This window comes from Hypanus sabinus, chromosome 1, assembly GCF_030144855.1.
Source record: "Hypanus sabinus isolate sHypSab1 chromosome 1, sHypSab1.hap1, whole genome shotgun sequence".
Taxonomy (NCBI): Eukaryota; Metazoa; Chordata; class Chondrichthyes; order Myliobatiformes; family Dasyatidae; genus Hypanus; species Hypanus sabinus.
Window position 1 is genome coordinate 207,897,404 of NC_082706.1, and position 144,179 is coordinate 208,041,582.

Genomic DNA, 144,179 nt, shown 5'->3' on the forward strand with positions numbered 1-144,179 from the left:
TGAATGGCTTGTGTGGCTCTGGGCCTGTATTCACTTGAGTGAGGTGTGAGCACATTGAAACCTATTGAATAGTGAAAGGCCTTGATAGAGTGGATGTGGAGAGGATGGTTTCTATGGTAGGAGAGTCTAAGATGAGAGGACACAACCTCAGAATAGAGGGGTGTCCTTTTAGAACGGAGATGAGGAATCTTTTAGCCAGGGAGTGGTGAGTCTGCGGAATTCTTTGCCACAGGCAGCTGTGGAGGCCCAGTCTGTATGTATATTTAAGGCAGATGTTGATAGATTCTTGATTGGTCAGGGTATGAAGGGATATGAGGAGAAAGCAGGAGATTGGGATTGAGAGGAAAATTGGATCAGCCATTGAAAAAATGGTGGAGCAGACATGATGGGCCAAATGGCTTAATTCTGCTCCTATATCTTATGGGCTTCACTATCTTCGCCTCCACCAATTAGAGATTAGCTTTATTTGTCACGTACATCAAAACTTAGAGTGAGTTGCATTGCTTGATTGGGGATGTATTAGGACAGCTCGCAAGTGTCACTTTGTTTCCACTGCCAACATAGCATGTCTGCAGTTTGCTAATCCTGACTCCTATGTATTTGGAATGTGGGAGGAAACCAGAGCACCATGCGCTCATGCTGAGAACATACAAACTCCTTACAGATAGCGGTGAGAATCGAACCCTGACCGGTGATCGCTGGCGCTGTGAAGCAATTGCGCTGCTATGCACCATGCTGCCCTATTTTCATGTCAGCTGCAGACAGACTAACCAGACCACTTACATTCTCTTTCCAGGTCATTTACAACAGGTGAACCTCATGTTATCAAAGGGGTTGCATTCTTCGAAAGCTGTTTATATTCTGACCTTCCATTATAAATAGAGCCGTGTTCCTATGGGATGTTTTGTTTGCTACAGTAACGATGAGTATCAAGACTAGTGCTTTGCCTCCATGGTAGCTTACTGGTTAATGTTAATGCTATTACAGCTCAGGGCTTTCTGGAATTCAGAGTTTATTTCTGGTGCCCGTCTATAAGAAGTCTAAGTTGTCCTCCCTGTAGAATGTCTGCATTTTCCCCAGGTGCTCTGGTTTCTTCCCACAGTCTAAAGACATACATGGTAAGTTAATTGGTCATTGGAAATTACCTCCTGATTAGGTTAGGGGACTGCATGGCTGAAAGGGCCAGAAAAGTACTTCACACAGTATCACTCAATAAAATAATGGGGGACCACTTGAGAGATTAGTTTTGGAATCTGACGAGGCATATTAAATGGCTAGCTGCTTTCTAGAGACCCAATCTCTTAACACTTTCTAGCCTTCAGGTTGGAGATGTACTCTTGTAAATGGATCTCAAATACAGGTAAGGTTAGTGATATAGTGATCAACAAATAACAGTGATCATTCAGGTTTTCAATCTGTGTGTCAACTTTCTAGTTCTGTTTCAGAGGATAATAAATGATGGATGACTCCTGGCTGCCTGATTCAATGTTGTATGTGTACCCCATACCTTTACCATTCCCTAAATTCCCTGATTAGATCCTAGCCCCAAACCAATTCCCTGACACTATCTATAACCCTTGATTAGAATTCAGCATGTAAATCACTCCTGGTTACCTGTCAATCCATGTGTAAACTCCACTCCCCCTCCCCCCACTGTAATACATGCTACCCACCATCAATAAGTGAAAGGTGCCAGAAAAGGGCCAAGTAACATCATGAAGGATCCCACCCACCCTGCCCATGGACTGTTTGTCCCACTCCCATAAGGGAGGAGGCTACACAGCATCAATGCCAGGACCACTAGACTCAAAAACAGTTACTTTCCCCAAGCATTAAGACTGATCAACACCTCCACCACTAACTCCCCCACTACTGTATTATTTCCTGTCAGCCACCTTATGTACGGCCTAATGTCACTATTTGGACATTTAATCAATTTATAGAAGCTATCTTATCTACTTAAGCTTGTGTATTTTTTGCTTTATCTTTTATGATTTTTTTTTGAGGGTGCATCAGATCTGGAGTACCAATTATTTAATTCTCCATACATTTGTGTAGAGAAAATTACGTTACACAATCTTGAATTGTGAAGCTTTGCTCCCTCTAGTGGAAGATGATAATCACAAAAATACAACTGCAGATGCTGTTATGTACACAGTGGAAGATGATGATTGGTATCTATATTGGTAAAATTTGTAGTTTTAAATTTTCACTCATGTATACTCCATTCATCATAATGAGTTTTATGTATCTCAGTAGTTGAATTGTGTCCATAGAAATGTGTAGCTATATAAGCACAAACTTGTTTTCTCTGTGGGTCAAATTCAACCTACACTCCACTCTTCAGAAACAGCTTTTTATCCTCTGACATCAGATTCTTGAATGGTCCTTTTGTTGTACAATTTATTTATTTAGTAATTTATAGTGATTTTATATCTCTCTTGTACTGCAGACACAAAACAACACATTTCACACCTTCTCCATTTCCTTTCCAGTCCTGAGGAAGGGTCTCGGCCTGAAACTTTGACTGTTTCCATAGATACTGCCTGACTTGCCGAGTTCCTCCAGCATTGTGTGTGTTACTCTGGATTTCCAGCATCTGCAGAATCTCTTGAGTTTATTATTACAAACCATATAAGACAGTGATAATAAACCCGAGGAACATGCACAAGATGCTGGAGGAACTCAGCAGTCAGGCAGCCTCTGGAGAAGAACTAAACGTTAATGTTTTGGGCCAAGACCCTTCATTGGGCCGTTTATTCCTCATCATAGACTATTTCGAGAAATTTCAAAAATCTGAAGTGCAAAGGGACTTGCGAGTCCTCATGCAGGATTCCCGAAAGGTTAATTTGCAGGTGGAGTCAGTGGTGAGGAAGGCAAATCCGATGTTAGCATTCATTTTGAGGACTAAAATGTTCAAGTAAATTTATTCTCAGAGTACATGCACATCACCATATACAACCCTGAAATTCTTTTTCTGCAAGTGTGTTTAGCAAATCTATAGAATAACTGTAAACAGGACCTGTAAACTGTAAACAAACTCTGCAAATGCAGATATAAAAATAGCAATAAATAACGAGCATGAAATAACAAGACAAAAGAGATCTTAAATGAGTGTAGTTATCCCTTTTTGTTCAAGAATATAAAAACAAGGATGTAATTTTGAGACTTTGTGAAGTACCGGTGAGGCCTCATTTAGAGTAGAGTTTTGGGCCCCTTTTCTAAGAAAGGATGTGCTAAAACTGGAGAGGTTTCAAAGAAGGTACACAAAAATGATTCTGGGATTGAAAGGGTTGTCATATGAAGAGTGTTTGACGGCTCTAGGCCTGTACTCACTGGAATTTAGAAGAATGGGGTGGGGGGTGGATGCGGAGAGGATGCTTCCTGTGTCAAGTCATTTTTTATTGTCATTTCGACTATAACTGCTGGTACAGTACATAGTAAAAATGAGACGACGTTATTTCAGGACCATGGTGTTACATGAAACTGTACAAAAACTAGACTGAACTACTTAAAAAACAACACAGACGAAAAAAAACCAGTAGACTACAGACCTACCCAGGACTGCATAAAGTGCACAAAACAGTGCAGGCATTACAGTAAATAACAAGACAATAGGCACAGTAGAGGGCAGAAAGTTGGTGTCAGTCCAGTCTCTGGGTATTGAGGAGTCTGATAGCTTGGGGGAAGAAATTGTTACATAGTCTGGTTATGAGAACCCAAATGCTCCAATGCCTTTTCCTAGATGGCAGGAGGGAGAAGAGTTTGTATGAGGGGTGCGTGGGGTCCTTCATAATGCTGTTTGCCTTGCGAATGTAGTGTGTAGTGTATGTCTGTAATGGCAGGAAGAGAGTTCCCGATGATTTTCTCAGCTGACCTCACTATCCGCTGTAGGGTCTTGCGATCCGAGATGGTGGCAATTTCCATACTAGGCAGTGATGCAGCTGCTCAGGATGTTCTCAAAACAACCCCTGTAGAATGTGATGAGGATGGGGGGGGGTGGGAGATGGACTTTCCTCAGCCTTTGCAGAAAGTAGAGACACTGCTGGGCTTTCTTTGCTATGGAGCTGGTGTTGAGGGACCAGATGAGATTCTCCGCCAGGTGAACACCAAGAAATTCGGTGCTCTTCACTTTCAATCCTTTTTTATTGATTTTCAAATAAAGAATATACAAATCAGAAGAGGAGTTTAACAAGTAGATAATATAAAAGACATATAAACAGCAATAGTAAAAACAGAAAGTATATAATGTCAAAATCAAATAGGTAAAATATTATGCTGTTATGTATACAATGGTCAAGAAAAAAACTACAACTCATAGCAATCATAAAAAAATTGGAAATTTTATTGATAACGAAAAAAAACCCACTAAACTGAAACAAAAAAGGGAAAGAAAAAGAAAGATTGGGCAGTCCAATTGAGGATAAAATTAGAAAAAAAAGAGAAAAAAACATGTCCTTCCAGTCATCTCCGAACCTTCGTGGACAAGGATTTTCCCCAAAGAGAATAAAGAAAAATAAATAAATAAAAATAAATCAAATCATGTGAAAATATTGAATAAAGGGTCACCAGACTTGTTCAAAATTAAAAGATGTATCAAATGTCCGGCTTCTAATTTTCTCCAAGCTTAAACTTGACATGATGGTGCAGAGCCAATAGAAAACAGTAGGCGGGTTAAGATTCTTTCCAGTGCAACAAAATAGCTCTCCTAGCCAATAAAGTTGAAAAAGCTATCACATGTTGGGCGGAAGCAGACACTTTGCTTGCTTCCTCTGGAATAATCCCAAAAATTGCTGTAAGTGGATTAGGTTGAACATCCATATCTATAACTAGATAATATTCCAAACACATCCCTCCAAAAATTATTTAAACTTACACATGACCAAAACATATGAGTTAGAGTAGCCACTTCTGCATTACATCTGTCACAAATAGGGCTTATATTAGGAAAATATGCGCCAATTTATCTTTGGACATATGGGCCCTGTGTACTTTCTTAAACTGAATTAAGACATGGCATGCGCAGATAGATAAATTATTGACTAAATAATAAATTTTACTCCATTGATTATCTGAGAGTGAATGTTGAAGTTCTACTTCCCAGGTGCGTTGAACCCTATCATTAGCGGAATATGTGAGCATTCATTAGCTGTTTATAAATGATAGCTATTAATCATTTTTGAAAAGGATTAAACTGAAAAATAACTTAAGCCAAATTTAAAGAGCAGGCCAAGGGGTAATTTAGTAAAAAATCATGTAAAAAAATTCCTAACCTGTAAATACCTGAAAAAATGTGAATTAGAGATATCATATTTATCCATTAACTGTGAAAAAAGACATTAAACAGTCTTGTAAAAACAAATCTAAAGAAGTTTTTATTCACTTAATTTTCCATGTTAGAAAAGCCTTATCCAAAGTTTAAAAAAGCTGGTGCTCTTAACAATCTCTACCGAGGAGCCATCGATGTTCAGCGGGGAGTGGTCACTCCATGCCCTCCTGAAGTCAACAACCATCTCTTTTGTTCACTTTCAGAGACAGATTGTTGGCTTTGCACCAATCTGTTAGCCGCTGCACCTCCTCTCTGTATGCTGGTGGAGGGAGTCCTGCTGGGACACAGTAATTGACAAGGGTGATCTAAAGCTCAGAATCAGGTTTATTATCACTGACATATGTTGCAAGATTAGTTGTTTTGTGGCAGCTAGTACATTACAAGACAAACTTTTTTAAAGTTATAAAAATCAATTAATAGTTTATAAGATGAATGACAAGGGAGTGTTTAGAAATCTAATGGCAGTGGGAAGAGCTGTTCCTAAAAGGATGAGTGTGGGTATTCAGATTCCAGTACGTCCTACCTGATGGTAGTAATATGAAGAGGATTTGCCTTCAGATCTGAGGACAACGAACCTATTAATCTGTGGTATTCATTGCTATAGATGGGTGTGCAGGCCAAGACATTGGATACTTTTTTTAGGTGGAGGGTGATAGGTTCTTGATTAATCATTGGGTCAAATGTTACAGGGAAAAGGCAGGAGAATGACCAATAAGATATTGGAGCAGAATTAGGCCATTTAGCTTTAACCCACTTCTTGCCATTTCCAGTGCACATGGCTTGATGAGATCTTACACAATTGTATGGGGCATCTTGGATTTGGCCACTTTATATGCCACTTGGTATGAAGCTAGAAGTAGTGGTTTTTCAACAGAAATAAAACCTAATTTTGGAAGAGTTCCTTGTGAATCAAAACAAGCTCTTCTGATTTTCAATGACCCAACATCATGTCCTTCAACATCAGCTCCGCCATGCTTGTTCTTGAAGTGCTCTTGAAGCTTGGATAGCTTCAGATTTGAGTTGGAAAACACAACGCTACAAAGAATGCACCGGGGTTTTTGCAAGCCATCATTTCCTGTTGTGCAAGTGAAACCAAAGCACACATTTCAAAGTTTTTTTTCTCTTAAAAGGTTTTTCTCTTGAATCATTGATAATTCTGAATTGTGTTAGTTGAGGAGGTATCATGGTTAGCACCAAGGACTTTGAATCATGTGATGGGAGTTCAAAGGATTTTGTTTGGAATTGTTCTTTTGTGCACTTCTCAGTTTTGAAAGTTGCATGCCTGCCCATTTTTTCCCTTGTCCCAAAGGAGGGTTACAGAGCTTTGTACAAATGTAGAAAATTCAGCAATGAGAAATGATACAGATCACTTGATTGTCAGAGCTCAGTAAGCTTTTTTTTTCTGGTAAGGCAAGACTCTTTTTGTTGTTTTACTACTGTATTTATCATAATGGGTTAACATAGACAGACTTCAGCATATCACGGCCGAGAAGGGACTTTTATAGCTACCATGATCTGAAAGAAATACATGCAGAACTAGAAATGCTGGAAGAACCCAGCCAGGGTGTGCAGCAACTGTGGGAGAGAAACCAAAGTTTTGGATCAGCATCCCTTTCTCACAACTGGGGAGTGAGAGCACGATGGAATAATGGCAGCTTGTTCCAAAATCTGACACTCAGTTTTATTTTTAATTAAATACAGTGGCTTATTTTGAGTACATAAATAAAAAACTATGCAAATTTATGAAGAAAATTCAAAAACTTAGACAAATTTCTACAGCTGTGTGGTGGAGAATATATTAACAGGCAGCATCACAGCCAGGTATGGAAACACCAATGCCCTTTGAACAGAATATCTCACAAAGTGTGGATATGGTCCAATCCATCACGGGTAAAGCCCTCTACACGGAGAATTGATGCAGGAAATCAACGTCCATCAACAGGGTTCTCCATCACCCAGACATGCTCACGTCTTGCTGTTGCCATCAGGAAGGAAGTACAGGAGCCTCAGAGCTCACACCACCAAGTTCAGGAACCGTTATTACCCCATAACCATCAGGTTCTTGAACTAGAGGGGATAACTTCACTTGCCCCGTCACTGAACTGTTCCCACAACCTATCGACTTACTTCCAAGGACTTTTCATCTCATGTACTCACGATTTTTATTCTTACTTTCTTATTATTTATTTATCTTTTGTATTTTTACAATCTGTTGTTTTACGTGAACTTCGATAAATTGATTTTTAACTTTGAAGTTAAGAAATCACAACGGAAGTTGCTCCAATAAACACGTTATCTACAATAAATACATACGATTAACACGTTGCATACAAAATACAAGAGATTCTGCAGTTGCTGTTAATCCAGAGTTACACACACAGAGTGCCGGAGGAACTCAGCAGGTCAGGAAGCATCTATGGAAAAGTTTCGAGCCGAGACTTTTCACCAGGACTGGATTCTTCTCCATAGATGCTGCTTGACTTGCTGAGTTTCGCCAGCATTTTGTGTGTGCTACATACAAAAATTCATAAATAAATACATTAAATATAATACAAACACAAAGTACAATGTAACAATACACAGAATAAACAGCACCGACCCCGCCTGAGCAACTCATTCCTTCTCCGGCCGCCTTCTCCAACGTCATGAAATCACCATTTCCTCCAATCACCGGCCGCGATCTAAAAACCATGGTAACTCCAGCCCCCCCCCCCACCTTTCCATGTCCTGCTCATGACTCATAAATACCTTCGTTTTTCCCGACAGATGGCGATTGTCGGATATTATATACAGTATATTTGCACACGACTGATTCAGAGTTTTTGTACTTGGCCGTAAGGGATTTACAGAAGTAACTTTGAACTCTGGGTTAAAGGTTACAGTCAAGATGGCCGCTGTCAGGGACGGCGGTTCGGGAGCGCGCGCCCCGGGTTGTTGACCGGTTTCCCGCCGTCGGTGACGGGTCGCCGGCTCACACTCCCCTCGCCCCGTCCCCGGGATAGTCCGCCCCTGTCCCAGCTCATTCTGACCCACAACCTCCTCTATCCGCCCGTTTACAACCCGTCCGGCTGACTCTGATCAGCAATTCCAGCCCTCTACCCGCCTGTTTACAACCCACTCCCCATCCCGCCGACCCGGCTCACTCCCCCCTTCCCCTCCCTGGGATAATCCACCCCGTCCGGCTCACTCTGATCAGCAACTCCAGCCCTCTACCCGTCTGGTAACAAGCCATTCCCCATCCCGCTGACCCGACTCAACACTCCTCCCTCTCATCCGCCCCTGTCCTGGCTCACTGACCCGCAACCTCCCTCCAGCCCTTGCCCCCTGTTTACTATCCACGTCCCCATCCCGCTGACCCGGCTCACACCCCATCCGTCCGCCGCTCACTATCGTTTCCCGCTCATACCTCTGTCAACCGGCCCCCTCCCTCACTCACTCTCGCCGTCCTTTCAACCACGAAGCTCCCCATTCTCACCCCTCTCCGGCAGACCAGCGGTCACTACTTAGCACCTCACCCTCAAATCCGTTGACCTTCCACCCACCCAAATCTGTAACTTGGGTGATTGCTGACCTAACCCTCCTCAAGGTGTGGAGAGCCCTGCGCCCATCCTTCCCACCCCCAGTGTCTGAGATGAGAAAAGGCGGTGCGAACCGGCGAGGGATTTGAGCAAAAGGAAGAACGGCCGGAGACATGAACAGGAAGAAAGGCGATAAAGGGTTCGAGAGCCCGAGGCCATATAAGTTATAAGTATCTCCCTTCTCTTGGTTGTGTGTGTGTTAAATGTTGCTCTTCCTGGTCCCGTATTCTTTCCAAACTTTGAGAAAAGCGGGATAGTAACGACAGCTTTTGAGGTTTTTCCCAAAGAAACTTTTGGAATGAACAGCACAACCTTGAAGGGCTCCCAACAAGGTCTTAGAGGGATGGTGGTGATAACAGTTTGTAGTTAGTAGCATCTTTAAATTTGTAAAGGATCCCATATGTGTACTGAGTGACACAGGAAGAAACAGGTATGTTAAGTTTAAGCAATATCATAAAGTATCATTTAATAACAACACACACAAAATGCTGGTGGAACACAGCAGGCCAGGCAGCTGGACTTACCTTCATCAGGACTTGGGTCTTGGCCCGAAACGTCGACAGCGCTTCTCCCTATAGATGCTGCCTGGCCTGCTGTGTTCCACCAGCATTTTGTGTGTGTTGATATAAAGTATCATTTTCCTGGATAAGTTCAGGACAGAATCTAAAGCTGGGAGATCAGGGCAAAGTGTGGCTCTTATAGACAAATGACTGGAATTGGATAGACATAAATCTTAGCTCTAAGATTACAGGAGATGCATGGGAAGTAAAGATCTGTAATCAAAAAATATTTGATGGCAGCAATGGCAAAAATACTGTAACTCAGTAGCAGTTTTCATTCAGAATCAGGTTTAATATCACTGGCATACATCATGTAATTTGTTGTTTTGCGGCAGCAGTACTTTGCAATACATAATAATAAAAACTAAATTATGGTAAGTATACATTAAAAATAAATAGTTAAAAAAGAGAAAAAAAAAGTAGTGGTGGTATTCATGGGTTCAGTATTCATTCAGAAATCTGATGGCAGAGGGGAAGAAGCTGTTCCTCAATCATTGAGTGTGTGTTTCAAGGCTCCTTTACCTCCTCTCTGATAGCAATGAGAAGAGGTCATAAACATGAGAAAGTCTGCAGATCCTGTAAATTGAGAGCAACACACACAAAATTCTGGAGGAACTTGGGTCAGGCAGCATCTATGGAGAGGAATAAACAGTTAATGTTTCGGGCCAAGAACGTTCTTGAAGACTATAAAGGATGGGGGAAGATGCCAGCATGTCAGTGAGAGAGGGTTTTACTGAAATCCTGTTGAAAAGATTTAAACAGTTGTAGAAGAGGTTATGCGTGGGTTCACTTGGTTTTGTTGAAGTCCAGCATTTCATTCTGGGAACAGCTTATGTTTATGAAGAACCTGAGATAATTTCATTCCAAGTAGACAAACATCTGAATTAAGATTTGGCAGAGGGTGAGGTTATTGAGATTATAAGAACATAACAATTTGAAGTAGCTGTGAGCCATACACTCCCTTAAGTCCGCACCACATTTCATGTTTGATCTTGTTTCATCTTCTTTGGCAATAAAGAAAAATACGGATGCTGGACTCCAGATCATTGACATTCCAAATCAGTTCTCCCTCCAATCCTATTAGTGGCTAGAAATGCCTTAGTGCAAGTGTGGAATATATATAATGATTGAACATCCATAATCCTTTGAGACAGAATTCTAATGACTTACACCATTTGTGCTTAGAGATTTCTCCTTGTTCCACACTAAATGAATAAAGATGGCTTGTATGACTACTCTTCTACATCTAGACTCTCCAACTGATATCTTGGGTATCTTCCCTGCAAGTCCCCCTCAGTTCCAATGACATCAATGTCTCAAATCTCCTCTCTGAAATCAAGAGTTAAAGTATGGTTAACGGAATTGAAGGCAAGTGGAAATGGTTGCCCCATGATGACAGGAAACGTATGCGGGAGATTTTATAAAGTGGAAAAGCCATTGCACTGGGGCAGTTCCACTGTCTTGACCTCAGGAGTCCTACTGAGTTCCTCCAGCATTTAGTATGTGTTGCATACCATTTCCGTTCCTCTACTTAGTTACTTTATCATGTGAACCAGTACATTAGGGTCCTTCTATAAATCAATATTTCCTGGATTCTCCTGTAAACAAAAGTAATCTTCCATGTTTATTAGCAAAGGAAAAAAACATTCTTTTTTTTATGTAATGCATCTACCACCACCTGCCCATGTAGTTAATCTTTGCAGACAGCTTTCATCCATGGCTTGCTCACCCATCCAGATTTGAGTAGCATTTGATGCAAAGAAAACAGTTCAAAGTAAATTTATTTTCAAAGTACATATATGTCACTGTATACTGGGCAATCCTAGGTTTGCTTTCTTGCGGGTATATTCAATAAATCCAATATCCATAATAGAGGGACTGCATAGATTTGCTGTCAAGTTAGGTTCAGCAGATGAATGCAGAAAGTTTCAGGGAGATATTGACAGACCAGTTTCCTCCCACAGTCCAAAGACTGGGTTAATTGCTCATTGTAAATTATCCTGGTGACTAGGTTAGGGTTAAATCAGGGTTGTTGGTGGTTGCTGGGCAGCGTGGCTGGAAGGGCATGTTTCATGCTGTAGCTCAATAAATCAATCTAAAAGTGAGGTGACCTTTGGATTTTAAAAAGATAACATCTAATTATAAGAAGCTAGGAAATGTGGCAGAATAGTGGAATGAGCAGGTACAAAATGTAAATAGAAATGTCTTTGGTGTGATTATTTTATTTATTTAATTTAGAGATACAGCGCATAACTTGCCCCCAATGAGCTGTGTGGCTCAGCAACCCACATAATTAATCCTTGCCTAATTACAGGGCAGTTTACAATGACCAATTAACCTACTAACTGGTGTGTCATTGGACTGTGAGAGGAATCTGGAGCACTCGGAGAAAACCCAGGCACTCATGACCAGGGAGTATGAACCTCTTACAGATGCTTGCATTTGACCTCTGAACTTTGACACCTTGAGCTGTAATAGCATTGTGCTAACTGCTACTGTGACTGAAAGTAATTTACTTATACCAATGACAGCCACTATCACACCTCCCAACATAGAACGGTTCTTTCTACTTTGATTAACTGTGCGAAACTGTTGTGGACCTAGAGAGTCTCCCCAAGGAAATTAGACAGTTCCTACAGAATGGCTTCAAGGTGAAGGAAATCAGTTGGGCCCTGAAAGAAAAACCAGGGAACTTAACAATGAGGAGGAATGCATCACTATCTTCGCTATATTTCCATGGTTTCTGGAAGGATCCCTAAGATTGTGAAGAAATACCTGATTAATACCATCCACAAAACTGTAAGGAAGCTCAAGTCACAGCTTATGCGGGTCAAAGATGACCTCGGACTCAGTTCGGGTGGTGTTTTCAGGGTTCCCCGTGAACGTGGAGCAGTGTATATTGGCCAAATGGGACGATTGGTGGAAACCTGCATCAAGGAGCACGGGAGGTGTATCCATTTGAGTTATCTGGAGAAATTGGCAACATATGCAATGGCCATAGAATTGATTTTAATGGCACAAGACCATGATGCCACACCAATGGCTTTGGGACCACCTGACAAAGGAAGCCCTTGAAATAAAATTAGAGGAAATGAATTTTAACAAAAACAATGGTCTTGCTCTTAGTAAGATCTAGAATTCTACTGTAAACAAGGTAGGAGAGCGGAAGCTTGATTGAATGAAGATTAAACAATCAGAAAGGACAGATTACAGGGGTATAGATAGCTCCGGAATAGACATGCCCAGGCATCATCTCTGAAGAAGATGGCAGAGTTTGTCATTGAAACGTCAGGTATCAATTATAACTGACATTTGAAGCCCGAGAAGAGTTTATTAGTCATATATGCCGGGAAAGTACTAGATCTTTTTAAAAGTTATTTATTAGTGGAGAAAATAAATGAAACAGGATGTTCACATTATCTGAGTTCAGTTATGGGCAAAATTACATTGACCTGGAGGATGCAGAACTGTGTTGTGGTTCAGTTTAATTATAAGAATAGGCTGAATGAATTGTTTGTATTGCATACTTATATTACCTGAAATATTGAATTCTAATGGATTGTCAATTTGCTAATGTTGGAGAGGACCCATGTTCATAGATCCCTCAAAGTTGCTGCATTAAGTTGATAAGGTGATTAGGAGGGTGTATGGTGTGTTGGCTTTCACTTGTCAGGGGATTGAGTTCAAGAGCTGTGAGGTAATATTGCAACCTGTAGAACCCTGGTTGGACCACATCTGGAACATTGTGTTCAGTTCTGGTTGCCTCACTATAGGAAGGATGTGGTTTTTTAGAGAGGATACCAAGGAGATTTACCAAGTACACTGTCTGGATTCGAGTGCATGTCTTAAGAGGAAAGATGAAGTGATCTGGGGCTTTTATGAGAGGTGACTTGATAGAGGTGTAGAAGATGATAAGAGACAGATGGATTGACAATCAGAGACTTCCCTGGGAAGAAATGGCTTATACAGGAAGACATAATTTTAACGTGATAGGAGGAAAGTAGAGGGAGATGTCAGAGCTAGGTTCTTTCCACAGAGTGGCCAGAGGTGGTGGTAGAGGCAGTTACATTAGTGACATTTAAAGAAATCTTAGATTGGCACATGGATGAACGAGAGATGGAGGCTGACGTAGGAGGGAAGGGTTAGATTGATCATGAAGTAGGATAAAAGGTCAACACAACATTGTGAGTTGAAGGGTCTGTACTGTGCTGGAATGTTATATGTACTAAATATTGATAAGGTGTACAGTGGGAATGACTTCTGGGTGTGGACTCCCGAGCAATAGGTGGACTGTAGAAGAATGATGTTAGAAAATACTTATGCACATTGGGCAGGTTTACAGGGCCTGTTTTTATCAAGTTTGTGCTACATCCATCCAGGTACTGAAATGGATTTCACGATTAGACATAACGTTCTGTGGACATGTTGAGAATTCATGCACATTAATATGGTTGAGAAGGATTATAACTTCTGAGAGAAAGATTACGTATTTTGTTATTGATGAGGTAACTGTTAACCTGATGATCTTGTGAACTCTGGATGGAAAGCCTGTTAACTGGTGTCAAAAATTGAGAAACTACCTTCTGCAATGTTAAACCAGGACAATGACAATTTAATATGGTCTCAGCCCAAAATGTCACCTGTTCAATTCCCTCTGTAGATGCTGCCTTACTTTGTTGTGTTCCTCCAACGTTGAGTGTGTGTTGCTCTGGATTTCTAGCATCTGCAGAATCTCTTAGGGTTAATAGTTGCCTTTCTTCATGTTTGAAACAGCTGAGTGGAATATAACCTAAGCTTAGAGTTCTATTGTTACTTGTTGGAAAGAGTCACATAATATTTTGAAGCTGACAAGGTGCACTTGTGAAATGTTCAGCAATGTACAACACGAGTAAAATACCACAATGTTGTTTTTCACTGTATGATGGTGAAATTCTGGTTGCTATAGAGCTTCCTGAATTGTTAATTTATGATTATAATAGTACAAGAAAGATGCATTTCAATAACTATTTATTTATACAGCAGGTACTCTGTAGATTTATAGTCTATGTTTACACATCAGTCATACCGTATATACACATAGGGATATTATTGGCAAATGTTGGTGCTCTGCTCGTCTGTCAAAAAATATACAATGTTCTGAATGAGGTCTGTTTCACATTTTTATTGGTGGATTGACAAATTCCCTGCCGTGGATGGAGATCACTTGCAAGTTCAGGTCAGTGGCTATGGAAAAATGATCTGGTCTTCTGGCAGCCATCAGTTCACAGTCATGTACAGTGGATTCCGGCTAATTGGACCATCAGCTAATCCGGGCAGCCAATTATTTGGGACAACTCTTAGATTAGAACAAAAACTAATCAAGAAAATAGTTGGGATTCCCGTAGTTTATTTGGGACACCATGCTGCTTAATTGGGACAGGAGACTGTTGCTGAACAGTTTCTAACTAGCATCAGTTTTATCGAGGTGTTCTAATTTGTTCTGTTTCTTGTTTAAACACATTGTTTGGTACTCAGTTAAAATGGTAGTTTGTCTTTCATACCTTCTTGACTTTTTCCATGAACCTTCAGCTAATTGGGGCAGCCACTTAACTGAGCCAAAATGTACTGGTTCCAATGTACTCTAATTAATCAGAATCCTCTGTATTTTAAAATCAACAATTATATTTTGGATTGTGTATCACTTTAGAGTGATTGTACATGTTTCTGGAAGGAGTTCAGGAAATATTAGCGAAGAAACATTGCTCTATTTGTCATTTTAAAAAATGTAGTCAATTGCCTAATGACTTCTATTTGCATTGTAGAAATTAAATTCTGCACTGCAGACAGTTAGAACTGCAATTCAGCAGTAATAAGACACAGTTAACAGAGCATTTGGATTTACAGAAACTCTGCAGTCCTCAATCAGGACTTTTAATCTTAACCAATTAACCTTGTGAATAAAAGTGTTTTGTTCTGGATTCTGCTTAGGAGTAAAGTTGAGCCCTTGATACTCTTTAAGTTTGTTTGAATCTGGAACTGAACTAATTTATCTCCCCTCGAACCACATTCAATGTGAATTGATAACTTTTTATGACTGCTCACATTACAATGCGATTCATAAGATTGAAAGAAAATAATCGATTTTTCAAGTATCAAACAAGAGAAAATCTGCAGATGCTGAAAATCCAAGCAACACACACAAAATGCTGCAGGAACTTGGTAGGCCAAGCAGCATCTATAGAAAAGAGTACAGTCGACGTTTCGGCCGAAAGCCTTTGGCAGGACTGGATAGAAAAAGCTGAGCAGCTTAAAAGCTGGGGGAGGGGAGAGAGAAACACAAGGTGATAGATGAAACCTGGAAGGTGAAGGGTGAAGTAAAGAGCTGGGAAGTTGATTGGTGAAAGAGGCAGAAGGCCATGGAAGAAAGAAAAAGGAGGAAGGGGCATGAGAGGGAGGTGATGGCGGGCAAGGAGACAAACCGACCATATTCTTTTCTATAGATATTGCCTGGCCTGCTGAGTTCCTCCAGCATTTTGCGTGTTGATCAATTTTCCAAGTATGTACATGGTTGATGGCTTTAATCAGATCAAGGATGACTTGCATCCAATTGAGTTCTCAGGAATGGGCGATAACTTTGAGACATTTTTTCTCAAACAACATTTTTGCATAACAACTAGGATGAATGGTGAGGTCTTTGTCCGATGTCAGATAAAACCCTCTTGGCTCTCTCTTCTCGGCTTTCTCACCACTTCATTCAACAAAACCCATTAGCGTCCTCCCAATACTCATTATCCTTCAGCCCATATGTGCAAGCGGATAGGTATTTTTGACTATTGCTTACTTTTCCAAAGGACAGTCAATGATGGATTAAACACAGTGTTGTTCTCAGTGCCTCACGGAGTATTGTGAGCAGTTTTGGACCCCTTATCTTAGAAGTGATGTGCTGAAACTGGGGAGGGTTTGAAGGAGATTCACGAAAGTAATTCCAGGATCGAATGGCTTGTCTTGTAAAGGGTATCTGATGGCTCTGGGCCTGTATTCTCTGGAATTCAGAAGAATAAGGGGTGACTTCATTGAAACCTATTGAATGGTGAAAGGCCTTGATAGAGTGGATGTGGAGAGGATGTTTCCTATGGTGTGAGTGTTTAAGACTAGAGGACACAGCCTCAAAATAGGGGGGGGCGTCCTTTTAGATCAGAGATGTGGAAATTTTTCAGAGTGGTGAATCTGTAGAATGCTATAGGCAGCGGTGGAGGCCAAGTCTTTATGTATATTTAAGGCAGAGGATGATAGACTCTTGTTTGGTCAGGGCATGAAGGGATACGGGAGGAAGCCAGGAGATTGGGGCTGAGCGGAAAATTGGATCAGCCATGAAGAAATGGCGGAGCAGATTTGATGGGCCAAATGGTCTTAATTCTTCTCCTATACCTTATGGTCTTGTGTGCGGATTTGGATTGTGTAGCCAACATACAGCATAGTTTTGCAATGTTGTCCAAAACTACTGGAAAAGATCCTTGTCCTGTTTGACAGGGGCAATTTTTCTTTTAGTTTTAGTGCAGCAACTGAAGTAAATCATGTATTTGTTTTGTCGAAGTATTATATCCCTCCCACCCTCAATCCCCTTCACTAAATTGCTTGAATTAGTGCAGTCGTTCAATGAATGAATTTGAATGAATGCTGTATACTGAACTGTCATTTACTTTTGATTTCTTTCTTTATACAACTCACCAGGTGGTCTGCATAACTAATATAAACTTTCAGAGGAAGTCTGTTATAGTAAGTAACCAGCTTTTTCCCCCCAATTTTTTTTTTGCACAAAATACAAATTCAGACATTCTAAACAGAGCTCTTTTATGTTTTATGTTTACAGGGGTATGTGGAGTTGACCATTTTCCCATTACTTGCAAACCTCAGTAGAATTAAACTGAATAGCAAGCAATGTCGGATTTACAGAGTACGAATAAATGACTTGGAAGCTGCTTTCATTTACAATGATCCCACCCTGGAGGTCTGCCACCATGAATCAAAGCAGTGAGTATGTCATTAGGACTGTGCTCAAATTAAGAATGATGGAATACGTTCTGAAAAGGGCAGAGAGAGAAAGCTGGGCTTTTAAGTGGAAAAGGGGCCAAATCATCTCAGTCTAAGAAATCCTCATTGGATGTTGGAACATAACCTCCTCCTAATTTTGCAACTTAACATTTTTGAATTAAGAAATCTATTAATGTTATCAGTTTGTTGGCTACGGCATGACTTTATTGAGTGGCAGAGCAGGCATGAGGGTGTGAATGGCTCACTCCTGTTTTTAAAATCTTAAGTTCAATTCTGGAACACTAATATGTAAGATGTAAAATAACAGTTCTGTCTGTATTCTGCTTCTGTTTCTTCACTTGTAAATGGTTTGTATTGGGATGTGGGCTCCAGGGGCTGGCAGTCAGAATGTCAATTCCTCAGATATGAATTCTGGAAATACTTTGTTGGGAGGCTATATTACAGTGATCATGGGCTGTATAATCATATGTTTTAACATCTGCACTTCCAACATGATCTGCTGGAATACCAGGCTGATTAGGCACTGTAAAGAATGCTTCAGTACCCCACTGTCATCATGGTCGGTATCAAACATGTAAGCATTCCCCCAGCAGATACAAAATTTCATTGTAGCACAACCAAACCATTAATGAGTTGTTCCTTTATAATTTGACACTGTAATTTATGCTATTCATCTAAACAATATGGAGCACAGGGATAGTCTGAGAAATTGGCTTGGAACTTGAAGTGAACATTGTTCTAGGATCAGTATGGAGACAGGTCTCTTGGCCTAATGTGTCCATACTGACCTATCTAATCCCAGCTTCATGTGGTTGGACCATGTTATGACAAATGGTTCCCATATGGCCCCTACTTTGACCTGTCCAAATGTTTTTTTTCACTGAGAGGTGGCAGCACTAACTGCAGCCACATCCACTTCACTTTACAAATTCAACAAAACATGGGTTTAATACAAGACTTTAAGTGTTAAAGATAAAAGAATGTGCTAATTAGTGGATAATTCTAAAGCCCTGGAAATTAATTGCTGGGCCAGGAACAATTTTGTGTCTGGCTGCCTTATATAACATAGAATAGTACATCACAGTACAGGCCCTTCGGCCCACAATGTTGTGCCAACCCGTAAACCCTGCCTCCCATATAACACCACACCTTAAATTCCTTCATATACCTGTCCAGTAGTCTTTTAAATTTCACTAGTGTATCTGCCTCCACCAGTGACTCAGGCAGTGCATTCCACGCACCAACCACTCTGAGTAAAAAACCTTCCTCAAATATAACTTAAAGCTATGTCCTCTTGTATTGAGCAGTGGTGCCCTGGGGAAGAGCCGCTGGCTGTCCACTCTGTCTATTCCTCTTAATATCTTGCATACTCTATCATGTCTCCTCTCATCCTCCTTCTCTCCAAAGAGTAAACCCTAGCTCCCTTAATCTCTGATCATAGTCCATACTCTCTAAACCAGGCAGCATCCTGGTAAATCTCCTCTGTACCCTTTCCAATGCTTCCACATCTTTCCTATAGTAAGGCGACCAGAACTGGACACAATACTCCAAGTGTGGCCTAACCAGAGTTTTATAGAGCTGTATCATTACCTCGCGACTGTTAAACTTTATCCCTCGACTTATGAAAGCTAACCCCCCCCCCCCCATAAGCTTTCTTAACTGCCCTATCTACCTGTGAGGCAACTTTCAGGGATCTGTGGGCATGTACCCCCAGATCCCTCTGCTCCTCCACACTACCAAGTATCCTGCCATTTACTATGTACTCTGCCTTGGAGTTTATCCTTCCAAAGTGTACCACCTCACACTTCTCCCGGTTGAACTCCATCTGCCACTTCTCAGTCCACTTCTGCATCCTATCAATGTCTCCCTGCAATATTTGACAATCCTCTACACTATCCACAACACCACCAACCTTTGTGTCGTCTGCAAACTTGCCAAGAGGTCCCAGAACCAATCCTTGTGGGACACCACTAGTTACAACCCTCCAATCCGAATGTACCCCCTTCACCACAACCCTCTGCTTTCTGCAGGCAAGCCAATTCTGAATCCACCTGGCCAAACTTCCCTGGATCCCATGCCTTCTGACTTTCTGAATAAGCCTACCATGTGGAACCTTATCAAATGCCTTCCTAAAATCCATGTAGATCACATTCACTGCACTACCCTCATCTATATGCCTGGTCACCTCCTCAAAGAACTCGAGTATCAGGTTTGTTAGACACGAACTGCCCTTCACAAAGCCATGCTGACTGTCCCTGATCAGGCCATGATTCTATAAATGCCCATAGATCCTATCTCTAAGAATCTTTTCCAACAGCTTTCCCACCACAGACGTAAGACTCACTGGTCTATCATTACCCGGACTATCCCTACTACCTTTTTTGAACAAGGAGACAACATTCGCCTCCCTCCATTCCTCTGGTACCATTCCCATGGACAACGAGGACATAAAGGTCCTAGCCAGAGGCTCAGCAATCTGTTCCATTGCCTCGTGGAGCAGCCTGGGGAATATTCCATCGGGCCCCGGGGACTTATCCGTCCTAATGTATTTTAAAAACTCCAATGCCTCTTCTCCCTTAATATCAACATGCTCCAGAACATCAACCTCACTCATGTTGTCCTCACCATCATCAAGTTCCCTCTCATTGGTGAATACTGAAGAGAAGTATTCATTGAGGACCTCGCTCACTTCCACAGCCTCCAGGCACATCTTCCCACCTTTATCTCTAATCGGTCCTATCTTCACTCCTGTCAACCTTTTGTTCTTCACATAATTGAAGAATGCCTTGGGGTTTTCCTTTACCCTACTCGCCAAGGCCTTCTCATGCCCCCTTCTTGCTCTCCTCAGCCCCTTTTTAAGATCTTTTCTTGCTACCCTATATTCCTCAATAGACCCATCTGATCCTTGCTTCCTAAACCTCATGTATGCTGCCTTCTTCCATCTGACTAGATTCTCCACCTCACTTGTCACCCATGGTTCCTTCACCCTATCATTCTTTATCTTCCTCACCGGGACAAATTTATCCCTAACATCATGCATGAGGTCCCTAAACATCGACCACATGTCCATAGTACATTTCCCTGCAAAAACATCATCCCAATTCACACCCACAAGTTCTAGCCTTGTAGCCTCATAATTTGCTCTTCTCCAATTAAAAATCATCCTGTCCTCTCTGATTTTATCCTTTTCCATGATAATGCTAAAGGCCAGGGAGCAGTCGTCACTGTCCCCCAGATGCTCACCCACTGAGAGATCTGTAACCTGGTCCGGTTCATTACCTCATACTAGATCTAGTATGCCATTTCCTCTTGTCGGCCTGTCAACATACTGTGACAGGAATCCGTCCTGGACACACTTAACAAACTCTGCCCTGTCTAAGCTATTGGAACTAATCAGGTGCCAATCAATATTAGGGAAGTTAAAGTCACCCACGATAACAACCCTGTTATTTTTGCACTTTTCCAAAATCTGCCTCCCAATCTGCTCCTCGGTTTCTCTGCTGCTACCAGGGTGCCTATAGAATACTCCCAATAGAGTAACTGCTCCCTTCTTTTTCCTGACTTCCACCCATACTGACTCAAAAGAGAATCCTGCTATATTACCCACCCTTTCTGTAGTTGTAATAGTATCCCTGACCAGTAATGTCACTGTTCCTCCCCTTTTCCCTGCTCTCTATCCCTTTTAAAGCATTGAAATCCAGGAATATTGAGAATCCATTCCTGCCCTGGTGCCAGCCAAGTCTCTGTAATGGCCACTATATCATAATTCCATGTATGTATCCAAGCTCTCAGTTCATCACCTTTGTTCCTGATGCTTCTTGCATTGAAGTACACACACTTTAGCCCTTCTACCTTACTACCTTTACACCCTTTATTCTGCTTCTCTTTCCTCAAAGCCTCTCTATATATTAGATCTGACTTTACTCCATGCACTTCTTCTACTGCTCTATTGCTCAGGGCCCCATCCCCCTTGCAAGTTAGTTTAAACCCTCCTGAACCATGCCTGCAAACCTACCTGCAAGGATATTTCTCCCCCTTGAGTTCAGGTGCAACCCATCCAATCTGTACAACTTACGCAAACCTTTGTATAAAATGACATTAGTTATTTAGGTAGAAATGCTGTAAGAGACATAGAGCTTTTACTTCCCTGAAAATATTAAACCTGGTCAGTTGCCTTCTGTTAAAAACAGCAAATATGGACATAAAGCACAGACAGAAAGCTGAAATATGGAATTAGCTGTATCGTGCGGTGTGACTGACTAAAGTGTGACTCTGCTGAAAGATATAAAATGATGATGTTCCAGAGGTTCCATAGTTATACAGAAGTAAAAGAAATCATATTTAGGTAATTTGAAGTTTAAACATGAAGAGTAATATTGGCGTAATTGTGAAGTTAAAGTGAGAACATCAATGTTTGTCTGATTTTAGAAATGATCCCAATCTTATAATTGCATTTGAAATGATAACATATCTGATATCTCTGCAATTTTTATAGCAAAGAGTTTTATTTTTCAATTTGTGTGATGATTTTGGCAAAGCTTAAGAAACATTCAGAACACAAATCATTGATATTTATTAAATTTGGATTGAGCACACAGAATTTTCTCCACAATTTTGAAATTCTGTTGATTTGTTGATTAGCTGACAGTATTGCTGTATTTCAACAAGTGAAACAAATATATTTTAATTTCTTTTGTATTCTAGGCGAAATCTGAATTATTTTTCCAATGCCTATGCAGCAGCAGTCAGTGCTGTTGATCCTGACACTGGAAATGGAGAGCTATGTATCAAGGTTCCATCTGAACTATGGAAACATGTTGATGGTAAGTATAAGTGGGCACCACAGAATGCAGACTTTCAGTCAATTATTTGTGGCAATGCATGATCCACTTGGAAATCATGTTTATATATGTGCATGCAATGGATCTGACTGTTTAATTCTTAGATTAGACTGTTTTATTGTTAACAATCAATTATCTGCTTGTATTTTAAGCAGTTAATATATACACGTACACACACAAAATGCTGGTGGAACACGGCAGGCCAGGCAGCATCTATAGTGAGAAGCGCTGTCGACCCTTCATCAGGACCCTTCACCCGAAACGTCGACAGCGCTTCTCCCTATCGATGCTGCCTGGCCTGCTGTGTTCCACCAGCATTTTGTGTGTGTTGTTGTTTGAATTTCCAGCATCTGAAGATTTCCTCGTGTTTGCTCACTATATACACATAATAGTTTATTATGCTTCCTTGTGGCTATAATAGGTATTTGCAAGTTTAATATGCCTTCAGTTTAAGGTATAACAAAGAATAATTCTGGAAAGCTCTGGAAGCTCCTTTCTACTACATTATTTGAATAATGACTTTCTAATTTATTAACCCTTATTTATAAATTTGAATGGAATTTTCCTTATCTATCGGTATAAAAATAGTTTTTCAATGTTTGGCTCCTTCTTAAGTGACTTTGTCTCTCTCTTTGTTTAGTAGATCTCTATCACTTTCTCTTCAACTTTCCCTTGTTCCATCAGTGCTTAATAAAACATTTACTAAGCAACAAGTTTTGTGCCACTTTGCTGACTTCTGAAAGTGCCCTAGATCAAAAACATCAGAATCCAATAATGGCAACGTTATTAACTGAATTCAATAAATTTATTCTTCACTGGCATGGCACCAAATAATCTGATTATGTATTTAAAATAAATATAAAGGATGCAGGAGAATGAAAATTTGTTAAACTTGTGGAGTTAATTAATGCTGACATGAACAAGCAGCTCCAAGGGTGATAGAAGCAACCTCCATTGTAGATTTCAGTAAGATAAAGCAGACTATGATGAAAAAATAATTAGGTCTACAATGATGTTTGGGTGAATTCTCAGGGAGAATATGCTGAATACAATAACCTGGAAGGAGAAGTGAAGGACTAGTGAAAAGAGATTGAAACCTGAGTGCACTTAGCTTAATTGAGAACTCGAAAAGTATTCAATGGGCATGTAAATGTCAGCATGCAGATCGAGGCAGGGTGGAACCAGTTATGAGTGAAGGTTTTGTATTGTTAAAGATACAGACAGGACAAAGCTTGAATGTTCAATGAGTACTTTACCTTGCTGTTTTTCAAGAAAGGATCTATATATCACATTTGCAAATCATTGGAGTGATCAATAATTGAATAGTATCAGGCATTTTTGTCAATTGTAGTAGAAGATTACAATATACCACTCTTAGAAATGTTTTATCATTGCTATCTGGTTTACATTATTAGAGATGAAAGTTTTGAAGGTGTATATAGAATTTTCCTTGGACCAGCCAAAAGGAGGGCTTCATTTTGTTGTGCCCAATGTCGAAGGCAGCATGGCTGAGCGAGGTGCACATGTCTTTTCCTTTGGGTATGAAAACTGTACAAGGTGAGTATTTCCACTCTTGAGAGTTTCTGTAATGCTTTTCATATTAAGCACATTTTTAAATGTGTTGCTATAACCATTTGGACCATTGTGCTTGCATGTGTCTTAGAAAGAGCAATCTAATCAACCCCATTTCCCTACTCTTTCTACTAAATCTCTACTGACTTAATTTTTCACCTGATTTTGAAAGGTGCTTTTGACCAAGCTTACTCCCCTTTTAATCAACGTGTTTGAGAACTTCACAAATTATTTTTATTTGTTTAGAGATACAGCACAGTAACTGGCCCTTCCAGCCCATGAGCCCACACCACCCAATAACACCCTTGTGATCAATTAACCTACTAGCCCATATGTGTTTGGAATATGGTAGAGTACCGGTGTACCCAAAGGAAACATGCAGTCATGGGGACAATGTACAGATTATTCATGGCAGGAATTAAAACCAGGTCACTGGTGCTGTAATGGCGTTACGCTAACAGCGACATTGTTGTGCTGCCCCCAGTTGATGCACCAAATTAAGCATTTATTTTCACCCCTGATTCTTTGACCTGTCTATTTTTGGAAATAGATATCATTATTAAAGCTCTTAAATATTCTGAATGGTTCTATCTATCTATCTATCTATCTATCTATCTATCTATTTATTTATTTATTTATTTATTGCGATGCCATGTGGAATAGGCCCTTCCCAGTAAACCCCTCCTACTGATTTAACCTCAGCCTAATCACAGGACAATTTACAATGATGAATTAATCTACTAACGGGCACGTCCTCGGACTATGGGAGGAAACCGGAGAAAACCCACTCATTCTAGGGGGAGGACGTACAGACTCCTTGCAGATGACTTCGGAATTGGACTCTGAACTCCCACACTCTGAGCTGTAATAATGTCACTCTAACCACTACGCTACCATGGCACCAATTCAAAGTTGTCATTTTGAATGGCAATGTTCAAATTTCCTTTAGCAGTCGGAGATAAATATTTATAATTCCATTAAATTGCAAGAGGTAATAATTGTAGTTTCTTAAAGTGCTGTGTGGTTAAAATTTCCAGGTTTGAAATAGTGTTCCAATTAGTTCATGGTCTTAATCACATTGAATTGATGTGGTTTTAAATGGAGGGCATTGTTTAGCATCTAAGGAAAGAGAACAAATGAAAGCACAAATTTTAACATAGTGCAAATTCAATCTTTGAATTTACAGAAAAGAAGGATCTTTAAGTATCTTGACTGTTTATACTTTTCTATTTTCTAAATTGTGTAGGTTTTGGTTTCCTTGTGTGGATTCTTTCTCCGAACTATGCACATGGAAGTTGGAGTTCACAGTTGATGCGGCCATGGTAGCTGTTTCCAATGGAGATTTAGTGGAGTCTGTTTACACCCATGATATGAGGAAAAAAACTTTTCATTATATGTTAACCATCCCAACAGCAGCCCCAAACATTTCATTGGCTGTTGGCCCCTTTGAAATACTAGTTGATCCTTACATGCATGAAGTAAGTGAAACTATATTATTTAGTTTGCTTGTTAGGAATCTTGAACATCGGCTTTAGCGTATTAAAAGAACAGATAATCTGTATTTTGATTATTTTTATGCTACATATTTTATATGTTTTCACATTTCTTAAAACATAGTCATAGAATACTACAGCAGAGAAACAAGGCCTTTTGGCCTTTGCCAAACTATTATGCTGCTTAGTTCTATCAACCTGTACCCAGACCGTAGTCCTCCATACCCCTCCCATCCATGTACCTATCTAAATTTCTCTTAAATATTGAAATCAAGCCCTTATCCACCTCTTATGCCGGCAGTTTTTTCCACACTCTCACCACTACCCTCATGTTGCTCTTAAGCCTTGCACCCTTAACCTATGACATCTAGTTCTAGTCTGATCCAACCTCAGGGAAAAAACCTGCATACATTTGCCCTACCCATACCCTTCATAATTTTGTATACTTCAACTCTCCCTTCATTCTCGTCCACTCCAGGGAGTAAAGTCCTAACCTCTTTAGCCTTTGCCCACAACTCTGGTCCTTAAGTCCTGGCACCATCCTTGTGTATTTTCTCTGCACTCTTGCAATCTTATTTACATCTTTCCTGTAACTAGGTGACTAAAACTGGACACAATACTCCAAATTAGTCCTTACCAGCATCTTACACAATTTAAACATAACATCACAGCTCTTAGTAACTTCCTCAAGAAACTTTGTAAGATTGGTCAAACATGACTAACCTTGCACAAAGCCATGTTGACTATCCCTAACCAGTCCCTGCCTATCCAAATATTTATATATCTGGACCCTTAGAATACCTCCAATAACTTGCCCACTACAGATGTCAGGCTCACTAGCCTACAATTTTCCAGCTTATTCTTAAAGCCTTACTTAAACAGAATAATATTTGCTATCCTCTAATCCCCCGGCACCTTCCTCATGGTTAATTGAGTTTTAAATATCTCTGCACTAGCTTCCTACAAGATCCGATGGAACACCTTGTCAGACCCTTAAGGGATTTATCAACCTTAACTTGTCTCAGGACAACAAACACCTCCTCCTTTGTACATATCCTCTTTTCTGTAGACTCCGTACCTGTTTCCCCTGTAAATACAGATGCAAAAAAAAATCATTTAAGATCTCCCCTATTTCTTTCTTGCAGCAGTTGGTAAAATTCTGTCTTTTCTGGAACATCCTGCTACAATTCCAGCGTAGGTTTTACACGGTGAAAGGTAGGGCCTTCACAAATCAATGTATTTGTCCTGGGGTCGATGGGTCTAGGCAGCTTAATGGTTTTGTGCAGACTAGCTAGGCTAGTTTCTGTGCTGTAGTGTTCTGTAACTCCATGACTCAAGTACCTGAATATTTAATTTACATGTGAGGCACTATATGAATATCCGTTGTTGTCATTGGCAATTTCATGTCATAACTGATCACAGTCCAGCGCAGTAATATAAACGCTGCCCTGTTTAATGTGAAAAACATAATCCCCTCCTGTAGTTTTATAAAGGTTTCTTTTGTGGATTTTGAGTTGGCATCAATCACATTATAGAAAATGGATTATTCATGTATGGATTAACTAATCTTATTCAGGTTTAGTGTAGGACCAGTCTGTTGACCAGTCTGTTGCAGATGGCATATTAGAGTTCTTAGTAAAAGCTTGGCATAGTGATGGCCAGACATCATAAAACATTTTGAATTATAGCGCCAACCTCCACTTTAACTTCTGGATAGGGTTTGTTTTTCTTTAATGCCCAAGATCATTTTCTCAGAAATATTTGACTAATGGTGGGAGGACCAATTGGAATGTCAAATCTGTTTTTGAGAATTATGGGTGGTAGTTTAAAAATGTTATAACTGAAATTTTAAAATGTTATAATTAAACAGTACACCTGAGGGCAGCATCAAGCAATGAATAAAAGTAGTTCAGAAAGAAACTACATAGTTCGGATGTAACTAAAACTTAAACACCGTGTGTTTCCAAGTTCACTGTCATTCTTATAATTTCAGGCAAGCTGTTTTGCTGGTTAATAACTTGGAAGTAACTAGCCAATGAGTTAAAGTTCCCAACTTGACCAGTATCAGATCTTTTGAATTCTGCATCACAGTCAACAGTTACATTGGGATAAAGAAAGTAGAGAGAGAGAGAGAGAGAAATTAAGCAAATTCTTTCTATCTCTCTTCATGGAAGGAAGTATGGAAAACCTCTTGGAAACATCTAAGGAGTACAGATCTGGAATGAATGAGGCATTCAAAAATAGTATTCATAAATCACAAGTCCTGATCAGGTTTTGAATGTGGTGACTGAGTCTTTTTCAGACTCTACAACTGTTCCCGTGGATTGGAAGGTGGCAAATATAAACCCACGATGCATTAAAGGAGGAAGTGAAAAAACATAGGGAACTATGGACAATTAGATTGATATAAATTTTAGGGGAGATGTATAATTAAGTGGCTATGGGGTAATAATACGAATGAACAGAATCAACAAGATCTGTGAAAGGGGAATCATGTTTGATCGAATTAGAATCAGGTTTATTATCACCAGCATGTGACATGACATTTGTTAACTGAGCAGCAGCAGTTCAATGCAATACATAATCTAGCAGAGAGAGAAGAAAAATGATAATAAATAAAACATCATAAATCAACAAGTAAATCAATTATGTATATTGAATAGATTTACAAGAATGTGCAAAATCAGAAATTTTGTATATTAAAAAAAAGTGAGTAATGTCCAAAGCTTCAATGTCTATTTAGGAATCGGATGGCAGAGGGGAAGAAGTTGTTTCTGAATTGCTGAGTGTGTGCCTTCAGGCTTCTGTACCTCCTACCTGATGGTAATAGTGAGAAAAGGGCATACCCTGGGTGCTGGAAGTCCTTAGTAATGGACACTGCCGTTCTGAGACACTGCTTCCTAAGGATGTTGTGGGTACTTTGTAGGCTAGTACCCAAGATGGAGCTAAATAGATTTACAACATTCTGCAGCTTCTTTCGGTCCTGTGCAGTAGCCCCTCCATGCCAGACAGTGATGCAGCCTGTCAGAATGCCCTCCACTGTACAACTATAAAAGTTTTTGAGTGTATTTGTTGACATGCCAGATCTCTTCAAACTCCTAATGAAGTATAACTGCTGTCTTACCTTCTTTATAACTACATCGATACGTTGGGACCAGGTTAGGTCCTCGGAGATCTCAACACCCAGGAACTTGAAGCTGCTCACTCTCTCCACTTCTGATCCTTGTATGAGGATTGGTATGTGTTCCTTCATCTTACCCTTCCTGAAGTCCACAATCAGCTCTTACATCTTACTGACGTTAAGTGCCAGGTTGCTGCTGCAGCACCACTCCACTAGTTGGCATATCTCACTCCTGTACGCCCTCTCGTCACCACCTGAGATTCTACCAACAATGGCTGTATTGTCAACGAATTTATAGATGGTATTTGAGCTATGCCTAGGCACACAGTCATGTGTATACACCCCTGAGGTGCGCCAGTGTTGATTGTCAGCGAGGGGGATATGTTATCACAAATCCGCACAGACTTTAGTCTTCCAGTTAGGAAGTTGGGGATCCAATTGTAGATGGAGGTACAGATGTCCAGGTTCTGCAACTTCTCAATCAGGTTTCTAGAATGATGGTATTAAATGCTGAGCTATAGTCGATGAACAGCATCCTGACGTGGCTGTTTGTGTTGTCTAAGTGGTCTAAAACTGTATGGCGAGCTATTGAGATTGTGTCTGTTGTTGACTTCTTGTAGTGATAGGCAAATTGCAATGGGTCCAGGTCTTTGCTGAGGCAGGAGTTTAGTCTAGTCATAACCAACCTCTCAAAGCATTTCATCACTGTTGATGTGAGTGCTACCGGGTGATAGTCATTATGGCAGCCCACATTATTCTTCTTAGGCACTGGTATGATCGTTGCCTTCTTGAAGCCAGTAGCAGTGAGAGGTTAAAAATGTCCTTGAATACTCCCGCTACTTGGTTGCACAGGTTTTCAGAGCCTTACCAGGTACTCCATCAGGACCTTCTGCCTTGCAAGGGTTCACTTTCTAATATCAGCCCCTGAGACGGAGATCCCAGGGTCCTCGGTGCAGCAGAGATCTTCACAGCTGGAGTTGTGTTCTCCCTTTCAAAGTGTGCATAGAAGGCATTGAGTTCATCTGGTAGTGGATTTCGCTTTGTAGGCAGACCCTGTGAGAGTTACCGTGCATCTGATATTGCCCCCAACCTCGTTCGAAATTGTCTCTTTGCCCTTGAAATAGCCCTCCACAAATCATACCTTGAAGATTCTTGATATTGCGATGAATAAAATAAACAAGAGCAAACCAGTTGATAAGATGTATAGTATGTAATTTTGGAGGGCCTTTGATTTGGTGTCACACTAGACTTGACTGACCAAAAATAGAAGATATGAGATTGTAGTAGTATGCTTGTGTGGGCTGAGGCTTGGTCAACGGGCAGAAAACAGGTTGTTTTTGAGTTGGGAAGCAATGATCAGAGTTCAATACTGGGAGCTGAGCTATTCACATTTTACTTTAACAATATGGCTGAAGGATTTGTATAATATAGCTGCAAGTTTGCTGAAAATGTAATGAGGGCAGTGAAGAAACTTCAGTAATACAGGCAGATTAATAAAAGGTTGTTGCAGATGGAATATAATGTGGAAGGGTTTTGAGGACATCCATGTTTGTAGTAAAACAAAAGAATAGAGCATCTAAAAATGTAAGAGGTTGACAGGTTTTGATATTCAGAGGGACTCTGGTGCCTTTGCACAAAATTCACAAAGTTAACGTGCAAGTTCAGCAAGCGTTTAGGAAAGCAAGTGGTACGTTGACTTGCTGAAAGAGGATTGAGAACAAGAATGGTGATGTCTTGCTCCCATGATTTTCATTGTTTCTGAGACCACATTTGCAGCTTAACTGATAAGTCTGGTCTCTGTACTGAAGGAAGAATATGCTGGTAATAGTGCAACAAAGCTACAGGATTATGCAAAAGTCTTGGGCACATATACAGTTGCAAGAAAAAGTTTGTGAACCCTTTTCAGTTTACTGTTTTTCTGCATTAATTACTCATGAAATGTGGTGTGATCTTCATTTCAGTCACAATAATAGACACAATCTGCCTAAGTTAATAATACACAAACAATTGTATTTTTCGTGACTTTATTGAACACATTGTTTAATCATTCACAGTCCAAGCTGGAAGAAATATATGAACCCTTACATTAAGTAACTAGTAGAACCTCCTTCAGCAGCCAATAATCTCCACCAAAAATTTCCTGTCAGTTGCTGATCAGACTTGCACAATGGTGAGGAGGAATTTCAGACCATTCCTCTATACAAAACTGTTTCGGTTCATCAGTATTTCAGGGACACCTTGTGTGAACAGCCCTCTTCAGGTCATTCCGTAGCATCTCAATTGGGTTAGCTGGATTGGACCCTGACTTGGTCATTCCACAACATGGAATTTTATTCTTTTTAAAGCATTCTGTTGTTGATTTAGTTTTGTGTTTCAGATCATTGTCCTGTTGCATCATCCAGCTTCTAGTAAGCTTCAATAGAATTAGAAGTTCGATGATTCAACAAGACAATGATGTTAAGCACAAGAGTAAATCAACAACGTAATGGTTTACAAAGAAAATTCAGTAGAAGCTTACAAGACAGACTGCTACTCTGACATTTTCTTGTAAAATGTCTTGATACAACTTTGAATTCATTGTTCCCTCAACAATTGCAAGCTGTCCAAGCCCTCAGGCTGAAAAGTAACCCCTAACCATGATGCTCCTTCCACTATGCTTCACAGTTGGGGTGAGGTTTCTGTGTTAGTGTGCAGTGCCCTTTTCCGTCCAAACATAGTGGTATGCATTCCTGCCAAAAAGTTCAATGTTTGTCTCATCTGTCCATAGAAGTGCTGTGGAACATCCAGGTGGCCTTTTGCAAACTTGACACATGCAGCAATGTTTTTTTTTTGGGAGAGCAGTGGTGTCCTTCCAAGAACACCACTCTTAATCAGTGTTTTTCTTATAGTGGATACATGAACAGAGACATCAGAAAGTTCTGGAGATTTCCACAGATCTTTTGCTGTTACCCTTGGGTTCTTTTTCACCTCCTTCAGCATTTCAGATTGTGCTCTTGGTGTGATCTTTGCAGGACACCTACTCCTAGGGAGAGTACCAACCATATTGAATTTCATCCGTTTGTTGTAGATAATTCCTCTTACTGTGGACTGAAAAACACTCAGGTCTTTAGAAGTGCTTTTGTAGTCTTTTTCAGCTTCATGCATCCCTACAATTCTTCTAAGGTCCTCTGAGAGTTGTCTTGTTGATCGAGGCATGGTGCACATAAACAGATCTTTCTTGAGAAGAGCAGGCTCTGTCAGTAACCTGACCTTGTGTGCCTTTTTCATAGGGCAGGGCACCTCTACAACCCACACCTCCAATCTCATCTTACTGATTGGAACACCTGGCTCCAAACAGCTTTTGTGGAAGGCATTACCCCAGAGGTTCACTTACTTTTTTGAACTAGACTGATTGTTAAGTGGTGTACTCAGTATTAACGAGAAGTAGAATTGTTTGTGTGTTATTAGTCTAGATAGACTGTGTTTGTCTATTATTGTGACAGATGAAGATCAGAGCACATTTTATGAGTAATTAATGCAGAAAACCAGGTAATCACAAAGGGTGTGCAAACTTTTTCTTACAACTATATATAGCTAAGCCTCTTGCATTGTCTGTATTTGTCAATGTGAAGCAGAAAGCGAGGTTGTAAATCTGATGGATTCAAAAATGTTGGGAATGGTGAGGGTGGGAGGGTGAGACCACAGTGGGAAGGGTGTAGGACAGGTGGCAGAGAGGGAATGCCACAGTGGGAGGTGTTGTGGGTGCAGGCACATTCAGTCCTGAGACACCAAGCAATGTCATTTAATTCCAAACAATTGGTTTATTGATCATTACAGAATGTCGCTCTGGTGCTTCCTGCCCGTCCCCTCTCCTTTCCCCTTTTCCCAACCATGATTCCTTTCTTCCTGCCCTCTTCCCACTCTCAGTTCACAGTAGAGACCCATGTCAGACACAGGCTTATCATCACTTACATGTCATGAACATTTGTTTTTTTGCGGCAGCAGTACAATGCAATACATAAAATTACTACAGTATCCTAGGTATCCTAGCTATATATATGTGCCTAAGTCTTTGGTACAGTGTTGTACATCAGTGCAAATTCTGGAATTATTGTGTTTATTGTATGAAGAGAGCTTGTTCAGACTGGATCTGGAGTTTAGAAGAATGATAAGTGATTTCATTTTAAATCCTTGGGCTCTTCAAAACCAGAATCAAGGTAGATGCAGATTTGATGTTTCTGTTGCTGATGGGTTTCTGGACCTGCTTCAAAATGGAGGGTCAGCTATTCAAGGCAAAGACAAGGAGCAGGTTGTTCATGTATGGTGCAGTAATGTTTGGAACTCTCTGTTCCTGGGAGTTTTGGGGGCTCAGTGACCAAATATATTGGAGACTGAGGTTGATAGAATTTTAGGGCTTTACAAGAATCAATGAACAAGGGTATTTGCAGAAGGATGGAAGTGAGGTAAAAGATTAGCCATAATCACAAGGGATACTACAGACACTGGAAGTGCAGAACAACACACACAAAATGCTGGAGTAACATGGAACATAGAAATATTCAGCACACTAAAGGCCCTTTGGCCCACAACGTTGTGCCAACCATGTAACCTACTCTAGAAACTGCCTAGAATTTCCCCACCACATAGCCCTCTATTTTTCTAAGATCTTTGTACTTATCTAAGAGTCTCTTAAAAGACCCTATTGTATCCACTTCCAGCACTGTCGCTGGCAGTGCATTCCATGCACCCACCACTCTGTGTGAAAAACTTAATTCTGACGTCCCCCTCGAACCTACTTCCAAGCACCTTAAAACTAGGCCCCCTTGTGTTAGCCATTTCAGCCCTGGGGAAAAAACCTCTGGCTATCCACATGATCAATGCCTCTCATGCTGCGTTGCTTCAAAGAGGAAAGGTCAAATTCACTCAACCTATTCTCGTAAGGCACGCTCTCCAATCCAGGCAACATCCTTATAAATCTCCACTGCACTCTTTCTATAGTTTCCACAACCTTCCTGTAGCAAGGTGATTAGAACTGAGCACAGTACTCCCAAGTGGGGTCTGACCAAGGTCTTATATAGCTGTAACATTACATCACGGCTCTTGAACTCAATCCTACAGTTGATGAATGCTAACACACTGTAGGCTTTCTGAACTCAGCAGGTCAGGCAGTATTTACAGAAATTAATAAGCAGTCTATGTTTCTGGCAGTCCTGATGAAGGCAGAAAAGAACTGAGGCATGCAATGATCTCATATTTTCTTATGTTCTTCCATGGTATAGCAAATAAGAAACATTTTATGTCATAGGGTCATTTTGTTGGAAATCTGCATATTTAATAAAGGTGGAATTATTAAATGCTTGAATATTTTTCTCTAGTCAGGTGAAATTCTAAGAAAATCAGTTTGATAGAGCTTGTGAATTGGGCTGAATGAGTTCGCTGCTACACAAGTTGTAAATAGGTTCAAAAAGTTCAAAGTAAATTTATTAAAGTATATACAGCACTGTGCAAAAGTCATGCACATGTAAAAAGTTCTGTAAAGACGCTATCAAAAATAATGAAATTAGGTTTCTAAATGTTCAAAAAATTGCTATTACAAGCAGTAGAGAGTAACAACCTAGATCAAATCAATATTTGGTGTGACCATTTTTTGTCTTTAAAACTTCATCAATTCTCTTAGGTACACACTGTTGTGCAGTTTTACAAGAAAGCCAGCTGGTATGTTGTTCCAGGCATCTTGGAGAACTTGCCACAGTTCATCTGCAGCCTTTGGCTATCTCACATGCTTCTGTCTCTCCAGATAATCCCAGACAGCCTCACTACTGTTCAGACCAGGACTCTGAAGGCCATGCCATCTTTTGCAGAACTCCTTTGTTCTTCTTGTCATGAAATTTCTGCTTGGTAGAGACCATGATGATGTAGGATGCCCATTTGTTTCTTGTTCCTTTGCTCACTCTTGAGCGGAGTAAGAATGGATGATATGAAGGTTAAACTGTCATGTCTGCCATCCCTTCACCTTTTAGTTTGGTTGCTCTTCACCCAATTTGATTCCTTCTACACCTGTTTCTGTTTCAGTACATCAGTTTAGTTCATTCAACTTATGTCATTGATCATTAGCGCCCGTTTATTATCTTTGTTTAATCATGCACTAGGCTATATAGAAACATAGAAAACCTACAGCACAATACAGGCCCTTCGGCCCTCAAAGTTGTGCTGAATATGTCTCTACCTTAGAAATTACTAGGCTTACCCATAGACCTCTATTTTTCTAAGCTCCATGTACCTATCCAAACGTCTCTTAAAAGACCCTATCATATCCGCCTCCACCACCATTGCCAACAGCCCATTCCACACACTCACCACTCTCTGAGTAAAAATACATATCCCTGACGTCTCTGTACCTACTCCCCAGCACCCTAAATCTCTGTCCTCTTGTGGTAGCCATTTCAACCCTGGGAAAAAGCCTCTGTCTATCTATATGATCAGTGCCTCTCCTCATCTTATACACCTCTATCAGGTCACCTCTCATCCTTCACCGTTCCAAGGAGAAAAGGCTGAGTTCACTCAACCTGTTTTCATAAGGCATGCTCCCCAATCCAGGCAACATCCTTGTAAATCTCCTTTGCACCCTTTCTATGGCTTCCACATCCTTCCTGTAGTGAGGTGGCCAGAATTGAGCACAGTACTCCAAGTGTTTTCTGACCAGGGTCCTATATAGCTGCAACATTACCTCTTGGCTTCTAAATTCAATTCCATAATGGATGAAGGTCAATACACCGTATGCCTTCTTAACCACAGAGTCAACCTGTGCAGCTGTTTTGAGTGTCCTGTGGACTCGGACCCCAAGATCTGTCTAATCTTTCACAATGCCAAGAGTCTTACCATTAATTCTATATTCTGCCATCATATTTGACCTACCAAAATGAACCACTTCACACTTATCTGGGTTGAATTCCATCTGCCACTTCTCAGCCCAGTTTTGCATCCTATCAATGGCCCGCTGTAACCTCTGACAGCCTTCCACACTCTCCACAACACCTCCAACCTTTGTGCCATCAGCAAATTTACTAACCCATCCCTGCACTTCCTCATCCAGGTCATTTATAAAAATCACTAAGAATAAGGGTCCCAGAACAGATCCCTGAGGCACTCCACTGGTGACTGACCTCCATGCAGAATATGACTGTCTACAACCACTTTTTGCCTTCTGTGGGCAAGCCAGTTCTGGATCCACAAAGCAATGTCCCCCTGGATCCCATACCTCCTTATTTTCTCAATAAGCCTTGCATGGGGTACCTTGTCAAATGCTGTGCTGAAATTCACATACACTACATCTACTGCTCTTCCTTCATCAATGTGTTTAGTCACATCTTACATTGTAATTTTTTTTTAAAAGAGATCTATTAATTTGTTACTTTCTTTAATGAAATACAAAAAGAAATTCTATAACATTTAATTTTTTGGGAAGTGAATGTTTGGAAATCTAAAATTTGCTCTTTTCTATTGCACACTTATACAGAATCCAAAAGATAAACATCTAAAACAAAATTTATATAAAATATCTAGGGTGCTTAAGACTTATGTCACCATATCCAACCCTGAGATTCATTTTCTTGTGGGCATTCAAGAAACAGTGAAAGACTGTTCCCAAAAGGACGGACAAACGTGCAAAAGGCAGCAAACTGTGCAAATACAAAAGCAATAAATGTTGAGAAGATGAAATGAAGAGACCTTGAAAGTGAGTCTATAGGCTGTGGGATGAATGAAGTTATCCCCTCTGGTTCAAAAGTCTGATGGTTGAGGGGTAATAACAGTTATTATCTGGTGGTGCGAGTCCTGAGTCTCCTGTACCTTCTTCCTATGGCAGCAGTGAGAAGAGTGCATAACTTGGATGGTGGGGGTCCTGATGGATGCTGCTTTTTTGTGAGGGCGCTGAAATTAATGTGGAATCTTTGACTTTGATTTAATGGTATTCTTATTACAATTGGAAGGACACATTTCACATTTTGATGTCCTACTTTACAGGTAACGCATTTCTGCCTGCCCCAATTGTTGCCACTTCTGAAACATACCACATCCTTTCTTCATGAGATTTTTGAGTTCTATGAAGAGATCCTGACCTGCAGATACCCCTATGCCTATTATAAGACTGTATTTGTTGATGAAGCCTATGTCGAAGTAGCTTCATATGCTTCTATGAGTATTTTAAGGTGAGTCTGTTGGAGCAGTTTTTTTGCTGGAGATGGTGACATTCCGTTAAGTTAAGACTACATGAAGTGAGATTAGACTGCTTGCAAACATTTGTCAGCTGCCTCTTGAGATGGATTTGCCAGAACATTCTTAAGGAAATTGTAAAGTGCAAGTTTGAAATGTTTTTCAGGATTATGCTTGACTGGTAAAGGTGTTTGAAGCTTTCGCTCAGTGCACATCTGTGATGCTTGTAACGTGAACAGAATCACCAGAGAGACACTGAAGCTAGTGGATACAGAAGTGTTTCATTTAACAAAAACGAGCAGCAGGCATTTTATTGAGATACTTTTGGAAGAAGAGGCCTCCTGACCCAATATTACATGCCATTTTTTATAGGCTATAGATCAAAGGTAGCAGCAGGATTATTGTATAGTTACAATGTATCTACAATGCTTCTTTTGAGTTACAAATTGTTTTCAAATCCCAATTTTCACATCAGACTCCCAAAATGAATGTTAATCAGCATTGTCTGGTTTGCAATCAACTCCAGCCCACAGCTCCAGGAAAACTATTGTTCAGTGCCGATTTAAAATTCAATCTATAATCCACATTCATGCCTGAAGATTGGTTGCTGATGAAGTTAATATTTGCTGTATCTGTTACCTCCGGAATACGTCCTAACAATGCTTTCATTGGTAAGCTGCAGTTCAGAAAAACAGCCAGTTGTACCAGGAGGATTATGGTTTTCAGTTAATAGTTTGTGCTGCTGCTTGTTAAGGTGCATAACTTTAAGATGTAAATTATCTGCTTAAAATTTTTATGTTGAAAATTGGAGAAACATTTTGAGTTGACTTTCCATGCATTACCAATTTTACCAACCTTTCCTTCTTGAGGTTTTGCAGCCCCTTGCTATGAAACTTAAAGGAGAATTAAGCCATTCAGACCATCAAGTCAGCTGTGCCATTCCATTATGGCTGATGTATTTTCATTCTCAGCTCCATTCTCCTGCCATCTCCCTGCAACTTTGACTCCCTGACTAATCAAGAACCTATCGACCCCCAAACTTAAATATAGCCAGTGACTTGGCCTTCACAGCAGTCTGTGTCAATGATTTCCACAGATTCATCGCCCTCTGACTAAAGAAATTCCTCTGCATTTCTGTTCTAAAAGGATGTCTTTGTATTCTGAGGCTGTGCCCTCTGGTCCTAGACTGTCCAAAGCCAGCATGGTTTTCTGAAAGGAAAACCCTGCCTGACAAACCTTCTGCAATTCTTTGAGGAAATTACAAGCAGGGCAGACAAAGGAGATGTAGTAGATGTGATGTACTTGTAATTTCAGAAGGCCTTTGACAAGGTGCTGCACATGAGGCTGCTTAGCAAGATGAGAGCCCATGGAATGAAAAGGAAGTTATCAGCATGGGTGGAGCATTGGCTGGTTGGCAGAAAACAGAGATTGGGAATGAAGGGATCCTATTCTGGCTGGCTGCTGGTTACCAGTGGAGTTCCAAAGGGGTCTGTGTAGGGACTGCTGCTTTTTACGATGTATGTTAATGACTTGGACTATGGTATTATGGATTTGTAGCTAAATTTGCTGATGATACAAAGATAAGTGGAGGAGCGGGTAGTGTTGAGGAAACAGAGAGCCTGAAGAGAGACTTGGATAATTTAGGGGAATGGGCAAAGAAGTGGCAAATGAAATACAATGTTGGAAAGTGTACGGTCATGCACTTTGGTGGGCAGACTTATTTAACTGGGGAGAGAAGTCAAAATGCAGAGATGCACAGGGACTTGGGAGTCCTTATGCAAGATACCCAAAAGGTTAACCTCCAGGTTGAGTCGGTTGTGAAGAAGGTGAATGCAATGTTGGCATTCATTTCTCGATGTATAGAATATAAGAGCAAGGATGTGATGTTGAGACTCTATAAGGCACTCATAAGACCACACTTGGAGTATCGTTTGCAGTTTTGGACTCCTTATTTTAGAAAGGATATACTGACATTGGAGAGGGTTCAGAGAAGTCACAAGAATGATTCCAGGAATGAAAGGGTTACCATATGAGGAACATTTGGTAACTCTTGGGCTGTATTCCCTGGAGTTCAGGAGAATGAGGGGGAATCTCATAGAAACATTCCGAATGTTAAAAGGTCTGAACAGATTAGATATGTCAAAGTTATTTCCCATGGTAGGGGATTCTAGGACAAGAGGACATGACTTCAGGATTGAAAGACTTCCATTTAGAACTGAGATGTGGAGAAATTACTTTAGTCAGAGGATGGTAGATCTGTGGAATTTGTTGCCATGAGCAGGCTGTGGAGGCCAATACTGGGTGTTTTTAAGACTGAGATAGATAGGTTCTTGATTAGCCAGGGCATCAAAGGGTATGGGGTGAAGGCAGGGGAGTGGGGATGACTGGAAGAATTAGATCAGCCCACGATTGAATGGTGGAGCAGACTCGATGGGCTAAATAGCCTACTTCTGCTCCTATATCTTATGGTCTTATGATGATAGAAAACATCCTCTCCACATCCACTCTATCTCGGCCTTTCAATATTTGCTAGGTTCACCGTAATTCTTCTAAACTCCAGTGAGTACAGGCCCATTGCTATTGGATGCTCCTCATGCATTAACTCTTTCATTTCCAGGATAATTCTCAAGAACCTTTTCTGGACTCTCTCCAATGCCAGCACATCCTTTCTTAAATATTGGGCCCAAAACTGTTGTCAATACTTCAAGTGTGGTTTGACCAATGCCTTGTAAAGCCTCAGCCTTACCTTGCTTTGATACTCTAGTCCTTGCAAAATAAGGTCGAGTGGATGTGGTGAGGATGGTGGGGGAATCTAGGTCCAGACGGCAGAGCATTAGAATAGAATTGAGGAAGAATTTCTTTAGCCGGAGGGTGATGAAGCTGTGAAATTCATTGCCATGGTTTGCTGTGGAGGGCAACTCATTGGGTATATTTAAAGCAGAGGTTGATAAGTTCTTGGTTAGTAAGGGTGCCAAAGGGTAAAGGGGAAAAGTAGGAGAATGCAGCTGAGAGGAATAATAAAGCAGCCATGATAGAATGGTGGAGCTGACTCGATGAGCAGAATTACCAGCTTCCAGCCTTCTATCTAATGGTGTTATGATTACTAGCAGCAATTATCGAACTAGACATCAATTGTGCACTGAGCCAATGACTTTTGCAATGTTTTCTCTGTGCAACAGTGTTGGGTGTTACTGAATTGACTTAACAGGCAAGGTAAAGTTTTGTGAGTTGGACTTAATGAGATTGCCTTTGAATGCAATCTGAGCACTATGAGAGCTGTTATGTAACCTTATCCCAGCAAGTCAAGTTTCTCTTTAAGTTTCTAAGTCAAAGATCATTTCAAATATTAAGTTATGTGTGAGGTGTTGAATAGTATAGTATGGGATCCAAGAGTTTTTCCACCCTAGGGCAATATTGTGATGTGGCTTGTGAATTGAAACTTCATATTTACACATGAGAGCTGACTTTAATGATAAAGATTTCTTATGATTTAATTTTCCAGTTGAAAGAATGGATGACTTATATTAAATGTTAAATAAAAAAGCTGCAAGGTGGAACATATAAAAATGTTGCTTAATCTGATTTGACTGCTAAAATAAAAGTTATAGCTATATTTGATTGTACTGGTGCAGTGAAATCAAGGTCAGATGCAGCAAGATGCAGACAGAAGGCCCATCATGATAATACTACTTGTCTCAAGTTTCCTGCAACAGCAATCACTGTGCTTACCAGTTTATTCTCTCAGTGTATGGTATATATCACAGAAGATCAAACTGTAGCATAGGAGAGGTCTAGTTGTGCAACATCAGCCCATTTTTGTGCAGTTGTTTAGTTCCCTTTCTGAATGTTATGTTTGTGTCTGTCCTCACTACTGATCCCAGAGGTACACCCAGGAGCGTTTGATGGCTCATCTTCTGTAAGCAGTTTGTATGTTGTACCTAGGACTGTGTGGGTTTCCTCCGGGTGCTCCTCCAACAATCCAAAGACGCAAAGGTTATTGTTAGTAAATCGTGGGCATGTTCTGTTGGCGACAGATCAGAATTCATCCCCTTATAGTGACATACTCTTCTAAGTTATTTTGGTTTTGTGCTCCTTGCTAGTTCCTTTTAGTTATTTGCAGTTATTAGTTGTATATTTTCATCTGTTTGTTCTGAACTTTGACATGCAGTTAATGAAAACTACAGCCAATTGTGTTATTATCATGAACTGAAGGTTTAAAGAGTGAATATGAAAGGACTGGCAAGCTTCCAGTAATTAAAACCCTGCAAGCGACAGATATACTACACCTACCCGTTCACTTCCTCCCTCATCTCCATTCAGAGCCCTAACAGTCCTTCCAGGTGAGCTAACACTTCACCTGTGAATCTGTTGAAGTTATCTTTTGTATCCAGAACACCTGATATGGCCTCATCTACATTAGTGAGACCAGACATAAATTGGGGGACTGCTTTGTCGAGCACTTCAGTTCCACGTACCAAATGTGGAATTTCTCTGGCCAACCATTTCATTTCTTATCTCCATACTGTTCCGACACGTTGGTCCATGGTTTCTTGTTCTGCCATGACGAGGTCCGTCTCAGCAGCAACACTTCATATTCTGTCTAAGTAGCCACCAACTTGATGGCATGAACATTGATTTCTCCTCCAGTAATTTGTTTATTCTTTTCCTCTCCCCCAATCTGCTTTCTCTATTCCCCACTCTGGCTTCTTACCTCTTCTTCTCTCTGCCTATCATCTCCCTTTGGTGCCCCTCTTTCTTCCCTTTTTCTCATTGTCCAATCTGCTCTCCTATCTCATTCCTTCTCCAATTTTTACCTTTCGCACCCACCTGATTTCACCTATCACCTTCTAGTTCTCCTTCCCTTCTGACCACCTTTTTACTCTGGCATTTTCCCCTTTCCAGTCTCGAAGAAAGGTCTCAGTCCGAATAATCAACTGTTTATTCTTTTCAAAGGTGGTTCCTGACCTGCTGAGTTCCTCCAGCATTTTGTGCGTGTTGCTCTGATTAAATACAGCATTTAGCCTGAACTGATTTTTTTGTTACTTTAAGAGCATAATACTTGTTTTCAAAAAAATATACTGTATAACACATCTTTGTCCTATTTTCACACCTCTTATTTAGCACAAACCTCCTGAACAGTGCCATGATTATAGATCAGACGCCTCTTACCAGACGATGTTTAGCACAAGCTCTGGCTCAGCAGTTCTTTGGCTGTTTTATTTCCAGAATGTCTTGGTAAGTGGAGCCAATAATATTCTCTGAAATAGTTCCACCATGTTGATAGTTTTGTATGGATGCTTCCTGTGCTTTAAATACTTTGTATATAGAAAGTTTATAATCAGCAGACTGGTTTAATACTGGTGTCATCTTGATACATTTGTTGGCACCATTGTTACCTCTAAGCTGCGTGGCCGTGCAGTAACTGAAATGCTCCTGTGCACACAGACTTTGTTGCCGTGCCACTGGAATAAAGACAGACAAGAAAAGTTTACAAAATGTGGAAGATTTTCTTTGTTGTACTGTACATCCAAAGTATGTCATTTTTTCCTTTCATTCTAGGTATTCATATTATGTTGCAACAATTTAGTTTGCATTATGACAAATAAACCTCTAATGTCTCATTCAAACTAATTTTTTTGTAATGTTAATCTACAAGTTTATTCAAGAACTACTTGGGTATGTAAACAGTGTTCAAGAAACGTAGAACTCTATCCACTGTTAAGGATGAGAAGAGATAAGTTTTATGAGCAATCAGTATGTATTTCTTATATTCATTTCAATTACCTGCAAAATCATTGAGAAGATTAAAACAGATGTTATTGTCACTGTATTGCATGTTTTCATATTTCATTTTAAATTTAGTCTCTCACTTGATAGTTTCATCAAAATCTGTGAATGTTCTCCTTATCCTTCTCACATAAATTGATTTCATCCACCATTACTGGCAGTGAAAGTAGAATCCAAGTCAATTTGGACAGAACTGCAATTAGAGCATGTCGGCAGCAAGGTAGCATAAAGGTTAGCATAATGCTTTACAGTCCCAGCGATTAGGCTTCAATTCCTTTTGCTGTCTATCAGGAGTTGGTATGTTCTCCCCATGACCGCATGGGTTTCCTCTGGGTACTCCGATTTCCTTTCATCTACCAAAGACATACGGATTAGTAAGGGTTAATAAGTTGTGGGCATGCTGTGTTGGTGGTGCAAGCTTGGTGACTCTAACAGGCTGCCAGTACCCAGCATATCCAAACTGTTGGTTGTTGATGCCAATGATGCATTTCACTCTGTTTTAACGTGCACGTGACAAATAAACCTCATCCTTAATCTTTAAAATCTTTAAAAGGACTGGCATAATTGGCTCTGAAGCCTTATCTAACTTCTGATGCCTACCTTTGCTTAGTAATATTTAAACATTAGGGTCTCTGTGTAGACAGTTCACAGGTGAACAGTTACATTCTGTCTCCCGGGGTATGTGTTGAAGTTTCAATGTGCTATATTGTTAATCCCTGCCAGTGCACCATGTATCACTTTTTTTAAGTAGCAGACACATCTCTAGGCTGGATATTTTTAAATTGTTGTGATAATAACTCATCTAAATAATCATAAAAAATCTTCAATTTTCTAGAATCTGCAATACTTAGCAAGGACGAGCAACACACACAAAATGCTGGAGGAACTCAGCAGGCTAGGCAGCATCTATGGAAAAGAGTACAGTAGACATTTCGGGCCGAAACCCTTCAGCAGGACTCTTTACTGTAGATGTTACCTGGCCTGCTGAGCTCCTCCAGCATTTTGACTGTGTTGCTCGAATTTCCAGCATCTGCAGATTGTCTCACTTAGCAAAGATGACATTTTTTTTGCATTGTTACCTTTTCAAAGCTACATAGAAAAATAATGTGGCCTCTTCATGTTAATCCTCTCGCAATTTCGAATCACTGGTAACTTCAGGAATGGTTTCCCTCTAATAACAGAGGTTCAATACCAATTTTAAAATCATGTAAATAATCTTTGAATGGTTATTATGTTTGTTGATGACTTTCTGTGATTAACTCTTATTTAAATTTTGGCAATAAATGAAAGAGGAAGAATTTTCCAGAGAGCATATGTCTTAATTAGATCGAATAACCTGGGAAACGTACATTGTTTGAAAAGTGTAAGGGAAATTCAATACTCATTTGGTTAACTGAATGCTGCAAAGACGATTCGTAATGAAGTGAATGTGTTTTATTCTGTATTAAGAATGAAAATGACATGAGGCAATAATTTATAGACTGTACCTGGCTTGTAATTTGTTTGATCTTAGAATCATTTATGAAGTTTCCTGTATGCTAATTCAAGTCAAGGATTCCACACATCAGCTGTTTATGTCTCTCCATAAATGCAATTTTGTGCTTTTTGCTCTGGATTTCCAGCATTTGCTGTATTTCATGTGTTTAAATACAAATCTTGGCTTCTAAAGCAAGTTATATTTTCATCACACCAACTAGAAGCTACAAGTATCTATAGCTCACATTGTGAATCTAGTTATTTCTAGAGTGTGACTTAATAGCTGTATCTTTAATAGTCTATTTTAACTGAACTTGAAAAATTGCATTTGTGAACATATTTCCTGTGGTGATTTTCCACAAAATCCTGAAGATGCTTAGTTTTTCTTTTTACTCTCTGTTATGAATGAAGAATGAAGTGAAAACAATTATTTTCCTGCCTTGTTTTAAATCCATTCTTTTGAATACCATCTTTTCATCTATGTCTTTGTAGGTCTGATGAATGGGTGTTGAAAGGAATATCTGGTTACATTTATGGCCTATGGATGAAAAAAACATTTGGTGTTAATGAGTACAGACACTGGATTAAAGAGGTAGCACAAACTAAATTTCACTGTTAAACCGTACAAGGTTTATTTTCAGTGAGGCAGTTGACTGGTATGGATGCCCTAAGTGAACTAGAAATAGGATGACATTTTTTAAAGGGGCCTCCAGCAATTAATGTACCTTACAGGAAAGTGGAGGGCATTGTGGGAGGGACGGGTGAGCTTAGAATAGGCTAAAAGGTCAGCACAAGATTGTGGGCTGAAGGGCCTATACTGTGGTGTACTGTTTTATGTGCTATGAAACAAAATGCAGTTAAATTTATGAGAATAGGTTGAGTGAACTCAGCCTTTTCTCCTTGGAGTGACGGAGGATGAGAGGTGACCTGAGAGGTGTATAAGATGATGAGAGGCATTGATTGTGTAGATAGTCAGAGGCTTTTTCCCAGGGATGAGATGGCTAGCCTGAGAGGGCATAGTTTTAAGGTGCTTGGAAGTAGGTACAGAGGAGATGTCAGGGGATAAGTTTTTTATGCAGAGAATGGGGAGTGCATGGAATGGGCTGCCAGCATTGGTGGTGGAGGCGGATACGATGGGGTCTTTTAAGAGACTCCTGGATAGGTACATGGAGCTTAGAAAACTAGAGGGTTATGGGTAACCCTAGGTAATTTCTTAGGTAAGGACATGTTTGGGTCAGCTTTGTGGGCCGAAGTGGTTGTATTGTGCTGTAGGTTTTCAGTGTTTCTTTCATTCTTCTTTAATTCCATCATTTTATTGTTTTCTTTTTGTAGTACCTCAATGTACTTAAGGTACTTGACAGCATGCATGTTGGATGATAAGCTTCTCAGTATATGTAACAATAATAATCCAATTACCAACTATGTTTAGCTGTGAAAGCGAGATGAATTAAGATTTGAGGTGAATGAGAAACCAGAATTGGAATGCAAAAATAATAAATTGTAAGACTGAAGGAAGCTGTAGAAAAAGGAAGGGCTGAGGGCCAGGTCTGTGGAAAGATACGCAAAACGATTATTTTAAAATTGGAATGTTTCTCAGTCGGGAGCTAGAATGGGTTAGAGGTGGTGAATGGCAATTGGTGTGTTAGAAAGTAGCACCATAGTTTTGGATAGGGAAGAGAAAAATTCATTAAAGAAGCAGTAGTATAATCAGATGTAAAAACGTGGATGAAACTTACTCAATCGTTCATTTGATTAATAAAATATGATAAAGTATTTCAATTTTTTAGGAGTTGGACAAAATTGTGGACTACGAATTGAAAACTGGTGGTGTTTTGTTGCATCCAACATTTACTGGAGTGAAAGAGAAAGAAACGTAAGTAATCCTTTATTTGTCATTGACTGATATGAAAAGTCTCAAATAGGCAAGACCTATTCAATATAAGGTCTTTGGTTGCATGTGTTCATCCTTTGTGCTTCATCTACTGTATAATTGATTGTTATGTTCAGGAATCCAACTAAAGATATTGATTGCCATAGCTAGATATTTTTGTAGAGTTTATAACTTATTAGTCAATTTGTTCTGTCTTATCATTTGGTGGTATTTATTATTGATGAAAATGTACAACACGTATTTTATGTTGCTAATTTAATTTTCTTCAGAGCATTTAAACAATCCATTCCCTGGCATCGATTTATTATGCTTTTAAAACTCAGGCACTAAATTAAAACTATAACATTCATTTGATAATGGTGCAGCCTTTTGCTCCACTGCCTTACAGCACCGGAGATCTAGGTTCAACGTCTTTGGTCTGAAATATTCATACTGTCTTTCCATAGATGCTGCTTCACTCTGCTGAACATTTTCAACATTGTCTTTTTTAAAGTTTTTCAGAACTTGCTGTATTTTTCATCCAATTATTGTGTTTTCTCCCTATATCCATGTGGTTGCAATCTCATTTTTTTTAAGTATGCAGTGAAATTCCTACCTTTAGTATTTTACACCTCCTAGTATTCTCAGTCAAGTTGAGTTCAAATCTCTCTCATGACAGCCTCTAGTTACTTGATCTCAATTAAGGATGAGGATGACTTCCAGGGAATTGAATTAGCATTAAAAGGGGTCATGGTGGTATTAAACAGAGATGCATTACTCACCATGTAGTTTTACATAGGAACATGAACCCTTGCCTTCCTGAACCAAACGCACAGTATTTGGTTAAAGGCTTAGCCTTGTGTTTGTGCTCCTACAGAAACCAAATTGTTTGTGATCTCATGCTGCATTGATCATTACATAGCGATCCAGTGAGACAGATCATGCTGGGTGGGCTGGCTGAGCAGCAGGGAATATGGATATTGCTGGGGGCTGTCAATTCCTATATGCCTAGCAAGACCAGTAAGGCAGTAAGACCAGTATAGGGTTCAGGTGATCTGTTAAGTCAAGGCATAACCACTGAAATTTCTATCAGCCGAGGGCACCCCTGAATTTTGCATCTTAGTATGAATAGCCTCATTGCTTGCCCAAGCTTTGTTATTAGACATTAGGTACTTTATAGGTGTTTCACTCCATAATAAAGTAATCATTTCCGTGCTGTAAGCAAGCAAGGTTTGCACCACAGCAGTATGCAGCATCAGTGGATGTCTATTTAAGATTCAGGATTGTTTAATGTCCTTTCCATACACAAGTGTAAGGAAATAATTGTTAACTTAGATCCGATGCAGCACAAAAGATAAAGTTCACTATAATAATAAAATACACAATAAATACATAAGATAGTTTTTATACGTATTTTGATTGTATGTCCATAAAATGACACAAGGTTGTCCTTTAGGTGACTGACAGGAAAAATAAAACAGAGTAGTGGTGGAGTTAGTGGGTGGAGGTGTTGATCAGCCTTACTGCTTGGGAAAAGTAACTGTTTTTGAGTTGATGGTGCTGGTGTGGTTGCTATGTAGCCTCCTTCCTGATGGGAATGGGACAAACGGTCCATGAGCCAGGTGTGAGGGATCATTCATGATGTTACTGGCCCTTTTCCAGCACCTTTCTGTATATATGTCCTTGATAATAGGTAGGCTGGTACTGATGCCGTGTAGGACAGTTTTCACTACCCGTTGTAAAGCCTTCCTGTCCGCTGTAGTGTAGTATCCGTACCAAGCAGTTATGTAGCTTATCAGGTTTCTCAGTACTGCACTTCTGTAGAACGATGTGAGTAAGGATGTGCAAAATCCAGCTGTCTTCAGCCTCCTCAGAAAGTAGAAGAGTTGGCGAGCTTTCTTGATTGTGCAGAATGTGTTCTGGGACCATGTGAGGTTGTAAACATATGCACTCCCAAGAGTTTGAAACTGCTCACAGTTTACATTGCTGTGCCACTGATGTAAACGAGGATGTGAGTGGTGTTAGTTCTACTGCAGTCGATAACCATTTCCTTTGTAGTGAATGAAATCAGCACTCTGCAAGGTATGTTAAGGGAGTACTTGTTTGATAGAATTTTATTCATCTCCTTTGGTGTGGACCAATTGATGTTTTTAGATGTTTGAAATTTATTTTGTATTTGAAGTGCTACTATATCATGAATAATCAAATTTGAAATTTAAAAAGACAATGAAAGCTGGTCAATGTTTGTTTGCATTAGTTAAATCAGCATTAAATCTTGCCACAGTTTAACCTCAGTTCTTTTGAAATCCTTGCAGCCCAGCACCGCACTTGCATTTTTCAATTCGGCATCCACATACTTTGTCCTGGAATTACTACAAGATGTTTCAGTGCAAAGCTCACCTTGTGATGCGACTCATTGAAAACAGGATTAGCATGGAATTCATGCTTCAGGTTTGTGGGAGAATTAGTTCATTTAGGGGGCATTGTTTCCCAAAGAATGAGCAAATTTATTTTAAATTTTTTCCTTTTCACTTGCCTTCTTTGATTCTCTTCATTTGCATACCAAAAGTATAAGCCTAGATTTCCCTATGATGGCACAGGCTGTTTGTGAGAGTTTTTAGGCATCAGTTTGGACGCCTCGGGTGCAAACCGTACATCTTTAGAATGTGGAAAGAAACTAGAGCACCCTGAGGGAATCTATGTGGGAACAGAGAGACTTCTAAACTTACAGACAGCAACAGGAATTATCAGCACTGTATTAGCATTATGCCGACCGCTACTGTTTTTTACCCTCTTATGGCCTGTTTTGTCTGACTCAACTGATAAGTTTAGCCTTCCAAATCTTGGGATTTTTCACAATTGACGATGTATCCACAGAAGTCCATTTACTAGAAATATTAAGACCATTAATTCCAGTACAGCATAATTAAGGAAGATGTGAAAGACTTTTAGTCTTATCAATATTGCTCAGCCATTCATTTATCATCTTTTTAAGCCCATCGCCCTTTCTGGGGCATAGGCAACTGACAGCAGCTCGCTCGAGTCTTCTGTCCTGGGCAGTCTTTCAGTTGTTCACGGTGCAGCCCATTGAAGATCCTTCCTCTCCCAGAGATGAGGTCTTTGGAACTTCTACTGGCGTTTCTGTATTGCTGGTTTTGTACAGAATGGGATCGCTTGCCCTGCGCCCAAGATTCCTCCTTTAGTAGCCACACTTGGGACTGTCTGTGGCAGAGTTCCATTTATTTATACCATAGTGTCATAGAAATGTACAGCACAGAAACAGGCCCTATGGCCTGTCTTGTCCATACCAAAACCATTTCAACTGCCTACTTCCATTGACCTGCACTATGACCATAGCTCTCCAGACCCATAATATATATGTACCTATCCAAACTTTGCTTAAACACAAATTGAGCTCATATGCAGCACTTGTGCTGACAGCTCATTCCTCACTGTCATGACCCTTTGAGTGAAGAAGTTTCCCTTCATGTTCCCCTTAAAATTTTCACCTTTCACCCTTAACCCAAGAGCTCTTGTTGTAGTCCCACTCAACCTCAGTGGAAAAGCCTGCTTGCATTTACCCTATCTGTACCCCTCATAATACCATATACCTCTATCAAATCTTCTCTGAATCTTTTACGTTCTAAGCTATTCAAAGTCCAAACCTATTCAATCTTTATAACTCAGGCCTCTCCAGAACTGGCAACATCTTTGTAAATTGTATTTGTACTCTTTCAACCTTATTTACATCTTTCCTGTAGGTAGGTGACCAAAACTGCACACATACTCCAAATGATGCCTCACCAATATCTTATACAATTTCAACATAACATCCCTTTGCACTTCCCTTTGTTGCCCACTTTACCCTTATTTAGAGGAGTCAACAAAGCCACAGAAATTTCAGAAAAATTTGGGCACTATGAACATCCTTTTCCCCCCAGAAAAAGTTAAATTGCACCCTCATGCCCTTCACTATTTTGGTTCTTAACTAAACAAAGGGTTTTGCTGCAGAACATTATCCATTTATTTACTGATATTCCATTGAAATAATGTAAGATTCTGCTTTTAATTCCTTACTGTAGAAACCACTGTTAGAATAAGTGAACTGTGGGCATTCATCAACTATACCTTGTCGCTTCCAAACACTATAAACTTTGTAGTTGCAAAATAGTGAATTGCTGTCCAACAAAGTTTGTTCACCTCTTTAGGTCTTCAACAAACTGTTGAGTTTGGCCAGCACTGCTTCTTCACAGAAGTTCCAATCACATATGTGGAGCCAGATGCTGCTTTCAACGACTGGATTTTTAAAATCAATTTCAAATGTGTCTGGAAAAGATATCCAACCTCTAATAAAGCAATGGGTGTATCCTTTTCAGTTTTTTATTGCTTCTGAAAGCTTGATCCTTCAAAATGATTGATTGACACGCAGTCATTGATCTTTAATGTTACTCATTCAAGTGCAAATCATCCTATTTGTGACAAATTAATCTCAAAATATATGCATGTTTCATGTTTCTTCCCTCAACTTGCAAGAATTTAGAAGAATGAGGGGGGGTATATCATTGAAACCTATCGAATATTGAAAGGCCTAGATAGAGTGGACGTGGTGAGGATGTTTCCTGTAGTGGGAGAGATTAGGATCATAGAGTACACCCTCAGAATGGAAGGATGCCCCTTTAGTACATAGATGAGGATGAATTGTTTAGCCAGAGAATAGTGATTCTGTAGAATTGATTACCTCAGATGGCCATGGAGTTCAAGTTATTAGGTATATTTAAAGTGAGGGTTGCTAGGTTCTTGATTAGTAAGGGTGTGAAAGGTTACGGGGAGAAGGCAGGAGAATGGGGTTGAGAGATATACTGGTTACTTAAAAACAAACCAAAACCACTCAAAACCAGTCTTAACACAGGGGGTTAGCACTGTATGATGCACTCTACAGTATTGACGTTTTAAGTCAAAGAAAGTGCATTTGATCATTTATGAGGAAACCAGCATAAATTAATAGTCTTCTAACGATAATAAACTAATGAAACTAAAATTAGCGATTTTATGAAATAAGCTGGCTAAGCGTATTTAAAAATATTTAAGCACACATAAGTGTTCCAATTAATGTTAAACATTCAACAAAAAATCATACTCTCTGCCTCTGGTTCTACCTAGACTAAATTGACCTAAGACAAAGCATGAATATGTAACTATATTCTTCGCTTCTACCACACCCAACCAACATGGCAAATTACTCTTAATAAACATACAACACAAAATACAATACAGACAGACGGAAAATAGATACGTGGCTCCTAAAAGAGGGATAATGAATCAAGTGGAGCAGACTCGTAGGGCTGAATAGTCTAATTCTGCTCTTTGTATTATGGTCTAACTTTGTTTTCTTTACTGACTCTTGTCCATTCAGAAGTAAACATTGCAATATTAAACTTGTCTGGGTATTCTTTCCATTTATGGTAACAGGCAGACTTGATTACACTATTCCGTACTTAAAATCTCCTTAATTACATGCTGTAGTGATCAGAGTGGTGTAGTGAAGTTTTTCGGCAGCTTTGCATTCAATCGGAAACGGAACATCTTGGAACTGGAACTGAAGCAGGATTACACTTCTTTGGGAACTCAGAAATATGTGGTAAGAGCAGCTAAATTTCAGCTTTGCGATTTAAAAGATGAGTCTTTAAACCAGGGACTTCCAGCCTGGGTCCATGGACCCCTTGCTTAATGGTGTTGGTCCATGGCATAAAAAAGTTTGGGAACCCCTGCCTTAAACACAAGATAATGCAGAGTCCTGCTTGGAATCTAACAGCATAAGTGCTGTATGTTCCCAATGACAACTGTTGGAGTTATGTATCAGTGGTTGTATCAGATTCATCAGCGGTTCTATCAATATTGAGTGCAGTGAATTTAACAGGTTAACTCTGGAAATGCAATTTTGTAGCATCTTGAACACTAACCACCCAGCAAACTGCCTCTTCCAAATGCTCCCTTCTGGAAAGTGCTTCTTGGGATATGAAAACTAAAACTTAATCCCATTTTAAAACTTTCTTCCCCCACACAGTTAATCTGATCAATCATTCTAGTTATACCCCCTCCCCACTCTCCTCTATTATCTCAGTCAGTGCACTGTAAAAACTTTAAATCTCTTTTTTCATTGCTGTTTACATTGTAACCATGTTGGTATTTTTGAACATTTTATTCCATAGCTGTACATCTAACTGTATTTTTATATAATTCTTTATTTCTGTATAGTTCAATTTTTTTTGTTGCATATTGTGCCAAGGCAATTTCCTAATACATTTAAGTTCATATGATGAATGAAGTTAATCCTTGATTCTTAAGAGGTCAGAGAAATTGTAAAAGAATCCCTTTAATTTTATTAATAAACTTTTTGTAAGTATTCTGCCAACCATCCTTAAGTATCCTTTAATCATGCGTATTGCATTAATGGTCTTGTCTAACCTCCTGCTTGTAACTTTGAGTTATTTCATTCTGACCTTGATTGAGGCTACTCAATTGAACAGGTTGACCATGGATGTTGCATCCTAGCTGTCTAGGTACACAGGCCAGGACAGTACAATATGGAGAACAAGTTATTAAACATGCAGCAGGCTCCCCCTCCCCAAAGGAAAGGCAGAGACCGATATAGTTTGGAACCATGGCATCACAGGAGTTGCCAGTCAGTGTTGAACTCAATGTATGACTGCCTTAGGGTCTCCAGCTCCAGATTTTTCCCTCTGGGTTTACTCCTGAAGCCTTCCCCATGAGTGGATTTAGCCGCAAGGCCGTGGAGATTTGGGATCAGTTTTCCTTCTCCAAGGTGAGCTGCCAACACGGCTAACAAACCCCATCTGCCCAGAGTGACTAGTTTTAAGGGGCTAGTAACCTGTGTTTGCCCCTCCTCCTGTCAGTAGACACAGTTCCACCGGACTTGGTAGCTAAGCCACATGTAAAGGCCAGGAGTTGGACTTGGTAGTCAGAGACTATTTGAGTCACACATCATTGAGATAGTGGGAGCTTGTCCTCACTACCACCTCCGACTATAACAACCTTAAGGAACAACTGCTGACCTTGTGCTCATATCCAAACATAATTATTCTCCCAGTGGCTGCTGTGCCTTTAGCTCCAAAGTGTATAAATTCTGGAATTGCCTCCTGTTGCAACTCCTTTCAATGTACCTCTTTGATCAGACTGATGGTTATCTGCCCCGATTTCTCTTTACATGGTTATGCATGTACTTTCTCATTGATAATGCTGCTTTGAAGTGACTCTGGGACATATTGCCATATTAAGTGAAAGGCTTGTTGTATTTATATGATATATTCCACAAACATTGTTTACCCTTCCAGGGACCGCTTAAAGTTACCGTACAAGAGCTTGATGGGTCGTTTAACCATACTCTACAAATTGAGGAAAACAGCTTAAAGCATGATATTCCTTGCCATTCCAAGAGCAGACGGTAGGCATGGGTGTGTGGGAAGGATAGAATTTATTAAACTTATCAAAAATTGTCCCAGTTTTAAAATGTGCATAATATATTTTGCATGGCTATGGAAATGTCTACAAGGAAATGAGTTAATTCAGGTTTTGCCTAAGATTAAAAATATATGTATCAAAATCAGTGTGGTTTATTCCATAAGATGATTTTGATAAATCTCTATAATAAGTCAGAGATATTAATTCATTGGTTTATGAATTATTTCTGATTTTTTTTCTGTTACAAAAAAAAAAGAAAGATTGTGGATTAATGGAATCAGAATCAGATTTAATATCAACAATATATGTTATGAAATTTGCTGTTCCTAAAACACTGGGTATGTATCTTTAGGCTCCTTTACCACTTCCTTAATAGTACGATGCCCAGGGTGATGAGGGTCCTTAATGATGGATGTCATGTTTTTGAGGTATCGCCCTTTGAAGGTGTCCTCGATGTTGGGGAGGCTGGTGTTCATGATAGAGCTGGCTGAGTTTACAGCTTTCTGTAGCTTTTTCTGATCCTGTGCAGTGGTTTCTCCATGCCAGACAGTGATGCAACCAGTTAGAATGCTCACCAGAGTACATCTGTTGATACTTGCAAGAATCTTTGGTGACATACCAAATATCCTCAAACCCCTCATGAACTATAGTCACTGCTGTACCTTCTTTGTAACTGCATCAATATGTTGGGCCCAGGGTAGATATTCAGAGACGTTGACACCTGACAACTTGAAACTGCTCACCCTTTCCACTGCTGATCTCTCAATTCGTGTGTTCCCTCAACTTCCTCTTCCTGAAGTCCATAATTAATTCCTTGGTCTTACTGATGCTGAACTCAAGGTTGTTGTTACAACATCATTCAACCAGCTGAAATATCTCAGTCCTGTACAGCACCTTGTCACCATCTGAAATTCTTCCAACAATCAAAAATTGACACCTCAAATACTTGTATCAAAGAAGATTCTTCACTGTGTATTTAGACATAGGCCAAACTAATTTGCAGGATAAAGTAAACATGTTTAGTAGGCTTACATATAAGAACAAACACATTTCAGCATAGCAATATTGCCTTTTATTAATTGGAGTATTAATGCAAAATTCAGTTGGTATTTATATTTGGAGAAAAGTAATGCAGAGACCTAAATTTAACTCCCCTTGCTCTCCCCGCCCCATTCCCCCCATCCGTTACCATGTTTCTCTACCAAGACCTCCACTCTGTCTCTCACATATGATATCCCTACAAGATTAGCGGTGTCTGTTCTGTCTCTACAGGACTAGCGCTGTCTGTTCTGCTCTTACTAGTGTAGCAGTGTCTCTGTTTGGCTCAGATCAAGTTACAGCAGGCCAATCAGATGATGAAACATCTGATTACAGACACTATCCACTACCATTTGGCTACATAAATGAAACTTCAATCCTAGTAAGAATTTAAAAGATCAGGTCCAAAGAAATAAAAGGTATCTTTCTCTGTTGGGGTTTTTGAAAGAAAATATTATATTACAGTGAGTTTTCACAGTTCTGTTCATTATTTTTGTTTATTATGTCAGTCATTTCTCTTTCTGTTCAGGAATAAGAAAAAGAAGATTCCGTTGTTGAATGGCGAGGAAGTGGACATGGATCTTTCTGCAATGGAGTAGGTCCTATTCATTGTACTAATTTTTATATGTACCTCTTGGTCTGCAAATGCATTTAACATGAAGATAATATACTTATTATTGAGTGTGGTTTATTGATGTGTTACTGTCTTCTTAGTGCCGATTCCCCATTGTTGTGGATAAGGATAGACCCTGACATGTCTGTTTTGAGGAAAGTGGAATTTGAGCAGGCTGATTTCATGTGGCAGTACCAGCTTCGCTACGAGAGAGACGTCGTTGCACAAGAAGAATCAATTCTTGCTTTAGAGAAGTTCCCCACTCCAGCCTCTCGACTGGCGTTGACAGATATCCTAGAACATGAACAATGCTTTTACAAAGTCCGAATGCATGCATGCTTCCGGCTTGCAAAGGTGAACAGTGAAATTTGTAATTATTTGATTGTAGAGTATGATTTATTGAGAAGCCTAGTTCAGTGTGGATCTAAGCCTGGCTGTGAAAGGAGCAGAGTTGGGCATGAGGCTAGTAACCCCATCCTGTGAAAACCCAATGCTACAGAAGTGCCAACAGAGGCTCCGGAGACCTCATTCCTGGGAGAGGAATGTTACACCAAGAAGATGAGGACTTAGAGACAACTGGAAAGTCTGGCCCAGGACAGAGGATTCTGGCGAGTTTCTGTCAGTGGTCTGTGCCCCACTGGAGGTGAAGGGCTTAGTGAAATGAAATGATAGGTTGTGTGTGCACTATTTTATATATTTTACTTGATTTATAGAGAACCTGGAGAAAACCTGAGCATTCCATCTGGAGGACATACAGACTCCTCACAGATGATGTCAGAATTGAACTCCCAACTCTATGGGATTGCTGCTTTGTTTTTCCAGCATTTTGTAAGTGCTACATTAATCCCATTCCCTTGCCTTGTCATTGGACTGCTATGTCATGGTGTTTTAAGAACTCATCTGAATACTGTGTAAGTATTGTGAGAGTTCCTGCCTCTTTCATCCCCTTATACAGTGATTTCCAAATTTTAACCACCTTTTCAGAGAAAGTTTATTCTTATAATTCCTCTCTGAACCTACCCAGTGGCTTCTTGTCATAGAATGGAATATTGACTGACTGCCAGGATAGGTTAGTGGTGAATCTGTGGAATTCATTTCCACAGGCAGCTGTGGAGGCCAAGTCTCTGGGTACATTTAAAGTGGAGGTTGATAGGTTCTTGATTGGTCAGTGGACCAAAGGTTATGGGGGGAAGACAGGAGAATGAAGTTGAGAGGGATAATAAATCAGCCAGTCATGATGAAATAGTAGAGCAGACTCGTTGGGCTGAATGGCCTAATTCTTTCCAGTGTCTTTTGGTGCAATGCAGAATTATTGCACTCCCGTTAGATAAGCTTGTGTATTTTATGCATGATACCTCTTTAAATGTGAGCAGTACATTAACTTCAACAGTACATAATATCTGCTATTGTTCCTTCAGATTGCAAATGCCATGGTGAACACTTGGACAGGTCCTCCAGCAATGAAGTCGCTCTTCACTCGAATGTTTTGCTGTAAAAGCTGTTCAAATATTGTTAAGACCAACAATTTCATGAACTTCCAGAGCTACTTTTTACAGAAGGTTAAGTTTTTCATAAACGTCTCTACTGTGAGCTTACAGTATTTGAATTAAGTTATTGAAGCTCTTGAAGCACCTCTTGTATGTTCTGTAGCCCACCTTCAGACTAAGGTGCTACAGTGTCTAGTTACACTTCTTTAGTTTTTACTGAAAAGCATTTTATCTTGACAGTTCCCTCAGCAGCATTTTATGTCTGAATAAATTCTGGGAAAAGATCAACACTAATTTTCTTAAAAAACGGTGAAAACGTTTTTACAACTCTGTGGCCTGATGTGGCAGTCAGTCATTACACATTCACTACTCCTGTATGATTAGCCTTTAGAAACTATAGAGCAGACAGTATCATGCTTTGTTCCAGTTTTGTTTTCTTCCCCTAAATTTCTAAATGGGAAATTCAAATAAAATTAAGCTGCCAGCTTGACTCCAGTGATTTACACACACAGTGGCCACTTGCGCCATTGAGGGTAAGAATAGGGTGGTTTGGCAGATGAGTGCATGGCTGTAGAATTGTTGCAGGGGGCAGGGTTCCAGATTTATGGAACATTTGTATCTCTTCTGGAGAAGGTATAACTGCTACGAAAAGGATTGTTACACCTAAATCTGAGGGGGACCAATGTCCTTGCAGGCAGGTTTGCTAGAGCTCTTGGGGAGGGTTAACACTAATTTGACAGGGGGAAGTGTGAGTTGATTAGAAAGGGACACTAGCAGGGATGATGGCAATACAGCAATGGACGGAGTTTCTGGGAGCAATGTGAAAGGCACAGGATAGATATATTCCAAAGTTTAAAAAGTATTCTGAAGGGAAAATGAAGCATAAATGGTAGACAAGGGAAGTTAACAACAGCATAAAAGCAAAAGAGAGCACATAATAGAGCAAAAACTGGTGGGAAGTTGAATTGAAATGATTTTATTTCTTACATCCTTCACGTACATGAAGAGTAAAAATCCTTACATTGCGTCTCTGTCTAAATGTGCAATGTGTAATCATAGTAATTTATAATAAACAGAACAATCAACGTAACAGAGAAATACACTCAAATCAGCATGTTAATCAGTCTGATGGCCTGGTGGAAGAGGCTGTCCCAGAGCCCGTTGGTCCTGGCTTTTATGCTACAGTACCGTTTCCTGGATGGTAGCAGCTGGAATAGATTATGGTTGGGGTGACTCAGGCCCCTTTTTACACACTTGTTTTTGTAAATGTCCTGAATAGTGGGGAAGTTCACAACTACAGATGCGCTGGGCTGTCCGCACCACCCTCTGCAGAATCCTGCGATTAAGGGAGGTACCGTTCCCATACCAGGTAGTGATGCAGCCAGTCAGGATGCTCTCAATTGTGCTCCTGTAGAAAGTTTTTAGGATTTGGGGCCTCATATCAAACTTCCTCAACTGTCTGAGGTAAAAGAGGCGCTGTTGTGCCTTTTTCACCACACGGCTGGTGTGCACAGACCACGTGAGGTCCTCGGTGATGTGGATACCGAGGAACTTAAAGTTGTTTACCCTCTCAACCCCAGATCCATTGATGTCAATAGGGGTTAGCCCGTCTCCATTCCTCCTGTAATCTACAACTAGCTCCTTTGTTTGATTGGGAAGATTTTAAAATCAACAGAAAATAAAATAAAGCCATAAAGAGATAAACCCTGAAATATGAAGGTAAGCTCACCAATAATATAAAAGACGATATGAAAAGTTTTTTTAGATATATCAAGGGTAAAAGAGATGACAGTGCATACCACTGTAATAACGTGTGGTTATTTGAATTACGCATTTTTCCTGTCAGTTTGAACCAGTTTGGCCATTCTCCTCTGACCTCTCTCATTAACAAGGTGTTTTTGCCCACAGAACTGCCACTCACTGGATGCTTCTGTTTCTCACACAGTTCTCTGTAAAACTGTTGTGTGTGAAAATCCCAGGATAACAGCAGTTTCTGAGAAATTCAAACCACCCTGTCTGGCGCCAACAATCATTCCCTGGTCAATCACTTAGATCATATTTCTTCCCCATCCTGAAGATTGGTCTGAACAATAACTTGACCTTGTCTGCATGCTTTTGTGCCTTGAATTGCTGCCACATGATTGACTGATTAGCTGTTAGCATTAATTAACACGTAGGTGGTTCACGTTCAAAGTCATGGTTTGCGTTTAAGTTCTGCTGTAGAAATTGAGAACAGGATCCACACTGATATTAAAGTATGTACTAATATTAAATTGTTAAATATTTTGAAGGATATGCTTTTTTCTACATTTGATTAACATTAATACTTTATGTATAATTACCAGATAGCCGTTTCAGGTTAATATGTCCTTCCGTGCAATTTTCAACTTTGTTTGACTCCTTCAGTGTAATCCATTCTTGCTTCAAACCAGCTGCCATTATCTGAGCACATTGATTAGTCCCTCAATGTTAAGAAAATATTTATTTTGTGAAACAGCATGGAATAGGCTCTTGTAGCCCTTTGAGGCATGCCACCCCGCAACCCCGACAAAACCGATTAACCTTAAATTAATCCCAGGGCAATTTGCTATGACCTCTTAACCTTCCCAGTACATCTTTGGACTGTGGGAGGAAACCGATGTACCCAGAGAAAACGCACACAATCTACAGGGAGGATATACAGAGACTCTTTACAGAACAGCACTGGAATTGAGCTCCAAATTCCAGAATGCCCTGAGCTGTAATAATGTAAGCGCTAACCACTATGCTACCATGGCACCCTTATATATACACTCGTCCAGTCATTGAAAATTCATAACTCAAGCAGCATATTACTTTGGAAAGCAGATATTGTCAGGTTATAGAAAACTGTATCTCTGCAAGTACATTAATGCATTTCGTCTTTTTCACAGACAATGCCTGTTGCAATGGCGTTGCTAAGAGATATCCATAACCAATGTCCTAAGGAAGTGCTGGCCTTTATTTTGGACTTAATAAAATATAATGACAACAGGAAGAACAAGGTAATGCATGTCTGAATTTTCTTTTAGATCTTTAAAACCTCTGGCATTCTGCTATTCTGGTTTTAAAACAGCTATTTTCGTTTTCTCTTATGCTTTCTTGTCTTGTGTTATTGGTATATTGATTGTCAATGAACTAGGTTATGAAACTCGCTACGCAACTTGTAATTAATCAAAACCAAACGTTATTGTCTCCGCACAAACAAAAACATAAAATATGTTGACCTCAGGCCAACAACTTAGAACGTCAATTCTACTGTTTCCTTTGTACCAATACTCAGTCAGACCACTTCTCCAATTTATAACACTGAAATAGGGGACCTCTGTTGGCCAGTCGATCTTCGCCCAGCCTCTGGCATGGGGGTTCCTCCTTGCAATGGTGATTCTCTGGAAAGAGATGTTGCTGAAGTATCCACTTTTATATTCATTCCTTATCAATTCAAATGTAACATTCCAGTGTCATTGGATATACATTACCTTTTTATTGGCTCTGGTTCATGGCTACAACACATATTATTCTATGACTTCTGCCCCCCATCCTTGTGTCTTTGTTCTTATTAACTCTGAGTCTAACGAGATTACAGATAGCTTCTCCAGTAGGCCTGGCACTTTACATAATAAATAATTACTCATCTGAGAATAGTCTCAGGTGAATTTTGAAAACGCCAGTGTCACGAGAAAACGATAGGCGTCCACACAAGGCGTTTCTGAAAATACCTTCGTCCACATTAAAACGGATATTTGGGCGAATCTCCTCCTACTAGGCACGCACTAGAAAACAAGCGAAGAAGAAACGGTGTACTATTTCCGTTTCCTCCTCTTAGTTCAAGAAAACAATGAAATGCAGTGCTGCCACCACCATCTGTTCCAGCACGTCATGACAGCATTATTAAAAAGCCCTGGTTACCCCATACATTAGAGGTCACCAACCCGTCGATCACGATTGACTAGTTAATCTTTGAGACTTTCCCAGTAGATCCCGAAAAAAAAAGAAAAATAAATACACAAATACTTTTGGGAGATTGTTTCCGGGTTGCGGGGTTTTAGTTCCGTTGTTTCTGCCCAGTGCGCATGCGTTTATCTCCCCCCACACTACACAGTGTAATTCAGTGGTCCCCAAACACCGGGCCGGGAGGAAACAATATGAGTCAGCTGCACCTTTCCTCATTCTCTGTCACCCCCACTGTTGAACTTGAACCCACGCGAGGTCATCAGTCGCCTAACTGCAGTGACACCCTCGCTCCAGGGATCACTGGTTAGCTTCGGGTGGCCGGTGAGAAGTACAGTCGCTACTGGCCTGGAGCACTGCCTCTAAACCTGTTTAACACACTGATTGTTCCTGGAGAACCCGGTGCTAAAATATTCGCAGATGACCTAATTTGGGCTCAATGTTTCGTAAGTATCAGAGCAGCTACCTTGCTGCGATCTACTGAAACAAACTTTTGTCAGCTGATAGATGCCTCAAGGGAGGGGGGCAGGCATGTGCCTTGTTGCACTCCTCACTCGGTTGCTCGCTCTCTCTGGACTGCGACCGCCGCAGCCCCGGACCTGACCTCGTCCTCTCACCCGACCCACGACCAACCGCACCTGGCCAAGGCGTCTGGCGGTGGGTAGGAGGGAGGCTGGAGCTCGGACCTGGAGGCTGTCTAATGAGGCAATGAAGCCCTCAAAACTCCTTTGGTCCTTTGAGTCCAAGCGCCCTGCCCTTAAAGACAAACGCGTTGAGTTTTGTGAGCGGAAAAAATGTGACCAGCATGGGACAGAAGCTAAGTGCCGAGAGCAGTGAAAACGAAATTGTGGAATAGACTGGACATAAGGAACCTGCTTCGAGTATCGCTGTATTCCAGTCGTCTTTAACCCTCCCCCCCCCCCGCCCCTGTCGGCTGGTCCACAAGAATATTGTCAATATTAAACCGGTCCGCGGTGCAAAAAAAGGGTGGGTACCCCTGGTGCTCATACATTATTTCTACTTCCGGATTGCAGGGTTTTACTTCCGGTCTTTTCTGCATGCATGTAACTAATTGATCTGGGGTCGATCTTGCCTTGAACTAAGGCCGAGGTAGGGGATCTTGGGCTTAAAATGGTTGGTGACCACTACTGTACACACTATACTGCCCAGCTGGCGTTTTCAAATTTACACACTCTGGAGAGGTTTTAGAAAAGCTCCATTTTCGGGGGAGGAAAATGCCGTTTCAGTGTGGACAGAGGGTCAAAACAAAGAGAAAAAGCTTCGGTTAAGGATCTATCAGGTCTAGTGTGGACGAGGCCTCGTAAGGTTTTGCAGGTCATTGCCTGAGGATCCTTGTGTTCACATTCAAATGCTCGCATTAGATTATCCCAGAGCAGGAATCAGTTCAGAGTCCACAAGATGGTGGAGCGAAGGGTGGTGAAGCTGCAAGTACAATCTCACAAAATGGGCACCTCCAAGCCACTGTCCTTGACCTATTCGAATTTGATGTTTTTTTCTGTATTTTAAATCCTTCATGGCCAACAGGTAGCAATTGAAAAAATTCACATATCCTTCAAGCAATTTTTCAAATACATGTATACTAATTTTAAAACCGTAAGGACCAAAACAGATAATATTATTTAGTTGTTCTTTGCACAATGTTTATTCTAATCATAACATTTAATATCCTTTCCCTTTTAGTTTTCGGACAACTACTACCGTGCTGAACTAATTGGTGCACTTTCCAATTCAGTAACACCTGCAATTAGCATTAATAACGAGGTTCGGACATTAGATAATCTCAATCCTGACGTAAGATTGATTTTGGAGGAGATAACCAGATTTCTAAACATGGAGAAGTTGCTACCAAGTTACAGGAATACAATAACTGTCAGGTATTTAATTGATTACCATGTACATGATATCAAGGGAATGGAGTTCTCGTATCTGAATATTTAAGTTTCAGCAATAAGTGAAGATTCTCTTTCATTTTCCCTTTAGCAAAACTTCCTGAATATTTTCTGTTCTTTCCTGCATAATAAGATTATCTGAAGAATTGCATCATAATTATCAATGCAACGAATCACCATATTTCCCAGTAGTCTTTATCATTTAAAGGATTAGTGTGGGTTAAAGGTATTTAAAGGCATGTTTTTTCAGTCTGTGACATTCATAATGAGGTGCAATGTGTAATTTTCAACCCTGTTATTTAACATTTGCTTATTTTTGAACAATGATTGTCAATGCAACTTTTTCGATAGCAGTATTCAGTGTTCACAATTTATACTGTAGAAAGTGGCCACTAAGCCCATCATTTCTCTGCAAGTATTGGCTCTTTAGCCAGACATCTTTTCATTTGTATTTCATATCCTGAAAATATCTGACCTGAAACAGGCTTGTACTTAGGTTATGTGCAGTGTCATATGACGTGGGCAATGATTGTTCTTGGAAGATTTTTCTACAGAAGTGGTTTGCAGAAGGCAATGGCCTTCTTCTGGCAATAGAGGCTAGTCTCTCAGAAACAATCAAACAATATAAGAAAATACGAACTTACAGTAATTATGATAATGGAATTAAAACGCAGTACTGGAAATACCCAGTTGGACTGGTAGCATCTTTGGGGATTGAAATGGGTGATTTCAATATACTTATTTATTGATTAAGATATAGCGCAGAATAGGCCCTTCTGATCCTTGAAGCTGTGCTGCCCAGCAATCCCCCGATTTAATCCCAGCCTAATCACAGGACAATTTACAATGACCAATTAAACTACCATTCCTCTAAGTCTTTGGACCATGAAGGCTTCAAGAGCATTCATCAATGGTGATTGGCCTGTGTACCTATGCTTTACTGGAGGAATTGGAGAATTTTTTTTCCTCTTTGTTAATCCATTTTTATTCATTTTTCAAATGATGAATCTTGGTTATGTGGAAATTACCTTGTACAGCAGAAGCAATATGCAAAGATAATTCCTTATAACACTAAATGTAAATTTTGGCAAAAGTCATTGAAACTGCCATTCTACATGTGTTGCTTGGTCTGGTTAGTATGCCAGAAGTGTTTCTGAACAAGTTTTCTTTTTTAAGACCATACCTCTACAATTTGCAGCTGCCTGAAAGCTATTCGAGTGCTTCAGAAGAATGGCCACATTCCCAGCGATCCATCACTCTTTAAGTCGTATGCAGAATATGGACACTTTGTCGATGTTCGCATTGCAGCTCTGGAAGCAGTTGTAGATTATACACAAGGTATGCTTTTGATCTGAATTTGTGCAAATCTTTCCTTTCCCAGTGTAAAATATTGTAAAAATTAGATCATGAGATGTTTTCAGTTATCACAAGTGACTTTAGTGGTTAATTTTAGTATGTAACTCTTAATCTATGGTTGGTATAAACAAAGGATTGCATAAAATTCAAATTCTTCTTTTAAAACTGTTTGTATTTGCACAGTTTGTCTTTTGCACTTTGGTTGTTTGTCCATCCTATTGGATGTGGTCTTTCATTGATTCTATTGTGTTTCTTGGACTTTCTGTGTATGCCCACAAGGAAGCGAATCTCAGGGTTGTATACGATGACATGTATGTACTTTGATAATAAATTTACTTTGAGCCTTGAATTTCTAATCTCTGGCCAGCATCACAGAAGGCCTTATCAAAAAGAAAATCAAAGCACTGATGTAAGTATTTTAGAAACAAGATTCACAGAGATTGTACCAAAACCAGTAGTGTAATTATAGGTCAAAACTTTTCTTTACAATTTTGCCCTGAAAATATTGTGGAAGTTTCTGATGCACATATAGTGCTCAGGTTATGACAAGGTTCTGTTCATATTCCAAACTCCTTGTATGTCAAAAATAAACAGGAAAGCTGTGACGAGAGCAAGCAGGCACTGTTAGCTGGCCTCCCTAACTCAGCGAGTGAGTATACTAAGTCCTCCCAGATCTCCGGCTCAACCGAGCCCATGCTTGTTGCAGCCTGGATTTGGGGGGGGGGGGGTTAGTCAGAAATGCCCTGTACCCACCCATCAGAAGATGCCTTCTGCTGCCCTGCAGCAGGCAAGAAATCCATCTACATTCATCCTGCTTTTATATGTTCGAACTGTGTGTATGTTTTGTCTGGACTCCAAAGGACTACCTGGATATATTTTATTTGAATTTTACCCCTTCTGTTCCATGCTGAGTTTCTGATCTTGGATTTTCTTCTGTAAAGTGGCAGCAATTTCTTGATGGATCCTTCCACAGTTAGCAGTATCTTATCCTGTAGCTCTTTGAATGGACTTGTTTGTAACAAGCCTTGAGAACGTTGTTTATCAGGGAAATATAAGTTCTATTTCATGAATCTGGATGTTACTTAGAATTTTATAGTTCCTCAGTATTACTTAGAATTTTAGATTCAGACCATTCAACCATTAGTTCCTAAAAGTAATTTTTAAAATGTCACTGGAGTATATCTATAGTATTCCAGAATAAAACATCTTTTATTAGAAAACTTGAAAAGAGATTACAAGGTAAATAAATGTTCATGGTCACTTGAGCTAAGTTTGCAATGTAGCGATAACTCCATATTTAGTTTTGTTTCTGATATCGAAGTTCACAAATTTTGAAGAAACAGTAATCATTATGTTGCATGTTTAATGGAAACAGCTGACAATGAATTTTCACCTACGTGCAGTATCTAATGCAGTATGGATTTTCTTTAATGGACTATCTTGCAAAAGGCAGAGAAGGGGTGTGTTATGTTACATTTTAAAAATATTTCTTTGAAATGAAGATGGTGCCTTAGAAATTCAACTCTTCAATCCAGAAAAATCAGTTCACAGTAAAGCAGATCTAACTCTGCCTGATGTAAAAATACCTTTATTTAAAAGACACACACAAAATGCTGGTGGAACGCAGCAGGCCAGGCAGCATCTATAGGGAGACTCACTGTCAACGCTTTGGGCTGAGACCCTTCATCAGGGTGTCCTGGCGAAGGGGCTTGGCCTGAAACGTTGACAGTGCTTCTTCCTATAGATGCTGCCTGGCCTGCTGCATTCCACCAGCATTTTGTGTGTGTTGCTTGAATTTCCAGCATCTGCAGATTTCCTCGTGTTTATTTAAAAGACCCTGGTTGCTGTAAACCATGATGCCATGTTAGAAGGAAATTCATAATTGAGGGGTACTTATTAGATGAAAGATTAAGTTTCTGTCCAATTCTTTCCTATATGTATTTCACATGTTTGTTTTAATCCTTCCATATTACTTACTTGTAGAAGATTTTTCTTCTGTATGAATTTCATTTTGAAGACCCAGGTTCATCTTGCCCCTTATAAGTTTAAATCTCTTTTCTTCTACAGTGGACAGAAGCACTGATGAGTTACAGTGGCTATTAGATCTGGTCCAGAATGATGCAGTGCCCTACATAAGGTTGGTGTTATTAAAGCAATCCCATCTATGGTAGAGTCCTTTTCGGAGTTGAACTAATCAGATATCACCAATCACTTTCTGTCTCATGAGATTATTTGTGGTTGTTTATTTTTAAAATAGTATTTGGAAGTTGTTTGGTACCACATGATCCCTAGATTGTCCCTGTTTTATATGGCAATTTATGTATTTTTTAATCTTTTAATTCATAGTTTTATACCTTGTCTTTTAACTGTATTTAATGAATTTTTTCTTATTTATTTAAAATATATTTCATTGTGCAAAATTACTTTTCTTTTGAGAAGGGATCACATCAGGAGACAAAGCAAAAGGAGTTATCTTCAGATTAACACTAAATATGCCAAGAATAAACCCAGGAATAATGTAAACTTAGTGTCAAGGATATGCAGAAATAACTGCATATCCTGGTCTATTCAGAGCATAGCAATAAAAATACATAAACAAAATAAAAGGAAGTGAGAAAACCCAAGAAGAACTCCTTAATTGTCAGAGAATGGCTATTCCTTACCTAATCAACACACACACAATGCTGGAGGAACTCAGCAGGTCAGGCAGCATCTATGGAAAAGTAAAGACGATGTTTTGGGCCAAGACCCTTCATCAGGGCCCCTGAAGTCAAATCATTGGGTATATTCACCACACATGCCAGTGATAATAAACCTTATTCTGATTGTATTTAAAGTGTAAGTTGATAGGTTCTTAATTAGGCACGGTGTCAAAGGGCAAAGGCAGAAGATGGGTTTGAGAGGGATAATAAATCAGCTATGATGGAATGGCAGAGCACATTGATGGGCTGAATGGGCTAATTCTGCTCCTATGTCTTATGTCTTTCAAATATATATCCATTTTCCTTTTGAAATATTCCCTTAAATCTGTTCTTAGCACCCAGCCAGTTCATTCATAATTGCACTAGTTTGCTGCAAGTTCCTTGCCTTATCTGTGGTTCTTTTATAAATTATCTGAATTCCATATTCTCCAGTTACCAACACTTTGATTCCTGGAAATGTTATTTTTAAGTATTTACTGACCAAAATTCTTCTGATTTTGAATTCCTCCATCAAATTTTCAAGCAGCCTTCTCTGCTGCTTGGAGAACATGCCCATTGGAAATGATTATTTTTTTTTAATCCTTGTACAATTCTACCAAATTCCCTGTGCTGCAAATAAAAATTATTGAAATCATTTGCACTCCAAATAAATTATTGAAATCCCTTGTAAGCTTTAGTTTACAAAGTTCATCCTGTACTCCTTTGGGCCTAGTCAGTGTTTTATGACTATTCAATGTAAGTTTGGTGAAAACCAAGGAATGGTGCCTCAAAAAGGCATCATCCATCATTAAGGGCCCACATCACCCAGGACATGCCCTCTTCTCATTGCTACTGTAAGGGAGGAGGTACAGGAGCTTGAAGACACATACTCAGTGTTTCAGGAACAGCTTCTTTCCCTCAGCGTCAGTTTTCTGAGTGGATATTGAACCCGTGAACTCTGCCTCACTACTTCTTAAAAATCTTTTTGCTATTTATTTAATTTAACTTTTTAAATATATACTTTAATTTACAGTTTTATTATATATTGCAATATACTGCTGCTGCATAACAACAGATTTCACGACATATGCTGGTGATATTAAACCTGATTCTGATTCATTCTACTGTTTAAAAAAACTAAAGGTCTTATTTATTTTCAAGCATTTGTCTGCATTGTGTTTGCTTTTTTGCAGCCCTTGGTTATACTCCTTACTTTATCACCCATCTTTTCATTTTAACTTAATCTTCATCCTTTTCTGTTTGTTTTCCATTTTAAATGCCTTTCTTTGTTGAGTTACTCTACCTGTTTTTTTAACTTTTTATAAAGCCACCTGACTCCTCCAGGCTTCTGTAATGTTCTTTTTGCTCCAGCAGCAGCCTCTCACTCCTGATCCTGGTGATTTCATTCCCTGATCTCCCAGTAACTGAAATGCTGACTTCGAGTGCGATCACTTGTTCTTTCCCAGCTTCCACCTGCACCCTGCAGAACCAAAGTGGCCATGGAATTTTATTTTGAAGGGTGAGGTCGAGCAAGAATAGTGAAAGATTATAGGAAGAATGAACTGGAAATTAATTCAATTAAAAATGTAACAGAACAGAACAAGAGAAGGAGCAGATAATTGATCAGAACACACACACTTCCAGGCTGACAACCTACATACCATCATGTGGCTCTCTTCACTTTGTGATTAAAAAATCTCTGATATTCAGAGAAATTATGACCCATGTACCCAAAGTGTCTTGTGTTCTAACTGCACTTTAGCATCACTTTGGTTTTAAAATTCAGCTTCACTCAGGAAGAATAAAAGTACTGGCTTTCCTACCATGCAAGAGTTTTAGATTTATGCTATTTTTACCCCTGTTGCCCAAGGTGAATTAAAAACTATCATTATTCTTAGGAAAATAATTCTAATAGAAAAAAATGAATGATTATGACCTGAATCTTCTGGAGATTTTTTTCAAGTACATGTTTGACAGCTTATCTGAACTGAACAGCCCCTTAGTATATAAATTGGTTGGTCCTGTTTCTTTTGTACAACTGATTAAATTTGTGGAATTGCTATTTAACTCAATGTGGTATTCAGGCCAGATAACTGTTGTAAACAGGAAAGGGAATGGTTATTAACTAAATAAGATCAGTGTGATGTCATTGCTCTGATTCATGTATTTTATTGCTGTACAACAAATGGTTTACTGTAATGTTGTGTCAATTCCAGAATTGAGGGACATGGTTTCGGACCCAAAAAAAAAAGCCAAAATGAAAGAAAAAAGGTCAACACACAGTATCATTGAGGGGAATAAACAGTCAACATTTAGGGCTGAGACCCTTCTTCAGGATGGAAAGGGTTCTCTGTTTCATCCCTCAGCTTGGCAGATGTTTGAAGCTCCAAAAGTCCTTTAACCCAGAATACTTGTGAAGTTTCTGTCTGGGGAGTGAGTTGAGAAAGTCAGATTGAAAATTTGAGAAAAATAAATGTTTAAAAAAGCAAATCCAACCTGACTGAGGAAAAAAGGAGTAATGTGGAGCAAATATCGAGCATAGAAAATTGGAGCAGAATAAATCTCAATAAAACGAGGGGGCAGGAAGGTGTGTGGGGTATTGAACCTTTATGGGAAGTGTGAGAATAGGTGGACAAGTAGTGACCAGACATTCGGTAAGACTCCCCTACTTGGGAAAAATATCCCAGCAAGCTATCTTATCTATTCTCTTCATTATATTATATACTTCTCTGGTCACCTCTCATCCTCTGTGCTCCAGAGGGCCTTTCCTTATAGTTCAAGGCTTCCAGTCCTGGTATGACTCTTTTTTGCACCTATTCCAGCTTAATGACATCCTTCCTATAGTTGGGTGACCAGAACTGTGCTGAATATTCCATGTCTTAACCAGTGACTCATACAGTTGCAACATAATGCTCCAACTCCTGTACTCTGGCCTGACCAATGGAGACCAACATGCTGTAACCGCCTTCACCACCCACCACCCTAGTCACCACTTTCAGGGAAATACATCACTAGAATGCTGGAGGAACATAGTAAAACAGGCAGCATCTAAAGTATAAAGTACATTTATTTTCAAACTATGTATAGTACACTGTATGCAATCTTGAGGTTCGTCTCCTTCCAAGCAGCCACAAAACAAAGAAACCTAATGGAACATATTAATAAAAAGGAGACAATCAAACAGTCAAAGTGCAAAAAAAAGCAAATCATCAAAACTATAGAAGTAAGCAACTAATGTTCAGAACTGAAGTTCATGAAAGTGAGTCCGTAGTGACAAAGCTAGTCAAAGCCGATACAGGAGCTTGGCAGGCCACAGGCTCAGTTCATTGCAAAGACAAGTAAACCTTGCAGAACAGCAAGCTGAACACCAGCCCAACCCTCGGACCTTTTCAACTTGGCCTGGTGCTTAAATCATCCAAACAGACCACTCCTCACTCTCTGGCCCAGGCTCCGCTACCTCAACTCTGCATCGCCTCACTTTGGTCCTGCTGCATCAACTTGCCTCCAAGTTTGCTCCAGCAATGGCCAAATTTTGGCACATTCCTTGCTGTCAGGTCCAGCCAGGCTCATACACGACGCACCGCAACAGACCTGCACCTTCAAGACTTCAGTTCAAGCCGCAAAAATACCATGTCATACAGGTGGTTCAAAAGCTCAGTTCTGAAATGGGAAGTTGCAGGCCATTGATTGCAGTGACTATTTACCAGAAAGTGTGATTAATAAAGTAGTTAGTTTTGTTTGCTACCAGCAGGTAGTCACTATGCTTCAGCAGCACCATCATAAATCAGAAGATCTATGGATGGGAATAAACAGTCAACGTTTCAGGCTGAGACCCTGCCTGACTTACTGAGATCCTCCAGAATTTTGTGTGTGTTGCTCAAGATTTCCAGCATCTGCAGAGCCTCTTGTGTGTACCTGTACCTTCATGGCAAGTCGTGTCCTGTCTTAACTAAACAAAATGCAACACCTTGCACTTGTTCAATTTAAATTCCATCTGTCATTCCTTGGTCTACTTCCTAAATGTATGTAAATCCGGTTGCAATCTTAGATGACCTTTGATGTCATCTGCAAACTTGCTAACTGTGTTAACAATGTTCTCATCCAAATTGTTAGAATTCAAATGCTGGTAGATCCTGTCTCTTGGAATCCCCTTTAGTAACTTTCCAACCACAGATGTTACGCTGACCAGCATCTGGTTCGCTGGCTTGTCCTCCCAATTCTTCTTAAGGGCACAACATTAGTCATCTTCCAGTCTTCTAGTACTTCACTTGTGGTTAAAGATGGTGCAAATATCTCTGCCAGGGCTCCAGCAATTTCCTCCTTCATTTTCCACAATGTTTGAAGATGCACTTAATGAGACCTGAGAGATTTACCTAGGGACCAGCAGCACCACCTCTGTTATAAAGTGGATATGTTCCAGTACATCACTATGTATTGAATTTGTTAGCTTTTGTGACCAACTCTGCAGTAAATACTCATGAGAAATATTCATTTAACTGCTTGTGTATATCTTGTGGCTGCACACGTGGATGATGAACAATCATTAAAAGGATCTAGTCTTTCCCTAGTTACTCATTTGGTCTTAATATATTTGTAGAGTCTGCCATGTTTTGAAAACAGAGTCATAGAACACTATGGCTGTGAAACGGACCTTTCGGCCCACCTAGTCTGTGCCAAACTATTCTGCCTAATCCCATCGACAGTAGCCCTCCATGCCCCTCCAATTCGTACTTATCTAAATTTCTCTTAAATTCTGAAATCAAATCTGATTCCAACATTTGCGCTGGCAGCTCGTTCCATGCTCTACCCCACCCTCTCAGTCAAGTCCTCCCTCATGTTCCCCTTAAACATTTCACCTTTCACCCTTAACCCATGACCTCGAATTCTAGTTTCACCCAACCTCAATGGAAAAAACCTGCTGACTGTACATTTCCCCTATCTATATCCTCATAATATTGTATTCCCCTATCAAGCCTCTCCTCATTCTCCTATTCAAACTTTCCCTGTAACTCTGGTCCTCAAGTCCTGTCAACATCTTTGTAAATTTTTTCTACACTTATTCAATCTTATCCTCCTTCTTTTAGGTAGGTGACCAAAACTGCTCATGATACTCCAAATTAGACCTCACTAATGTTGTTTACAGCTTCAACATAACATCCCAACTCCTGCGCTCAAAACTATGATTTGAGTTAAATGAGAACCGACCAACAAACTGCACAAGCTTTTTAGCATTTTTCTCCAAAGTTGTTGTTATTCCTTTCCGCGCCTTGTGGCACATCAGACAGTGACCTTGCAGTTCCTTTAGCATTTGCCTTGTGTTTATAGGGCCAAGTTGCTAGTTTGATGCTCAACCTAGTGCAGATTGAAAGCGTGCAAGGCGCCAGCCAGATTGAAACACAGGACCACTTGCCTCAAATCCAGTGCAGTTATTTCTCCAAGTACTGCCTTCAAACTGCTGTACATGTATGTAACTGAAATATCCTTTTGTTTCACATCTTACAGACATAAAGTTTTGAGTATGCTCAATAAAAATCCGCCTTTCACCAAGAACGCAGACTCCTCTTTGTGCTCTGAGGCATTGGTGGACCAACTCTGGAAACTAATGAACTCAGGTATGTTATCCTTCAGATGAGACAGTTAGTTATAAATTGTTATTTTTTCATTTTCTTCTTTCATTGAAGAATTAATCTCTAAGACTAAAAATGTGCCTAAAAATAAACCAGCAGGATACCAATATCTGCTCCATTCTGAAACCAGGCTTGGGCTGTTGCTGACTACAGGCCTGACTTGTCCTGTACAGTGGTCAAGGAGTGGTGGAGGGGTATGGTCGAGCACAGCATATAATAGTGTGGGTTGGGGTTAAGAGGTCAGTAGTATAATGGTGCAGTAATAGGGTTTGTAGGGAGTGGGGATTGGTAAACTAACATTTGATCCAAATCAGAAGCTGGAAATCAGCACTTGGTACAGATCACATCACAGTATCACATCTAGGAGAATTGATGGTGCAGAGAAAGACCTAGGCATTAAGTTAAGTAATTCACTTACAACACCCTGGCTAGTAGCTATGTAAGCAAAGTCATGTTGTGGTGCAAATGTTTAATGGCAAGTTCAAGACCAGTGAGAGCATTGCATAGTGAGTAATATGGATGAGAAGTGCAAGGGAAACAATCCAGAAGTGAGCGGTCAAATTTCTAGAGTGATGCAGCAATAACAATGCAGAATAAAGTGTAAAACAACTACAGCAAAAGTGAAATGCAGGTTAGCAATAAAGTGCAAGATCATAATGAGGTAGATTTTGAGGTCAGCAGTTCATTTTATCATACTATATATGGTCCCGATGAAGAGTCTCGGCCTGAAAAGTGTATAGAACCATAGAAAATTACAGCATAGAAACAGGCCTTTTGGCCCTTCTTGGCTGTGCCGAACCATTTTTCTGTCTAGTCCCACTGACCTGCACCTGACCCATATCCCTCCATACACCTCTCATCCATGTACCTGTCCAAGTTTTTCTTAAATGTCAATAGTGAGTCCACATTTACCACTTCACCTGGCAGCTCATTCCACACTCTCACTACTCTCTGCGTGAAGAAGCCCCCCCACCCATGCTCCCATTAAACTTTTCCCCCTTCACCCTTAACCCATGTCCTCTGGTTTTTTTCTCCCCTAACCTCAGTGGAAAAAGCCTGTTTGTATTCAATCTATCTATACCCATCATAATTTTATATACCTCTAGCAAATCTCCCCTCGTTCTTCTACGCTCCAGGGAATAAAGTCCTAACCTATTCAACCTTTCTCTGTAACTCAGTTTCTCAAGTCCTGGCAACATCCTTGTAAACCTTCTCTGCACTCTTTCAACCTTATTAATATCCTTCCTGTAATTCGGTGACCAAAACTGCACACAATACTCCAAATTCAGCCTCACCAATGCCTTATACAACCTCACCATAACATTCCAACTCTTATACTCAATACTTTGATTTATAAAGGCCAATGTACCAAAAGCTCTCTTTACTACCCTAACTACCTGTGACGCCACTTTTAAGGAATTTTGTATCTGTATTCCCAGGTCCCTCTGTTCTACTGCTCTCCTCAGTGCCTTAACATTTACCTTGTATGATCTACCTTGGTTTTTCCTTCAAAAGTGCAATACCTCACACTTGTCTGTATTAAGCTCCATCTGCCATTTTTCAGTCCATTTTTCCAGCTGGTCCAGATCCCTCCACAAGCTTTGAAAACCTTCCTCACTGTCCACTACACCTCCAATCTTTGTATCATCAGCAAATTTGCTGATCCAATTTACCACATTATCATCGAGATCATTGATATAGATGACAAATAAATATGTTCAAGAGTCTGATAACAGTGGAGATAGAAGCCGTCTTTGAGCCTGTTGCTATGTGCTGTCATACTTTCGAATCTTCTGCCTGATGGAAGAGGAGAGAAAAGAGAATTTCTTTGGTGGGTGGGACTTTGATGGTGCTGGCTGCTTTATTGAAGCAGTGAGAAATACAGATGGAGCCTATATGCGGTAGGCTGGTTCCTGTGATGTGCTGAGCTGTGGCCATGACTCTGTGCAGTTTCTTGTGATCACATGCAGTGCTGTTGCCATACTAAGCCAATATTCATCTAGACTGAATGCTTTCTGTAGTGCATCGATCGATAAATAATAACAGGGACGTGCCAAATTTCTTCACCCTCTTGAGAAACAGAGGCATTGGTGAGCTTTCTTGCCCATGACATCAGTGTGGTTGGACCAAGACAGATGAGGTTCAACACTCAGAAACTGAGCTGCTCAACACCACTGATGTAGACAGAAACATGTATATCACCCTGCTTCCTGAATGTTCTAAAGAAGTTACGAATAAAGTAGAGTCATTGTTAACAGTTGCAAAATTGAAGCTTCACATAATATTCCAAAGTTTATGAAATGTTGAAGTTACTGGCAAGGAGGGCATTTATTTGCCACATCAAGTTGTCCTCAAGGAGAATGTGGTAAGGTGACATCTTGAATGCTAAAGCCTGTATTTTAAAGGTACTCCTTCAATACTTTTAATTCAATGCCAATAAAGGAACTGATCCTGCATTCTCTAGATAGAATTAGGTAGAATGTGGAAGCAATTGTGCTGATCTGGCGTTGTTCACGGAATTTGGACGTGGCTGACAATTGTCAAGACTGATTCTCTTGGATGAAATCCAGCTTCAGTGATTTTGGAGTTGCATTCATCTAAACAGATAGATTGTATTCCAACACACTCCTAACCTGTTCCTTAAGATTGTTATACTGGGGGTGGGAGTGGGGATGAGCTCCCGCTCTCTATTAAATGCTCTCAATACTGTGTGCCTCAAATAGCCTCTGACAACCAAGTCCAACTCTTGGCCTTCATATGTGGCTTAGCTACTAAGCCCGGTGGAACTGATTCCACTGACAGGAAAAAGGGCAAAGGTGGGTAACTGGCACCTTAAAACCAGTCACATCGGGCAGGTAGGGCGTGTCATCTACAATTGGCAGCTCATTTAGAAGGACCAAAAGAAGCTACAGAAAGTTGTAAAAATAGTTAGCTTTACCTTGGATACTAACCTCCAAAGTACCCAAGATATCTTCAAGGAGCAGTGCCTCAGGAAGATGATGTCCATTATTAAGGACCCCCATCACCCAGGACATGCCCTGTTATCATTGTTACTGTCAGGAAGCCTGAAGGCACACACCCAACAATTCAGGATGAGTTTCTTCCCCTCTGCCATATGATTCCTAAATGGACATTGAACCCATGAACACTACATCATTTTTTGTAATAAATATTATTCCTATTTTTGCATTTTAAAAATTTATTCAATATACATAATTGATTTATTTATTTTTGTTTCTATATTATGATATATGGTATTGAACTGCTTTCATGACACACACCGATGATATAAACCTAATTCTGAATCTGAAAACTGTGATCTCAAACTTTCACTTCCTTGTGGCTTTGTGAGTAAACACTGAGGAAAAATCGGGAGCCGGGGATCCTAAGGCAGTCTTACATGGACTTCAACACTGACTGGCAACTCCTGCGATGCCATTGGTGCCAAACTATATCGATCGCTACCGCTCCTTTGGATTTATCAGCTGCATGGAGTGCCGGAGCGTGCTACATGTGTAGCAGTTTGCTTTTCATATCATACTTTCCTACCTTGTGCACTGCCTTGTGTATCATGTAGCTAGCTGGGAAACAACGTCCATGGTTGATTTTGACAAATGGAGGGTCTCACTTAACCTGCGCACTGGAAATAGTGGAAAATGTTTTAACTCTGGGTTCGGCTAGTGACTTAATATAGGAGGTGATAGCCCCCGGCCCAGCCAAACTTAAGAAACCTTGTTTGGGTGGATGTTGCACGATGCGTCCCCTGTTACAAATCAGTATCACAAAATAGCAAACAGTACACAATATGTGAGTAAACGATTGAGCTTTATAATTCATAATTTGACTATATGGTTAGTAAAGAAACAAACAAAAAGAAAAGGGCGCATTCTCATGAAACAATCTAATGCGCAACATTGGAGCTCACTGACAAGGCCGTTCGTCTACCATCGACCTCCGATCGTCACTGCAAGTCCACTCCGTCCTGCGGTCTACCAACTCTCTCTCCATTCCTGTCTTCACTCCTCATCTGTCCCCGGCAAAAAGACCACAAATTTCCAGCTCCCAGGCACACAAGAAAGAACAACATCCCACTCACTCATTGGCTAACATGCCCTGTTATCTCTAGTCATAACTCAAACATTGCTGCTACAGAGAGGCCATTATCTTAGCAATGGAACTTTACGGAGAAGCCATACATTAGCAGTGAAACCTTACAGTGTGTTGCAATGTCTTGTCCTATCATGATCTTTTGTATTGCCATACTGGCAGCTGTATCCTCAGTGCTTGGTTAGTTGTGGTTCTGTTAAATTCTGGTGTTTGGTTGTTACGTAGGTGTGCCTTTACCTTTCATGATTTTTCCATGTGGTGTTAAGCATGAAATAACAATTCGTTAGTTGGTGAGTATTAATTGGCACCACGTGATTTCCCCTGATACCACAATACTCCATGTTGTCTGTTAACATGCTCGGAGCATTAATTCTTGATTGTGCTACTACCCCGTGTAGGTCTGCTAATAGGACACATCCAGAAATACTTTCTTTGAAATTTGTGTCTGTGATGAGAAGCATGTTTTCTGGTCCTGTGACTATCAATTGATGTTATTGAAGAAAAAGTTGCATGATTGATTGGGCTGGATTCACCTTTATTGTATCAGAATCCAGTGTGTGGGTTTGCAATGGATGGCGTCTATTTTTCTTATTCCTATTATATCATTCAGTGTAATCATTGAGCTTGCTTAGTCCAGGTTAGAAGTCAGATCAAACTGGAAAATGTTGCTGAGAGTTTGGAATTGCATTTAAGCTAGATGGTGTCAGGATGGCTGATTGCCTTCCTTAAAGGACATTATTCAAGGACTTGGTAGTTTCATTAGTCAGTAATATACCCATTCTACTGAATATTATAGCAGCAACCTTTTGATAAATGAAAAATTCTTCATCCATTGACTGAGACAGTTCTGAGACTGTTTCTACAAAAAATTTACGAGCTGTATCTTTCCGCTGTTCTCCAAATTTTTATAAGACTCTTCATTTATTGAATTTATGGAAATATTTAAGTTGTTTTGAATTTAATAATTTCATGTACTCCTGGTAGTGAAATAGTTATTCTTTTTCCTTGTTAACTGTTGTTTCTGATATGCTCAATAAAAATGTCAGTCACTGGGGCACCAAAGTCTTTGGCTTGGTTTGGTTTTCAATGTTTTATGTAATGTAAGTCTGCTCCAGATGTTTTTTCATTCAATGTAACAACTTCTAAATTGTTGGAAACAGTTGCTTTGAAGTCATTTCAACTTTAGACATGAGTATTTTGTTTACTTGGTTTCAAATAAATTTAGAATCCAAGATTAAGTGAAAAATAAGTTTGTGTTTTTAGAATCTCAAAAGTTGACTTTATGCAATGACTGAGTAAGGCTCTTATGAAATGTTTCATTTAGTAAACAGATAGATAATTAAAGCATTTTCCTCAACTTGTTATAGCTTGAGAAATTATAATAATTCCAAAGATTTAACTAATTTTATCATTTTTGAAAATCCCTGCATTATAGTCAAAATCAGAATCAGGTTTAATCTTACCAGCATATGTTGTGAAATATGTTCTTTTGTGGCAGCAGTACATTGCAATACATAATTTAAAAACGGTAAATTATAGAAATATATATATGTGTGTGTGTGTGTGTGTGTGTGTGTGTGTGTGAGAGACACACACACACACACACACAATGTTAAAGTTAAATAAATACTGCAAAATGAGGGAAAAAAGTAGTGAGGCATGTTCACGGGTCCAATGTCCATTCTGAAATCTGATGACAGAGGGGAAGAAGCTATCCCTGAATCTTCAGGCTCCTGTACCTCCTTCCCGATGATAGCAATGAGAAGAGGATATGTCCAGCTGATGAGGGTCCTTAATGAAGGATGCTTCCTTTTTGAGGCATCACTCCTTGAAGATGTCCTGGATGTTGGGGAGACTAGTGCCTATAATGGAGCTGACTGAGTTCACAACTTTTTGCAGCTTATTTCAATCCTGTGCAATGACCCCACACCATACCAGACAGAGGGAGGTACACTATAAAGTATAAACATGCATGGGCAGGTGGCATTTGATGTTGAGACCATGGTTTCAAGATCTGTTCCACACAAAATAGTCTGCATCTTAAATGAAAGCAAGTTATTCTAGTTGAACTTGTGAATGTTAAATTGTTGACAGTTTGGGTCTATTTGCATTTGCTTATGCTTTTGATTTTGAATCCATGTCATGAACGAAGTCTGTCTTTAGACTCAGTCTTCCTGTTTGTTCCGTTTGTGGTGCTGTATCGCAAGCAGACGTTTTAATAAATTTACCTCAGTTTTCCAATTGAATATTAGATTGAGGCAGTAGTAACTAAGTTTTCTATGCTGTGTTTAGTTTAACAGTCATGCCTGAGTTCTGTGTGTTAATTTTAAGATGGACAAAAAACCCAAGTTTTTATGTTTGAAATCGTGCATATTTAGTTATTAAGAGAATTATGCACTGTTGATATAAAGGAAACTTTCAGCAAAGGAAATGACATAATAAAAATATTATGATAAAAACTTGAAATAAACCTTTTATTCTTGACCATTTTCAACTTTCATACTGTTACCTCCTAAATCATTATTCATCCTCTCTTTACATAATTAGCATCTTGCTTTTTACAAATCAATAAACCCCATTACCCTTACCAAACTGCAGTTTAACTCTATATTTTAACAGCAAATGTATATATAGGAATGATAATTCCACTTTGGTCCATTGAGGTTATGTGGTTTACCCAGAAACAAACACAGTTTGTACATAGATATACTGTATATATCAATACCTGTATAGATAGCAAATCCAAGTATCCACCGCTTGGCTTGCAGATTTCTAGGAATAGCCTAGAATTTGTTGGTTTGCACCTGGAAATATTCAGGCTACTTATTACTTTTGAAATACTTTTTGCCTTTGTAGGGGATGATAGATTCTTTAAATCTAGCTGACAAACATGAGTTTTGAAAAATAAAATATGTCCAATTGCAAATTCCTTGTGATTTAAGAGGTCAACTATTGAATGTGCTGTTTTATAAATTACATAGTCTAAAATAAACACAATTTATTTACTCTGAAGAGGAAAACTAGATGTTCTCAAATGTACAAGTTACATTTGCTTCTTCATAATGAGCTAAAAGGAAAACTCTTACTAATATATACTGATGTTTTGGTGACTGTACTTCAGCTTTACTGATTCCTAGTAATGCCATTCAGTGTCGTTTAGCATTATGAAGCATCTGGAAAGTTGACTTTCACTTTTTGATCATCACACAACTTTATTGGTTCTTTTTATTCATTCTTGGAACATGAACGTTGCTGGTGAGACCAACATTTATTTCCTAACCTGCTTTTCCCATGAAGAAGGATGCAGTTAACTGCCTTTTTAAGTAATTGCAGTCTGTGGTTGGGTTTGCCAACGTTGGATTCCAGCAGTAGGGTTGTTGGTAAGGTTTGTTTTGGGTGTGGCCTGTGGACAGAGCCTCAAAAGTCTTATATTACATTTCAGACGACATTCACAGTTAAAGGAGTATTGCATTTATCAGGCCAAAATGTCTCCTTTAACTGTGGACGTTGTCTGAAATGATAATATATCGGTGAAAGATAAAGAAGAAAATTTAACACAGAATATGACAGATACCCATTCCAGGCATATGATTTTTATTTTAAGGGAATGCATTCTCAAATTGTGTGCTGTTACATTTAACAGTAAACTCAGTCTAAAGGCCACACTCCAGTCCATTCAGAGTGGGGAGAAAAAACATGTGCTTTCTTTTAAAAAGAAAGTAATTGTTCACATTTTCCTGTCAGGGTGAACACTTGTTATTTCCCTAATGTAGGCACCGGATACATATGACAGGAATATGCGGTGATAGCCCAAGTGCAGAGGGAGTGACGCTAAAGTGGATGAATAATTCACAGACTTTTAATAAGAACTGTGCACAATTAAAGGAAAAACAATAAATGCTAGGTCAACAGGGCTGTTATCTAAAATTCCCAAACTGAAAGCCAATGCTGACATTGCAGTTCAGAAGCAATAACAACACTAGGTAAATACCACTTCTTTATGGCATCAATCTAAACTGTAGTCTTCTTTCCTGGGAAGCAGGGAGTGTTGACATTGTTGTGTTTTTGGTCAAGACTCGATAAAACTGAAATGAGACGAAGAGAGTTAAATGCCACCACAATGAAGCGCTGAATGGCTGGAATGTGCCTGCTCACAAACATGATTGCTGCCCCCATTCTGCAGCATGGCTGGGAGGACGCACAGACCCCAAAGCAGATTCCATGTTTGTGACAACATTTTTTCCTCATCAAACTTCAGGAATCACTGTGCTTCACGACATTAGCTTTATTTGAGATTTCCTTTGCATCTGAGTCTTCAACAAGAGTAAAATCTAGCAAGAAGAAGTGGAAAGAAGTAGTAATTCAAAGAATCTTGCAGTCCTTTGTCCCTGTACCAACTCTTTAAAAGAGTTCCTTGAGGTTGTGTTTAGAACCAGTGCGAGGGCTATGCCCACCTGTTCTGTACCCCAGTTTTATATGGAGACATATTTGCTGATGATGCAGTCTTGCATTTTACCTGTTTGGAATGTGGCATAACAATCAGCCTGGTGTTTCCTAGTGCAACCACCCCTTTCATCCTGGAAGTCTGCCTAGCATCGAGATTGCCGTTCTGCCTCTGCAGTGTCTTGGCATCCTTGCCTTTGATTGGGCAGACATTAGACATTTGGAAGTATTCCAGAATGTCTTGTCTGAACTTTAAACATCAACAAGAGTGACTGTTAGTAAATATAAATATTAATAAACAAAACTTGGGTCTAGTGCTCAGCTGCTTGAGGATTGCCTGAGACTGGTGATCAGTGATTCAAGACAAATAAAGGTGTGGATCATGATCTGAGGGGTTTTCTGTGAAAGTTGCATCTGTGCAGTTGATTGGGGAAAGGCAGAGTAGACATGATAGACTGAATGGCCTAATTCTGATCCTATGTTTTATAATCATCATGTCCCTTATTTTATAGTGATAGATGTGTGCCAATTATTATCAATTTTATAAGGAGATAGACATGTCCTTATTGGTTTTGCTCCTCAGTATTATATAACCATATAACAATCACAGCACGGAAACAGGCCATCTCGGCCCTCCTAGTCCGTGCCGAACTCTTAATCTCACCTAGTCCCACCTACCCGCACTCAGCCCATAACCCTCCACTCCTTTCCTATCCATTTACCTATCCAATTTTACCTTAAATGACACAACTGAACTGGCCTCTACTACTTCTACAGGAAGCTCATTCCACACAGCTATCACTCTCTGAGTAAAGAAATACCCCCTCGTGTTTCCCTTAAACTTTTGCCCCCTAATTCTCAAATCATGTCCTCTCGTTTGAATCTCCCCTACTCTCAATAGAAACAGCCTATTCACATCAACTCTATCTATCCCTCTCCAAATTTTAAATACCTCGATCAAATCCCCCCTCAACCTTCTACGCTCCAATGAATAGAGACCTAACTTGTTCAACCTTTCTCTGTAACTTAAGTGCTGAAACCCATGTAACATCCTAGTAAATTGTCTCTGCACTCACTTTAATTTATTGATATCTTTCCTATAATTCGGTGACCAGAACTGTACACAATATTCCAAATTTGGCCTTACCAATGCCTTGTACAATTTTAACATTACATCCCAACTTCTGTACTCAATACTCTGGTTTATAAAGGCCAGCGTTCCAAAAGCCTTCTTCATCACCCTATCTACATGAGACTCCACCTTCAGGGAACTATGCACTGTTATTCCTAGATCTCTCTGTTCCACTGCATTCCTCAATGCCCTACCATTTACCCTGTATGTTCTATTTGGATTATTCCTGCCAAAATGTAGAACCTCACACTTCTCAGCATTAAACTCCATCTGCCAACATTCAGCCCATTCTTCTAACCGGCATAAATCTCCCTGCAAGCTTTGAAAACCCACCTCATTATCCAACACCTCCTACCTTAGTATCATCGGCATACTTACTAATCCAATTTACCACCCCATCATCCAGATCATTTATGTATATTACAAACAACATTGGGCCCAAAACAGATCCCTGAGGCACCCCGCTAGTCACCGGCCTCCATCCCGATAAACAATTATCCACCACTACTCTCTGGCATCTCCCATCTAGCCAGTGTTGAATCTATTTTATTACTCCAGCATTAATACCTAACGACTGAACCTTCTTAACTAACCTTCCATGTGGAACTTTGTCAAAGTTCCATTATATGCATTATATGCATATACTAGCATTATGCTAGTAGACCTATGTCTGCCAATACTGTACAACTATACCCCATCATTAAGTGATGATTGAACTATGCATGCCAGTAATGTAGCCCCAGGCCACTGGTATTGTGCCCCAGTGTTTTATTGTGACAAATCTGTGGCTGCTGTTCCTGAACCCCTGTATCTTGAACTCCATGGGCAGCTGTGTATGGACTCAGGCCCAGAAGATTGGACTGGGCACAATCTGCTCCCTTGCTTTCTGATTCCTGAGGCCACTTCTGGCAATGGTGAGTCCCATGGGCCAGCATTGGGTGGGCCACAGATGATGTGCGGAGTGGTTGGGGGTATTTCACTAATTAGATCTTGGAGAATTTTTGTGTGAAGTAAAATATATACAATATGTAACTTTGTAAACATATGTAAAGATTCTTTACCTGGAAGTCTTTACCTGTAAAGACTTTGTAAAAGTCTTCAATGAGGTATCATCAAGAATAAATACCAGCAGTTACTATGGTAGTCTGAGAATGTTTTCTCAGTTTTTCTTCTATTTTTGTACTGCCCCTATATTTGTCTGTTGATATTTCCTTTGGCAAATTTAGGAGGTTATTTTACAGCCATGTACCCATTTTTATTTGTTGAAATTCTCGGCTGCTAATTAATTCGATTCATTATTTTATGCTAAATCTTTAATTTCACTGATTTCATTTATTTTGATCTTGGATACGTTCACAAATTGAGTGCTCACAGCATTCCAGGTAAAGAATTCCAAAGAACCAATATTTTATCAAGTATTGAAAGGCCTAGACTGAATGAATATAGAGAAGACGTTTCTTCTGATAGGGGAATCTTAAGACCAGAGGACGCAGCTTCAGAATACAGGGGAATCCTTTTAGAATAGAGATTGAGAAGGAATTTCTTTATTCAGAGGGTGTAATTCATGGCCGCAGACGGATGTGGAGGGCAAGTCGTTACATATATTTAAAGCAGAATTTGATAGGTTCTTAGTCAAAGGTTATGGGGAGAAGGTTATTAGGGATAGAGAGAGATAATGGATCAGCCATGATGGATTGGCAGAGCAGAGTCAATGGGCCGAGTGGCCTAATTCTGCTTCTACATCTTTTGTCTTATTTTAAGTAAATATTTGCTTCTGTGGTATTTGAATAGATAATGTCTTACTCTGAGACTGCATCCTCAAAATCTAGATTCTATAACCTGAGAACAGAGCCTCTCACTGTCAATTCTGTTGGTTCCTCACAGTATCTCCTGAGATGATAACTTGTTTTAATTCTAGTGAATGTGGGAGAGTATCTTTCTGTGTGAAAACTGGTGAATCGATGCTGCACTGATGGGATGTTGAATATATCCTCCTATAGGTCTAGAAATAATTGTTGCACACATTGCTCCAAATTAAATCTTAGTCAAGCCCCATATAATCTCTGCAAGACTTTCTTAGTATTGTAGTTTAACACCCTTGCCATGAAGGCCAACTTGCACTGAAGTGACTCCATACTTACGTTGTATTTCATAGTGCATCCCATCAGTATAGCCCTGCACGCCAGCATTTAAGTTTGCAACTGTTGAAAAATGCTATAGTTCTGCTGTCAGTGGTTGCATAACCAGGACTTGTGATATGCTCATACAACCATCCACCACCTGCTCCCATGGCTCCACGTGAGGAGGGAGAGGGGGTGCTAAGCAGATGCTGCACCTTACTTAAGGATGATCTGCAGGCTAGCAGAGGGAGGGAGTGCCTGACACATCCTTTGGTAGAGATGTATCCCCATCCTGCCACCCACATTATCAACAAGATGTGTTAAATTCCATTATCACTAAGGTCTCTTATCTCTGTCCTTCCTAACATTTCATCTCAACCTTGCGAGTCATAGAGTACTACAGCACGAAAGCAGGCACTTCACCCAACTGGTCTATGCCGATGATAGCATTCTCCCTCTAGTCCCAATTGCTCATGTTCAGCCCACCTACCAATCTAAATACCTCTTAAATCTTGCAACTGTACCTGCCTCGATGACTTCCTCTGGCTCCTCATTCTGTAACCTTTTGTGTAGTGCCTCATCAGATGTTTTTTTTTAACATCAATATATATTACATCTACTAGCTCTTACCCCTCCCGATCAACTCTATTCGTTACTTTCTCAGAGTTCCATTAGATATTATTGAACATGATTTTCCTTTCCTATCAGAATCGGTCAGGTTTAATATCACCAGCATATGTTGTGAAATTTGTTGTTATGCGGCAGTAGTACATTGCAATAAATAATAAAAAAACTGTAAATTACAGTTAAAAATATATAAGTAAAATAAATAGTGCAAAAAAAAAGTCAGGAGGTAGTGTTCATGGGTTCAATGTCCATTCAGCAATCTGATGGCAGAGGGGAAGAACCTATTTTTGAATCACTGAGTGCATGTCTTCTCCCTTATGGTAGCAATGAGAAGAGGACATGTCCTGGGTAATGGCGAGGACATGTTCTTAATAATGGATGTCACCTCTTTGAGATTTCGCTCCTTGAAGGCGTCCTGGATGCTGGGGAGGCTAGTGTCCCTGGTGGAGCTGACTGAGTTCACAGCTCACATTACTCCACAATAGTTGTATAATCATATTAAGATTTTTGAATAATCTGTGTAATATACACAATAATTCATTCTGCTGTTGTCTCTGATTTTAAACTCTCTGGCATATATTTTCTTGTTTTCTATCTCCATTTTTGAATAGCAGTGTCATATTCACAATATCCAACTTGCTGATATTGCTCCAACATCTAGGCATTTTTGAAAGTTCACTTTTGCATCCACTATCCCCACTACCCTTAAATTCATAATTCTGTGATTCAGATCAACATGCCTGGTAGCTTCCTTGGCCTCTAATCTCTTTAATTTCAACAGTAATTTCTTCTCTGATACTAATTTATTTACATTGCCTACTGCAGTTATAGTTCCTCCATTTTTCATTTAAATTCTTCTCATCAAAATGAATGAAGTGCCTTTCGTTAAACCTTTACAGACTCTTCATCCCGCTGGATATCACAAAGTAGATCTGAGCATATAAAAAGGAGCAAACTTATTCAGCATCCTTGCTACACTGAATATTTGGAAGTATATAGATGTATTAATTCCATTTGATAATCTTTGACTGGGGAATGAGAGTCACTGCTTTAATAGGAGCAGAGACTGTTTTTTGCGATTAGCCAAGATTCTCTTTTCGTTTTAATTATTTATTAATGCTGCCAGGATCTGCAAACAGCCAGATTTGGAAAGACTTGGTATAGACTCTTTGATCCTTATTCCCCCAAAAACTCTGTATCAATCATGGGGCTTAAAGGTTAACACAAAATCCTGTGTTGAGTGGGGTTATGAGATGAATTGTGGATAGTGACAAACACAATAAAAGCTTAAACTTCATAAAATTAAAGAAATCCTACCACAACTCATGGAGGTTGATTGGGAAAATCAGCTTGGTAATGGATCTCAAGAGAGTGAGTTTGTTGAATGCCTCAGAGATGGCTTTTTAGAGCAGTTTGTCGTTGAGTGTACGAGGAGATCAGCTATAGTGGATTGGGTGTTATGTAATGAACCAGAGGCCATTAGGGAGCTTAACGTAAAAGAACCCTTAGGAACCAGTGATCACAATGTGGTTGAGTTCAACTTGAAATTTGATAGGGAGAAAGCAAAGTCTGATGTAGCAGTATTTCAGCAGAGTAAGGGAAATTACAATGGTATGAGAGAGAATTTGGCCAAAGTAAACTGGAAGGAGCTGCTGGCAGGGATGACAGCAGAGCAGCAATGGAGTGAGTTTCTGGGAAAATGAGGAAGGTGCATTTTTCAAAAATGAAGAAATACTCAAATGGTAAAACAGTACAACCATGGCTGATGAAGGAAGTCATAGCTAATGTAAAAGCAAAAGAAAAGGCATACAACAAAGCAAAAATTAGTGGGAAGAGAGAGGATTGGGAAGTTTTAAGAAACATACAGAGAGCAACTACAAAAATCATTAGAAGGGAAAAGATGAAATATGAAAGCAAGCTAGCAAATAATATCAAAGTGGATAGTAAAGTTTTTTCAACTATGTTAAAAATAAAAGAGATGAGAGTGGATTTAGGACAGCTAGAAAATGAGGCAGGAGAAATAAAAAACGAGGGACAAGGAGATGGCTGATGAACTAAATGAGTATTTTGCATCAGACGTCACTGTGGAAGACACTAGCAGTATGCCTTATGTGAAGGAAGAGAAGTGGGTGCAGTTACTATTACAAGAGAGAGCTGAAGAAAAAGCTGAAAGACCTAAAGGTACATAAGTCAGCCGGACCAGATGAACTGAAAGAAGTAGCGTTAGAGATTATGGTGGCATTAGAAATGATCTTTCAAAAAGTGCCAGAGGACTGGAAAACTGTAAATGTTACTCCACTCTTTAAGAAAGGAGAAAGGCAGCAGAAAGGAAATTCTGGACCAGTTAGTCTGACCTCCATGGTCAATTGTTAAGGATGAGGTGATGGAGTACTTGGTGACACAGGACAAGATAGTACAAAGTCAGCATGGTTTCCTTAAGGGAAAATCCTGCCTGATGATCCTGTTGGAATTCCTTGAGGAGATTACACATTATCTAGATAAAGGGGATGCAGTGGATGTTGTATATTTGGACTTCCGAATGCCTTTGACAAGGTGCCACACATGAGGCTGCTTACCAAGTTAAGAGCCCATGATATTACAGGAAAGTTACTAACACGGTTAGAGTATTGGCTGATTGGTAGGAGGCAGCGAGTGGGAATAAAAGGATTCTTTTTTGGTTGGCTGCCAGTGACTAGTGGTGTTCAGCAGGGGTCAGTGTTGGGACCACTTCTTTTTATGCTGTATATAAATGATTTAGATGATGGAATAGATGGTTTTGTTGCTAAGTTTGCAGATGATATGAAGATTGGTGGAGGGGCAGGTAGTGTTGAGGAAACAGGTAGGCTGTAGAAGGACTTAGACAGTTTAGGAGAATGGGCACGAAAGTGGCAAATAAAATACAATGTTGGAAAATGCATGGCCATGCACTTTAATAGTAGAAATAAATGTGTGGACTATTTTCTACAAGGGGAGAAAATCCAAAGGTCTGAGATGCAAAGGGACTTGGGGGTCCAAATGCAGAACACCCAAAAGGTTAATTTGCAGGTTGAGTCAATGGTGAGCAAGGCAAATGCCATGTTAGCAATCATTTCAAGAGGTTTAGAATACAAGAGCAAGGATGTGATGCTGAGGCTTTATAAGGCACTGGTGAGGCCTCACCGTGAGTATTGTGAACAGTTTTGGGCTCTTCATCTTTGAAAAGATGTGCTGGAATTGGAGAGGATGCAGAGGAGGCTCACAAGGATGATTCCAGGAATAAAAGGGTTATCATACAAGAAGCATTTGATGGCTCTGGGTCTATACTCACTGGAGTTCAGAAGGATGAAGGGGGATCTCACTGAAACCTTTTGAATGTTGAAAGGGCTAGATAGAGTTGATGTGGAAAGAATGTTTTCCATGGTGGGAGACAAGAGGAGACAGCCTCAGGATAGAGGGGCACCCTTTCGAAGCAGAAATGCGGAGAAATTTCTTTAGCCAAAGGGCGGTGAATTTGTGGAATTTGTTGCCACGTACAGCTGTGGAGGCCGGGTCATTGGGTGTATTTAAGGCAGAGATTGATAGGTTCTTGATAGGACATGGCATCAAAAGTTACAGGGAGAAGGCCGGGAACTGGAGTTGAGGAGGAGAAAAGAAAGAGTCAGCCATGATTGAATAGTGGAGCAGGCTCGATGGGCCAGAGGCTCCTATGTCTTATGGTGTAATGCTGTCTGTATAGGTTGTAAGCCAGTGGTTACCACAGTGGGAAATATTGACCCCTCCAGGAACAGTGAGAGTTTCTAAGATGACAGTAAAGATAAAGGGGGCAGTTGGAGGCACTTAGCAGCAAGAAGAGCAGCTGAGAGATTACAGGCTTAACTTAAGATGTTTATTATTTTGAACCAATTAAACATGCACACAATGTTTCCAGTCAACATTGGGGCACGGCAGGAATTTTTCCTTTGGAGAGATTGGACTAAATTGAGCCATGTTGACAGTGTGATGGCGTAACTGGCGGCATGTAGAGGGAAAATTATCGATTGACCAAAGTTGTGTGCAGCAGAAGTTGGATTGCTTGCTGTTACCATAACCAGGGAAATTGATGAGGTTATGGAACAGTATATGGACAGGAGGAAGAGGCACAATATCGGAGTGAACTTAGGGAAGGGCAGAAGTCACATACTAAAGGGGTTTTTTTTGTCATTAAAGAACCTATTGGAAAAGGACAGGAATGCGGAGAAGGTTGAACAGTTATAGGCCCTGGAGTGAGGGGCTGTGATGGTTTGTGTGCTTCATAGAACATTTCAATGCTCAATTGCTAAATCTGGAAAGCCTCATACAATTGAAGAAGAGCTGATTCTGTCAGCAGTAAGGGAAGTGCTGAGTACAGTTCTGTATAAGTCACCAGACCAGTTAATTGAAGTGATTTCACTCAGAGACAACTCTGTTCAAAGACATAAAGATGAAATATCTGAGAATGTGGAAGACACATAGAAACATAGAAAACCTACAGCACAATACAGGCCCTTCGGCCCACAAAGTTGTGCCAAACATGTCCCTACCTTAGAAATTACTAGGCTTACCTATAGCCCTCTATTTTACAAAGCTCCATGTACCTATCTAAAAGCCTTTTAAAAGACCCTATTGTATCCGCCTCCACCACCGTTGCGGCAGCCCATTCTCACACACTCACCACTCTTTGAGTAAAAAATTACCCCTGATATCTCCTCTGTACCTGCTCCCCAGCACCTTAAACCTGTGTCCTCTGTGGCAACTATTTCAACCCTGGGAAAAAGCCTCTGACTACCCACATGATCACTCTGACTACCCACTCTCATCACCTCGTACACCTCTATCAGGTCACCTCTCATTCTCCTTTGCTCCAAGGAGAAAAGGTTGAGTTCACTCAACCTATTCTCATTAGGCATGTTCCACAATCCAGGCAACATCCTTGTAAATCTCCTCTGCACCCTTTCTATGGCTCCCACATCCTCCCTGTAATGAGGCAACCAGAACTGAGCACAGTACTCCAAGTGGGGTCTGATCAGGGTCCTATATAGCTGCAACATTCCCTCCCTGCTCCTAAATTCAATTCCACGATTGACGAAGGTCAATACACCATACGCCTTCCTAACCACAGAGTCAACCTGCACAGCTTGGACTCGGACCCCAAGATCCCTCTGATCCTCCACACTGCCATTAATACTATATTCTGTCATCATATTTGACCTACCAAAATGAAACACTTCACACTTATCTGGGTTGAACTCCATCTGCCAATTCTCAGCCCAGTTTTGCATCTTATCGATGTCCCACTGTAACCTCTGACAGCCCTCCATACTATCCACAACACCTCCATCCTTTGTGTTCTCAGCAAACTTACTAACCCATCCCTCCACTTCCTCATCCAGGTCATTTATAAAAATCACGAAGAGTAAGGGTCCCAGAACAGATCCCTGAGGCACTCCACTGGTGACCGACTCCATGCAGACTATGACCCGTTTACCACCATTCTTCACCTTCTGTGGGCAAGCCAGTTGTCCCCTTGGATCCCATGCCTCCTTACTTTCTCAATAACCTTTGCATGGGGTACCTTATCAAATGCCTTGCTGAAATCTATATACACTACATCTGCTGCTCTACCTTCATCAATGTGTTTAGTCACATCCTCAAAAAATTCAATCAGGCTTGTAAGGCATGGCCTGCCCTTGACTACTCCTAATCATATTATACCTCTCCAAATGTTCATAAATCCTGCCTCTCAGGATCTTCTCCATCAACTTGCCAACTACTGAGGTAAGACTCACTGGTCTATAATTTCCTGGGCTATCTCTACTCCCTTTCTTAAATAAAGGAACAACATTCGCAACCCTTCAATCCTCCGGAACCTCTCTCTTCCCCATTGATGATGCAAAGATCATCGCCAGAGGCTCATCAATCTCCTCCCTCACCTCCATGGGCTATATCTCATCCAGTCCCAGCGACTTATCCAACTTGATGCTTTCCAAAAGCTCCAGCACATCCTCTTTCTTAATATTCACATTCTCATTCTTTTCAGTCTGCTGCAAGTCATCACTAAGATCCTTTTCCATAGTGAATATTGTGCAATATACTTAGGACAACAGAATTTGTTCTACAATTGGATGAGTCAACTTTGCCAGGCAACGAATCTTTGCTTTTTGGTTATGTTCACTTCATAAAAGGTGAAAGCATGATTCAAGCCTCCCTGAGAAAAAGAAAGAATATCAGATGCCGATCTTCAAGTATACTGTGCCCACCTGGGTGAGGTCCATAAAGTCAGGTCAGAGAGATTCAGGATCTTACAATCTTCTCTCGATCTAAATTCCAGATTGGGTCATAAATCTATTCTAATAAGGTATTAATAGGAAGGGTGGAGGAAGAACTGATCTCACTACAAAATGATTGAACTGATGTCAAGATTCAAAAAATCGAAGACTTTTGGTTGCAGAAAGATATCTCTGAGCATTATTCTGTGCTGTGGAAAAATGTCACGATGTTCTTAATGGATGTTCCAACATCATATTTAGTGGAGGGCAGTTTCAGTGCAGTCTTGAAAACAGTTCATCATGTTTGTGAAGTATTGTGTAATTCCAAAAGTTGAATATGGATTATGATTAATGTATTTGAAGACAAACAGCTGGAGTTTGTATCTATTATTCAGCATATCAAGCATATTAGCTATATTACTATGCGAAAGTATACTTACAATGTGTTGCTTCCCCAGAATGAAAGGGAAGAGAATTAATTCAGGAAAATAAAATGATCTTACACCGTTACTTTAATTTCCTGTTTCATGTGTTTTTTTGTCAATGTCCAGTTGACTAACAAATCTTTACCACCCATTCCCTATGTTCAAAGTATTTAGCAGGTCCAGCAGCATCTGTAGAAAGAGAAATAAAATTAATGTTTCACTCTGAGACTTTAGTCAGAACTGGAAGAGGATGCTCTATGTTATATATAGCCTTGTCACTAATAGAGAGGAAAAAAGAAACTGCAAATACTGGAATCTGGAGCAACACAGAAAAAGCTGGAGACACTCAATGCATCAGGCAATATCTATAGAGAGAAATAGTCAATGTATTGGCTTGAGACCATTGATCTGGACTGTCATAATAAAGACTGCCTTCCTTCATTCATGGGATTTGAAGCCTGCTGGTGATATTGTGGGCTGTCCAGAATTGCCTCTAAACTAAGCAGGCAGTCAAGAGTCAATCCATGTATGTGTGGTCTCCAGCCCATGTTCTCTAATATTCTACCCAGTAAAATATTCATTCTTGTGTACAATTCTTTCTGTGGCCTCACACACACAAAATACTGGAGGAACTCAGCAAGTCAAGCGTCGTCTGTGGAGAGAAGTGAACAATTGACATTTTGAGCCAAGACTATCTGGGATCCTTTTATGATCTAGCCACTTTCAACATCTGCTACGTTTTCATTGCTCCAAGATCACTACATCCAGTCAAGATGAGGGGCCTCAACAAAAAAAGTTGACTGTCCATTTCCATCCGTAGATGCTGCCTGATCCACTGAGTTCTTCTAGGATTTTGTGTGCTGTTCAAAGAGAGAAAATACCTTATTCTCAGGAGGTGGAGAAGTGATGAGCAGAATCAAGAAAATCGTTCTGATAAAATGGGACCGGATGAGTTAATGGTGCAGTTAGAATCAGATTAGCTGAATATTTTCAGTATTAACATTCAGAATGTTTCTATGGGATAAATCTCCTGGACCTGATGGAATGCACCCTTGGGCTCAGAAGGAAGTAGCTGGAGAAATTGCGGCGGCATTAATGATGATCTTCCAAGAATTGATAGATTCTGACGTTGTACCGGATGACGGGAAAATAGCAAATGTTGCTCCGCTATTTATGAGGGGTGGGAGGCAGCAGGAAGGATACTGTAGACCTGTTAGCCTGACATCAGTGGTTGGGAAGTTGTTGGAATTGATAGTGAGGAATGAGATTACAGAAAACCTGGGGGCACATGACAAGGTTTCCTGAAAGGAAAATCCTGCCTGAAAACCTACTGCAATTCTTTGGGGAAATTACAGGCAGGGTAGACAAAGGAGATGAAGTAGGTGTGGTGTACTTGGATTTTCAGAAGGCCTTTGACAATGAAGCCGTTTAGCAAGATAAGAGCCCATGGAATTACAGGGAAATTACTAGCATGGGTGGAGCATTGGTTGATTGGCAGAAAGCAGAGAGTAGCAATAAAAGGATCCTATTCTGGCTGGCTGCTGGTTGCCACTGGAGCTCCACAGGGGTCAGTGTTGGGACCGCTGCTTTTTACAATGTATGTTAATGATTTGGATTACGGTATCAATGGATTTGTGGATAAATTTGCTGATGAAACAAAGATAGGTGGAGGGGTTGGTAGTGTTGAGGAAACAGAGAGCCTGCAGAGAGACTTGGATAGTTTAGGGGAATGGGCAAAGTAGTGGCAAATGAAATACAATGTGGGGAAGTGTATGGTCATGTACTTTGGTGGAAGAAATAAACAGGCAGATTATTATTTAGATTGGGAGAGAATTCAAAATGCAGAGATGCGAAGAGACTTGGGAGTCCTTGTGCAAGATACCCAAAAGGTTAACCTCCAGGTTGAGTCAGTTGTGAAGAAGACGAATGCAACGTTGGCATTCATTTCTAGAGGTATAGAATATAAGAGCAGGGATGTGATGTTGAGACTCTTAAGGCACTCATGAGACCACATGTGGAGTATTGTGTGCAGTTTTGGGTTCCTTATTTTAGTAAAGATATACTGACATTGGAGAGGGTTCAGAAAAGATTCTGGAGAATGATTCCAGGAATGAAAGGGTTTTGCATGAGGAACGTCTGGCAGCTCTTGGGCTGTATTCCCTGGAGTTCAGAGAATGAGGGGGATCTCATAGAAACATTCCGAATGTTAAAAGGCCTGAACAGATTAGATATGGCAAAGTTATTTCCCATGGTAAGGGATTCTAGGACAACAGGGCATGACTTCAGGATTGAAGGATGTCCATTTAGAACTGAGATGCAGAGAAATTACTTTAGTCAGAGGGTGGTAAATCTGTGGAATTTGTTGCCATGAGCGGCTGTGGAGGCCAAGTCATTGGGTGTATTTAAGGCAGAGATTGATAGATTCTTGATTAGCCAGGGCATCAAAGGGTATGGAGAGAAGGCAGGGGAGTGGGGATGACTGGAAGAATTGGATCAGCCCATGATTGAATGGCAGAGCAGACTCAATGGGATGAATAGCCTACTTCTGCTCCTACATCTTATGGTCCTATATAGTATTCCTGTACTTCAATGATGTACCTGCTTGAATAATGATGTAGGTAACATAAAAGTTCCTCTTTTTTTTGTAAATGTTATTAAGGAACCTCCCATGACTGGAGACTTCGCTGTGATGCTGTGGACATGTACTATACATTGTTTGGCCTCAGCCGACCCTCATGCCTTCCTCTACCGGAATTGGGCCTTGTTCTCAACTTGAAGGAAAAGAAGACTGTGCTGAATCCTATTATTATTCCTGAGACAGGAGGAAGTGGCCAAGAAACTTTGGGCGGTGCAAGCATGCATGGATTAATACCTGGCTTCCAGATTAATGTAAGGAAACTATGTATTTTCTATCTTTTCATATCTGTGATAAGAAATGCTGCAAAAAAAACCTTTCTTCATTTAGACTGAGGTTCCCAACCTGGAGTTCATGGACCCCCTCAGTTAATGGTAAGGCTCCATAAAACAGGTTACAGATTTACCTGTAAGGAGGCAGTCGAGTCAATCTATTTACCTCGTATTCTACCTTGTGAACTACTACTTATGTATTGTTCCTTCCATGGCCAAGACAATTTCTATATCTGCATCATCCTAAAGACCTTTCATCCTTCTAAGACAGGGTTTTCAACCTGTTTTATGCCATGGACTGCACTGTTTCCCAACCACCTTCCTATCTTAACTAATATACTGTGGGAAAGTCTTAGGCACCCTATCTATCTATCTATCTATCCATCATATATGTAATGTGCCTAAGAGTTTTGCACAGTACTGTGTGTAGGTACTTTTTTTTTGAAGAAGAGGGCATGTCCTGGGTGATGGCAGTCCTCGATGATGAATGCTGCTTTTTTAAGGCATCACCTTTTAAAGATGTTCTTGATGCTGGGCAGTCTAGTACCCATGATGGAGCTGGTTGTGTTTACACAGCTTTTTCCAACCCTGTGTAGTGGCTCCTCCATAACATATGGTGATGTAACCCAATATCCCTCCCATCCTACCAATACATTAACAGTTTTGGTGTTAGTTGACCCAGCCTGAACATCTGGATTTCTTGTTAGGTCCTTCTAAAATCAGTTCTCTTTTGTTTAAATCTCATAAGACATAGGAGCTGAATTAGACCATTTGACCCACTGAATTGCAACACTATTCCATCATGACTGATTTATTATCCCTCTTAACCCCATTCTCTTGTCTTCTCCCCGTAACCTTTGAAACCCTTACTAATTAAGCATCTATCAACCTTCACTTTAAATATGCCCAGTGACTTAGCCTCCACGGTCTTCTGTTGCAATGTGTTCCACAGATTCACCACCCTGTGGCTAAAGAAATCTCTCCTCATCTCTGTTTTACATTATTAGTTATTTTTGTCTATTTGCATTGGATGTTAACTGAATGAAACATTCTCTCTCTGAGCTTTGTACCATTCTAAGTGATTCCGCCTGCTATACTTTACCCAGTTTTTTCTTTCCACTCTGAGGGTGGCAGAACAACACCTGAAATTCCATCTAGCTAGCCTTAAACCTGATGGCATGAACTTCAATTTCTCCTTCCAGTAATATTTTTCCCTCTTTTTTTTCTCTTTTCCCCTCCTCTTTCATCTTCTATTTCCCACTCAGGCCTCTTACCTCTTCTCACCTTCCCATTAGATTCCTTCCAATCCCAGCCTTTTACCTTTCCCACCCACCTAGCTTTACCCATCACCTTCCAGCTAGTCCTGCTTCCCCTCCACCCACTTTTTTATTCTGGCATCATTCCCTTTCCTTTTCAGTTCTGAAGAAGGGTCTTGGTCCAGAACATCGATTATTCATTCATTTCCATAGATGCTGCTTGACCTGCTGAGTTCTTCCAGTATTTTGTATGTGTTGCTCTAGATTTCCAGCATCTGCAGAATCTCTGGTGCTTTTCTCTTAATCATCTGTTTTCCCCCTTTCAGTTGCTAACAATTCTCCGATGTATTTTGTTACAGGGAAAAATAATGATCTTTTTCTTCAGCATTTGAAGTTTTTTTCTGAATACAGTGGCATGCAAAAGTTTGGGCACCCCTGGTCAAAATTTCTGTTACTGTGAATAGTTGAGCGTGAAGCGTAGAATCAAATATCGCTGTGATGATTGTACGCTCTAGTATCAATTGTTTGGCGACAGTAAAGTAAGTAGTTGAGTAGATGAACTGATCTCCAAAAGTCATAAAGTTAAAGATGAAGCATTCTTTTCAACATTTTAAGCAAGATTAGTGTATTATTTTTCTTTTGTACAATTTTAGAGTGGGGAAAAAAGAAAGGAGCATCATGCAAAAGTTTGGGCACTCTAAGAGATTTGAGCTCTCAGATAAATTTTACCAAGGTCTCAGACCTTAATTAGCTTGTTAGGGCTATGGCTTGTTCACAGTCATCGTTAGGATAGGCCAGGTGATGCAAATTTCAAAGCTTTATAAATACCCTGACTCCTCAAGCCTTGTCCCATCAATCAGCAGCCACGGGCTCCTCTAAGCAGCTGCCTAGCACTCTGAAAATTAAAATAAATGATGCCCACAAAGCAGGAGAAGGCTATAAAAAGATAGCAGAGTGTTTTCAGGTAGCCGTTTCCTCAGTTTGTAATGTAATTAAGAAATGGCAGTTAACAGGAACGGTGGAGGTCAAATTGAGGTCTGGAAGACCAAGAGAACTTTCCAAGAGAACTGCTCGTAGGATTGCTAGAAAGGCAAATCAAAACCCCTGTTTGACTGCAAAAGACCTTCAGGAAGATGTAGCAGACTCTGGAGTGGTGGTGCATTGTTCTACTGTGCAGCAACACCTGCACAAATATGACCTTCATGGAAGAATCATCAGAAGAAAACCTTTCCTGCATCTTCACCACAAAATTCAGCATCAGAAGTTTGCAAAGAAACATCTAAACAAGCCTGATGCATTTTGGAAACAAGTCCTGTGACTGATGAAGTTAAAATAGAACTTTTTGGCTGCAAGGAGCAAAGGTATGTTTGAAGAAAAAAGGGTGCAGAATTTCATGAAAAGAACACCTCTCCAACTGTTGAAGCACAGGGATAGATTGATCATGCTTTGGGCTTGTGTTGCAGCCAGTGGCACGGGGAATATTTCACTGGTAGAGGGAAGAATGAATTCAATTAAATACCAGCAAATTCTGGAAGTAAACATCACACCATCTGTAAAAAAGCTGAAGATGAAAAGAGGATGGCTTCTACAACAGGATAATGATCCTAAACACATCTCAAAATCCACAATGGACTACCTCAAGAGGCACAAGCTGTAGGTTTTGCTATGGCCCTCACATCTCGAAAATCTGTGGATAGACCTCAAAAGAGCAGTGCATGCAAGGCAGCCCAAGAATCTCACAGAACTAGAAGCCTTTTGTAAGGAAGAATGGGCAAAAATCCCCCTAACAAGAATTGAAAGACTCTTAGCTGGCTACAGAAAGCATTTACAAGCTGTGACATTTGTCAAAGTACTGACCATGTAGTGTGCTCAAACTTTTACTTCGGGCCCTTTTCCTTTTTTGTTATTTTGAAACTGTAAAAGATGGAAATAAAAAGAAGTCTTGCTTAAGATATTAAAGAAATGTGTCTTCTTTAACTTTATGCTTTTTGGAAATCAGGTCATCTTTTACTCGCTTAGCTATTCACAGCAACAGAAATTTTGACTAGGGTGCCCAAACTTTTGCATGCCACTGTATCTGCTTTTCCTTTGATTTAATTCATTGCAGTTTTGAACTGTGTTGGATTAGTTACAAGACCAAAGGTTATTTTTCCATGTTTGTTTGCTTTATGAAATTTGGCATGCTTCAGTACAGCCACAAAGGTTTCCCATCTGTAGGCTTGGTTCTGGTAAACTCTGCAGTTCCAGCCAGTTTCAGATTTATGTTTTATTTTGAATCGTCTGGAACTTTTCCAGTGACCAGTATCCTTAAACCCTCTTTGCTGCCTTTCATCTTTGCATAGATCATTACACATTTTTTCCTCCCAATTTTCATGTTATCTTAAAAGCTCCTTGTTGTTCCTAGTTAAAGTGCCCAGTACAGTGTCACCGTTAATCAAATAGCCCTGTCTGGGGTTATTAATGTGTAATCAGCAGCCTGTGAATTGCAAAGGGGCATTATATATCTAGTCCTGACGAAGGGTCTCGGACCGAAACATCGACAGTGCTTCTCCTTATAGATGCTGCCTGGCCTGCTGTGTTCCAACAGCATTTTGTGTGTGTTGTTATACACCAAGTGTATGTTCGTGGTCTTCTACTGATGCGGTAGCCCATCCACTTCAAGGTTTGATGCGTTGTGCGTTCAGAAATGTTCTTCTACACACCACTGTTGTAACGCGAGGTTATTCGAGCTACTATTGCCTTCCTGTCAGCTTCAACCAGCCAGTCTGGCCATTCACCTCTCTCATTACCAAATCATTTTCACCCTGCAATTCAATGGATGCTTTTGTTTCTCACACCATTTTCTGTAAACTCTAGAGACCTGTGCGTGAGAATCCCAGGAGATGAGCAGTTACTGAGATACTCAAAACCACCCTGTCATTCCACCATCAAAATCACTTCAATCACATTTCCTCCCCACTCTGATTTTTGGTCTGAACAACTGAATCTCTTAACCATGTCTGAATGCTTTTATGCATTAATTGCTGCCACAATGATCAGCTGATTGGATATTTACAGTGAAAGAGCAGGTGTACAGATGTACCCAATAAAGTGGTCAGACTTCTGATATTCTTGTGAAAAGGCAGGTTGCCCCTCAAGAGTGTTGGTGCGTGGCCTAGTGGGCAAGGCATCAGACTAGTAACCTGAAGGTCACTGGTTCGAGCCTCAGCTGAGGCAGCACGTTGTGTCCTTGAGCGAGGCACTTAACAACACATTGCTCTGCGACGTCACCGGTGCCAAGCTGCATGGGTCCTAGTGCCCTTCCCTTGGACAACATCGGTGGCGTGGAGAGGGGAAGGCCTGCAGCTTGGGCAACTGCCTGTCTCCCATACAACCCTGCCCAGGCCTGTGCCCTGGAAACTCCAGGTACAGATCCATGGTCTCTTGAGACCGATGGATGCCACCACCTCAACCTACCCTAACTGAGAAGAAATTTTATATCTGCACATGAAGTCATTTATTCTCGTTTCAAAGTTAAAGTTGGTACTTCATGGCACAAATTTCTTTATAATGACATCTGAAGAAATCAGCTTGGTTGGTGTTGACCATGGATGGTATCTGCGTGATGGGCAATCCAAGGCAGTATGATGTGGAGAGCAAGCTGTTACCCCAGTAACAGGCTGCCCCCTCCACACAGCTGATGAATCCAAAGGAACAGCAGAGACCGATACAGATTGGCATCAGTGGTGTCACAGGAGTTGCCAGAAGGCTATGAACCCAGCATAGGACTGCCTTAGGGACTGAGGCTCCAGTCTTTTCCTCGAAGCTTCCTCCCGAAGCCTTCCCAGTGTGTGGATATAGACACAAGGCAGCAGAGGTTTGAGTTCAGAGTTTTCCTTCTTCTCGATGAGCTGCCAACCACAGTTGACGAGTCTCATCTGCTCAAAGTGACTGGTTTTAAGACACCAGTAATCAGCCTTTGCCCCTTCTCCTGTCAGTAGAAACAGTTCCACCAGGCTTCATAGCTAAGCTACACTTGAAGACCAGGAGCTGGACTTGATTGTCAGAGGCTATTTGAAATGCACATCATTTGAAGCATTTAATAGGTAGTGGGAGCTTATACCTACTACCACCACAGCTATAATAACTTTAAGGCCCCAAGACAGGAATATCCATAGAGCTCTTCAACCCTACTGTATTACTCATTAACTTATCTGATCCTATGCCACAAGTCCACTGTTACTTAATTACTATTTCTAATTATTTTAGTGGTCAAAATATTTTGTACTCAGGCTTGGGTCAGTTAGGCAGCACGGTACTATAACGCTATTACCCCGCCAGCTATCCGGGTTCAATGCTGCCACTATCTGTAAGGGGTTTGTATATCCTCCCATGACTGCGTGGGTTTCCTCTCTCATTGCAAAGATGTACGGGTTAGTAATTGGTCACATATGTTTGCAATTAGGTGACATGGGTTTGTTGGGCCAGAAAGTCGTGTTACCATGCTGTATCTCTTAAAGCAGAAAACAACTGAGTATCCATAACTCTCTGTGAAAATATTTCCAACTCTCAAAGTAAAAAGTTCAAAGTAAATTTATTATCAAACTAGATGTATGTCACCATATACAACCCTGAGATTCATTGTCCTGTGGGCTACTCAATAAATCCGATAGCCATAATGGGGGTCAATGAAAGACCACACCATCAGTGCAATAACCAGTGTGCAGAAGACAACAAACTGTGAAAATGCAAAAAGAAATTACAAAAAGGAGTAATAATAATAATAATAGATGCAATAAATATCAAAACATGAGCTGAGTCCTTGAAAGTCAATTAATGGGTGTGAGAACAGGTCAGTGATGGGGCAAGTGAAGTTGAGTGAGTTCCCTTTTGGTTCAAGATCCTGATTGTTGAGGGGTAATAACTGTTCCTGAATTTGGTGATGCCCTGAGGCTCCTGTGCCACCTTCTTGTTGGCAGCAGTGAGAAGGAAGCGTACCCTGAGTGGTGAGGGTTCCTGATGATAGATGCTGCTTTCCCATGGTAGTGTTCCATGTGGATGTGCTTAGTAGTGGGGAGGGCATAATGGACTGGGCCGGATTGTACTTTGTGTAGGCTTTTCTGTTCAAGGCCATTGGTGTTTCCACACTAGGCCATGATGCAACCAGTCAATATACTCTCCACTACTCATCCATAGAAATTTGTTGAACTTTTAGATATCGTGCCAAATTTTCACAAACTTCTAAGGAAGTAGAAGTACTGTCCTGCTTTCTTTGTAATTGCACTTATCTAATCCTGATCTCTTGATGAGGACTGGCTCATGGAACTCCAGTTTCCTCCTCTTGGTCAATAATCAGCTCCTTAGTTTTGCTGACATTGAGCAGGAGGTGGTTTTATCACCAGTCAGATTTTCAATCTCCCTCCGAAATGCAGATTCGTCGCCACCTTGGAATCGGCCTACTACAGTGGTATCATCAGCAAAACTAAATGTGGCATTGGAACTGTGCTTAGCCACACAGTCGTGTGTAGAACAAGCAGAGCAAAGGACTAAGCACACAGCCTTGCTGATGGACATTGTGGAGGAGATGTTGCCAATCTGAACTTGCTGGGATCTGCAGCTGGGAAATCAAGGATCCAATTACACATGGAGGTATTGAGGCCAAGGTCTTGAAGCTTATTGATTAGCTTTGAGGAAATGATAGTATTGACTGCTGAACAGTAGTTGATAAGGAACATCCTGATGTACGCATCTTTGCTATCTAGATGTTCCAGGGTTGAGTGAAGAGCCAATGACATGGCATCTGCTGTGGGCCTGTTGTGCTGGTAGGCAAATTGGAGCAGATCCAAGTCGCTTCTCAGGCAGGAGTTAATACGTTTCATCACCAGGCTCTCAAATCACTTCATCAGAGTGGACGATAGCCATTGAGGCAGGTTACCACGTTCTTCTTAGGCACTGGTATACTTGAAGTAGGTGGCTACCTCAGATTGCAAGTGAGAGGTTAAAGATCTCAGTGAATGCTCCAGCTAGTTGAACAGCACGGATCTTTGGTACTCGACCAGGTACCCCATCTGGGCTGATTGCTTCCGTCCTGTAGGGTGCTCTCATGTCAGCTTCAGAGCCCGAAATGACAAGGTCATTGGGGGCTGTGGCCTGAAGGTTCCTCAATGTTTTGACTGTCAAAGTGAACATAGAAGGCATTGGGCTCATCTGGAAGTGAAGCCCTGTTGTCACCTGTGATGCTTGATTTCACTTTGTAGGAGGATATAGCATTCAAGCCCTGCCACAGTTGTCGAGCATCCTACATTGATTCACGTTTAGAAAGGAGTTGCCACTTTGCCCATAAGATGGCTTTCCAGAGATTGTAACTGTCTTGGTCACCAGATTTGAATGCCTCTGATCTGGCTCTCAGCAGATTCCGGATCACATGGTTTATCCAGGGCTTTAGGTTGGGAAAGTCTCTGAATGATTTTGTGGGGAGACACTCATCTATGACTGTCTTTATAACTTCTGTGACAACCACTCAGTATTCATTCAGATCCACGGATGAGTCCTTGAACACGGCCCATGCCACTAACTCGAAGCAATCCCATAGCCACCCCTCAGCCTCCTGCAACCACCTCTTTATTGTCCTAATCTCTGGAGCCTTGCTCTTCAGCCTCTGCCTGTTTGCAGGTAGGAGAAGACAGCCAAGTGATCCGATTTCCCAAAATACAGTCTGGGCATGGAATGGTAGGAATTCCTTATCTTAGAATAGTAGTGGTCTAGTGTGTTGGGATCTCTGATCCTACAGGTTATTTGCTGATTGAATATGGGGAGGGATTTCCTCAAATAAGCCTGATTGAAATCCTCAATAATGATATAAAATACGTCAGTGTAGACTGTTCCTGGCCCCCACCACCTTATTTTGACCATGGGTGTCCAGTCCCTATATACCTCCATCCCCCACCAGGAAGGTCTCAAAGCTCTCCACTTCTCTTTGGATTCCAGACCTAACCAGTTCCCCTCTACCACCACTCTCCTCTGTGTAGCGGAATTAGTCCTTACTCGTAATAATTTCTCCTTTGGCTCCTTCCACTTCCTCCAAACTAAAGGTGTTGCCATGGGCACCCGTATGGGTCCCAGCTATGCCTGCCTTTTTGTTGGCTTTGTGGAACAGTCCATGTTCCAAGCCTACACTGGTATCTGTCCCCCACTTTTCCTTCGCTATATTAATGACTTCATTGGCGCTGCTTCCTGCACACATGCTAAGATCGTTGACTTTATTAACTTTGCGTCCAACTTTCACCCTGCCCTCAAATTTACCTGGTTCATTTCCGACACCTCCCTCCCCTTTCTTGATCTTTCTGTCTGTATCTCTGGAGACAGCTTACCTACTGATGTCTACTATAAGCCTACGGACTCACAGCTACCTGGACTATTCCTCTTCTCACCCTGTCTCTGCAAAAATGCCATCCCCATCTCACAATTCCTCCCTCTCTGCCGTATCTGCTCTCAGGATGGGGCTTTTCATTCCAGGACGGAGGAGATGTCTTCCTTTTTTAAAGAAAAGAGCTTCCATTCCTCCACCATCAACTCTGCTCTCAAATGCATCTCTCCCTTTCACGCACATCTGCTCTCACCCCATCCTACTGCCACCCCACTAGAGATAGAATTCCCCTTGTCCTCACCTACAACCCCACCAGCCTCCAGATCCAACATATAACTCTCCGTAACTTCTGCCACCTCCAACGGGATCCCACCATCAAGCAAATCTCCCTCCCCACCTTCTGCTTTCCGCAAGGATTGCTCCCTACGCAACTCCCTTGTCCATTCGTGTTCCCCCCCCTCCCCCCCACATCCCTTCCCACCGATCTCCCTCCTGGCACTTATCCTTGTAAGCGGAACAAGTGCTACACCTGCCCTTACACTTCCTCCCTCACCACCATTCAGGGCCCCAGACAGTCCTTCCAGGTGAGGTGACACTTCACCTGTGAGTCGGCTGGTGTGGTATACTGCGTCCGGTGCTCCTGGTGTGGCCTTCTATATATTGGTGAGACCTGACGCAGGCTGGGAGACCGTTTCACTGAACACCTATGCTCGGTCTGCCAGAGAAAGCAGGATCTCCCAGTGGCCACACATTTTAATTCCACGTTCCATTCCCATTCCGATATGTCAATCCATGGCTTCCTCTACTGTCAAGATGAAGCCACACTCAGGTTGGAGGACAAACACCTTATATACCGGCTGGGTAGCCTCCAACCTGATGGCATGAACATTGATTTCTCTAACTTCTGTTAGACTGTACTTCTTCCTATAGATTCTGCCTGGCCTGCTCTGTTCCACCAGCATTTTGTGTGTGTTGTATGTGATGCAATCTGCTGGGTTTATTGACTTCATTTTGAGGTAGCTCTCCAGTTTTGAATGGGAAGTCTATGATTCAGGTTCTGCACCAATAACTGAGTACAAAACAGCATGGAATCTTGGGAAAAGTTCTGATGAAGGGTCTCGGCCTGAAACAGAACTGTTTACTCTTTGCCATAGATGCTGCCTGGCCTGCTTAGTTCTTCCAGTATTTTGTGTGTGTTGCATGTTACCTCGTTATTTTCCTAAATTAATAGAAACTTTTTTTTTTGCAATTGTAACTAATGCTGTCTCATACCTTAATTTTTTACCTTTTCTATTGATCTTTTAATGATTCTTTGGTGTTTTACTCTCTGTTCAATCTTCAGCCCTGCTCCCAATTCATTTTTGGTTAACCATGGCATTGGTCATTCTTTGTTAGAATATAACTATTCCAAATACTCTTAAAATCCTTTTCAGTGTCCGTCACTGTTTCTCAATTGACTGATCAACTAATCTACTTCACCAACATTTTAGCTGACTTTTCACCTAGTCACCTAATTGCCCTTGTTTAATTTTTAAATGTCAACCTTGAGCCCATTCCGTTCTTCTACAGGCTAAATGTAAAATTTCTGTGAATGATGTTCATTTCTGCCTAGGTGTATTTTTGCCATGAGATCATTAATTAATCCTACCTCATTGCATTCTACCAGGCTTACTGATGAAGGATCTCAGCCAGAAATGTCATCTCTTTATTCCTTTCCATAGATACTGCCCGAGCTGCTGAGCTCCTCCAGCATTTTGTGTGTTACTACAGTCTTGTTTTTGATTGGCTGTGAACTTGCCATCCATCAATAAAGACCCCCACTATATAGACTATGCTCTCTTCTTGATGAAGGGTCTCAGCCTGAAACATTGACTGTTTACTTTTTTCCAAAGGTGCTGCCTGATCTTCTGAGTTCTGCCAGCATTTTGTGTTTGTGTGTGTGTGTGTGTGTGCTAGTACGTGTGCGCGCGTTTGGATTTCCAGCATCCGTAAATTTCTCATCTTCATGCTCTCTTCTTGCTACAATTATCGGGCAGGAGATACAGAAGCCCTTGGTCCCACACCACCAGGTTCAGGAACAGTTACTACCCTTAAAACATCAGGCTCTTTCCACAACCTACATATTCACTTTCCAGGACTCTAAACTCTTGTTCTCAGTATTTTTTATTTGCTTACTTTGTCTTCTTTCGCACATTGATTTAATTAAGTTTTTAATTAAGTTTTAAAATATCCCTCCCCCTCCTTTCTTCTTCTATTCCCCACTCTGCCTCTTCTTACCTGTCTAATACCTCCCAGTGAGTCTCCTTCTCCTTCCCTTTCTTTGTGTGTGTTGCTTTAATTATGTATGTGTTTTATAGATACTGTTGTATTTCCTTATTTTTGCTGTGAGTTCCTGCAAGAAAAAGAATCCAGAGCTAGTACATTGTAATATATAAGTACTCTGATAATAAGTTTACCTTGAAAGTTGATTTGATGTTTCGAATTTGCATGTAGATTAACATCTTCCGTGATTATCACCCTATCTCTGACAAACTCTCACTAATTTTACTTTATTCTCCATCTTACTGTGTGGTTTAGAGCCAGTACACTAGTCCTATCAGTAGTTTCTTTCCTTTTCTAATTGTCATCTTCATCCAAACAACTTCAACATCCAGGTTTCTTGAACTTACAGTAAGTCATCCTTTTTAATGCACCAAGGTATCATTCTTTATTTTTCCTTTTGAAATGCTTTATCTGTGAAGCATTTATAGAGATCTTGAATCAGAATCAGGTTTATTATCACTGACATGTGTTGTGAAATTTGTTGTCTTGCAGCAGCAGTATAGTGCAATGCATAAAAATACTATAATTTATAATAAGGGTGTATTAAAAAAATTAAATAGTACAAAAAAAAAACAAAAAATACTAGGCAGTGTTCATGGGTTCATTGTCCATTCAGAAATCTGATGGCAGAGGGGAAGAAGCTGTTCCTAAAATATTGAGTGCATGTCTTGTAGTTCCAGTGTCACCTCTTTGATTGTAACAATGATAAGAGGGCATGTCCTTAACGATGGGTGCCTTCTTTTTGAGGCATTGCCTTTTGAAGGTGTCCTCGATGCTGGGGAGTCATGATGGAGCTAGCTGAGTTTACAACCCTTTGCAGATTTTTCCAATCCTGTGCAATGCTCCCTCCATACCAGATGGTGATGTAACCAGTTAGAATGCTTTCCACAGCACATTGCAGAAATTTGGTCATTTTTGGTGACATACCAAATCTCTTCTAATGAAATGCATCCACTGCCTTGCTACCATCAATGTTTTGGGCCCAGGATAGATCTTCAGAGATGTTGACACCCAGGAATCTTGAAATGGCTCACCCTTTCCAATGCTAACCTCTTAATGAGGACTGGCATGTCCTCCCACTGATTCCGCACCCTGAAGTCCACAATCAATTCCATGGTTTTACTAACTTTGAATACAAGGTTGTTGTAGCAATACAACTCAACCAGCTGATCTATCTCACTATATACACCTCCTCATCACCATCTGAAATTCATTGGCAAATTTATAGATGACTTTTGAGCTGTGATTGACCACACAGTCATGGGTGTAGAGTGCACACATCCTTGAGGTGCACCTTTGTTGGTTGTCAGCAAGGAGCTGTCAAACTGTGAAAGATGTATTATTATGAACATGAGTTCTTTCTCAGGAGGAAGATCATCTTGCTAAGGACCCTGCATCCACTATACCTGGAGCGCAGAGTGTGAAGAGAAAAGCCGAGACTCCACTTGGCTCTCCACTGGAACCTGGCCAAGTTCTGGAAAAAGATGAAGACAACAGCAAAGTTAAACTAAAAATCAAAGTAAGGAGGTTTTTTAAAATATCTGGAGATTAATTTTATGAAATGAGAGCAATTCTTTTTCATAATTGTAACAGAAGTAGATTGCTGAAAATATCTAGCCAGTTATCAGGATTTATGGGAAAGAGAAAAGAGATTTTTTCATTAGAAGCTGGTTATTAAAAGAGAACAGATATTAATAAGTACAATACAAGAAAAGATATTAAAGAGAACAAAGAACAATACAGCATAGTACAGGCCATTCGACCCACAATGTTTTGCTGACCCTTAAACTCTGCCTCCCATATAACCCCCCCACCTTAAATTCCTCCATATACCTGTCTAGTAGTCTCTTAAACTTCACTAGTGTATCTGCCTCCACCACTGACTCAGGCGGTGCATTTCACGCACCAACCACTCTCTGAGTAAAAAAAACCTTCTTCTAATATCCCCCTTGAACTTTCCTCCCCTTACCTTAAAGCCATGTCCTCTTGTATTGAGCAGTGGTGTCCTGGGGAAGGGGCGCTGGCTGTCCACTCTATCTATTCCTCTTAATATCTTGTACACCTCTATCATGTCTCCTCTCATCCTTCTTCTCTCCAGAGAGTAAAGCCTTAGCTCCCTTAATCTCTGATCATAATGCATACTCTCTAAACCAGGCAGCATCCTGGTAAATCTCCTCTGTACCCTTTCCAATGCTTCCACATCCTTCCTATAATGAGGCGACCAGAACTGGACACAGTACTCCAAGTGTGGCCTAACCAGAGTTTTATAGAGCTGCATCATTACCCCGCGACTCTTAAACTCTATCCCTCGACTTATGAAAGCTAACACTCCATAAGCTTTCATAACTACCCTATCTACCTGTGAGGCAACTTTCAGGGATCTGTGGACATGTACCCCCAGATCCCTCTGCTTCTCCACACTCCCAAGTATCCAGCCATTTACTATGTACTCTGCCTTGGAGTTTGTTCTTCCAAAGTGTACCACTTCACACTTCTCCGGGTTGAACTCCATCTGCCACTTCTCAGTCCACTTCTGCATCCTATCAATGTCTCCCTGCAATCTTCGACAATCCTCAACACTATCCACAACACCACCAACCTTTGTGTCATGTGCAAACTTGCCAACCCACCCTTCTACCCCCACATCCAGGTCGTTAATAAAAATCACGAAAAGTAGAGGTCTCAGAACCAATCCTCGTGGGACACCACTAGTCACAACCCTCCAATCTGAATGTACTCCCTCCACCACGACCCTCTGCCTTCTGCAGGCAAGCCAATTCTGAATCTACCTGGCCAAGCTTCCCTGGATCCCATGCCTTCTGACTTTCTGAATAAGCCTACCTTGTGGTACCTTGTCAAGTGCCTTACTAAAATCCATGTAGATCACGTCCACTGCACTACCCTCATCTATATGCCTGGTCACCTCCTCAAGGAACTCTATCAGGCTTGTTAGACACGAACTGCCCTTCACAAAGCCATGCTGACTGTCCCTGTTCAGACCATGGTTCTCTAAATGCCCATAGATCCTATCTCTAAGAATCTTTTCCAACAGCTTTCCCACCACAGACGTAAGACTCACTGGTCTATCATTACCCGGACTATCCCTACTACCTTTTTTGAACAAGGGGACAACATTTGCCTTCCTCCAATCCTCTGGTACCATTCTCATGGACAACGAGGACATAAAGATCCTAGCTAGAGGCTCAGCAATCTGTTCCCTCACCTCATGGAGCAGCCTGGGGAATATTCCATCGGGCCCCGGGGACTTATCCGTCCTAATGTATTTTAAAAACTCCAATGCCTCTTCTCCCTTAATATCAACATGCTCCAGAACATCAACCTCACTCATGTTGTCCTCACCATCATCAAGTTCCCTCTCATTGGTGAATACTGAAGAGAAGTATTCATTGAGGACCTCGCTCACTTCCACAGCCTCCAGGCACATCTCCCACCTTTATCTCTAATCGGTCCTATCTTCACTCCTGTCAACCTTTTGTTCTTCACATAATTGAAGAATGCCTTGGGGTTTTCCTTTACCCTACTCGCCAAGGCCTGCTCATGCCCCCTTCTTGCTCTCCTCAGCCCCTTCTTAAGATTTTTTTTTGCTACCCTATATTCCTCAATAGACCCATCTGATCCTTGCTTCCTAAACCTCATGTATGCTGCCTTCTTCCATCTGACTAGATTCTCCACCTCACTTGTCACCCATGGTTCCTTCACCCTATCATTCTTTATCTTCCTCACCGGGACAAATTTATCCCTAACATCATGCATGAGGTCCCTAAACATCGACCACATGTCCATAGTACATTTCCCTGTAAGACATCATCCCAATTCATACCCGCAAATTCTAGCCTTATAGCCTCATAATTTGCCCTTCCACAATTAAAATTTTTCCTGTCCTCTCTGATTCTATCCTTTTCCATGATAATGCTAAAGACCAGGGAGCAGTGGTCACTGTCCCCCAGATGCTCACCCACTGAGAGATCTGTGACCTGACCCGGTTGTCAAGCATTGAGTGGTAATAATGGAAGGCAGGAGTAATGATGATGCAACTATAGAAAAATAATGTGTTCAGAGAAGATGTGAGAATCTGCAGCAAAAAGTGAGGGAGTATAGGATAAACTCTGAGTCTAAGGAAGAAAGAGGTACAAGGATCCAAGCATTACTTATCCTATACTAAAACCCAACCCGATTCCTCTTCCAGTAGCTTTGCTAGAGCCAATCTCTATTAAATAGCCTGAGTAGAAAAGTGGACTTTGAGAGGAAATGAAAGCAATGGTTGCAGTCTGAATGTAGAATATTACAGCACAGTGAAGGCCCTTTGGCCCAAGGTATTGTACTGACCTTTTAACCAACTCAAGATCAATCAAACCCTTCCCTCCTACACAGCCCTCCATTTTTCCTATTATGTATGTGCCTATCCAAGAGTTTCTTGAATGCCCGTAATGTGTCTCTCTACTGCCATCCCTGGCAGGGTATTCCAATCACCTACCACTCTCTGTGTAAAGAGCATTCTGGCATTCCCCCTATGCTTTTCTCCAATCACTTTAAAATGACATCCCCTTGTATTAGCCATTTCCACTCTGGGGAAAAAGTCTTTGGCTGTCCGCTCTATCTGTACCTCTCATCATCTTCCACTCCTCTGTCAAGTCACCTCTTCATCCTCCTTCACTCCTGAGAAAACCCCTAGCTCACTCAACATCTTCTCATAAGATATGCCCTCTAGTTATGGCAACATCCTGGTAAATTTCCTCTTCTCAAGTTAAACTCAAAGCAGAAGTCTGAGGTTAGTGGGATTCTAGCTGAAAGATGAGTTGTCTTGTTTTTTTCTGAAGCTAACACTGGCCACATTGGAATACCATAGCAGATAGAGGGCAGAATTGGAATGAGGTGAAGAATTGAAGCTGTACGTCAGAGCTGGGAACTGAAAGTACTCAGCAGAATGAGTGTCCAACTTAATAAAGACTGTAAATAGCTGAAGTCTGGGCTGATCCTTGCACAAGCTCACAAATTACATAAAATCTGACATTTTACTGGCGTTCTGTTTATTCTTGCTCTCTTTCGTTTGCCTGTGAACCAGTTTTTAACATGATGTCTCTGGTTTTAAGAATCCCGAGTGTGATGTGAAATACTTTATAAAAATCCAAATTTACCACAGTAGATATGCAGGTATCCTTCTACCTTGTTGCTTACAGCCTCAAAACCCCTTAATAGTCCTGTGTACATGCCTCTTGTTTAATATTAATTTGATGCTCTTACTCAGTGTTACCTTCTCATATTCAGCTTTTTTTAAGCTGCTTCAGCTCATATCAATAATATAATCTGTTATTAACACAAGTGATCAGTGATCTGAAAATGAAGGGAGTATATTAATATCCAATTAATATTATACTAGAAGCATGTTCACAGGACTGTTAAGGGCTTCTTGAGGCTGTAAGCAACAAGGTAGAAGGATACCTGCATACCTAATGTGGTAAATTTGGATTTTTATGAAGTATTTTACATCACATTCAAAATTCCTAAAAAGTTAACTCAGATTCAGATTTATTTATCACATGTACATCGAAACATACAGTGTTAACAGCCAACACACCCAAGAGTGTGCTGAGATAACCTACAAATTTTGCCACACATTCTCGTGCCAATGTACCAAGTCCATGCAGCTTGGTGGAACAAGACAGAACACAGCAAAACAGAACATACCTAGCAACAAGGCAAGAACAGTGAAATAAGGTGCCGTTCCTCAAATACTCTGTCCTCCGACTCCAGGACAGGCTGTTGTCTTCGGCCTCCAGCCTTTAGTGTACTTGTGGATTCACAGACACTGGATCTGGCTTCCCCAGCAGATTCACAGATATTATTGCTTTGTTTCTAGGAACTGAACTGATCATTGCAGTGACAGTTAACATTTTAATTCCCAATCATAGCTATTTATATCTGTAGTTTGAAGGGGAAACATCTTCTTTCTGTTTTCTCTTTAGTTTTCTAATTCTCAAGAAGATGAAGAGATTGACATGGACTCTGTCCACGATAGTCAGGCCTTTATATATCATCAACTGAACATACTTGAACGACCATCTACACCAGGTAGGAGAAACTGATACATTAATCATAACCGAAATGAATGGGTTGATTATCTTCTAAATGGAGAGAAAATACAGGAAACTGAGGCACAAAGGGACTTAGGATTGCTCGTGTAGGATTCCCTAAAGGTTAATTTTCAGATTAAGTCTGTGGTGAGGAAGGCAAATGCAATGTTAGCATTCATTTTGAGAGGACTGGAATATAAAAGTAAGGACATAATGTTGAGACTTTTTAAAGCACTGGTTAGGCTTAGAGTATTGTGAGCAGTTTTAAACCCCTTTTTTTTTAGAAAGGTTGTGAAACTGGAGAGGGTTCTAAGGAGGTTCATGAGAATGATTCCAGGATTGAATGTCTAGCCATATGAAGAGTGTCTGATGGCTCTGGACCTGTATTTACTAAAATTCAGCAGAATGAGGGGTGACCTTATTTAAACCTATCAAGTGGATGTGGAAAGGATGTTTTCTATGGTGGGAGAGTCTAAGACCAGATGACACAGCCTCAGAATAAAGGGGCATCCTCTTAGAACAGAGTTGAGCAATTTCTTTAGCCAGAGAGTGGTGAATCTGGAATTCTTTGCTGCAGGCAGCTGTGGAGGCTAAGTCTTTATGTACATTTAAAGCAGACATTGATAGATTCTTAATTGGTCAGGGCATGAAGGGATATGGGGAGAGGGTAGGAAATTAGGGCCAAGAGGAAAATTGGATCAGCCGTGATGAAATGGCAGCGCAGACTCAAGGGGCCAAATGGCCTAATTCTGCTCCTATATCTTATGGTCTTATTAACAGAAAAAAAAGATTGTCCTCAGTTATAGTAAGCTGATGTGTGGAAGAGTCTGTATAGATGATTAGTAGACTCATTGTTCAGGCACGAACTTGTGTGGTGGTCACATCAGTTAATATACAAAGTTTAGAGTCATTACTTATTGTAAAAAAAAACAAAAAAATTCACAAAAAAGTTGATAGCTGAAATGTATATGGGATGAATTACAAGAACTATTGTTTTTGCTGAATGAAGTGCTCTAACTCAGTCAAGTACATTGAGGCCAATGGATAATTGGAAAAACATCAGCTACCATTGGAACAAGATCTGGCTTGTAGTATGAATAGTGAAATACTTTGCCAATTATCCGCAGTCTGCAGCATATACAACAGACCAACTGAGAGTTCAATGGACCACTGAAGTTGCTTTCAATATAAGTAATAGTATTTGTCATTTTTTTGGACTGTTTCAGACTTCATTTCTGAAATGGAGAAAACATTGGGCAGATTTTTTGTTACTTGAAAAATTGTTACCCACCTGTGACTAGGCCATCAACGTTCTTTGTTCTGCCACAATTTTCCTCTGGGGACTTGACTGTAAGCAGGCAGCTGTTTCCCAGTGAAGCATGGGGTCTGTCTTAGCGCAGCCAGCCAGCTGAGCCGACAGAAATCCCTTTTAACAGGTAGTGAGGTCCCACGACCCCAACGTCCTACTCATCTAGACTCACAAACTGTTAAAGGCTATTCATGTGATCAGGACCTTGATAGCATTCATGAACATTTAGACCATAAGACACAGGAGCAGAATTAGGCTACTTGGCCTATTAGGTCTGCTTCGCATTTCAATCTTGGCCAATTATTATCCTGCTCAGCCCCATTCTTTGGTCTTCTCCTCGTAACTGTGACACCCTTACTAATCAAGAACCTATCGACCTCTGCTTCAAATATACCCAGTGACTTAGGCTACACAGCCTTCTGTGGCAATGGATTGCACAGATTCGCCACCCTCTGGCTAAATAAATTCCTGGTCATCTCTCTTTTACAGGGACGTCCTTCTATTCTGAGGTTGTACCGTCTGGTCTTAGACTCTCCCACTATTGGAAACATCCTGTCCACATCCACTCTTTCTGGGCCTTTCAACATTCAATAGGTTTCAATGAGATCCCCCCCCCTCATTCTTCTGAACTCCATTGAGTACAGGCTCAGAGCCATCAAATGCCCCTCATACATTAACACTTCCATTCCTGGGATCACTGTGGGGCACCATAGTAGCATAGCAGTTAGCCCGATGTTATTACAGCTTGTGCTTCGGAGTTCAGTCCCAGCGTCTTCAGTAAGGAGTTTGTACATCCTCCCCGTGGAATGCATGGGTTTACCCTAGGTGCCCCGGTTTTTCCTACAGTCCAAAGACCTATACATTAGTAGGTTCATTGATCAATGTAAATCGTGCCATGAATTATCTAGGGTTGCTGGGCAGTGCAGTTCACAGTAGGGCTATACCACATTGCATCTCTAAGTAAATGAATAGTTCATTCTTGTGAACCTCCTCTGGACCGTCTCCAATGACAGCACATCCTTTCTTAGAAATGGGGCCCAATATTCCAAGTAAAATCCTCAGCATTACATCTTACTGTTATAATTGATAACATTTGGCACATATCCTTTGCATTTAAACTAAGTTTACACAAGCACTGAAATCAATTAAATAATTATGATTAACTTAAACTGTAAAACTACAACTGTTCATTTTTCTCCCAGCCATTGTCAATGTCTCTCATTCATTTGAATAATGACTTGGAACACAGAGCAGAAAATGTTACAGCGCAGCATGGGCCCTTTAGCCCACAATGTTGTGCTGACTCTTTAACCTACTCTAAAATCAATTTGAACTTTCCCTCTTAAATAACTTCCATTATTCTAACAACACACACAAGATGCTGGGGGAAGCTGGAAATTCAAAATTGGTGTGTGTTGCTTGAATTTCCAGCATCTGCAGATTTCCTCGTGTTTCCATTATTGTAACATGTATGTCTATTCAAGAATTTCTTAAAGTCCCCTAATGAATCTGCCTCAAACACCACCCCCCAGCAGCACGTCCCACACATTCACCACTCTCTGTAAAAAAACACTTACCCCTCAGACATTCCCCCCACCTCCCATAATTCCCTCCAATCAATTTAAAATTATGCCCTCTCATATTAGCTATTTCCACCCTTCGAAAAAGTCTCTGGCTGTCCACTCAATCTAGGTTGTACACCTCCAAGTCATCTCACATCTTCCACTTTAAAAAGAATAGCTCTAGCTTGCTAAGTCTTTGTACACAAAGCATGCTCTCCAATCCAGTAGCATCCTGGTAAATCTCCTCTTCACTCTCTCTAGAACTTCCACATCCTTTCTATAATGACACCAGAACTGAATACAATATTCCAAATGTGGTCCAACTAGGGTTTTATTGAGCTGCAAGGTTACCTTACAACTCCTGATCTCAATCTACTGATTAATGAAGGTGAACACACCTTATGTTTTCTAGCCATCTTAACATCCCTGGTACCATATTGAAACCAGCACCAGCTCAGGGACAGGTAATCACAGTCAGAGATTGAAAGTATTAGGAGAGAGTGATACTGCTCCCTTTGACTCAGGAGATCCTACAAGAGCAACAGGATCCTAGCAAAAGGATTTGAGTACAGGAGCAGGGAGTTTCTACTGCAGTTGTACAATGCCTTGGTGAGACCGCACCTAGAATATTGTGTGCAGTTTTGGTCCCCTAATCTGAGGAAAGACATTCTTGCCATAGAGGGAGTATAGAGAAGGTTCTGCAGATTGATTCCTGGGATGGCAGGACTTTCATATGAAGAAAGACTGGATCAACTAAGCTTATACTCACTGCAATTTAGAAGATTGAGGGGGGATCTTATTGAAACGTATAAAATTCTAAAGGGATTGGACAAGCTAGATGCAGGGAAAGAAATTAAAATGGTTAGCCACTGAGAAATTCTGCTTTTGGTGGATGGTGCAAAGTGTCCTACGACCAAGACAGTTCCACGCTCTCGACCTCAGGAGTCTGTGTCCAGTTGTACGAGTAGTTGTCACGACTGGGGTCTTCCTTGACTGCAGTGGATGTACTTCTGTAACTTGTCATGCCCTTCGCTCTCCACAAAGCATAGCAGACCCATCTTACTGGCTGTTGGATCGCACCTGCTCAGTCTCCTGGAGCAAATTTTGCATGCTCGGACAGTATGTGTACATATTTGCATATTACGTGTAATAAGTTTATCATTATTCAGTGAGTCTGGATTGATGTATATGATGAAAGTGTGTAAGAAATGATAAGCATAAAATATGACTGTGTGTCTGTTATTTCCATAGGGAAAGAAACACCAGCTGTGGAAACTGGCATGGTTTCCATGCCAACTACCCCAGTTCCTTCACTTGGCAAAGAGTCAAGTTCATCGAGGCATGGGGAACACCACCACCATCACCATCATGAGCACAAGAAAAAGAAGAAGAAGCATAAACACAAACATAAGCATAAACACAAACATGATGGGAAAGATAAAGAAAAAGACCTGTTTACTTTCTCAAACAGCCCAGCTAGTGGACGGTCTCTTAATTCTCCTTCAATTTCAGACTGAACGAAATGGAGAATTAGCCAAGCAGCCCGACAACGGAGCAAGGAAAAAAGGACCAAATGCAAGGCCACGGTGATAACCTCTGTGCCCACCTTTCCTATAAACTAATGGTAATACGCAATGTACATGTACAAAATGAATATGTACCTCAACACACAGGTTTAGTTGACCTAAACTGCAGTTTGCTGGTTTCTCCAAACTTACCATCCTTGCTTTCACAAAGTGCTCAAAATCAACAACTTTTCCACTCCACCTCCATTCTTGCATTTCCACATAGCCTTACACTGTTCTTTGAAAGTATATCTTCCCAATGGTTTTACTGGCTTGTAGAACTCCGCTGTGCATGGCACTTTGTATCTGCCTTTTAGTCCTGCACAAGTTTGTTGGTGAGATGATGTTCATTGTAAACATGATACAATGAATTTCATTGGTAATAACCATGCAATGCAGGAAAACCTCAACCCAGAAATTCTTGAGCAAGTGTACTGTGGAAACTTGCACGAGGCAATTGGTGAAATGCCATGGATCGTCCTCAATATGCAGGTAGGTTGGAGCAGTGGACAGGAAACAGTGGTGGATAATGCTAAAATAAGGAGAGAAGAAAATGTGATGTAGAATTTTACAGATTCTTGTTTTATTACATTTTTCCAATTCCATGAAAAAGTCATGAAGCCCAGTCAGCAGTGGTCTACTCCCGGTAATGAAGTCAACCTCCTCTCCTTTTTACTTATTTTAAAAATTGTTCCTAAGTGGCTGTCAATCTCTAATTGGCATTTGTGATATATTGTTAACGATGATGGTGCTGATTCTTTTTAGTTGCATCCAAGGACTTGTGGAACATGGTCTTTTAAAAGATGAGAATCATTTGTAGTAAATATAATCAGGTTTTATAACAATGCCCTGGGGTCCATATAAGTTTGTACAATAAAATGTTTGCTCTTTCATGATTGTGTCTGTTGTGAGTGCAAGTAACTTTTCTTTTCCTCATTGCCTAAAAGTCCTTTCCTCCTCATTGTTTCGTTAGCTTTTTGTTTACTTCATTATAAGGAAGTGTTATTTCTAATACTTGTTCATGAACAATATTGTACAAGACTTTAATTCAAACTTCATACTTTCCAATCTTGTTCAATAAGTAACTTCCTCATCATACATGGGAGGGAAAAAAACAGTTCTCCCACAAATCTTGATTTTTTATTAGTCCCCTTACAACCACTTGGGGGTTTTCAAATAACATTTTTTACCTTCCTTAAAATAGGAATAATGGACTTCCAAGTCTGAAGTTGAACATTAAAACTGAAGAAACAGCACTTCATCAACTGGACTTGTTCCCATACATAACTTATAATTATTGTTAGATCAATGTGAATGTGGCATACTGTATGTGCTCTAAATCTGAACAGGGATTAGAGTGCACTGAGTTGCAATATTAGTGATTTAAGTTTGTGCTGAGTATTATAACCTAGGGCTGTTAGAATGTTAACTATTTGTCATTGGACTCAAAAGTAAACATTTTTTATTTCCTTCACTGCAGGTATTACTATATTGTAATAAAGGTAAACATTCACATTACACAGTTTTGTGCAGCTCTCTGTTATTTTAGATCTGGATTTGTTGACCAGTGTATCTGAAATATTAAATGGAATTGTTGCTTTTTATTTATCATCTCAGCACCACAGGTATCTACTAAGTAGACTCAATGAATCAGGAATTAAAAGCTTCTGCTCCTTTCTGCTTAACAATATAACTTTGAGTGTTGCCTTATATAATGAAAATCCAAAACTATTCTTCTTCTTCTCCTTCTCCTCCTCCTCCTCCTTCTCTTCCTTTTTCTTCCCATTCCATCACCCCCACTGGGGTATAAGCTGTTGACCAACAGCTCACCAGAGTCCTCTGTCCTGGATCAGTCTTTCAAGTTGTCCCCATGTGTAGCCCATCATCAAAGATCCTTTCTCTCCCAGAAATGAGGTCTTTGGAGCTTCTGTTGGTGTTTCTGTAGCTCTGGGTTGTTACAGGGTGGGGTTGCTAGCCCCTTTGCCCAAACTTCCTCCTTTCACAGCTGGTCTGGGGACCATCTATGGCAGAGTTAGAACCATTAATAAACCACAGGTTTGCACTCTTAAGCGTTAAGGAAATGATTTTAATTTGAGCATTTAGCTGTCTTTATGATGATAGAACTCATGGAGGTAACGGTGATAAGTAAAGAGAATCTGTTTCATGTGCTTATTGGAACGGGAATTAGAAGATGTGAATTTGTGACATTTAGTTTGGAAGTACATTATGACTATTTGAGTTTATAATTCAAGTACAATGCACTTACTGTATAAAATACAATGTAATATTGTTTATAAATTTATATGATCACTGATATTTGATGGAACTTGATGCTGTTTGTGTTCATAATGTCAAATATAACACAGCAACTGACAGGTTTTCAATATGAAACATCAGTTTTTTTCCTCCCACAGATGCTGCTCTACTGCTCAGCCCATTGATTTCCTCAGCTGATTATTGATCAATATGTGTTTGATAGGTCAATTATTCTATAATAGTCTCCATATCAAAGGTCAAATTTAATGTCAGAGAAATGTACAGACAGACATACTTTATTGATCCCAAGGGAAATTGGGTTTTGTTACAGCCGCACCAACCAAGAATAGTGAAGAAATATAGCAATATAAAACCATAAATAATAATAAGTTAATCATGCCAAGTGGAACTAAGTCCAGGACCAGCCTATTGCCTCAGGGTGTCTGACACTCCGAGGGAGGAGTTGTAAAGTTTGACGGCCACAGGCAGGAATGACTTCCTATGACGCTTAGTGTTACATCTCAGTGGAATGAGTCTCTAGCCGAATGTACTCCTGTGCCTAACCACTAGGTAATGTCATGGACAAATGTCATTAAGGGGTCCATGGATCCCAGGTTAGGAATGGGAACCCATGGTTTAGATTTCATCAAATTTATGCTTTAATTGATGCAGTTGGTTAAATTTCATTCTCCATTTTCTATTCCTGGGCTTTTCACATCTTGGATTCATGTTGGGTGTTGATTAAGTAAAACAAGACCCTGTTGGACATTGATTGCTGCAAGCCCACTTCCCCTTGTTTGTTGTGGAGGCAGGGGTCGAGGCAGCTGTATCACCTCAGTTGTGATAAGGACTAGGCCTCAAGCCGCAGGCTTGCTTTGTTGTGTGTCCGGGCTTGGCTGGGTGTTTCCTCTCCTGTTGCTGCTGCCCTCCAGTGTTGGATTGGTGGAATTTTGCTGGCTGGATTGCTGGGAACCATTAATTTGCAGGGCTTATCACTCAGGGTCTTGGGCTAAAAGTGTGTTTTCTTAGCTGACTCTGGTATTTTCCCTTTTTTTCAATTTTGAATGCACATGTATGTTTTTGCTCCTTGGCCCCAGGGGAACACTGTCTTATTTGGCTGTATCCATGTATGGTTTAGTTGACAATTTGGTTTACTGTGTTGCTAATCCATCAAGTTTAATAACTGCTGAACTGATGATTGTGTATCTTATTAATTATTCATAAATTTGTTCAACAGTTGAAATCTAATTCACAGTCTGAAACAATCAGGCGCTGTTCACCCAGTTGAAAAAAAAATCATTTAGATTTTACAACTGGGGAGGTTAAATGAAGTGGATAATTAGATCAGGAATACTGCAATGCATTTACTTGCAGTACTGTACAAAAGTCTTAGGCACATATATAAACACAAAGTACACTGCAAATGCTGTGGTCAAATAAACACGTACAAACAAGCTGAATGAACTCAGCAGGTCAGGCAGCATCCGATGATGCTACCACAAAAAAAAAACAAATTTCATGACATATGTGAGTGATGATAACTTTGATTCTGATATCGGTCTTTATTGCAGACTGAGAGTGGGAAGGAGGCAGGGAGAGGGGTATCATTGTTTGGAAAAGAGGAAAGGAGCAGGAAGCACCAGAGAGACATTCTGTAATGATCAATAAACCAATTGTTTGGAATCAAATAACCTTGCCTGTTGTCTGCACTCACACCATACCCTGCCTACATATGTATGTGTGTGTGTGTGTTTTAGTCTTTTGCACAGTACTGTAGGTTACTGGAAAGTTGACTGATCCTGTGTTCCAAAAATCTGAATCAATTCAGAATTGGAGAGTGCTTTAGGCAAAAGCAAGAAATAAAATTCAAGTTGATTCTAACTAGGAGAACAGAAAATTGATCAAAGAAAGCAGAAAATACGGATAGAGCAGTATGAAGTAACATGCAATAAGTGCTGCAGGAACTCAGCCGGTCAGGCAGCATCTATGGAAAGGAATAAACGGTCTGTTTTCGGCTGAGACCGTTCATCAGCTCCGGAAAGGAAAGGGGGAAGAAGGTAGGGGAAAGAGTACAAGCTAGAAGGTGATAGGTGAAACCAAGTGGGGGGTATAAAGTGAGAAGCTGAGAGGTGATAGGTGGAAGTGGTAAAGAGCTGAAGAAGAAAGAATCATAGGAGAGGAGAGTGGACCACAAGAGAAAGGGAAGAAGGGACACCAGAGGAAGGTAATGTGTATGAAATAAAATTTAAAATAATTAAATAAATAGAGCGGAAAAAAAAGGTAATGATCATGATTTGGCTCATTGTCTATTCAGAAATCTGATGATGACGGGGGTGGGGGAAGAAGCTGTTCTGAAAATGATTTCAGGCTGTAATCGTGCTTGGAAGAAACGATGAAGCCTGTAGCCGAAGCAGAGTTTTTTTTTAATGAAAGCAAGCTTGTGCTTTCCTAGTCATTGTGCAGGACTCACATTAGTGGACTTCTGCATTTTAGTGGACCGCCATGATGTTGAAGAGAGACTGATGGTAAACATATCAATATTTGGTGGCTCATTAGACAAAGATTTAATATTTAGTTTATGCTGGATTTTACTCTATAAGAGTTCATGTCCTGTCTTGATATGACAGAACAAATGACAAGTTTCATATTATTCCATAGGCCAGGACAGAATCTGTCACATCTTTAATGAGCCTTGGATTGAAATAATACCATCTACTTCCCTGTTTTATGTTTGGAAGTGAACTTGTTTCAAAACTGAGCTTTGCTTTTAATACAGTCAAGGATTTTAATTCCACCCGTAATTTGATCTGCTTTGCTCTGTTACTTCAGACCTGTCAGCTATGCATTAATTGATTTTGACTGGATGTTATCCCTACTCCTGGATCTAGAGTTGCTGGAGTACTTTTTAATGTTTGCTCTCAGTGACCCACAGGACGTAAACTGTCTGGAAATTATTGGCAAAATATATCAAAAGATCTTACAACCAAATTCGGGAAGTTTGGTGTGATCTGTACTTTTTCTGATGGTAATTCAGTTTATTACATTGTGCTTTGTTAAATACTTTAAGAGCCAACCTGCTGCTTTAGTTGCTTTGATCCATCGATGCTGGGTGCTTCCAAAAATTACTTTGTACAGTTTTCAAGGTATCAATGCAAAGCAGCCTTAAATCTTTGAATTTGTGGCTTTCTAGACAGACCACGTTCCGTTAAATCTTCTTGTCTGTCTTTTATTACATTGCGTCTATGGCTGTGTTTCTAATGCCAGCAAACACTGCATATCTGTACATATTTTTAAACACCTCAGTGAATTGAGTCCTTACTAAAACTTTTAAGTTACAATAGTTAAGCAAATGTGATTATTTTGCAGGTGTTACAATTCTCTCCTTTGGTATAACTCCAATATGTGCTTCAACTGTAATTTCCTTCCTTGGCAAGAGGTATAGTTTTGCTTTCTAGATCTTTCTAAATGTCACAACCCAAGCAATGAACGCACGTACACATTTCCTTTCAAAAAAAAAAAAACGTCTTTATACTTTCAATAGTGGATGAAATTTCAAAGTTTGTTTCAAAGGTGTTTTGAGAAGAAGTTGCCTGAAGTTTCAACTAAAATCAGAAATGCTGGTAACTTCCTTCTGGTGCCCCTCTTCCATGGTCCACTCTCCTATCAGATTCCTCCTTCCTCAGCCCCTTACCTTTGCAGCATGCCCAGATGCATGGAGAACTGCTCTTTCTTAAGCTTATGTTAGACCTCCTTGTTACAGTGCAGATGGCCAGAAATCTATTAGTAGTTTCATTGATTTGTACGGTTATCATGGGAGTGCAATGGGAAAAAAAAGTGATAAGTGAAGCAGACTTAATGGACCAAATGGCCTATTTATGCTCCTATATTTTATATGCTGATTTCTCTGACCATGAGGGAGATTAAATTTCTGGCTGAATGGTGCACAACAACCTCTCTCAACATCAGTAAAACCAATGAACTGATTATCTAGTGATTCTTGAAAGATCATTATTAATGCCTCCATGATCTCTTCAGCCACCTCTTTCAGAACTCTGGGGTTTACACCATCTGGTTCAGGAGACCTATCTACCTTCCGGCCTTTCAGTTTCCCAAGAAACTTCTCTCTAGTTATGGTAACTTCACACACTTCATCCCCCCAACACCTGGAACTTCCACCATCCTGCTAGTGTCTTCCTTAGTCAAGACTGATGCAAAATACTCATTCAATTCGTCCACTATTTCCTTGTCCCCCATTACTACCTCTCCAGCATAGTTTTCCAGTGGTCCAATATCCGCTCGACTCTCTTTTACACTTTATGTATCTGAATAAACTTTTGGTATCCTCCTTAATATTATTGGCTAGCTTACTTTCGGATTCCATCTTTATCTTGATGGCTTTTTTTAGTTGCCTTCTAATCTTTGCTCTATTATAGACACATAGAAAACCGACAGCACAATACAGGCCCTTCGGCCCACAAAATTGTGCTGAACATGTCCCTGCCTTAGAAATTACTAGGGTTACCCACAGCCCTCTGTTTTTCTAAGCTCCTTGTACCTATCCAAAAGTCTCTTAAAAGACCCTATCATATCCACCTCCACCACCATTGCCAGCAGCCCATTCCACGCACTCACCACTCTCTGCGTAAAAAACCTACTCCCCAGCACCTTAAAACTGTACCCTTTTGTGGCAACCATTTCAGCCCTGGGAAAAAGCCTCTGACTATCCACACAATCAATGCCTCTCATCATCTTATACACCTCCATCAGGTCACCTCTCATCCTCCGTCGCTCCAAGGAGAAAAGGAGAAATTCCAGCCATAGCTGCTCAGCCGTCATCCCTGCCAGTATTCTTTTCCAATCAATTCTGGCCAGCTCCTTTCTTAAAGTCTCTGTAATTTGCTTCACTTCACTGTAATACTGATACATCTGACTTTAGCTTCTCCTTTGGAAATTTCAGGGTGAATTTGATCATTTATGATCACTTGCCCTTAAGAGTTCTTTTACTTTAAGCTCTCTAATCAATTCTGGTTCATTGCACAACACCCAATCCCCGAGTGGGCTCAACCATGAGCTGGTCTAAAAAGCCATCTTGCAGAAACTCAAGAAATACCACCCCCCACCCCCCCCCCCCCCCCCCGGAATCCAACACCAACCTGATTTTCCCAATCTACCTGCATATTGAAATCCCCCAAGACTATTATAACATTGTCCTTTTGGCATGCATTTTCTATTTCCTGTTATAATTTGTAAGCCACATCTTCACTACTGTTTGGGGATCTGTATACAACTCCCATCAAAGTCTTTTTACCTTTGTTGCTCTTTAGCTCTATCCAAAATGATTCAACAACCTCTGACCCTATGTCACCTTTTTCTAATAATTTGATTTCATTTTTTTTAACCAACAGAGCAACTCCTCTGCCTGTCCTTTCAATGCAATATGTGTCCTGGACATTGAGCTCCCAGCTATAATCTTTCAGCCATGATTCAGTGATGCCTACGACATCACTCCTGCTAATCTGCAACTGCGCTCAAACTTTTGATTCCTAACTTTGTCTGATTATATCTAAACAAGAGGATAAATAATTGATGTGTGTGTGTGGGGGGGGGGGGGGACGTTAAAGTGATTAATATGGCAAGTTTCCTAGAAATATTTTCTTTCCAGTTTGATAAAGAATTATCAGAAAACGTAACAATTGGAACTGCATTATCTTCACAGACAAAAGAGGCAACAGTAATCAGAGTTTGTGCAGTAATCAAAAAGTTCAGAAACAGAATGCAGATAAATACAATATCAAAGTAAATTTATTATCAAAATATACAGTTTGGTGCAAAAGCCTTAGACTCATACTCAATATCACTAGGATGTAAACTGTGCTGTACATTATACAGTAAATTTTTATGTATTGCACTGTACTGTTGCTGCAAAAAATCAATGACAAATGTGAGTGATGATAAACTTGATTCTGAAATGGGACTCTATTGTAGACTGAGAGTGGGAAGGGGGCAGTGAGAAGTTAATCATGGTTAAGAAAAGGGGAAGGGGATGGAACGGGAAGCACCAGAGAGACATTCTGTAATAATCAATAAGCCAATGACTTTGCCTGGTGTCTCAGGGCTGAATATGTCTGTATCCACACCAACATTCACTGCCCCTGGAACTTATCTGCCACCTGTCCCATACCCTTCCCATGGTGCTCCACCCTCACTATTCCCAACTTATTTTGCTCCTGCCCAATTTACAAAGTGACTCTCTGCTCCAAGTTGACAAGTATAGTACTGTGCAAAAGTCTTAGACACACACACACACACACACACACACATATATATATATATACATATAGATAGGGAGATACCGAGAGAGCCCAAGAGTTTTGCACAGTATGACCATTTCTTGCAGGCATTTACCAGAAAATGAAATACAATAGAATTTATGGAGAACTATGCATAATGACTGACAGACAACCTATGTGCAAAAGAAAGCATATTGAGATAATAGAAACATGTATAAATTAATAATACCAAGAACATGAGTTGTAGAATCCTTGAAAGGAGAGAAGGCAGGAGTTTTGGACTGAGAGGAAAATTGGAACAGCCATAATGGCATGGTGGGGCAAATTCTGCTCCTATGGCTTACAGACTAATCCACAGATGCCATGTGAGGAGCTCTGATGAATTGGTGTTTAGACTGATGGGCAAGACTGATCACAGCATTCCTAGTCCACAAAAGGAGGCATCGCAAGTGAGCCCAATTTGTTAGATAGTAATGAGAATGAATGATTCTGGATGTTTATTTTGCATTCCTAATTGAGGTGTATTCTTAAGCCCCATTGGGCTTAGGCCAATGACATGAGCTCACCCGAGTCCTCTGACCTGGGAGAGTCTTTCAAATTGTTCCCAGGTGTTGTACATTTATGTGTCTTCTAGATAGAAGATCCTTCTTTCCCAGGGATAATGTCTCTCTAGAGCTTCTCTTGGCATTTCTGTAGCTCTGGAAATTTACAGGATGTGGTTGCTAGAAACATAGAAAACCAACAGCACAATACAGGCCCTTCAGCCCACAAAGCTGTGCCGAACATGTCCTTACCTTACTACCTAGGCTTTCCCATAGCCCTCTATTTTTCTAAGCTCCATGTACCTATCTAAAAGTCTCTTAAAAGACCCTATCGTATCTGCTTCCACCACCATTGCTGGCAACCCATTCCACGCACTTACCACTCTCTGCATAAAAAACTTACCCCTGACAACTCCTCTGTACCTACTCCTAAGCACCTTAAACCTGTGCCCTCTTGTGGCAGCCATTTCAGCCCTGGGAAAAAGCCTCTGACTATCCACACGATCAATGCCTCTCATCATCTTGAACACCTCTATCAGATCTCCTCTCATCCTCCTTTCCAGAATCTGTCTCCTTATCTGCTCCTCGATGTCCCTGTTACTATTGGATGGTCTATAAAAAACACCCAGTAGAGTTACTGACCCCTTCCTATGCCTAACTTCCACCCACAGAGACTCTGCAGACAACCTCTTCGTGACTTCCTCCTTTTCTGCAGCCGTGACACTATCTCTGTTCAACAGTGCCATGCCCCCACCTCTTTTGCCTCCCTCCCTGTCCTTTCTGAAACATCTAAAACCCGGCACTTGAAGTAACCATTCCTGCCCCTGCACCATCCAAGTCTCTGTAATGGCCACAACATCATAGCTCCAAGTACTGATCCACGCTCTAAGCCCATCTGCTTTGTTCATGATTCTCCTCACATTAAAACAGACACATCTCAAACCATCGGTCAGAGTGTAACGAGGCAGATTAAAGGTCCGGTACAGCTAGATGGGCCGAAGGGCTGATTCTGTGGAGTAGAGTATCTATGGAAAGAGGTGCTGTCTCTGGAGAAGGTTCAGTTAATTTTACTTGCCACTATTAGCCTACATCTGTGTTGGATCAAGGTGTAGAATTGTTATTTACCTTGTAGTTTTGTTGTAGTTATAATTTTCCTTATGCTTGTTTGTATTTTTATATAATCACATATATATGTGTATAATTATTCATAGTTTTTCTGTAGCAGCTGTCAGGTAATAGGTTAATTGTTATCACTGGATCCTTGTTATCTTTTCAGTCCAAACAAGTTTTTGTAGGGATGAATATGACTTGGTTCTCTTCTTTCTTTGATCTCCTCTACTGTGTTTTCTTTGTTTTATTTTCTCTGTTCTCTTTCTTTGATCTCTTCGTTCTTTCTTTAATCTGTTTTCTTTCAATTCTTCTCTTCTTTGATCCTTTCTTTCTTTCTTTCTTTGTTCTTTGTTCTTGTAACACTGAGCACTTCTTGGCTGTAATCATGAAGTTTATGCTTCACTCTTGACTTCTGAACAACACCAGGATCCAACATCTGATTATTGCAACGTTGATTGTCTTGAAGTTTCCAAAGCCTCATGGTTTGAATTAGTTAAAGGAAATCATTACATAAACTAATTCATGGTAAAACAATGACAATAAATATTAAAGCCTTAAATCATATCCAAATTACATTTACGTTTAACTGATTTAAATTTATTGAAGATAGCTTATTGGGAAAAAATATGAAGAATTATCAGTAGATTTTTAAAAAAGGAATGTTTCTTAATTGGCAAATGTATATTCTGCATTGGAGTATTGTCCCTATGAAAAAATATGTAGTTACATCGTGATATTTTTGTTTCATTTCCTCTCAACTAGAACACAAACTATAAGTTACTGTGCTGTTTCATTGCTTTTGTTAAATAGTGAACCTATCTGCACAATTCCGTAGACAAAAATGTTACACTATTAATTTATTATGTTCTAAATAGCTGTGAATCATTTTGAATTGACCAAAGGGGTGACAAGGTAGTTTAGCAGTTAGTTTAATGCTTCACACCACGAGGGGTATGATCAGGGTTTGATTCCTGCCATTGTCTGCAAGGAGTTTTCGCGTCGTGACTGCATGGCTTTCTTCCCACGTTCCAAAGATGTACAGTTAGGGTTAATAAGTTGTGGGCATGCTGTGTTGGCGCAGGAAGCATAGTGACACTTGTAGATTGCTCCCAAAACATCTCAGCCTGTGTTGGCCATTGACAAACTACACCACATTTCACTGTATGTTTAGATGTACATCAAGCCAATCTTTAAAGTAAATCTCCACAGTGTGGCACACTGCTGGCTTCCAATTTCAGGTGGTGCTGCTTATTCCTACTAGGCACCTGATGTAATCCTCCACAGACTGAAGTACAGCTTCTTTCACTGTTTTCAGGCCCTTGAATGGATCTCTTTTATAATAAAATGGACCCGGCCTCACAATCTACCTCATTATGATTTTGCACTTAATCGTTTACCTGAACAGCACTTCCTCTGTAATTGTTATGTTTATTTTTCATTGTTTTTTTAAACGTATTCTATCTCAATGCACTGCATAATGATTTGATCTGTATGAACAGTAGGCAAGACATGCTTTTCACTGTATCTCGGTATATTGTGATACAGTTAAAAGCTTGTCTTGCCTACTATTTCCATCTGTTATTGAAACCAGTTCTTTATTATCTTAGTATATTCTGATAATAATAAACCAATTTCAATAACAAATGGAACTACATCCATCAAGACAGAAAACTGGTCTCCAGACAATTACTCTGCAGTTACAAAACTATTGAACGGTCTTGATAGTATAACAGATGTAAGGTCAAGTGGACAATCTATCTTGTTATGTCCTTGCACCTATTGTCAACCAGGACTGCATTTTCTCTGTAACCATATAACAATTACAGCACGGAAACAGGCCATCTTGGTCCTCCTAGTCTGTGCCAAACGCTTACTCTCACCTAGTCCCACCAATCCGCACTCAGCCCATAACCCTCCATTCCTTTCCAGTCCATATACCTATCCAATTTCTTTTTAAATGACAATATCAAGCCTGCCTCTACCACTTCTTCCACTTTATTCTGCATTGTTATTGTATTACCTGTACCTTTTTGCGAAGACTGAGGGAAGTCCATCTCCACCCCTCCATCCTCATCACATTCTACAGGGGTTGTATTGAGAGCATCCTGAACAGCTGCATCACTGCCTGGTTCAGAAATTGCACCATCTCGGATCGCAAGACCCTACAGCAGATAATGAGGTCAGCTGAGAAGATCATCGGGGTCTCTCTTCCTGCCAACACGGACATTTACACTACACGCTGCATCCGCAAAGCAAACAGCAGTATGAAGGACCCCATGCACCCCTCATACAAACTCTTCTCCCTCCTGCCATCTGGGAAAAGGCTCCAAAGCATTCGGGCTCTCACGACCAGACTATGTAACAGTTTCTTCCCCCAAGTTATCGGACTCCTCAATACCCGAAGCCTGGACTGACACCTTGCCCTACTGTCCTGTTTATTGTAATGCCTGCACTGTCTTTGTGCACTTTATGCAGTCCAGTGTAGGTCTGTAGTCTAGTATAGCTTTCTCTGTTTTTTTTTATTACGTAGTTCAGTCTAGTTTTTGTACTGTGTCATGTAAACCATGGTCCTGAAAAACATTGTCTCATTTTTACTATGCACTGTACCAGCAGTTATGGTCGAAATGACAATAAAAGATGACTTGACTTGAACATCAATGATTGGGTCTGTTTGAACAGTATTCAAGACAAGTTTTTCACTCTACTTGTGACAATAACAAACTAACAACAATAAACTGATACCAACAGCAGAAGAAGCATGACTCAGTTTCCTGCATTTGCAATAAAGCTTTGACATTTGGTGATGTCTCACCTGACATCAGCACAGGTACAACACAGGAGTGTGTGCTTAGCCCCCTAATCTATTCACTTCACATTCATGACTGTGAGGCTAAGCACAGTGCCAGTGCTGTATTTACATTTGTTGATGACACCACTGACATTGGCCGAATCAAAGGTGGTGATGAGTCAACACACAGGAGGGGCTTGAAAATCTGGCTGAGTGGTGCCATATCAACCTCTCACTCAGTGTCAGCAAGACCCAAGGGATGATCATTGAAATCAGCAACAGGAAACCGGAGCTCCATGAGCCAGTCCTCACTGGAGGATCAAAGGTGGAGAGAGTCAGTACTTTCAATTACTTGGTATTATCATAGAATAAAATCCTAGAAAACCTGCAGCACAATACAGGCCCTTTGGTCCACAAAGTTGTGTTGAACATGTCCCTACCTTAGAAGGGTTACCCATTGCCCTCTATTTTACTAAGCTCCATGTGTCTATCCAGGAGTCTCTTAAAAGACCCTATCGTATCCACCTCCACCACCGTTGCCGGCAGCCCATTCCACACACTCACCACTCTCTGAGTAAAAAACTTAACCCTGACATCTCCTGTGTACCTACTCCCCAGCACCTTAAACCTGTGTCCTCTTGTGGCAACCATTTCAGCCCTGGGAAAAAGCCTCTGAATATCCACACGATCAATGCCTCTCATCTTCTTATACGCCTCAATCAGGTCACCTCTCATCCTCCGTCACTCCAAGGAGAAAAGGCTGAGTTCACTCAATCTATTTTCATAATGCATGCCCCCACCCCCCAATCCAGGCAACATTCCTGTAAATCTCCTCTTCACCCTTTCTACGGTTTCCACATCCTTCCTGTAGTGAGGTGACCAGAACTGAGCACAGTACTCCAAGTGGAGTCTGACCAGGGTCCTATAGAGCTGTAACATTACCTTTCGGCTCCTAAATTCAATTCCACGATTGATGAACACCAACGCCTTCTTAAACACAGAGTCAACCTGTGCCCAGAGTACGTGACAGGAAAAGTGGATACGGCCCAGTCGATCACACGGCCCTCTCCACCACTGAGCACATCTCCATGGAGCACTGTCTCAGGAAAGCAGAATCCATCACCAAGGGCCCCACACCATCCAGGCCACGCTCTCTTCTCACTGCTGCCATCAGCAGAAAGGTACAGGAGCCTCAGGACTCACACCTCACACCTCAGGGTTCCAGAATATTTACAGCCCTCAAACATAAAGCTCTCGAAAAGAGGCCATAAGACCTCAGATCAGAATTAGGCTATTCAACCAATCAGGTCTGTTCCCCCATTTCATAATGTCTGATTTATTATCCCTCTCAACACCATTCTCCTGTTTTCTCCCCATAACCTTTGATGCCCTGACTAATCAAGAAATGATCAACCTCCGCTTTAAACATACCCAATTACTTGACCTCCACAGCAATCTGCGGCAATGTTCCCACAGATTCATTGGGTTTCAATGAGATCCCTCCCACTCATTCCTCTAAAGTCCAATGAGTACTGGCCCAGAGCCACCGAACACATATCACATGTTAACCCTTTCATTCCCAGAATCATTCTTGTGACCCTCCTCTGGTCCCATGGCAATACTAGTACATCTTTACTGAGATTAATGGCCTAAAATGGCTCACAATACTCCATATGCAATCTGACCAATGTCATGTAAAGCCTCAGCATTACATCATTGCTTTTATATTCTAGTCCCCCTGAAATGAATGCTAACATTGCATTTGCCTTCCTCACCAGTTAATCTTTAGGAAAGTCCCTTCGCATATCTGATACTTGAATTTTTTTAGAAAATCGTTTAGAAAGCCATTTATGCCTTTATTTCTTCTACCGAAGTGCATGACCATACACTTCTCGACACTGTATTCCATCTGCCACTTCTATGCCTGTTCTCCTAATCTGTCTAATTCTTATAGCGCCTCTACTTCCTCAACACCACCAGCCCCTCCACGTATTGTCATATTGTCTGCAAACTTGGCCTGAAAGACATCAATCAGCCATCCAAATCATTGATACATAATGTAAAAAGAATCAGTTTCAACACCCACCCCTGTGGAACCCCACTAGTCTCCAGCAGCTAACCATAAAAAAGGCCTTCTTTATTCCCACTCTTTGCCTCCTGCCAGTCAGCCACTGTTTTATCCATTCCAGTAACTTTCCTGCCATACCATGGGTTTTTACCTTGTTAAGCAGCCTCATGTGTGGCACATTGTCAAAGGCTTTCTGAAAATCCAAATAAACAACTTCCATTGATTCTCCTTTGTCTATGCTACTTATTATTTCTTCAAAGTATTCCAACAGATTTGTCAGGGAAGATTTCCCCTTTAGGAAACTATGCTGACATTGGCTGTTTTATTACGTGCCTCCAAACAACCCTAAATTTCAGTACAAAATGTACAATTCACATTCAAAACAACACCTGCTAAAAAATCCATTTGAAAACATCAGAGAAGTCTTAAGTAGTACTTCACAGACAAAAGAATCTGCAGGTGCTGGAAATCCAAGCAACACACACAAAATGCTGGAAGAACTCAGCAGGCCAGGCAACATCTATGCAAAAAGGTACAGTCAATGTTTTGGACCCATCTCAGCCCGAAACATCCAGCAGCTGATGTCTCCCATTAATTTGAACAACATTGCCCAGATAAATTCCAGCAGAACTACCTGCACCTGTAGAGATGTAAATAAACAGAAAAGTCACCCTGCCTCCGGTTAACCCTGGGCAGATCAAAACAGGAAACTGCCAAGGACTGTCCCAACCATCAAAGAAAAATTTCCAGTAAAAGATGCAAGAGTTCCTAAATCAAGGATGCAAAGATTAATTGTAGCAGAATTCAATACACTCTTAACTCCAATTTGTAAACTTAGACAATCTGCTTTTAATTTCCTTATTTAAATGAGAGGTTCTGCATTTTCATTTTGACTGTATTTTTTAAATTTTGATGCCAGTTTTCTTTAGTTGCAGTATTTTCCTTTTAATGGAGCCAGCTGGCTACCATATAAGCACAAGGGGCTGCCTTCAGTTCTCAAATTTTGACATATTCACTGTTTCTTGCAGAACAGTCACCCTTTAGACCCAAAAATTTACAGAGCTGGAAAGACAGGACATGGAAATAAAATTCATATGCGTGATAGAATAGCCCAGAGTCATTTGGGCTACTGAAGCAGATGATACTGTTATATACAATAATTGTTGAAATACACTCAGTAGCCACGTTCTTAGGTACCTCCTGTAACTCATAAAGTGGAAATTGAGCTTATTTTGTGGTCTTTCGCTGCTGTAGCTCATCTACTTCAAGGTTTGACATGATGTACTTTCAGAGACGCTCTTCTGCACACCACTGTTGTAGCACATAGTTATTTGAGCTACTGTTGCCTTCTTGTCAGCTTGAACCAGTCTGGCCATTCTCTTCTGACCTCTCTCGTTTACAAGGCATTTTTTCCCTACAGAACAGAGACTCACTGGATTTTTTTTGTTTTTCTCACCATTCTCTATGAACTCTAGAAAATTAAGGAGATGGCAATTTCTGAGATACTCAAACCACCCCATCTGACACCAACAATCATTCTGAGATACTCAAACATAGCAGTTAAAGAAAAAAACACATACGGGAGATGGCTTTAGCATTGCAGTGAGAGAGAGAGAGAGATCAATGCACATGTGTATCACACTTAGTACTAAGGAGAGTCATTGCTCCAAAAGAAATAGATCCATGCAAACCATGTGTCTGGCAACAGAAATGGTTAAACATGAATTGAAAGAAAGCCAAGCTCTGACACCGATGGTCCCAAGCCCAGATGTAAAAGGAGGAAGGTTGGACATGAGATTAGCAATGGCATCCTGTAAAAACCTACGGGATGCCAACATCAAACTCCAAAGAGCCTGGGAGAGGGAAGATCTTTGACTAGAAGACATATGAAATTGTGTGGTGAGAGCCACTAGTCCTTGGAAGCCACAGGGATGATCAACCTTCTATGACCCACAACCACCAGCAGACTGGCTCCATTTTCATGGAAGACATAATTGACAATAAGCTAACTGGATTAACAGAAGTAAGATAATGGTAATGAATAAAGTAAGTTGTAACAAATAAATCTTGAGGATTTCAATCCACTGTACTAAAATATAGTTGGTGGGATTGCAGATATACCATTCATAACCTTTTTAAGTTGTGCTGTTCAAGGAATTGTACCTTTGATTGGAAAATTGTAGATGTCAATGTTTAGGAAGATTGGCACAGAAAGAACAGGCTATTGCGGGCATGATAATTTAATTTGTGGGGGAGGCTGCAAGAACTATCATTAGGGATGGAGAAAACAAGCAGGAATTTTAAAAAAAACTATCTCAACATGGTTTGTTTAAGGCAATAAGTCATTACTGACAAACTTAGTCAAATATCTTGAGTTATGTTATGAAAAGTGTCTGGACTTGTGCAGACATTCACTGGGAGAAATGAGAGTGCATAACATGGGAGGTTGAAACTAACAGTGCCCTTAGCACAGTGGTTCCCAACCCCTTGTTTAATGGTATTGCTCCATAACATCAAAAGGTTGGGAACCCCTGTCTTAGGACAACAAAACATTCCAACAGAATCTATAATAAACCAGCTGGCCAAAATGTGCAAATTAGGTTTTAATAAATACTATATTCTTGAGGAGGAAATTAAGTCAAAAGGATTGAGGAAAGCCACACTTTCCTGGTCAGCTCGATGAACAGTCAATCAAATTCAGCAATGATGAAGCTGGAAAGTAAGTGAACCTGTTGTAGTGTTGGAATAGATTAAAAAGAGAGAGAAGTCATAAGCACAAAAGATTCTGCAGATGCTGGAAATCCAGAGCAACACACACAATGCTGGAGGAACTCATCTACACTGAGCAATTTTGAGTTGTCATTTTAGGCCAAGGCCCTTCATCAGCACTCAAGAGATGAAAGCATACTGTAGTGTTGTAGGAAAATGGATGAGGATTTAAAATTGGCATTACTTAACTCTGAGCCGATGCATGCCAACAGGAACAGAGATAACTGGTGCAAATTTGATTTTAGATTATCTAAGATCTACAGAGGGTAAAAGCTGACAGTTTTGTTTTTAAATATTTGAGATCAGAAGTAGCAAAGGCAGTAAAGTCAGGGTAGCATTGGTCATGAAAGTAATGTATTCTGCTTTAAGAGATTTGACAAATAGGTGTCTCTTTAAGAGTGTGGTGAAGTTCAGAGTTCAAGGTAAAACAATCAAAAAGAATTGGATTGAGATGACCTGTTACTCCCACATTTTCTGTACATTCTCGGTTGTGTTGGTTGTTGGCATGAACAACAAATTTCACTTTTATGTTTTAATGTACAGTACTGTGCAAAGGTTTTAGACACATAAATATTGCCAGGGTGCCTTAGACTTTTGCACAGAGCTGTAGTACTGCCACAAGAAAAAACAAATTTCATGACATCTGTAAATGATGATAAATCTGATCTGATACGGGTCTCTATTGTGGACTGAGAGTGGGAAGGGGGCAGGGAGAGTGGGAACCGTGGTTGGGAAAAAGGGTAGGAAGAGAAGAGTTAGTGCCCCTCCCTTCCCTTCCCCCTCTCTCCCCTCCCATCCCCCTCTACTTCCACCACCCTCCCCACCTCCAGTTTACTACTCTGTCCTCTCATCCCCTTTTCCCTCCCCTCCTCTTCCCCCTCTCCCCTCACTTGCCACTCCCTCCCTTCATCTTCACCCACCCCTCCCCTACCTCCCTTCCCCTCGCCCTCTCTCCTCTCCCTTCCCCCCTCTACTGCTCTCCCCTCCCCCTCCAACTTGCCCCTCCCTCCCCTCCTCCTCTCTCCTCCCGCCCTCTCCCTCCCCATCCCCTCGCTCCCTTCCAGCTTGCCACCCTCCCCTCATCTTCACCCGTCCCCTCCCCTCTCTCCTCTCCTGCCTCCCCCACTCCCCTCCCACCCCCTCCAACTTGCCACTGCCTCCCCTCATCTTCCCCATCCCCTCCCCTCTCTCTCCCTTCACCCTTTCTCATTCCCCACTCCCTCCCGTCTCCCCTCACCCCTCTGCCAATCCCTTGCCCTTCCTCTCCCCTCATCTTCCCTCCTATCTTTCCTTCCTCCTCCCTCTCCCCTTCCCAACAACCCTCCCCCTGAAATGTTGACTATTTATTCATTTCCACAGATTCTGGCTGACCTGCCGAGTTCCTCCAGCATTTTGTTTGTTGTTCATGCCTACTCCATCGCCATTTTATTTCGGTTCTAGCTTCAGAATTGAATTGTTTAGTGCCACACCAAGTAGTCAAGAAAGTGGATAACGGCAGCGGTTGCTATAGCTACAGAACAGTAATTATCCAAGTAGGATGTTCTTCGTGTGATGTTAGTAATTCAATGCAAAAAAACCCCCTGGACTTTTGATGTGTCGTTGGCTACGACAGTAAAGTTTATCTGTTTTAAAAGGGTGAAATAGCAATGCGTTTTATGAAGCGTTGGTCAGTGAGGGGCAAATCCCTACACAGGTGGTCGCTATCAAATTGCCCACGTGATCACCCCACGGTTTTTATTTCAGCGGGAAGATCCACACTTCAGCAATTTCCCTGAAAGACATTGTTTTTGCTGCTAGTCGTTCCGAGTTCTCTGTTGCAGTCCCAGGGGTCAAGGTTACCGGTTACTCCATGCCGAATATCCTGTTTATCGCGCAGCAACACTTTTGTTTAGATTTGAGAACATCATATCCAATTCAGTTTTGCAAAACATATACAGTGAAAATGTTCTCAAGGAAACGGCTGTAATGAACGGTGCGGCAACTTCAGTCAAGATCCCTGTCCTGTGAGGGTGGAATAGTTGGAGGTATTTAAAATGACTTAACGGGAAAGCACCTTAGAAAGTGTTTGTTTAGCAGCAGTGAGAGGCTATTTAACAGTCCCCAGACTGTCTCGTTAGCCCCGGAAAACCCCTAATATACTTTAAGATACAAATTCCGTGCTAGTTAAAAGTTACATTGACACGTGTAGGCAGGAAGGAAACTTGCATTTGAAGAGCTTTGGACATTATTTGTCTGAGCGTGTCAGGCAAACAAACACTGAGCACCAGAACTTTGACTATTCCGTGAGTCTGTCGGTAATTAATAATTTCTGTTTTTTTTATCAAGAGCAGAAAAACGAGTGGAAAGGTGAATAGCTCCGTTTTTAGCAGAACGCGCACTTGCCCCGTCTTTGGGATGTTCCCGCTGAATATGGGCTCACTTTTAAGGACTAATCATCTCATGTTTTTGATACTCGTTTACTACGATTTTTCCTTTATTTTTGCACTTGAGCAATAAGTTGCCTTCTGCACGAGGGTTGAACGCCCAAGTGGTGGTCTTTCATTGATTCTGCTGAGGATATTATTATATAGATTTATTGAGGACGCCCACAAAACAACGGATATCATGCCTGTATAAGGCGACATAAACTGTCTGTACCTTGAAAATAAAACTTACTTTGAACTTCAGCTCGAAGAATTATTGGTGTTGATAACGTTTAGTGTTAACGCGGCATTTAATAGAAAGCTTTTCGGTGACGTAACGCCTTCTGATAACCAGGGCAGCTCCGCACCAACCAGGATCCACGTGGTACGCAAAGTGAACACAGAATATTGATTTTCCAAATGATAATGTACAAGCATGTAAGTTCAACTTCCAGAAGAATTGCTGACGGTGGGGAACAGGAACAAAAGTTCAATGGCCCTGTCAATTCTGTTCAATGTGTTTGAGGAAAAATCATTGCAAAAACTTTACAGGCAGGAAACAAATGTAACCACCTTTCCATGTAAATATCGTTATAGTTAATATTTGATTATATTTAATTAGGTATTTGCATATTTTAGCGATGTGCCAAGAAGACGATTTATTCTAATCACGGTAATGGTTCTCAGACGTGAAATAACGCCGGGCTTATTTGGAAATATTAAAACAGGGTGAATAGTGTTTCTGAGCAACGCTCTCCTCCCTGTAACGTGCAGAACAGTTTCTGCACAGTGACCTGTGCCCCATATTTGTAATTATTGCCTTCTTGAGAAATTCGAACTAACCCGCAAACATCAGCATTTTAAAATTTATGTTTTGTGCAACCAGTATTCTGGTCTCATTATTCACCGCCGTCTTCAAACTTGTTTCCAACACGGCTGTGTATGTAGACAAACTAAGATGATTAAACGCCAACTAGAATTGTCACAATGTGCATTTTGCTTCGGCCCTGCACTTTGATCCGAAAGAGACTCTCTGCCTTTTAATTATTGGAAACGAAAGTTGTTAAAATATATATATATCATTCAGGGGATAACTATATTCAATTGTTACAGCAATTAAATACAGTTTACATTCTGAAATTGCTTCTCAACAGTCAATAATCATAAATGTTTATCAATTGATGTTAACATGTCGGAAGAATGTACAGAACAACACTTTTTTCACCTGGAATCAACTCTGACCGCTCACCATCTAATTGACAACGCATTTTAAAGATGGTTTCTGTTATGACTATACACCATATTGCTCCTTTGTATCAATCAAGTTCATCTCAAAATTACTTTGTTATCAAAGTACGTATATGTTAACTTGAGAATAATTTTCTTGCAGGAAAAAGGAACATAGAACATAGAATATTAAAAACAGGAGAAGATCTGCAGGTGCTGGAAAGCTAGAGCAACACACACAAAATGCCGGAGGAACGGAGTGAACAGTCGATGTTTCGGGCCAAGCCCTTACTTCAGGAGTGTTGGAATATTACAGCACAGTACAGGCCCTATGGCCCACAATGTAGTGCCGAAACAGCACGGGGGTGGCGGCACGGCAGCGACCGGGTTCAAATCCCGCCGCTGTCTGTGAGGAGTTTGCATGTTCTCCCCGTGACCGCGTGCGTTTCCTTCGGAGCTCCGGATTCTTCCTACATTCCGAAGATGTACGGGTTAGTAAGTTAATTGGACACGTGGGAGTAATTGGGCCGAATGGCCTGTTACCGGGCTGTATCTCTAAATTAACAAGGGATTCAATAGTACGTTACGAGAAACATAAAGACCAACAAACAATCAATGTGCAAAAGGATACAAACTACAAATAAAATATAATATCCGTCTTAGCGCTCACAGAATGCTGGAGGAACTCAGCAGGTCATGCAGCGTCCGTGGAAATGAATGAACAGTCGACATTTCGGACCGAGACCCTTCATCGGCACTGAAAAGGAAGGGGAAGGGGGGGGGGGAGGATACAATGCTGAAAACATGAGTTGTGAAGAGCCCTTGAAAGTGAGTCTGCGGGTTGTGGAACCAGTTCAATGTGGAAGTGAGTGAAGTTCCCCACACTGGTCCAGGAGTAGGATAATAACTGTTCCTGAACCTGGTGATGTGGAACATAAGGCTCCTGTACCTCCTTCCTGATGGTGATAGTGAGAAGGGAGCATGCCCTGGATGCTGAGGGTCTTTGATGACTTCTTATTTTCATCGTTGTCAACATGAACGCATTGTACCAACTGAAATGTATTTTCGCAGATTACCCATACTAGAATAAAAAGGTGAAAACCATCTGACATCGAAAGGAATAAAACAAATGGATTCTCGGACATGACTGGTCTTGCGGCCAGGCATGGTGAAGGTATTGGATGGTTAAGGAAGGCTTAGCGCTGGACAAGCAAACCACCCAGTAAACTACATCCTTAAATTTCTGTTAATGTTCCTTTACCAGGTTATCGATTGAGGAAATCAAACACTCTCTTCCCCTTTGGTCTTCATCTTTTTATTCCACTGTCCTTGTTGCGTGGGGTTTTCTTTAAATGGGGTTCTTTGTTTCTTGGCTGCCTGCGGTGGGGGTGGGGGGGGGGACGAATCTCAGGGTTGTAACAGCATACATACTCCGATAATAAATGTACTTGAAGTTTGAAGTGTACACGACTCTAGACCAATATCCCGAATATTCGAATTTTTTTCACAAGCTTTTCAACCATCGCAACCATAAATGCAGTAATCATTCTACTGTAAAGCAATACATACAAACTGCTGGAGGAACTCTGCGGGTCAGACAGCATCTATGAAATGGATAAAACAGTCGACTCGGAAGTGGGGGGCGGCGGGAAGTGAAAGGCTGGTGGGAAGAGGTGAAAGGTCAGAGTGGGGAATAGAAGAGGGGAGAAGAGAGAAAAAATCTATTTCTCACTTATTTTTGAAAAGCTTTTAAAACGTGCCAATTTCTAGGAAACGTATGGGACGTAGAAGTAAAACTAACTTCATACAGAATAACTGTATTACTATTAACTTTATTAACAAATGAAGTTATTTATTTTTATTTACTTTATTAATGTACTCATGTCACTCATATAACTTGAACTTTGCCTCTGGAGCTGTTGGTTAGAAATATTGTCCACGGACCTATAATGTAACAAGTACTCAGGCCAGACATACTACAGAAGAAATGCACGGAGAATATAAGGGTGAGGGGACCTGCCACTCTTCATTTAAAGAATATATGATGGGCACCTTCCAATTTGCAGTGTTTTTAATATTTTTGTATTAACTGCAGCTGGACGGCAATGAATTTAAATCATCGATCAGGCAGAACAAACCAATAGTCGAGCCGCACCGAAACTGGCTTTTTGGCCCTTCCTCCAGGCCGATCTATTATTCTGCCGTGTCCCACCGGGACCACAGCCCTCCATACCCCTCCCTCCCAAGTTCCGATCCAAACTTCTCTTAAATGTTGAAATCAAACCCGCACCACTGGCAGCTCGTTCACTATTCTGAATGAAGAAGTTTCCTCTCATGTTCATCTTTCACCCTTAACCCATGACCTCTAGTTGTAGTCTCACCCAACCTCAGGGGTAAAAGCCGGCCTGCATTTACCACTTATTCTTTAATCCTCAATAATTGGAAAAAACACCGAATAATTATTCAAAGACAGGGCAACTGATGGCCACATGAGTTAAGTTTATCCTAATGGCCAATTACACTTGGTAAATTTCAACATTAAGTGATCTCTGTTTCTAACGGTCATACTTGGACAACTGGTCACCTCCCAACAATTATGTCGAAAAATTGGGGTTGCTCTTTGGACAATTCATTTTTCATAAAATTATTGATGAGAATTGGTTTGGAATGGTAGAATATGATTTGAGCATTCAGGATCAGTTTATTATCACTGACGTGCTGTGTCGTGAAATCTGTTGTTTTGCGACAGCTGTGCGGTACGGTACATTTTAAAAATACTGTAAATTAGAAAATAAAGAAACACCGCAAAAGAGATTAGGTGAGGTTTTGTTCGTGGTTCATAGTCAAACGGAAATCTGAGAGCGGAGGGGAAGAAGTTGTTGCTGATAGTTAATTTTTTTAAAAAAACTGTTACTAAAATGTGAAGTGAAATATAAAACCTCGTTTCACTTTTCAAGTGTTCAGATTAAACATTTCCTCTTCCGAACAACAACCATTTTACAGTCAAATTAACTGATCCAGGTCTGGGACGAGGGACGAAGGAACTGAAGGATGAGCGCAGAGATCCTAGGATTATGGCAGAGGTAGAAGTTGAGCCCAAGGAAGGTTTTGAACACCACAAGAGGTTTTTTTAATTACACCATATCAGGCTGCATTTGTTTCCAAAGAATCAGCATTTGTACAATCAATGGTCACCCCTGCTAATCATTAATAATATGGTGAGAGGGCAGACAAGGGTTACCAAGAAAATATCTGCAATCTTCGAGGTTTGGGCAGTCGTTTTGATGACCTAACAGAATAGAGTAGAACAGGGTCAACTTTCTGAACTTTACCAACCAAGTGTCAACTTATAGTATACACGGTACAAAGGCCAATTCAGTATAAACGAGGGTTCCTGAAGGATATTAATGCAATTTGTCAAATAGTTGGCATTAAGAATAAAATGTTTTCCTAAACAAGTATGTTTTCTGAAGTATCGATTTCAATATTGAAATGTTTAAAAGAGAAACACTGATCGATTTTTACGAACAGCTTCTTCCCTCCGCCATCAGATTTCTGAACGGCCAATGGAACACGGCCTCATTGTTTACTCTATTTTTGTACTACTCATTCTTTATATATTTTCTATTGTATGTTATGTATTACACTGAACTGTAACAACAAAACAACATATTTCACGGCATGGTGGAGATAATAAACCTAACAGATTCCAGTAACATGATTCGGCAGTCAACCAGAGGGGATAAATTCACCCACCTTCACCCACCGCATCACTGAACCTAGCACTCTTCCCGATCCCGGTCTGGGACGACCCGAGGAAACAGTCTTTCTCTTATTTTCTCGACATTTATTGTTTTATTTATATCTTTTCTCAACTCAAGCTGGTAGAACCCGAGGTACGGGCATAGCCAAACACACTCATCTCTCAATTGTTAGGAACTTTCGGACTATTGTAGTGGTGTTTAGCATTGTGGCTTTCTGGAGATTTACATAGATATTGCTGTGTAGGTTTAATTGTATAGTGCCTTTGGGACGATACCAGTTGTAGATATTACTCTTGGGGTTTATTACTATTATTATTTTTTTTGCATTTGCACAGTTCGTTGTCTTTTGCACGCAGGTTGTCCGTCATGTTGGGTGCGCTCTTCCGTTGTGTTCCTTCTATTAACTGTCGGTGCCCGCAAGAAAATGTACCCCAATGTCATAAATGTACTTTGATAATCAATTTACTCTGAACTGTTTTAATTGTTTATACCAAGCTAGAAAACAAGCCTACTCCGCCAAGTTTGGAAGTACCCCAGTGACATATATGCATTGAAGGTTTATGAAGTGAAGAATTGTTTTGTCACTATTGGTAATCTAATCTGTTGGCTTTCGCACACTTGGCTGTTGATATTGAGGATCAGCTCGCTCATAGCCGTGGGAGTTTGTACCAGTAACCGAGCCTGAAGGCCGTTTCCGCAGAGCAACCATTGTGTTCAGAGCTTGGTGCCACAGTGAATTAATCAACGGCGGGGGTAAAGCCAGGGCACGAGAGAGAGAGAGAGAGAGAGAGAGAGCAAACGTCAAAGAACAAATAGAACAGAGTGCCCGAGGTTTGAACCAGTCAGCAACCAACAACTGGAGTGAGCTGGTATTAGCAAATCATAGGCCTGAAATCAGCTCGGACCGAGTAAACTGAGATCGGACGGGTCACTTCCAACCTCCGGAAGGCAATGGTTATTCAGGAGCACCTGGTACAGTAGACTCTTCAGTTTCCCCCGCCCCCCCGATGAGGTTGCGTTCAGCTAGTTTGATATTTTGAAAACACCCTTGAGTTCCAGATTTAAATACTCGTGCTAACTTTTTAAATCCATTTAATGGGAGCTTTACCAATCGATTAAATTTCATCTGATGAACCGATGTTTATTTAGTTGCGATAAGTATGTCGAAATGTAAATACGAGTACGTTTTAAACTTATTCTGATATATTAGACCATAAAACGTAGGAGCAGAATTAGGCCATTTGGCCCATCGTGTCTGCTCCGACATTGGCTGATCCCTCTCCAACTCCATTTTCCTGCCTCTCCGCGTAACTTTTAACGTTCTTATGAATCAAGAACCCATCAGCCTCCGTGGTAAATATGACTTGGCCTCCACAGCCGTCTGTAGCAATGAATTCCACAGATTTACCACCCTCTGGCTAAAGAAATACCTCCTTGTCTCTGTTCCAAATGGATGTCCTTTTATTGTGAGACTCTGTCCTCTGATCCTACACCCCTCACTATAGAAAACACCCTCTAGGCCTTTCAATATTCCTTAGGTTTCGGTGCGGTAACCCCCCACCCCCATTCTTCTAATCTCCAGTGAGTACAGTACAGGCCAAAAGCCATCAAACACTCCAGATAGGTTAACCCTTTCGTTTCCACAATCATTCTCGTGCGCTTCCTCTGGACTCTCTCCAATGCCAGCACATCCTTTCTTAGATAAGGCGCCGAATGTTTTCAGTTATTTCTCAATAACATGGTTGGAGTTTTGTGATGAAACGACAATTAGTTACTTGTAAACATGGTTTCATCAGAATAATTGGGGGGGGGGGGGTTTGTAGGATTGATCTCAGAAGATCGGTACAGCATCGTGGGTCAAGGGCCTGTAATGTTCTATGTTCTGAATGTTGATTAGGAGTAATAATGTAACTGGATACCACAAAGGAAGGCAATCAAATCCAGATGTGGTTTTTAAGGGGAGCGCAGTCCAGCTGTGCGGTGGAAACGTCACCCAGTGACAACATTGAAGAGCTTATTCGTTTTTAATGACCTGCGTGCTGGTCAGTCCTAAATAATCACAAGGGCTCGGAAAACGCGTCAAGTTCAACTTGATAAAGTGAAAGCGGTGATGTTCGCCATTGAAAGGAAGAAGCCTCGACCTCTCAGTTGTCTCGTTCGGCGGTAGCCCTAAATAATCACCTCCCCCATGCAGAGCCCCAGACAGAGCTTCCAGCTGAGGCAGCAGTCCACCTGCGAATCTGCCGAGTGTCCGGTGCTCCCGATGCGGCCTCCTCCGCATTGGTGAGACCCGTCGTAAAACCGAGGGGCCTCTTCGTCGAGCACTCTCGCTCCATCTACCAAAAGCGAAACTTCCCCAGGGCAAGCATTCCACTTCCGTTCCCGTACCCATGCCGACCTGTCCATCCATGGTCTCCTCTTGTGCCAGGATGAGGGCAGCGTCAGGGTGGAGGGTCAACACCTTATATTCCGCCTGGCTGCCCTCCAAACTGATGGCATGAATATCGAGTTATCCTTTTGGTAAAAAAAAACCTCGCTACTCTTCCCTCTTCTCCTATTCCTCACTCTGGCCTCTTACATCTACTCACCTCTTCCCGAGGTCCCCTCCTCGTTCCCTTTCTCCTCTGTCCACTCGCCTCTCCTAGCAGATTCCTTCCTACCCACTTGGCCCTACCTAACATCTACCAGTTTGTATTCCTTCCTTTCTTCTCCCCCCACCGTGGTTATTCTGGCTTCTAAGTGAAGGGTCTCGGCCCCAAAGGTTGACCGTTTATTCATTTCCATAGACGCTGCCTGACCTGCTGAGTTCCTCCAGCATTTTGTGTGTGTTCCTCTGGGCTTCCAGCTTCTGCAGAATCTCTTGCGTTTATATAAATAATCGGATTTCCAATCCGAAAATACACAGTAACACGCTGCCTTCTCGTTACAAACCAAAGACGTACCGGTTGGTAGGTTAATTGGTCATTGTAAATTGCCACGTGATTAGGCTGGGATCAAATTGGGGGATTGCTGGGCGCGCGGCTCAAAGGGCTGGAAGGGCCGGTTCCGCACTCTATCTGAATAAGTAAATAAAATTCTCCATTAGTTGCATACAGTACTATAATAATTTACATTAACCTGCAAATAGCAAGCCCGTTTCACGTTATTCATTTACAATTTAGTGACCCAGTTAGAGTCCAACGTAAGCTTATTATCAAAGTACGTATATATCACCAAATACAACCCTGAGATTCATTTTCTTGCGGGCATTCGCAGTAAATACACAGAAATACAATAGAATTAATGAAAATTACGCACAAAGACTTACAAATACTGCACCTGGGAATTTTACTGAGACCAGATGGCATTCAGGGAGAGGAATAAACTGTCGGCGTTTCGGGCAGAGACTTGATCCAAAACGTCAAGAGGAATCCAAATTCCTCTCCAGAGATGCTGCCTGTTGTGAGTTCCTCCAGCATTTTGTGCGCGTTGCTCTGGATT

At 40.7% G+C, this 144,179-nt stretch overlaps 1 protein-coding gene across 2 annotated transcripts; it reads left to right on the forward strand.

The window, feature by feature from the left end:
• Positions 1-8,224: 8,224 nt before the first annotated feature.
• Positions 8,225-116,376, forward strand: taf2 (TAF2 RNA polymerase II, TATA box binding protein (TBP)-associated factor). Of its 2 annotated transcripts, none has more exons than XM_059984745.1 (26): positions 8,225-9,073; positions 17,168-17,222; positions 17,317-17,477; positions 22,203-22,321; positions 23,755-23,896; positions 25,158-25,389; positions 36,527-36,711; positions 41,837-41,950; positions 44,471-44,570; positions 45,766-45,851; positions 48,164-48,299; positions 50,057-50,211; positions 51,372-51,486; positions 53,201-53,310; positions 54,895-54,960; positions 55,080-55,332; positions 56,397-56,537; positions 59,378-59,488; positions 62,136-62,329; positions 63,543-63,682; positions 65,768-65,837; positions 71,884-71,993; positions 93,785-94,014; positions 106,322-106,474; positions 110,940-111,045; positions 115,170-116,376. In XM_059984745.1, the coding sequence occupies exons 1-26, from the start codon at positions 9,021-9,023 to the stop codon at positions 115,433-115,435; spliced, it is 3,603 nt and encodes a 1,200-aa protein (XP_059840728.1). In that variant the 5' UTR covers positions 8,225-9,020; the 3' UTR covers positions 115,436-116,376. The 2 variants fall into 2 exon arrangements, with proteins under 2 accessions (XP_059840728.1, XP_059840722.1); XM_059984739.1 differs by lacking the exon at positions 8,225-9,073 and adding an exon at positions 13,112-14,682 and having other exon boundaries at positions 17,178-17,222.
• Positions 116,377-144,179: the final 27,803 nt, after the last annotated feature.

Excerpts from the sequence above, each read along its gene's own strand:
- taf2 (XM_059984739.1), top strand. The coding sequence starts at position 14,608 with ATGAGGTCTGTTTCACATTTTTATTGGTGGATTGACAAATTCCCTGCC. Across the intron at positions 53,311-54,894 it reads TGCCATTCCAAGAGCAGACG|GAATAAGAAAAAGAAGATTC; the intron begins GTAGGCATGGGT and ends CTTTCTGTTCAG. Across the intron at positions 62,330-63,542 it reads AGGAATACAATAACTGTCAG|CTGCCTGAAAGCTATTCGAG; the intron begins GTATTTAATTGA and ends TACAATTTGCAG.